At 43.5% G+C, this 141,725-nt stretch overlaps 4 protein-coding genes and 1 long non-coding RNA gene across 24 annotated transcripts; 4 read left to right on the top strand and 1 right to left on the bottom strand.

The window, feature by feature from the left end:
- The first annotated feature begins 10,317 nt into the window (after positions 1 to 10,317).
- LOC127905947 (short neurotoxin 7-like) lies at positions 10,318 to 11,442 on the top strand. The gene is made up of 3 exons (XM_035792432.2): positions 10,318 to 10,482; positions 10,857 to 10,958; positions 11,096 to 11,442. The coding sequence occupies exons 1-3, from the start codon at positions 10,428 to 10,430 to the stop codon at positions 11,179 to 11,181; spliced, it is 243 nt and encodes an 80-aa protein (XP_035648325.1). The 5' UTR covers positions 10,318 to 10,427; the 3' UTR covers positions 11,182 to 11,442.
- Positions 11,443 to 21,645: 10,203 nt separating this feature from the next.
- LOC118396880 (uncharacterized) lies at positions 21,646 to 49,810 on the top strand. The gene is made up of 15 exons (XM_052467877.1): positions 21,646 to 22,059; positions 23,882 to 24,037; positions 24,678 to 24,724; positions 25,619 to 25,659; positions 27,169 to 27,270; positions 27,749 to 27,894; positions 31,820 to 31,882; positions 35,752 to 35,935; positions 36,081 to 36,469; positions 44,520 to 44,729; positions 45,994 to 46,108; positions 46,592 to 46,749; positions 46,856 to 47,068; positions 47,557 to 47,704; positions 48,863 to 49,810. Exons 1-15 carry the CDS (start codon positions 22,036 to 22,038, stop codon positions 49,012 to 49,014), a joined length of 2,148 nt encoding a protein of 715 aa, XP_052323837.1. The 5' UTR covers positions 21,646 to 22,035; the 3' UTR covers positions 49,015 to 49,810.
- A 487-nt stretch (positions 49,811 to 50,297) lies between these two features.
- On the top strand, positions 50,298 to 58,301 carry LOC118397546 (heat shock 70 kDa protein 13-like). Of its 2 annotated transcripts, none has more exons than XM_035792429.2 (5): positions 50,298 to 50,453; positions 50,701 to 51,041; positions 52,625 to 52,838; positions 53,486 to 53,653; positions 54,707 to 58,301. In XM_035792429.2, the coding sequence occupies exons 1-5, from the start codon at positions 50,429 to 50,431 to the stop codon at positions 55,294 to 55,296; spliced, it is 1,338 nt and encodes a 445-aa protein (XP_035648322.1). In that variant the 5' UTR covers positions 50,298 to 50,428; the 3' UTR covers positions 55,297 to 58,301. The 2 variants fall into 2 exon arrangements, with proteins under 2 accessions (XP_035648322.1, XP_035648323.1); XM_035792430.2 differs by having other exon boundaries at positions 50,333 to 50,453; positions 50,728 to 51,041.
- Positions 58,302 to 59,143: 842 nt separating this feature from the next.
- LOC118396879 (glycerophosphodiester phosphodiesterase domain-containing protein 5-like) lies at positions 59,144 to 141,300 on the bottom strand. 6 transcript variants are annotated; one of them, XR_008068163.1, is made up of 18 exons: positions 140,892 to 141,300; positions 115,110 to 115,285; positions 103,153 to 103,256; positions 101,397 to 101,490; positions 101,095 to 101,154; positions 97,345 to 97,443; positions 96,928 to 97,021; positions 86,953 to 87,098; positions 81,482 to 81,564; positions 79,509 to 79,659; positions 77,094 to 77,315; positions 75,804 to 76,117; positions 75,509 to 75,656; positions 64,223 to 64,305; positions 62,998 to 63,012; positions 61,508 to 61,620; positions 60,921 to 61,183; positions 59,144 to 60,663 (listed from the first exon to the last, which is right to left on the bottom strand). XR_008068163.1 is itself a non-coding variant. In XM_052467873.1 (17 exons), exons 2-17 carry the CDS (start codon positions 115,224 to 115,226, stop codon positions 60,578 to 60,580), a joined length of 1,929 nt encoding a protein of 642 aa, XP_052323833.1. In that variant the 5' UTR covers positions 115,227 to 115,285; positions 140,892 to 141,300; the 3' UTR covers positions 59,144 to 60,577. The 6 variants fall into 6 exon arrangements, 4 of the variants coding, with proteins under 4 accessions (XP_052323833.1, XP_052323835.1, XP_052323834.1 ...); XR_008068164.1 differs by lacking the exon at positions 62,998 to 63,012 and having other exon boundaries at positions 140,892 to 141,299; XM_052467873.1 differs by lacking the exon at positions 60,921 to 61,183.
- LOC127908731 (uncharacterized) lies at positions 64,312 to 75,484 on the top strand. 14 transcript variants are annotated; one of them, XR_008068179.1, is made up of 7 exons: positions 64,312 to 64,752; positions 66,420 to 66,785; positions 66,996 to 67,168; positions 68,272 to 68,313; positions 69,592 to 70,130; positions 70,890 to 71,329; positions 73,406 to 74,765. It is a non-coding gene; the product is annotated as an uncharacterized LOC127908731 (long non-coding RNA). The 14 variants fall into 14 exon arrangements; XR_008068180.1 differs by lacking the exons at positions 66,420 to 66,785; positions 66,996 to 67,168; positions 69,592 to 70,130 and adding exons at positions 64,803 to 64,902; positions 67,738 to 67,837 and having other exon boundaries at positions 67,888 to 68,313; positions 70,712 to 71,329; XR_008068170.1 differs by lacking the exons at positions 66,996 to 67,168; positions 68,272 to 68,313; positions 69,592 to 70,130 and adding an exon at positions 74,858 to 75,484 and having other exon boundaries at positions 70,403 to 71,329; positions 73,406 to 74,117.
- Positions 141,301 to 141,725: the final 425 nt, after the last annotated feature.

The following is a 141,725-nucleotide window of genomic DNA, read 5'->3' as shown; positions in this document are numbered from 1 at the left end:
AACCCAGGCCCTGCATGTCCCCAGGCACCCTCATTTGTTGACTTCTGTGATCGAGCCTTGGTTTCATGCATGTCAACATCAGAAGCCTCCTTCCTAAGTTTGTTTTACTCACTGCTTTAGCACACTCTGCTAACCCTGATGTCCTTGCCGTGTCTGAATCCTGGCTTAGGAAGGTCACCAATAATTCTGAGATTTCCATACCCAACTATAACATTTTCCATCAAGATAGAACTGCCAAAGGGGGAGGAGTTGCAGTCTACTGCAGAGATAGCCTGCAAAGGAATGTGTATGGACTTTCCAGGTCCATACACAAACAGTTCGAACTACTAATTTTAAAAATTACTCTCTCCAGAAATAAGTCTCTCACTGTTGCCGCCTGCTACCAACCCCCCTCAGCTCCCAGCTGTGCCCTGGACACCATTTGTGAATTGATCGCCCCCCATATAGCTTCAGAGTTTGTTCTGTTAGGTGACCTAAACTGGGATATGCTTAACACCCCGGCAGTCCTACAATCTAAGCTAGATGCCCTCAATCTCACACAAATCATCAAGGAACCCACCAGGTACAACCCTAAATCTGTAAACAAGGGCACCCTCATAGACGTCATCCTGATCAACTGGCCCTCCAAATACACCTCCGCTGTCTTCAACCAGGATCTCAGCGATCACTGCCTCATTGCCTGTATCCGCTACGGATCCGCAGTCAAACGACCACCCCTCATCACTGTCAAATGCTCCCTAAAACACTTCTGCAAACAGGCCTTTCTAATCGACCTGTCCCGGGTATCCTGGAAGGATATTGACCTCATCCCGTCAGTTGAGGATGCCTGGTCATTCGTTAAAACATTCTTTTAACTTCCTCACCATTTTAGATAAGCATGCTCCGTTCAAAAAATGCAGAACTGAGGGATCACGTGACCCTTGAACGAGATGGCCGCATGAACTAAGAGCTCCGCACAAGTAGTTTCCAATTCCTAATCTTACCTCCACTCCAAGTTCACACTCATTTAGCTTTAGTAAGAAAAAGTCATGGCGGCTACAAAAGGCGACACTACAGGTGACATTTTTACCCGGACTCGAGTATTAGCGACGGAAAAAGCCTCCAAGAAGAAGCTAGCTTCAGAAAAAACTAGCGCCATTAGCCAGGAGCAAGAGAACCCGCTCCCCCACGAGGCACAACGAATGCCAACCTCGCACTCTGTCGAAGACATCCTTTCTGAGTTGAGATCCCAACGTACAGAACTAAACACCAAATTAGATGCCATTAACTCTCAACTCAGTGCGATAGGGTTCAAGGTGACAATCCTGGAAAACGCTTTGCCTGACATCAACAACAAGATGTCCAGGCGCCCCGCGTTTATGGTTGAGGCAGAGGGGCGAATCCTATCCATGGAAAACTTATTGACAGATGCCATGGAAACAATAGCATATGCTAAAAAGAAAATCGAGCATCTGGAAGAGAAAACAGAGGACCTGGAAAACAGGGGGCGAAGGAATAATTGTGTTCTATTCAATCTGGGCGAAAAAGAAGAGGGAAACATGCCACTGATCCGCTACCTGCAAGACAAACTTCCAGAGTGGCTCCACCTGCCCACCGACAGGCCCATAGAACTCGAGAGAGCTCACCGAGCACTGAGGCCCCCACCAGCAGCCAGACAACCACCGCGCCCAATCACCATACGCTTCCTGAGATTCACCGACAAGGAACGAGTCCTACAGGCGGCGAAAAACAACACCATCACAGTGGGAAACGCCAAACTCGCTTTACACCAGGACCTGTCAGCTGGAATACACCGAAAGCGCCGAGAATTTGACGAAGTGAAGAAATACTCCATTGACCGAGGCATCTTCAGGGGATTCAAATACCCAAACGAGCTCAGGATTCTTCACCAAGGAGCCTTGCGACACTTCAAAACTCCCGAAGAGGCAAAACGTTTTTTGAAAGACAATCCTGGCCAATGAGAAACAGACCAAATACTAAATGCGATTAATGCCATTACTAAAGGAGGTAAGACGACATATAGCCGATATCCAGAGACCCACCCCCTAAATGTCATTATAGCCGTCCAATTTATATTTATCTTCCTTTAACTGAGAGGGATGGGCTGTATAGCCTAACCTAGGCCTACTAATGTTTCAGCCTACTTTTATTTCCCTGTTTTTTTGTTGTTGCTATTATTACCTGGGGTTCCCTATGTCCCTTGGGGGAGGTATATGTAGGGTGGGCTATTGATTTTATTTTTCTCCCCTCTTTTACTGTGGTCTGGACAAGGGCAACTGTGTTATTTACTCAATGCGGGGTGGAGAGGATGAGGCATTTCTTTGGTGGGGAGAGGGAGACACTGAGCGGGGGGGGGTAATAGATCCAACGGGATGTGTCGAGTTGTTTGGGAACTCGGCTGGGGTGTTCAGAGATTATTATTTTATGTACACCGTTATTTTCCTTTTATGTGAACGCAGCTGTAATTACTATCCACTTTTACCCAGCGATGACTTGCACTAAAGTGTGATTACTGCTCGATGACGATGACTAGTACCTTAAATCTATTGACATGGAACTGCCATGGTCTAGGGCATGCAATAAAACGAAAAAATATACTATGTGCTCTAAAAAAGGAAAAAGCAGACATTGCGCTATTACAAGAGACACACCTCTGTGATGCTGAACATGCCAAACTCCGCAGAGCTTGGGTGGGACAGGTGTATTTCTCATCTTTCAAATCAAACAGTAGAGGCACAGCCATACTTATCCATAAAAATGTTCCATTCATAATAGACAAAAACATATCTGATCCGGAGGGAAGATTTATTTTGATAACTGGGTCACTATATGGTCAACCAATTACTATATTAAACATATACGCCCCTAACACAGATACTCCTGCCTTTATGTCAAAAATTATAACCCTGTTCAAGCATTGTGTCTCCTTTGGTGTGGTGGCCAGAGATTTTAATTGTACCCTTAACCCAACCCTAGACAAATCATCTCAAGTCCCCACCACAAATCCTAGATCTGCAAAGATGTTGAACTCTCTTACTAAAGAGATGGGACTGATAGATATCTGGAGAGAGAATAATAGCTCATCTATAGACTATACATACTATTCTAATGTCCATAACACATACTCCCGTATAGATTACATTTTTATCCCTAAGAGTTTCATAAATTCAGCCACTTGTACAATCGGACCCATAGCACTTTCAGATCACGCCTTTGTCCACCTCCGCTTTGACCTCTGCAAAAACATCCCGAGGTCAAAGAGCTGGAAATTCAACACCTCCATGCTATCAAATGATGAGTTCCATACATTGGTAACTACATGGATAGACAACTACACACAAGACAATAAAGATTCTCCTGTTTCTCCGGCCACAATGTGGGACGCTGCTAAAGCCACACTAAGAGGTCATCTAATTGCATATGCTTCCTCTAAGAAAAAAGCAATGGAAGCACACAGGCTAGATCTTGAGAGGGAGCTGGAATGCTGTGAAAAAATACATAAACAATCCCTAGACAGCACCTCCTGGAGTCATCTTAAAGCAGCCAAAGCCAAACTGAATTTGGACTACACTCGGGAGATAAAAAAAAGAAGTTTTCTTTACTAAACAGAAATACCATGAGTATAGCAATAGGCCCAGTAGATTGCTTGCTTACCAATGAAAAAAGGAGCGGTCAGAGCGTACAATCATGGCTATCCGAACAGCAGAGGACGAGGTCACATATGACCCAAAAAAGATCCATTTAACTTTTCATGATTTTTACTGCAAACTATATACCTCTGAGAGAAAACACACAGAGGCAGAACTCCACTCTTTCCTAGAGGGAATCTCGCTACCTAAACTGTCAGAGACCGACCAGGAAGATCTCAACTCCCCCTTCACTCCTGAGGAGATCCTGGAGGCAATTACCTCCATGCCACCTAATAAGTCCCCAGGCCCAGATGGATTCCCCAGAGAGTTCTACAAAGCTTTTTGGCCCCAGCTCAGCCCTATCTTCATGCCAATGCTGGAGGATTTTTTCAAAAACGGAGTTCTCTCAGACTCAAAGCACACAGCTCGCATTACAGTGTTGCTAAAAAAGGACAAGGACCCCCTATCCTGCTCGTCCTTCCGGCTCATAAGCTTGTTGGATTTCGACTATAAAATAATTACCAAATTGCTCGCCAAAAGACTAAACACTCTTCTTCCCAAAATAATAAAAGCTGACCAAACTGGATTTATTAGAGACAGATACTCTTCTGATAACATTCGCCGTCTTTTTGATATTATTGATCAAGTAAACGCACAAAAGACCCCTGTCCTGCTGGCTTCACTGGATGCTGAGAAGGCGTTTGACAGGATGGAGTGGAGCTTTCTGTTTTCAGTCTTAGAAAAGTTCAATATGGGCCCAAATTTTATTAAATGGATCAAATCACTATACTCTCATCCAAATGCCATGGTGACTACTAATGGACTGAACTCTGACAGATTCCCTCTGGAACGGGGCACAAGACAAGGGTGCTCGCTGTCCCCGCTGCTCTACTTGTTGGGGGCGGAGCCTCTGGCAGAGCTGATAAGGAGCAATCCAAGTATTATGGGTGTTTCTGCAGGTGGCCTGCAGCACAAGATTTCGCTTTACGCAGATGATGTCTTGCTCTACATATCCAACCCTGAGAAATCCCTCCCTCTCATTTTAGACACAATTGCTCAGTATGGCAAGTTTTCAGGTTATAAGATCAATTTTAACAAATCCACTGTCTGCCTTCTCAATATTACACTCACCAGCTCTATGGAGACACTTTGTCCTTTCCAATGGAAAACACAGGGGTTTCAATACCTCGGGATCTTCATAACACCAGATCTGAATAGCCTTTTTAAGGAAAATTATCTTCCACTCCTGGATCGAATCAAGAACGATCTCCAAACCTGGATCTCCCTCCCAATTAGCTTAGTAGGAAGAATTAATGTAATCCGTATGAACGTCCTCCCTAGACTGAACTACTTATTTCAGATGCTCCCATGCTATCTCCCAGTTTCCTTCTTCAAAACAACTATCCAAAGCATCACCAAATTTATATGGGGCAATAAAAAACCTAGGATCAAGTTTTCCACTTTATCAAAACCTGAATCTAAAGGTGGTCTTGCCCTTCCCTCCCTTCAATTGTACTACTGGTCTGCCCAAATCCGCAACATGCTAACATGGATCACAAACAGACAAGAGTCAACGTGGATTCAGATAGAAGCCCAATCCTGTGGTTCATTGCCCTTAAGCTCAATTATATTCATTAATAACTTTAGTGAAGTGGGCAACATAGCCAAAACCTTTGCGATTTACAGCACCCTACTAGCGTGGAGGGACTGTAAGAAATACCTGGGCATTTCCTCCCAAATATGTTCTCACTCGCCTATAGTAGGCAACCCAGACTTGCCAAAAGCCCTGAGGGATGCCAACTTTAATCTTTGGCATACTCTAGGAATCAGGACCTTTTCAGACCTATTTCATCAGAAAACCACTACACTGAAATCCTTTCAAGAGCTCTGCAGTGAACTCGATGTGCCAAGATCCCATTTTTTTTAAAATATCTTCAAATTAGACATGTAATTTCCTCATTTACCTCCAAGAGGAGGTTTAGAACTCAGTTGAATGAAGTTGAAACCCTTCTTGTCACAGCACAATCCATTAAAGGCAAAATATCTTACATCTATAGACTCCTTTCTGAGAAAGGAAGCTCCTCCTTTTCTCCTTTGAAAATAATCTGGGAAAAGGACCTTGGTCTGACTATCAGTGATGAGTTATGGGCGGAGGTTTGCGACAGGGTATACTGCTCCTCCACCAGTGTAAAATTTTTGTACAAATTTTATTATACTCCTTTGAGACTCCATAGAATGAAAACAGATATGTCTCCTAACTGTAAAAGATGTACCTCTGAAAGTGGAACCTATATGCATGTATTTTGGAGCTGTAGGGAGATTGCCAGATTCTGGCAATCTGTACATACTGCTGCACAGAAAATACTAGAGGTACAGTTTGATATGACCCCATGTATCTATCTTCTTAATGCCCAGCAGGACTTTGTTCTCGAACCTGACAGAGAAAATTTGCTTATGACTATTACATACTTTGCTAAGAAATGTATTCTTCTATTGTGGGCCTCTAATACCCCCCCTACATTTAAAATGTGGATTGACCAGATTGTTGACTTTCTTCCTCTTGAAAAGCTCACTTATGACCTCCACAAGAGACAGCCCAAGTTTGATAGACTCTGGTCTCCACTATTCAACTATATTTCAAACTGGACAGAGTGAACGGGGTGACTAGGGAAATGCGCAGATACATGTTGTGTAAGGTACTGTAAAACCTAAAAACGAATTATTGGCTCGTCGTCTCAGCGAATGCTTGAAATAGCTGATAAGAACCTTGATAGTGCTGCTGCAAGTGTTATATGTTTTTTTTTGTGTGTTTTTATTTTAATTTCGTTTTTGAGTATGTGTGCGTATGTGTGTGTGTGTATGTATATGTGCGTATGTATGTGCGGATGTATGTATGTGCGGATGTATGTATGTGCGTATGTATGTATGTATGTATGTATGTATGTATGTATGTATGTATGTATGTATGTATGTATGTATGTATGTATGTACCAAGGAAAATATATAGATTAAGAAAAATAAATGCTTTTATTTTACTTTATCATTCATTTATTTTTTCAAATGTATTATTATTTTGTGACTTTTTATTTTTTTAAAGCCTGTCACATCTGTGAATGTGGAATGTGTTTTGTTGGTTGATTGAAAAACAAGAAAACTTAATAAAACTTTAAATTGAAAAAAAAATAATAATAAAAAAAAAATGCAGAACTAAGAACAGATACAGCCCTTGGTTCACTCCAGACCTGACTGCCCTCGACCAGCACAAAAACATCCTGTGGCGGACTGCAATAGCATCGAATAGTCCCCGCGATATGCAACTGTTCAGGGAAGTCAGGAAACAATACACGCAGTCAGTCAGGAAAGCAAAGGCCAGCTTCTTCAGGCAGAAATGTGCATCCTGTAGCTCGAACTCCAAAAAGTTCTGGGACACTGTAAAGTCCATGGAGAACAAGAGCACCTCCTCCTAGCTGCCCACTGCACTGAGGCTAGGTAACACGGTCACCACCGATAAATCCATGATTATCGAAAACTTCAACAAGCATTTCTCAACGGCTGGCCATGCCTTCCTCCTGGCTACTCGTCAGGTTCTCATTTACCCAAATCCAGATAGTAGATGTTCTGAAAGAGCTGCAAAACCTGGACCCGTACAAATCAGCTGGGCTTGACAATCTGGACCCTCTGTTTCTGAAACTATCTGCCGCCATTGTTGCAACCCCTATTACCAGCCTGTTCAACCTCTCTTTCATATCGTCTGAGATCCCCAAGGATTGGAAAGCTGCCGCAGTCATCCCCCTCTTCAAAGGGGGAGACACCCTGGACCCAAACTGTTACAGACCTATATCCATTCTGCCCTGCCTATCTAAGGTCTTCGAAAGCCAAGTCAAAAAACAGGTCACTGACCATCTCGAATCCCACCGTACCTTCTCTGCTGTGCAATCTGGTTTCCGAGATTGCACAGTCTGGTTTCAGACTCAGTAGCCTCGGTTTTTCGAATGACTGCCATGCCTGGTTCACCGACTACTTTGCAGACATAGTTCAGTGTGTCAAATCGGAGGGCATGTTGTCTGGTCCTCTGGCAGTCTCTATGGGGGTGCCACAGGGTTAAATTCTCTGGCCGACTCTTTTCTCTGTATATATCAATGATGTTGCTCTTGCTGCGGGCGACTCCCTGATCCACCTCTACGCAGACGACACCATTCTGTATACTTCCGGCCCTTCCTTGGACACTGTGCTATCTAACCTCCAAACGAGCTTCAATGCCATACAACACTCCTTCCGTGGCCTCCAACTGCTCTTTAAACGCTAGTAAAACCAAATGCATGCTTTTCAACCGTTCGCTGCCTGCACCCGCACGCCCGACTAGCATCACCACCCTGGATGGTTCCGACCTAGAATATGTGGACATCTATAAGTACCTAGGTGTCTGCCTAGACTGTAAACTCTCCTTCCAGACTCATATCAAACATCTCCAATCTAAAACCAATCGGCTTTCTATTCCGCAACAAAGCCTCCTTCACTCACGCCGCCAAACTTACCATAGTAAAACTGACTATCCTACCGATCCTTGACTTTGGCGAGAGTGAAGGAGCTTCCAATAGTCTACTCAGCAAACTGAATGCAGTTTATCACAGTGCCATCCGTTTTGTTACTAAAGCACCTTATACCACCCACCACTGCGACTTCTATGCTCTAGTCGGCTGGCCCTCGCTACATATTCGTCGCCAGACCCACTGGCTCCAATTGCAAAAATTGCTGAAGTTGGAGACTTTTATCTCCCTCACTAACTTCAAACATCTGCTATATGAGCAGCTAACCGATCGCTGCAGCTGTACATAGTCTATCAGTAAATAGCCCACCCAATTTTACCTACCTCATCCCCATTCTGTTTATATTTATTTACTTTTCTGCTCTTTTGCACACCAGTATCTCTACCTGTACATGACCATCTGATCATGTATCACTCCAGTGTTAATCTGCAAAATTGTAATTATTCGCCTCCCTCCTCATGCCTTTTGCACACAATGTATATAGACTCTCTTTTCTTTCTACTGTGTTATTGACTCGTTAATTGTTTACTCCATGTGTAACTCTGTGTTGTCTGTTCACACTGCTATGCTTTATCTTGGCCAGGTCGCAGTTGTAAATGAGAACTTGTTTTCAACTAGCCTACCTGGTTAAATAAAGGTGAAAAAAATACAAATAATAATAATAATTTTTGACTCAAGTTGAAGGCCGACCGTGGTACTGCAGACTGCCATTAACAACTAAATTATCCTTATAATAATCAGGTCAAGGACATTCATCTAGTGTATTAGAAGCAATTATTGATGATGATTGTCTCAGATTTTTTATTTTTTACGCGAAGATTGACCGTGAAGATTGACATTTTTCCATTCACTATAATGAGAGATAATAAGTACCGGGTCGGCCTTGAACTCCCATGGCTTCAATAAGAGGGGGCAGTAGTTCTCCCCTGGCGAGGACATAACCTTGATTGGTAAACAAGAGAGTTTGCGTTATTGAGGAGCAAGCTCGCACAATGCCAACCTTACTATATTTGACCTGAAGAAGGCACTGTTTACCACAAACCACTGTTCTCAGTCCTAAGCAAGTCAACATGTGTTGTGCTGTAAAGTGGTTTGGTTTCAACGGGCCATTTGGGCCCCTTCAATTAAATATAGGTAAGCATGTAGAAGTTGTTCTAACAGCCTTGCCTAAAAAGGACCCAAATACAACTATAAAGCAATGCGAGATGGAGTGAAAGGTTGCCAGAGGTATAACTTTACTCCCCACCAGCTACTTGTCTGAGCAAGACCATGTAAACCTTAACCTTGTGGAAGATTTTTCCATTTAGTCTTTGAAAAACATATGTATAGATTATAGGTTGTAATGTTGTATGTCATCTGTGTCACACAATTCCTACAGAGGCAGACTGGCCATAGGGCAAATGCCAGATGGGCTGGTCCATCTGTAGCACAGTGGTCCTGTCTAAGTTGATGTTTATGCACATATGTATCATTATTTGGCTAATAATAGGGCCTCTGGAGAAAAAATGGGCAGGTGTGCATCCCAATATGAAAACTTCTGAATTGAATATGTTTTTTTAAAGTTAATGAATAGGCCTATGCTTGTGAGGTTCTATTCATTGAGTTGTTTGGACAATAAGTAGAGAATTCAGTTCAACTGGTTAGCTTCTTTAACCAGGTTATTTCCTGGTTATTTCCCAGCAATGGGGATAACACTCTATTGTCTGATTTCAGATTCACTGGGAAGACCGCATTCTTTGAACATAGAGAGGACTGAAAAAACACTTCACCATCTATAAGCAGGTCAACTTATGAAATAAATACACGCCACAAAAGTACACACCAAGGGCAAATTTCACAGATTAAGCACACTCCTGGACAAAAAAAATCAAGCTCATTGAAAGTGCTTTCAGTGCAGGACTAGGATGATTTTAGTAGACGTCAACTAGCAGGACATACATGTTTAAGTCATGTTCAAACCTACAATTTCCATCCTCTACAATCGAACATCATCAGATCATCTTTGAAATGATTATTGATTGTCAAATAAAGATCCCAATCAGTCCCTCCACTGTAGTTGCTCCTCCTCATTGTCTTGCTGATTACTTGAATTTCTCTTAGAAAATGAAGGGGAAAGGAATGCATTTACTGTAAGTGCATTGTGATTCACAAGGAAATAAAGCAGCCTGTTTAAGTGAGTTCTCGGGGCAGTACAAGGTGTACCAGTATAAAAGCTGCAGTTTTAGGTTGCTCCTTCACACTACTGGACATAATGAGGACCCTGCTACTTACAACCATTCTGCTGGTGCTGCTCTGTAGCACTCAAGGTGAGCAAACATAATAAATAGAGACTGGTTTATAAATAAGTTTCTTTGAAATCAAATAGGAAACATCACTGCAATTATAGGTGCAAGTCTTGGTTGAGGTGTGCTTTAAAAATCTATAATTCAGGTCCAGGGTAAAATGATTGATATGTAGCCTATGATACATTATGTTGTTGACCTATGTTAGTTAGGTGAAAAGTTTAATGTTATAACAGTGAAGGATCTTCAGTAACTTAGTAAAGGAATTAAAATGCTCATACTCCTCTTCACAGACTTACAACTAACTTTCTCATAACCAATTATTTGATAAGCTAATGATGATCCACACTTTAAGAATCCTATCATCACTTCTGCTCTAAATGTCCATTTCTCCACAGTGCTCACACTCAGGTGTTACACCTGTGACATGGCTGATGCTGACTGCAAGCAAGAGACAGAATGTCCACCATCGAGCATGTACTGCAGAACTGTGGTGACTGGTAAATATTCCACTTTTATTCTTTCATTCATGTCTTTCAATCTCTATCAATAATGTGTATGTATTATGAATCAACTGAGTGCAATAATCATCTGTAAATTGCTCAAACATTTTCTTCTTCCTTATTTTCCTTCACAGCGGACACAGTGACTCGTACCTGTGAGGAGATGTGTGCCTCAGGTGTCAACGTCTACTGTTGCCAGGGAGACCTGTGTGAGAACTGACATGATCCACAGAGAGCTATTGCCACTAAACACTTTCAGCTTCTGTTTAAATACAGTAGAATGTTGTGTGGGAAATACATTAGAATATCGGAATACATTATAACCTTTGAATAACATACATTTACATTTTAGCCATTTAGCAGACACTCTTATCTAACGTACATTTAGTGCATTCATCTTAAGATAGCTAGGTGAGACAACCACATATCAGAGTCGTAGTAAGTACATTTTTCCTCAATAAAGAAGTTATCAGCAAAGTCAGTGCTATTATTTGTGATAATCTTAACAATAACAAAACCTTATGAATCAATGAATATTTTGGGGTAGAGCAAGCGCTTTGAACCATTCATCTGTTTCTGCTGTTCTTCTATGGCTTGAATTAATGCCATTAAACTATGATATTCACGAGGTTTTACAGCAATGAGGATTTCCAATGCCTGAGCTGTGATGCTGGTGTGTCACTTTTATAAATGAATACTAAGAGGCGCCCCAGCCAGGCAGCTAGTGTAGCCTCTCCTAATCTCCTCTCTCTCCTGATGCTCCTGAGTGGGTCATGCTGGCTCATGGCCTCCTGCTGGGATGTGGGTCGCCAGACAGTGACAATGCCTGCCTGTTGTAGCCGTATGCATCTGGGCAGGCAGGATTACCTAAATCCCTCCGATGAGGGGGAGTTGTGGAGAACCTGTACGACTCACCTGGCAACTCAACTCAACTCCACTCTCCCTCCCTCTGAAAAAAGTATGCTTGATCATAGTGTAGTTTGCTTTGTTTTTGAGAGATTAAGAACGAAGAAAATGGAAGTAATCGTATGTTTTTGTGGGAGAAAAGAGGAAGACTTCATACATATAAAATCATCTTATTCTGCTTAACTGTAGATAAGGCAAATGTTTAAATGTCGTCACTCAGCACACGTCAAGATGTCAATTCAACGTCTAACGTCTATTCAACGTCTATTCGTCTATTCAACGTCTATTCGTCTATTCAACGTCTATTCGTCTATTCAACGTCTAACGTCTATTCAACGTCTAAAGTCTATTCAACGTCTATTCGTCTATTCAACGTCTATTCGTCTATTCAACGTCTAACGTCTATTCAACGTCTAACGTCTATTCGTCTATTCAACGTCTAACGTCTATTCGTCTATTCAACGTCTAACGTCTATTCAACGTCTATTCGTCTATTCAACGTCTATTCAACGTCTAACGTCTATTCAACGTCTATTCGTCTATTCAACGTCTAACGTCTATTCAACGTCTATTCGTCTATTCAACGTCTATTCAACGTCTATTCAACGTCTATTCAACGTCTAACGTCTATTCAACGTCTATTCGTCTATTCAACGTCTATTCATTTACATTTACATTACATTTACGTCATTTATTCAATCCAGTCTAACGTGCATACACCTTCAACCAGTGGAACAGCCAACGTTGTTGGGGGAGAAGGGGGTGAGAAGGATTACTTATTCAACGGTATTCCTTGAAGAGGTGGGGTTTCAGGTGTCTCCGGAAGGTGGTCATTGACTCCGCTGTCCTGGCGTCGTGAGGGAGTTTGTTCCACCATTCAGAGCGCGAACAGTTTTGACTGGGCTGAGCGGGAACTGTACTTCCTCAGTGGTAGGGAGGCAAGGCCAGAGGTGGATGATTCGTGCCCTTGTTCAACCTGATCAGAGCCTGGAGGTTGAGGTGCGTCCCCTCACAGCTTCGAACCATGGTCTTGTAACGGATGCTATTCAACGTGGAGAGAGCTAGGAGCGGGGTCGTCTTGGGAAGGTTCAACGTCTAACGTTCTGGATGAGTTGTATTTAATGGCACAGGCGGGAGCCCAGCCACGTCTATTCAACGGAGATGACAAGTGCCTGGATTCGTCCTGTTCAACGGGTCTAACGTCTGTTGTATTCAACGTCTATGTTAGTTGAGAACGTATTCAACGTTCTAACGCTCTGGGAGGAGGACACAATGGAGTTGTCAACGTGATAGATTCGGGCAGTCCTTCAACGTCTATTCGCTCTATTCAACGATATGTCTAGACGCAGAGATCTATTCAACGTCTATTCAACGTCTAACGTCTATTCAACGTCTATTCGATTCAACGTCTATTCGTCTATTCAACGTCTATTCAACGTCTATTCAACGTCTAACGTCTATTCAACGTCTATCCGTCTATTCAACGTCTGTCTATTCAACGTCTATTCGTCTATTCAACGTCTATTCGTCTATTCAACGTCTATTCAACGACTATTCGTCTATTCAACGTCTATTCGTCTCTATTCAACGTCTATTCGTCTATTCAACGTCTAACGTCTATTCAACGTCTAACGTCTATTCAACGTCTATTCGTCTATTCAACGTCTATTCGTCTATTCAACGCTCTATTCGTCTATTCAACGTCTAACGTCTATTCAACGTCTATTCGTCTATTCAACGTCTATTCGTCTATTCAACGTCTTCGTCTATTCAACGTCTATTCGTCTATTCAACGACTATTCGTCTATTCAACGTCTATTCGTCTATTCAACGTCTATTCGTCTATTCAACGTCTATTCAACGACTATTCGTCTATTCAACGTCTATTCGTCTATTCAACGTCTAACGTCTATTCAACGTCTATTCGTCTATTCAACGTCTAACGTCTATTCAACGTCTATTCGTCTATTCAACGTCTAACGTCTATTCAACGTCTATTCGTCTATTCAACGTCTATTCGTCTATTCAACGTCTATTCGTCTATTCAACGTCTATTCGTCTATTCAACGTCTAACGTCTATTCAACGACTATTCGTCTATTCAACGACTATTCGTCTATTCAACGTCTATTCGTCTATTCAACGTCTATTCGTCTATTCAACGTCTATTCGTCTATTCAACGACTATTCGTCTATTCAACGTCTATTCAACGTCTATTCAACGTCTATTCAACGTCTAACGTCTATTCAACGTCTATTCGTCTATTCAACGTCTATTCGTCTATTCAACGTCTATTCGTCTATTCAACGTCTATTCAACGACTATTCGTCTATTCAACGTCTATTCGTCTATTCAACGTCTATTCGTCTATTCAACGTCTAACGTCTATTCAACGTCTATTCAACGTCTATTCGTCTATTCAACGTCTATTCGTCTATTCAACGTCTATTCGTCTATTCAACGTCTATTCGTCTATTCAACGTCTAACGTCTATTCAACGTCTATTCGTCTATTCAACGTCTAACGTCTATTCAACGTCTATTCGTCTATTCAACGTCTAACGTCTATTCAACGTCTATTCGTCTATTCAACGTCTAACGTCTATTCAACGTCTATTCGTCTATTCAACGTCTATTCGTCTATTCAACGTCTATTCGTCTATTCAACGACTATTCGTCTATTCAACGTCTATTCGTCTATTCAACGTCTATTCGTCTATTCAACGTCTATTCGTCTATTCAACGTCTATTCGTCTATTCAACGTCTATTCGTCTATTCAACGTCTATTCAACGTCTATTCATCTATTCAACGTCTATTCGTCTATTCAACGTCTATTCGTCTATTCAACGTCTAACGTCTATTCAACGTCTATTCGTCTATTCAACGACTATTCGTCTATTCAACGTCTATTCGTCTATTCAACGTCTATTCGTCTATTCAACGTCTAACGTCTATTCAACGTCTATTCGTCTATTCAACGTCTATTCGTCTATTCAACGTCTATTCGTCTATTCAACGTCTATTCGTCTATTCAACGTCTAACGTCTATTCAACGTCTATTCAACGTCTAACGTCTATTCAACGTCTATTCGTCTATTCAACGTCTATTCGTCTATTCAACGTCTATTCGTCTATTCAACGTCTATTCAACGTCTAACGTCTATTCAACGTCTATTCGTCTATTCAACGTCTATTCGTCTATTCAACGTCTATTCGTCTATTCAACGTCTATTCAACGACTATTCGTCTATTCAACGTCTATTCGTCTATTCAACGTCTATTCGTCTATTCAACGTCTAACGTCTATTCAACGTCTATTCGTCTATTCAACGTCTATTCGTCTATTCAACGTCTAACGTCTATTCAACGTCTATTCGTCTATTCAACGTCTATTCGTCTATTCAACGTCTATTCGTCTATTCAACGTCTATTCGTCTATTCAACGTCTATTCGTCTATTCAACGTCTATTCGTCTATTCAACGTCTATTCGTCTATTCAACGTCTATTCGTCTATTCAACGTCTATTCGTCTATTCAACGTCTATTCGTCTATTCAACGTCTATTCGTCTATTCAACGTCTATTCGTCTATTCAACGTCTATTCGTCTATTCAACGTCTATTCGTCTATTCAACGTCTATTCGTCTATTCAACGTCTATTCAACGACTATTCGTCTATTCAACGTCTATTCGTCTATTCAACGTCTATTCGTCTATTCAACGTCTATTCGTCTATTCAACGTCTATTCAACGACTATTCGTCTATTCAACGTCTATTCGTCTATTCAACGTCTATTCGTCTATTCAACGACTATTCGTCTATTCAACGTCTATTCGTCTATTCAACGTCTATTCGTCTATTCAACGACTATTCGTCTATTCAACGTCTATTCGTCTATTCAACGACTATTCAACGACTATTCGTCTATTCAACGACTATTCGTCTATTCAACGACTATTCGTCTATTCAACGACTATTCGTCTATTCAACGTCTATTCAACGACTATTCGTCTATTCAACGACTATTCGTCTATTCAACGACTATTCGTCTATTCAACGACTATTCGTCTATTCAACGTCTATTCAACGACTATTCGTCTATTCAACGACTATTCGTCTATTCAACGACTATTCGTCTATTCAACGTCTATTCAACGACTATTCGTCTATTCAACGACTATTCGTCTATTCAACGACTATTCGTCTATTCAACGACTATTCGTCTATTCAACGTCTATTCGTCTATTCAACGTCTATTCAACGACTATTCGTCTATTCAACGACTATTCGTCTATTCAACGACTATTCGTCTATTCAACGACTATTCGTCTATTCAACGACTATTCGTCTATTCAACGACTATTCGTCTATTCAACGTCTATTCGTCTATTCAACGTCTATTCAACGACTATTCGTCTATTCAACGACTATTCGTCTATTCAACGACTATTCGTCTATTCAACGACTATTCGTCTATTCAACGACTATTCGTCTATTCAACGTCTATTCGTCTATTCAACGTCTATTCGTCTATTCAACGACTATTCGTCTATTCAACGTCTATTCGTCTATTCAACGTCTATTCGTCTATTCAACGTCTATTCGTCTATTCAACGTCTATTCGTCTATTCAACGTCTATTCGTCTATTCAACGTCTATTCGTCTATTCAACGTCTAACGTCTATTCAACGACTATTCGTCTATTCAACGACTATTCGTCTATTCAACGTCTATTCGTCTATTCAACGTCTATTCGTCTATTCAACGTCTATTCGTCTATTCAATGTCTATTCAACGTCTATTCGTCTATTCAACGTCTATTCGTCTATTCAACGTCTATTCGTCTATTCAACGACTATTCGTCTATTCAATGTCTATTCAACGTCTATTCAACGTCTATTCAACGTCTAACGTCTATTCAACGTCTATTCGTCTATTCAACGTCTATTCGTCTATTCAACGTCTATTCGTCTATTCAACGTCTATTCAACGACTATTCGTCTATTCAACGTCTATTCGTCTATTCAACGTCTATTCGTCTATTCAACGTCTAACGTCTATTCAACGTCTATTCGTCTATTCAACGTCTATTCGTCTATTCAACGTCTATTCGTCTATTCAACGTCTATTCGTCTATTCAACGTCTATTCGTCTATTCAACGTCTAACGTCTATTCAACGTCTATTCGTCTATTCAACGTCTAACGTCTATTCAACGTCTATTCGTCTATTCAACGTCTAACGTCTATTCAACGTCTATTCGTCTATTCAACGTCTAACGTCTATTCAACGTCTATTCGTCTATTCAACGTCTATTCGTCTATTCAACGTCTATTCGTCTATTCAACGACTATTCGTCTATTCAACGTCTATTCATCTATTCAACGTCTATTCGTCTATTCAACGACTATTCGTCTATTCAACGTCTATTCGTCTATTCAACGTCTATTCGTCTATTCAACGTCTAACGTCTATTCAACGTCTATTCGTCTATTCAACGTCTATTCGTCTATTCAACGTCTATTCGTCTATTCAACGTCTAACGTCTATTCAACGTCTAACGTCTATTTAACGTCTAACGTCTATTCAACGAAATTTCATTGACATGACATGGAAACAATGTTGATTCAGCCAGTGCGTGCCCAGTGGGTGGTCTGTGGCTGGTCATCTTAATTAAATGGGAAATAATGGTCTCGTCTAGATATGTATTTATCTTCCAGCCATTATTTCCTTTTCCATTAGAGCTCCAACAGTTTGTGTTAAAAATAACCCTGGAGCTTTAGACAGACAACCTTCACTCCTTTACACATCATGTGAAGGGTGTTTCATTCAGTCCTCATAAAGGGGTCAGTATAAAACACACATCCCATGAACAAAAGAGCAAATGTAATCCCAGAAAACCTTGCTTTCTCTGATCTTACAGGGCACTTTTATCAATTTATAGTTGCCCAGAAAAGGCAGAAACTGATTTACAGTTTACAGAAACAGCACTCAAATGGATTAGATATTGTGCATTAAAACAATACATTATGATATGAATGTCATCAATGTCATGTTTGGCATTCAACCAAATTAATGAAATGATATACAAATGAATTTCTGAATTCAATTATTTGTTTCCTTTTCCCATTGTGATCCAACAACTACATCACATGTAGACAATTAGCGGCCTGGTATACAGCTTTCCATTATTGTTTTAATATTTATTTTGAATCATAAGACACACTGTTATTAAGCAGGCTTTATGATAAACCCATGCAGTTGCCTAACTTACAGTAAAGAACAAAAGTCACCAGAATCAGCATTACCTTCATTTTAACAGGGAAGATATTGAGACCTGCAGACCTCTCAATATGTGCATTCAGAAAGGATTCAGACCCCTTGACTTTTTCCACATTCTGTTATGTTACAGCCTTATTCTAAAATGGATTAAATTAAAATGTTCCTTGTCAGTCTACACACTGCCCCATAATGACAAAGTGAAAACAGGTTTTTAGAAATGTTTGCATATGTATTAAAAATAAAAAACAGAAATACTTTATTTACATAAGTATTCAGACCGTTTGCTATGAGATTTAGAAATTGAGCTCAGTGTCACGGTCGTCATAAAGAGAAGAACAAGGCGCAGCGTGGTAAGCAAACATAACCCGTTAATTAAAGAGAGAACACTGAACAGAACCAAACAAAACGAACCGTGACGCAATATGACTAGTGCAAACATAAAACCCCATAAACATACAAAACCCCTAGACAATACGAAAACTACACAAACCAACCTCGTCACACCCTGACCTGACCAAATAATAAAGAAAACAAAGATAACTAAGGTCAGGGCGTGACACTCAGCTGCATCCTGTTTCCTTTAATCATCCTTAAGATGTTTATACAACTTGATTGGAGTCCACTTGTGGTAAATTCAATTGATTGGACATGATTTGGAAGGGCACACACCTGTCTATATAAGCTCCCACAGTTGACAGAGCATGTCAGTGCAAAAACCAAGCTATGAGCTCAGAGACAGGAATGTGTCGAGTGGAAGGGTACCAAAAGATGTCTGCAGCATTGAAGGTCCCTAAGAACACAGTGGCCTACATCATTCTTAAATGGAAGAAGTTTGGAACCACCAAGACTATTCCTAGAGCAGGCAGCCCGGCCGAACTGAGCAAATCGGGGAAGAAGGGTCTTGGTCAGGGAGCTGACCAAGAACCCGGTTGTCACTCTGACAGAGCTCCAGAGTTCCTCTGTGGAGATGGGAGAACCTTCCCGATGGACAACCATCTCTGCAGCACTCCACCAATAAGGCCTTTATGGTATAGTGGCCAGATGGAAGCCACTCCTCAGTAAAAGAAGCATGACAGCCCACTTGGAGTTTGCCAAAAGCCACCTAAAGACTCTCAGACCATGAAAACATTGTCTGATTGTCTGATCTGATGAAACCAAGATTGAACCCTTTGGCCTGAATGCCAAGCGTCACGTCTGGAGGAATCCTGGCACCATCCCTACGGTGAAGCATGGTGGTGGCAGCATCATGCCGTTGGGATGTTTTTCAGTGGCAGGGACTGGGAGACCAGTCAGGATCGAGAGAAAGATGAACGGAGCAAAGTACAGAGAGATCCCTGATGAAAACCTGCTCCAGAGCACTCAGGACCTCAGACTTGGGCAAAGTTTCACCTTCCAACAGGACAACGATCAGAAGCACAAAGACAATACAGGAGTGGCTTCGGGAAAAGTCTGTGAATGTCCTTGAGTGGCCCAGCCAGAGCCTGGACTTGAACCCGATCGAACATCTCTGGAAAGTCCAGAAAATAACTGTGTAGCAACTCTCCCCATCCAACCTGACAGAGCTTGAGAGGATCTGCAGAGAAGAATGTGAGAAACTCCTCAAATACAGGTGTGCCAATCTTGTCGCATCATACCCAAAAAGACCCAACACTGTAATCTCTGCCAAAGGTGCTTCAAGAAAGTACTGAGGAAAGGGTCTGAATACTTATGTATATGTGATATTTCCGTTTGACATTTTTTATAAATGTGCAAAGATTTCAAAAAACTGTTTTTGTTTTGTCATTATGGCTAATTAATAAATGCTTTGTCATTATAACTATTTAATAAATGTTATAAGACTGTAACGTAACAAAATGTGAAAACAGTCAAGGGGTCTGAATACTTCCCAAATTCGCTGTACACAACATAAATATACACATGAATAAGGGTGGAGAAAATGACTTGGGTAAATAAGCTGTCAGTTGTTAAGGTCCCCTGCTGTGTTGAGTGGTGGGTGTCTGGGAGGGAGAGCGCTTGACCAGGGTGAGAGTGAAGTGAGGATATGGTACAGTGATGTAAGATTACATACTACAGTCTCGCCTGTCTAGGTCTCTCATCCTATATACTGAATCACAGTAGGGACTATAACACTAACATGCACCCCACTGGTTTTCCACATCCCCAGGCCAACTGTGGAAGAGCATGCTATGTAGGCTTCTACTGTAACGCTGCTCTGCTCATTTCAGGTTAGGAGAAGGGGAAAGAGATGAAAGCGGTGCAGAAAAGACACTTAAAGGACACGTAACTTAAGCTGTGATATGGACTACTTCTTTAATCCTAAAGAAAGAATAAAAAGGGGAGGAGAGAGAGGGTGAGAGAGACAGATAGAGTGAGAGAGATGGAGAGACAGAGAGAGAGATAGAGAGAAAACCTTTCTAAGAATCATATAACATTTTCAACTATTCCTTTTATGCGGTTCAATAACATTCAATAATGTCCCCTTTCCATTGCGCTTTAAAACAAGGTAGTATTTCCTCATGGAGTTGTGGGATAGCCAACTGTGGTAATACGGTAGTATTAATGCTTATAAGAGTAATACATTTATGAAATGGCAGCTTACCAACATTTTTACATTTAAATAATACCATTTACATATCCCAAGCTGAAGAAAAAAACAGGAAGTAGCGTGCATATCACATTAACATCAAAACCCAATTGAACAAAGAGCTTCCAGGATTTCCCAGAAGTTGATTGAGAATCGGCTTATCCAGGTACAATTTATTTAGAATACATTTCTGATCGTTTACAGAAAATAGGAAATTGCTAGTTTCCAAATGTGAATGATATGAATAATAGACTTCTGATAATATTGCTGATCACAAAGCTAATGTTTTCACTATTTGTAGGGGCGCAACTTCGGTTTAGAAGTGGGGGGACATAACTTTATTATTATTATATATTTTATTTTAATGTTTTAAAACACTCAAAACAGCCTACCCGACCACTCAGAGGCGTCCGCACTTGTTTTGCATCACATTCCAAAAATGAACCGTTGCACGCCTGACTATTTGAACTATTGTGGAGGTCAAAGAGCAGCAGCACAGTCAAATGAGCTCAAGCCTTTTCAGTAGTATTATAAAGGTTGTGATATGGTACCAAAAGAGGAAGTGACTCTGTGCTTCTGAAATACTGAACAAAGCTATACCATCCCTAACAGACCTGTTAAAAGAAGAACATACGTCAGTAATATGCATAAGCTGGAAGTGGAAAACATCACACCATTATGAATTCAATACCTCTAAATCACTCTTCATGTCATTCAGTAGTACTAGTGATCCACTGAAATAACCTATGAAAGCATAGCACCAGAAACATTGACTTTCTATCCACCCCAGTATTCTGGTACTCCAGTGAGGGGCTTCTTTTGTGAATGAGTGAGGTCTCTTTGGTCGAATGGAGTAATGGTCCCTCCTTCTCTTGGATTATGGGATGGGTGTGGTATTGTGGTATTAATCTGAGCAGACGGCAGGCAGCCTGCCCTTGACTAGCGACTAGCGAAGGGCTGTTGTGTTTCTGTTGGAGTGACTTCACACCGCTCTACAGCTCTGTCCAGTCCACACTGCTCTCTACAGCTCTGTCCAGTCCACACCACTCTCTACAGCTCTGTCCAGTCTACACGGCTCTCTACAGCTCTGTCCAGTCTACACGGCTCTCTACAGCTCTGTCCAGTCAACACGGCTCTCTACAGCTCTGTCCAGTCCACACTGCTCTCTACAGCTCTGTCCAGTCCACACTGCTCTCTACAGCTCTGTCCAGTCTACACGGCTCTCTACAGCTCTGTCCAGTCTACACGGCTCTCACCAGCTCCAAGGGAAAGAGACTGGTATAGTTTCTCCTCTCCACAAAGATGAACCTCTTCTGCTTCTCTCTGGTAAGGCTTTTTTAAACTTCTCTTCAGAGTGTCGGGCTCTCTCTCTCAGACGTGTGTGGTGAAGAGGGGCTGATGTATTCCTAAAATTACAGCGGAGTGAGAGGCACACTAGCGTAGCCCCCCCGCAAGAAGAGGGGGGTGGTGAGCGTTAATTGATTATTTCTATGACAGAAAATTTGCCTCACTGCATTTTTGTCTCTTCCCCATGGTAAAAGAAATTCCAACAAAATGGGGGGGGCTTCCTCGAAACTTGCGGGGGGCTCCGCGAAACTGTGCTACACCACCGGAGAGGCATGGCTTGATTTGGTGGTGGATTTGAGCCCAGCGGAACTGAAACGGACTAGGATTTCTGTGGGGCTTTACTTCAGTGTCTTTTGATGAATTTTGTGATGCTATAGAATCTGTATAGAGTCATTGGAAGCAGTGCAATTGTGTATTGTACTGTAAATGTCTGTGATTGTGTATGGAAGCAACTAAGTGATACTATTACAGTACTATTACACTAGAGAGTAGCTTTGACGTGTGTTTTTTTAGATGACCGAAATATGGGAGATTTCATAGATTTATAGAAGGAAATAATTACAAGCACAACTGTATTAGAGGAGTACAGTCCTCTCCTTGGCCAGATGTTGGGAATGTTGAACACAGTTCAGGATTATTGACCAACATGTCCTCAGAACTTATCCAAGGTCATCAGGTTGAAGAAGCATGATTGCTGCTTCAGGCTTTTGATTGCTGCGTTGTTGTTTCTGTTGTTATTCACCACCACGTGTATCAGGATCTACTACAAAATGGATCAATGGATGTAATGGATCAAGAAAGTTCTAGAGGTGCAGCTGAGAAATGATGTCTTCTGAACTAAAATATAAACACAACATGCAACAATTTCATAGATTTTACTGAGTTATAGTTCATATAAGGAAATCAGTCAACTAACTCTTCAATGGCTGGAAGTTGCTGGATAGTGGCGGGAACTGTAACACACTGCCATACAAATCGATCCAGAGCATCCCAAACATGCTCAACGGTTGACATGTCTGAGTATGCAGGCCATGGAGAACTGGAACATTTTCAGATTCCAGGAATTGTGTACAGATCCTTGCGTCATGGGGCCGTGTCTTATCATGCTGAAACTTGAGGTGATGGTGGCGGATGAATGGCACGACAATGGGCCTCAGGATCTTGTCATGCTATCTCTGTGCATTCAAACCGCCATTGATAAAATGTACTTGTGTTCCTTGTCCGTAGTTTATGCCTGCCATACCCTAACCCCACCGCCGCCATGGGCACTCTGTTCACAACGTTGACATCAGCAAACTGCTTGCCACATGATGCCATACACGTTGTCTACATTTGCCTGGTAAAGTTGAAACCGGGATTCACCTGTGAAGAGCACCCTTCTCCAGCGTGACAGTGGCAATCAAAGGTGAGCATTTGCCCGCTGAAGCTGGTTACAACGCCGAATTGCAGTCAGGTGAGGATGAGGAGCACGCAGATGAGCTTCTCTGAGACAGTTTCTGACAGTTTGTGCAGAAATTCTTCGCTTCTGCAAACCCACATTTTCATCAGCTGTCTGGGTGGCTGGTGAAGAACCCGGATGTGAAAGTCCTAGGCTAGCGTGGTTAGACGTGGTCTGCGGTTGTGAGGCCGGTTGGATGTACTGCCAAATTCTCTAAAACGACGTTGGAGGCGGCTTGTAGTAGAGAAATGAACATTCAATTATCTGGCAACAGCTCTGGTGGGCTTTGCTGCAGTCAGCAAGCCAATTCCACGCAGTCTACAGTGTGTCCCTGATTGTGTGTGTGTGTGTGTGTGTGTTCAGGAGGGTTCTATGGACAGTCTGTATGAGGCTGTGCAGGACTCCAGTGATGCCCAGGTCTACACCATCCCCAGCCGTTCCTCCAGCCGCTCCTGTAGCCTTGCCATGCTGCTAGATGAAAACCCCAAGTTGCGTGGCTCGGGACGATCCATTTCCATGGTGAGTACACATACATATGCATTGTACACACTTGTGCACAAACGCATGCACATACCTATGCAAATGCATGCATTCACACACCGACGCACACATACAGACACACACACACACACGAGCGCACACACACTTTGTACCCTTAGATTGAGTTTTCATTGGGAAGTCAATTTTCCAGAATGAAGCTCTTGACCTTGAATAGATCAAATTTTAAAAGCTGTAGCTCCTCTTCTCTGTGTGCCCAACATACTCACTGATAACCGAGTTCATGAAATTGTCAACTGTATAGTTTAGAATTTATATAATGCCATGTCATGGGTATACGTTAGCTATCTGGACAAACCAGAGCTAAATCTTGTGGGGTACCTGTTCTTGCAGGAGTTGAGACTTGTGGTCTGCCAGAGGATCAGATTTGACCCAAACAATAAAGCTGATTATGAAATTATGATGATGAAACAATCAATTTACAGCTGGTCCTAAAGTCATTACCATTAGCCGCCAATCCATTCAGTTCTTCTAAGTTAGCATGGACATCACAACCAATAGTTTTGTCATATTTATGCAAACTTTTTCATGCCAATAGGCAAACTCTTCCACATTTAAGCATGTAGAATCAAATATTGATAATGTTCTCTTTTGCTTTCAGGAGATCTCCCAAATGCAGACCAATAACACCAAAAAAATTAAAAGAATGTGAGTTTATGTCATTTGCTTTGATCGTTCTCCTTTGACAGAGTGTGCGTGCAGGGCAGTGTATCCATAATAAAAAGCACAGTGAAAGTGCAGCAGCCCTGAGTTCAGCCTTAGTCAGTAGAGTAAAATGGCTCCAAAGGCGCTATATCCTCCCAAGGGATAATACTTTAAGTCGCAGCTCTTTACCAAGCTTCCTGACTTTCTGCCCCTATGTAGATTTCACACTGTAAGCCAAGCATCTGTCTATTTATACAATGCTCTCTAAAGCGAAAGATTGGGAAGGAAGGAACATCACAATCTAAATCAATTACACACTGGAAAATTTAATTTTCATTTCAGTGTCACTTGTCAAAGCAATCTATGTGATCAGATGAAGAGGATCCCCTGTTATGTGGGTTGCCAAGAAAGCAGGCAGCGCAAGGTTCTGTGCTAATTTGAGTACATTTCTCAGTCAAGTCTCAGTCAACACCTTTGGCTATTCTAATTGATGTCCCACTTCAAAAGCTACGCAAGCAGTGCCTAAGAGCAAACTCTATGACCTTTCTGTTGTTATACAGCTATAAACTACAAAGAGAAATGTTTAACCACTACAACGTACATGATTGAACTGTATGGGGATTCTCTCTCACTTGAAGACATACCAGGAATTTCTTTAAATACATATGTAGCAGTAGACCACAATATGGTTCACATCCATTTGTTAATACAATTGTGTTGTGGTTAGACTGGGGATTAAAACAATATCCACTTAAAATGTAGTAAATGTAGTCAGATCTACTGCAAAGATCCCTGGGACTTGCTGTCTTAAGTGTACAGTTTCCCTTTGGGTCAATCAGGCTGTTGAAATGGCAGATTGTGGCTTAATCCTGACATTTTTCTGTCCTTTAATTTCAGAACACATGTATCCAAATCAGCACCAGAAAACAGAACTTTAGGTATGTATGATAAAGGTCTGCTTGTGTGGTGTACTGCACTCCCGAGTGGCGCAGCAGTCTAAGGCACTACATCTCAGTGCAAGAGGCGTCACTACAGTCCCTGGTTCGAATTTAGGCTGTATCATATCCGGCCGTGATTGGGAGTCCCATAGGTTGGCGCACAAGTGGCCCAGCATTGCCCAGCATTGGGTTTGGCCGGGGGGAGGCCGTCATCGTAAATAAGAATTTGTTCTTAATTGACTTGCCTAGTTAAATAAAGGTTAAATACAAATAAATAGGACCTCCTGAGTGGTGCAGTGGTCTAAGGCACTGTACCGCAGTGCTAGCTCTGCCACTACAGATCCTGGTTCGCGACAGTGAGACCCATGGGACGGCGCACAATTTGCCCAGCATCGTTCAGGTTAGGGGAAGGTTTGGCCGGCAGGGATGTTCTTGTCCCATCGCGCTATAGCGACTCCTGTTTCAGTCCGGGCGCAATGCACGCTGACACGATCGCCAGGTGGACAGTGTTTCCTCTGACACATTGGTGCAGCTGGCTTCCAGGTTAAGCGGGCATTGTGTCAAGAAGCAGTGTGGCTTGGCTGGGTTGTGTTTGGGAGGACGCACGGCTCTCGACCTTCGCCTCTTCCGAGTCTGTACGGGAGTTGCAGCAATGGGACAAGACTGTAACTACCAATTGGATACAATGAAATTGGAGAGAAATATAATAAATATATATATATAAAGAATTTAAATATAAAATAAATAAAAAAGAAAGTGCTAGCCATGCAGATTTTTTTCAAGACTTAATGATATACTGTACCACTAAGAGCAAAAATAGATTTGAATTTTATTTTACCCTTATTTTACCATTATACAATGTATATTTATATTATATATTTTATGTATATTTATGTATATTTTATGTATATTTTACCATTATACAGGTAAGTTGACTGAGAACACATTCTCATTTACAGCAACGATATGGGGTATAGTTACAGGAGAGAGGAGGGGGGATGAAATGAGCCTTTTGGAAGCTGGGGATGATTAGGTGGCCAGATTGGGAATTTAGCCAGGACACCGGGGTTAACACCCCTACTCTTACGATCTTTAGTGACCACAGAGAGTCAGGACACCCATTTAACGTCACATCTGAAAGACGATCGATAAACAGTTTGGCATTAGACGGACATACAATTACAACCAAATAGTCAAACCTGAGCAATGCACAGACAAAAAGTTATATTACCAAGAGAGCATTGCACCACAACCTCTGGATGTTTTTGTGCTGAATGAGGTAAAAAGATCATTGGGATTGTCCCATGAGTCTACTACAGCAATTCATTTTGGAAGGGAGGACATTAAAAAAGACAATTGGAAAGCCCAGCTTAAACTCTCATTGCCAGTCACAGTTACCTACTTGGCTATCTGTGGTACTTAGGGCCTCCATTTTGATTTCACTGTGTTGTGCCCTGACCTTGGTCAGCCAAATAAAACCCTTAATGGTTTTGATTTCTCTCCCTGCAGATCAAGCCTCTGCCGTCTGCAATAGTGCTCTCTGGCTGCCAGCCAAAATCCCCCCAGAAGAAGATTTAGATTTAGGCCACATCAAGAACAATCAAAATGAAGGTAAATTGTCTGGGGATTTTGAGGTTAAGCTGATCTATTCGCTTGCGTTCATTTGGACACTCAACCACATGGGATCTAGCTGTGGTGTCTGAAGAGATTCCCATAGCATCCAAATCCTTCTTATGGAGACTGTTGTGCAGACTGGAGCTTTTCTTAACACACTTGGCTGTCAGGCCTTGGATTAATTAAGTGCCAACAGGATATGAGTGTAAAAACACTGGTGTCAAAGCAGGGCATGTGTCATTTTGTCAGTGTACTACAGTACATGAGGTTGTGGTGGGGGCATTGCATTAGTGTGTAGTACATGAGACACAAGGTAGATTTCACAGCATAGCACTGAAACTGAATGTGATCATGAATGGATACAAAACATTACATCTCAGAACAAAAGTCCCAAACACAGTGCTGTATTGGAACATTTCCTATCAGGGTTTAGGAGTTTAGAGAGACTTCTGACTGGTGTGATTCTGTTTTTCAGAGATGATCAAGCCCATGGTCAGAACTGAGATCCAGGCCAAAGCCACGATCAGAACCGATGTCAAGACCAAAAAGGGAAGAGGAGGACGCAAGTCGAGCATGAAGAAGAATGAAAAGTCACCAACCCCACCAATACCACCAACTCAGGTTGGGAAAAAGAACTGTCCCTCATTTTGTTCTGTTACGGTTTTCTAATGGTGAAGGAGAGTCGGACCAAACTGCAGCGTGTCGATTGCGATCCATGTTTATTTAAACAAATGTAAAACACGACTAAACACGAACACTACAAAACAATAAACGAAACGAAAACAGCCTATACATGTGTCAACTAGCATCAAACAAGGCCATCAAGACACTCAGGACAATCACCCACAATACAACCAAAGAATATGGATGCCTAAATATGGCTCCCAATCAGAGACAACGATAAACACCTGCCTCTGATTGAGAACCACTTCAGACAGCCATAGACTTTCCTAGAACACCCCACTAAGCTACAACCCCACTAAGCTACACACCACATACAAAAACCCATGTCACACCCTGGCCTGACCAAATACATGAAGAAAAACACAAAATACTTTGACCAGGGCGTGACAGAACCCCCCCCCTAAGGTGCGGACTCCCGAACGCACCTCAAATCAATAGGGAGGGTCCGGGTGGGCGTCTGTCCATGGTGGCGGCTCCGGCGCGGGACGTGGACCCCACTCAGTTAATGTCTTAGTCCCCTCTCCTTGCGTCCCTGGATAGTCCAACCCCGCCGCCAACCATGGCCTAGTAGTCCTCACCCAGAACCCCACTAGACTGAGGAGCAGATCGGGACTGAGGTGAAGCTCGGGACTGAGGGGAAGCTCAGGAGTGAAAGGAAGCTCAGGAGTGAAAGGAAGCTCAGGAGTGAAAGGAAGCTCAGGAGTGAAAGGAAGCTCAGGAGCGAAAAGGAAGCTCAGGAGTGAAAGGAAGCTCAGGAGCGAAAAGGAAGCTCAGGAGCGAAAAGGAAGCTCAGGAGCGAAAAGGAAGCTCAGGAGTGAAAAGGAAGCTCAGGAGTGAAAGGAAGCTCAGGAGTAAGAGGAAGCTCAGGCAGGTTGATGGATCTACCAGATCCTGGCTGACTGGCAGATCCTGGCTGACTGGCGGATCCTGGCCGACTGACAGATCCTTGCTGACTGGCAGTTCTGGCAGATCCCGGCTGACTGGCAGATCTGGAAGAGTCTGGCTGACTGGCAGCTCTGGAAGAGCCTGGTTGACTGGCAGATCTGGAAGATTCTGGCTGACTGGCAGATCTGGAAGAGCCTGGTTGACTGACAGTTCTGGCAGATCCCGGCTGACTGGCAGATCTGGAAGAGCCTGGTTGACTGGCAGATCTGGAAGCTTCTGCCAGATATGGAAGAATCTGGCTGACTGGCAGATCTGGAAGAGCCTAGTTGACTGGCAGATCTGGAAGAGTCTGGCTGACTGGCAGATCTGGAAGATTCTGGCTGACTGGCAGATCTGGAAGAATCTGGCTGACTGACAGATCTGGAAGAGCCTGGTTGACTGGCAGATCTGGAAGATTCTGGCTGACTGGCAGATCTGGAAGAATCTGGCTGACTGACAGATCTGGAAGAGCCTGGTTGACTGGCAGTTCTGGCAGATCTGGAAGAGTCTGGCTGACTGGTGGATCCTGGCGGACTAGCGGATCTGGCAGATCCTGGCTGACTGGCGGATCCTGGCTGACTGGTGGATCCTGGCTGACTGGCGGATCCTGGCTGACTGGCGGATCTAACTGATCCTGACAGACTGGCGGCGCTGGGCAGACTGGCGGTGCTGGGCAGACTGGCGGCGCTGGGCAGACTGGGAGCACTGGCGGCGCTGGGCAGACTGGGGGCACTGGCGGCGCTGGGCAGACTGGCGGCGCTGGCAGCGCTGGGCAGACTGGCGGCACTGGTGGCGCTGGGCAGACTGGCGGCTCCTTGCAGACTGACAGCTCCTTGCAGACTGGCAGCTCCTTGCAGACTGACAGCTCCTTGCAGACTAGCAGCTCCTTGCAGACTGGCAGCTCCTTACAGACTGGCAGCTCCTTGCAGACTGACAGCTCTGGCTGCTTCATGCAGACTGACAGCTCTGACTGCTCCATGCAGGCTGGCAGCTCTGGCTGCTCCATGCAGGCTGGCAGCACCTTGCAGACTGGCAGCTCCTTGCAGACTGACAGCTCCTTGCAGACTGACAACGCTTTACAGACTGACAGCTCCTTGCAGACTGACAGCTCCTTGCAGTCTGGCAGCTCCTTGCAGACTGGTAGCTCCTTGCAGACTGGCAGCTCCTTGCAGACTGACAGCTCTAGCTGCTCCATGTAGACAAGCAGCTCTGGCTGCTCCATACAGGCTGACAGCTCTTGCTGCTCCATGCAGGCTGACAGCTCCTTGCAGACTGACAGCTCCTTGCAGACTGGCAGCTCTGGCTGCTTCATGCAGACTGACAGCTCTGACTGCTCCATGCAGGCTGACAGCTCTGGCTGCTCCATGCAGGCTGGCAGCACCTTGCAGACTGGCAGCTCCCTGTAGACTGGCAACTCCTTGCAGACTGGCAGCTCCTTGCAGACTGACAGCTCTGGCTGCTTCATGCAGACTGACATCTCTGGCTGCTCTATGCAGGCTGACAGCTCTGACTGCTCCATGCAGACAGGAGACTCTGGTAGCGCAGGAGAGGAGAAAGGCTCCGACAGCGCAGGAGACTCCGGCAGCAGCGCCGGACAGGCGGGAGACTCCGGCAGCAGCGCCGGACAGGCGGGAGACTCCGGCAGCAGCGCCGGACAGGCGGGAGACTCCGGTAGCGCAGGAGAGGAGAAAGGCTCTGATAGCGCTGAACAGGCGGGAGGCTCCGGCAGCGCAGGAGAGGCGAGGCGCACTGTAGGCCTGATGCGTGGTGCTGGCACTGGTGGTACTGGGCCGAGGACACGCACAGGAAGCCTGGTGCGGGGAGCTGCTACCGGAGGGTTGGGGTGTGGAGGTGGTACTGGATAGACTGGACCGTGCAGGCACACTGGAGCTCTTGAGCACCGAGCCTGCCCAACCTTACCTGGCTCGATGCCCACTCTAGCCCGGCCGATACGAGGAGTAGGAATATACCGCACCGGGCTATGCACCCGCACTGGGGACACCGTGCGCACCACTGCATAACACGGTGCCTGCCCGGTCTCTCTAGCCCCCCGGTAACCACAGGAAGTTGGCTCAGGTCTCCTACCTGGCGTAGCCATACTCCCTGTGAGCCCCCCCCAAGAAATGTTTGGGTCTGACTCTCGGGCTTCCATCCGCTCTGCCGTGCTAGCTCCTCATAATGCCGCCTCTCTGCTTTTGCTGCCTCCAGCTCGGCTTTGGGGCGACAATAATCTCCAGGCTGTTCCCAGGGTCCTTTACCGTCTAGAATCTCCTCCCAAGTCCATTTCTCCAGGTAGTGCAGCCCCTCCCACTGCAGCTGCTGCTGCTCCTGCTGCTGCTGCCTCTGTTGCATCTCCTGTGGCTCCTGCCTGTTGACACGCTGCTTGGTCCGTTTGTGGTGGGTGATTCTGTTACGGTTTTCTAATGGTGAAGGAGAGTCGGACCAAACTACAGCGTGTCGATTGCGAACCATGTTTATCTAAACAAACGTAAAACACGACTAAACACGAACACTACAAAACAATAAACAAAACCGAAACAGCCTATACATGTGTCAACTAACATCTAACAAGGACATCAAGACACTCAGGACAATCACCCACAATACAACCAAAGAATATGGCTGCCTAAATATGGTTCCCAATATTAAACACCTGCCTCTGATTGAGAACCACTTCAGACAGCCATAGACTTTCCTAGAACACCCCACTAAGCTACAACCCCACTAAGCTACACACCACATACAAAAACCCATGTCACACCCTGGCCTGACCAAATACATGAAGAAAAACACAAAATACTTCGACCAGGGCGTGACATGTTCAGTACCTTGAGCTTATACAATTTATTTCTCATTTACAAATGTATGTTTTCCCCTATCTATTTGTTCCAAAACTTGATTGAATAAATAAATTGTTTCTTTCTGTGGTTGTATGTAGGTGGTGAGTTACGAGGGATGGGCTCAGAACGCAGATCTGCCCAACAGCAGGCAGAGAGACCTGGTGAGTGATCGGCCCAACAGCAGACCCCATGCTGTCCATCCCATGCCAGCCCAGAGTCTTACAGTCTTATAATGATACGGCGGTCTGCCTGTTTTTACATCCAAAGAGCCTCTTGGCCTTAAATTGGGCAATCACTTAACACAAATGCTGATTGAGTTTTAATACTGTACAGATGGCTGAGCTGGGAGAGGGGTATCACTATGCCCCCATAATCTCTGGGCCACATGGCAAAGAGGGGTGGGTTGTTGGGGTGGCACCAGGGGAGTGCCTACTCTCACTAATTCACAGTGAGGAACAGACATGGTACTGCTTGCCAATTGTGTGGGAGTGGATCGACATTTGGCCATTCAGAGCCTCTCTCAGTCCCTGTGTTGGCAGCTTGGCACAGAGGCTAACAAGACTAGTGCAGAGTGCTGGTATACTAAAATGGGATTTGGACACCAGTAGTGCCAGCATCTCACCCAGAGGCTAACAAGACTAGTGCAGAGTGCTGGTATCCTAAAATGGGATTTGGACACCAGTAGTGCCAGCATCTCACCCAGAGGCTAACAAGACTAGTGCAGTGTGCTGGTATCCTCAAAGGGATTTGGACACCAGTAGTGCCAGCATCTCACCCAGAGGCTAACAAGACTAGTGCAGAGTGCTGGTATCCTAAAATGGGATTTGGCACCAGTAGTGCCAGCATCTCACTCAGAGGCTAACAAGACTAGTGCAGAGTGCTGGTATCTTAAAATGGTATTTGGACACCAGTAGTGCCAGCATCTCACCCAGAGGCTAACAAGACTAGTGCAGAGTGCTGGTATCCTCAATGGGATTTGGACACCAATACTGTAGAATCCGCATAAAGAAAATATGCACATTTTTCCACCAGTGGAAATTTATTTAAAAAAAAATTAAAATCAGTGGATGGTGAAGTATTGCACACAAAATGTACGTTTCCTCTTAAGTTTTCATCTACACTCTAAAAAAATAGGTTCCTGGAGTATCCTTTAGGGGTTCTACAAATTGAAACTGTGGGGGAACCCCTATAAGTTTTTCGAAGAACCCTTTTTAATGGATCCTCTAAGAACCTTTGAAGAACCTAATGAGGAACCTTTTGGGGTTCCTTTTTTAGCTACACCCTCCCCTATTATTATTAATAATAATACACATAACAATAATACAATATTTTAGTTGTCAGTGATTATTATGATTTTAGTGGCAAAGCATAATAAACCAATCCAAATATGAGCTAAACCCCCAGCAGAGCCACAAGTCCAATGGGTTTATCCTCTGGCCTGTTGATGTTAATGTGTTGATGTTCTCCGTATCCACAGCCAGAATGATTTTGCAGTGCACGGTGATCTAGCAGGTTTCCTGTTATATTCATCAGAGGTGTAGGGAGGGTGAAGTCTGTAAATCCAAACAAAACATGAACACAGCAGTATTCGTACCTTGGTTTTTGTGGTAAGTGTGAATGAAAAAACTGTTTTGATAATTGTTTTTCTACACATACCTTGTCCATAATGTAGAGGCCTATCGGATTTTAATCGAAAAGATGAGGAGGATGGTGCATGTGATCTGCATAACATACCAATTCCAATTGACATACCTTCGTATGTATCCTCGTTTGTATACCTGCAGACGCAGACACAAAATTGAGCAGTTCAGTTACCTGCACTCAATACAGCTAGCCTTCAACTTATTCTTAGAGCATACAGTACCTTTTCTTACCTCTTTGTTGATTGATATCCATTGAATTGTGTACATTTTCTGTTTTAGAAAGATTTGCAAAAATATTAAAAGAAAGATGGTATCATCACAAAACAATATCAATTTAGATTATATAAGAGACAAACCTTACCATAAACTGAGGAGATCTTTACATTTTTCAGGTAAGTGCCTGCACCTGCTGTCCTTTCAAATTAAAATCCAAATGTTTAGTTGGGCAGTTAGGTTCCTGCAAGAACACCCATCAACTAAGGAGGTTCTTCGATGAACCCCAACTCCTATGGGGTTCTTGGGAGAACCTTTTGGGGGCAATTTTCAGTGCCAAGAACTCTAAGGTTCTCAGAAGAACTCTGAGGATCTTAGAAGAACCCTTGTTGAACCCCTAATTTTCTGACTGTACTGAATAAAAATCCATATAATTTTCAACATTACCGATAGTTTTGTAACAAACTGTTACGTTAAATAGTAAATGTACCCACTCTGGTCTTGACACGTGTGCTCTAGCCAACAACTCGCAGATACAGTGTGGGTAGGCTGTGCAGGTAGGCTGTGCGGGTAGACTGTGCAGGTAGGCTGTGCGGGTAGACTGTGCAGGTAGGCTGTGCGGGTAGGCTGTGCGGGTAGGCTGTGTGGGTAGGCTGTGCGGGTAGGTTGTGCGGGTAGAATGTGTGGGTAGGCTGTGTGGGTAGGCTGAGAGGGTAGGCTGTGTGGGTAGGCTGTGCGGGTAGGCTGTGTGGGTAGGCTGTGTGTGTGGGTAGGCTGTGTGTGTGGGTAGGCTGTGTGTGTGGGTAGGCTGTGTGTGTGGGTAGGCTGTGTGGGTAGGCTGTGTGGGTAGGCTGTGTGGGTAGGCTGTGCGGGTAGGCTGTGTGGGTAGGCTGTGTGGGTAGGCTGTGTGGGTAGGCTGTGTGTGTGGGTAGGCTGTGTGGGTAGGCTGTGCGGGTAGGCTGTGTGGGTAGGCTTTGCGGGTAGGCTGTGCGGGTATCAGAGGAGGCTGCTGAACGGAGGACATATCATAATAATGGCTGGAACGGAGCGAATTGAATGCCATCAAACACCTGGAAACCATGTGTTTGATACCATTCCACTCATTCTGCTCCAACCATTACCACAAGCATGTCCTCCCCAATTAAGTTGCCACCAACCTCCTGTGGTGGGTATAGTCTACATCAGTGGTTCCCAAACTTTTTGTTGTTCTTGTTGTAGGAGTAGGAACTCAGTCTGATTTTCAACTTTAAAAAGTTGTAATAGAAGAATGCACAGTGTGCAGTTTTCCTCTTGTTATGTCAGTCATTGCTATATAGTCATAACTATTTATAACTTGTCAGAGATCTCCAGATCAACTAGCCCATGTCAGCTAACTTTATCCCCCATAGATTTCGTTGCAATGTTTGAGTCACTAAAAATATCACATGAATAAACATTAGACATGGCAAAATGTATAGAATTGCAAGAAAAATAGCTTAAAAACTGCAATTTTTCTTGTACCCCATGACAACATGTGTAGAATTTGAGGGAATAAGCTAAAAACCTGCAACATTTTCTCTCCACCAACAAGAGGGGTGTGAACAGTTTGTGTCATGAACTGTGCTTGTCACCATAGAAATAGACGTGGGAGGCACTGGATGTTCCCCAATGAAAACGTTTAGAAACCCTTGGTCTACATGATGACATTGTTATGGAAAAAAGCGAGAATATTTGTATTTGTTAAACAGCTGTCAAGCATCAATCATCATGTCACTAGAATAAGACCCTCAATATTTATGGAAAAGGAGCATCAATATCACAGTACACCTACCACCCTCTGATATTCATCAAACCTATTTCATCTGTAGCCTAATAAACTGCATGGTTTCCCAAGTCGCAGTGGGATGAGGACCACACACCATAACATCGCGTTACTCCAAGTTTACTATGAAACGATGCACATTTCCACAGGCAAATATTTCTGGCATCATTAATTTGACCAACACAGAAAGATCCCACCATGAACAAACAAACTATCTGTCGCCATTTATAAAATTGTACCGAAACTTCCTGTTTCCATCACAGATTTTTTTATACATTATGACATTGCTTGGATAAAAACTGGATGGAAATGCGGTTATTGACAATCTTATTGACAAGTTTGTATTATGTGTTTGATTTTTGTGATGCTCCAGATTGTCCATGCCAACGGGGAAGTGGCCAAGCCCAGAGTTCCCATCAAAAAGAGTCAAAAGCCTGGAAGTCAGAAGACTGGGAAGAAAGGGAGTGCAAAAAATGGAAAAGAAGGGGCCAAGAAAAATCAGGACACCTCAAGAAATAAGGAACTCAGAAAATGTACCACAGACAATGACACTTATGGTATGTCTCCTTGGTCATATTAACATAGAAAGTAACAACATGACAATGCATGACCAAACATACGTGTCCTATACAATTTTGATGAATGTCCATACTTGTCAGTTGTTCATTTCTGTAGCCTTCTTCTCGGGTCTCCACCCAGCAGGGCCCATCCCAGTGAAAGCGGGACCCTATCTGGATGTGGTCCGGAGTTCAGCTCCTGTTTGTAAGTCTGTACTAACATCAGCCCAGGAGAATCCTACCGTAGCCCCGGTGGCCATGGAGCTGAGGACCGGGCCTGGAGGCCCTGGAGCTCCTCCCAGAAACCAGCGCTGGAGTAACCCAGCCGAGAACGCTCCAGATTGGGGGACCTCCTACCACATCTGCCGCAGGCCCCTCACAGAGTACCCCGTTTATACCCATGACTACACCCTGCCCCGGGCCAAGGCCTGGGACAAGCACCAGGGGCTGGCCCAAGATGCGAGCCTGAAACGGGACCCCTTGCCCCAGGGTGTCCCCCTCTCTGTTACTGATGTGAAACTATGCGACCGCAATGTGAGTTAATGGCAAAAAAACAACAACACTGTTAAAGTAGATTATATAGTAGATCTGATATAGTAGATTATATAGTAGATATGTTATAGTAGATTATATAGTAGATATGTTATAGTAGATTATAGTAGATTATATAGCAGATCTGTTATAGTAGATTATAGTAGATTATATAGTAGATATGTTATAGTAGATTATATAGCAGATCTGTTATAGTGGATTATTTTGTAGATCTGTTATAGTAGATTATAGTCGATTATATAGTAGATCTGTTATAGTAGATTATAGTAGATTATATAGTAGATCTGTTATAGTAGATTATACAGTAGATATGTTATAGTAGATTATAGTAGATTATATAGTAGATCTGTTATAGTAGATTGGGAATTTTGTGGACATGTTTATTCCAATCTATACCCTACTTCAAATGCTTTGGAACCAAACAATCAAAATGTTCCTTTGAAATAGATGATTTGTTTTATTTTAACCCATAGTAAGTGACCGCTAAAAATATTACGGTTTGGGTAAACAAACATTAGGAAAGAGAATGTGCTCACATGCACTCATTTAGATATTTCTACACATGCAGTATATCCAATCAGTGATATTCAGGGAGGACATCAAATCAAATGTATTTATGTATTGCCATTCTTACATCAGCTGATATATCAAAGTGCTGTACAGAAACCCAGCCTAAAACCCCAAACAGCAAGCAATGCAGGTGTAGAAAGCAAGCAATGCAGGTCTAGAAAGGCCAAAACCCAGGAAGAAACCTAGAGAGGAACCAGGCTATGAGGGGTGGCCAGTCCTCTTCTGGTTGTGCCGGGTGGAGATTATAACAGAACATGGCCAAGATGTTCAAATGTTCATAAATGACCAGCATGGTCAAATGATAATAATCACAGTAGTTGTCGAGGGTGCAACAGGTCAGCACCTCAGGAGTAAAGGTCGGTTGGCTTTTCATTGCCGATCATTGAGAGTATCTCTACTACTCCTGCTGTCTCTAGAGAGTTGAAAACAGCAGGTCTGGGACAGGTAGCACGTCCGGTGAACAGGTCAGGGTTACATAGCCACAGGCAGAACAGTTGAAACTGGAGCAGCAGCACGGCCAGGTGGACTGGGGACAGCAAGGAATCATCATGCCAGGTAGTCCTGAAGCATGGTCCTAGGGCTCAGGTCCACCGAGAGAGAGAAAGTAAGAAAGAAAGAGAGAGAGAAAGTAAGAAAGAAAGAGAGAAAGAGAGAATTAGAGACAGCACACTTAAATTCACACAGGACACCGGATAAGACAGGAGAAATACTCCAGATATAACAGACTGACCATAGCCCCCCGACACATAAACTACTGCAGCATAACTACTGGAGGCTGAGACAGGAGGGGTCAGGAGACACTGTGGCCCCATCCGATGATATCCCCGGACAGGGCCAAACAGGAAGGATATAACCCCACCCACTTTGCCAAAGCAGAGCCCTCACACCACTAGAGGGATATCTTTAACCACCAATTTACCATCATGAGACAAGTCAGAGTATAGCCCACAAAGAGTTCCGCCACGGCACAACCCAAGGCGCAGCGCCAACCCGGACAGAACGATCACGTCAGTGACTCAACCCACTCAAGTGACGCACCCCTCCTAGGGACGGCATGGAAGAGCACCAGTAAGCCAGTGACTCAGCCCCTGTAATAGGGTTAAAGGCAGAGAATCCCAGTGGAAAGAGGGGAACCGGCCAGGCAGAGACAGCAAGGGCGGTTCGTTGCTCCAGAGCCTTTCCGTTCACCTTCACACTCCTGGGCCAGACTACTCTCAATCATATGACCCACTGAAGAGATGAGTCTTCAGTAAATACTTAAAGGTTGAGACCGAGTCTGTGTCTCTCACATGGGTCGGCAGACCATTCCATAAAAATGGATCGCAATAGGAGAAAGCCCTGCCTCCAGCTGTTTGCTTAGAAATTCTAGGGACAATTAGGAGGCCTGCGTCTTGTGACCGTAGCGTACGTGTAGGTATGTACGGCAGGACCAAATTGGAAAGATAGGTAGGAGCAAGCCCATGTAATGCTTTGTAGGTTAGCAGTAAAACCTTGAAATCAGCCCTTGCCTTAACAGGAAGCCAGTGTAGGGAGGCTAGCACTGGAGTAATATGATCAATTTTTTTGGTTCTAGTCAGGATTCTAGCAGCCGTAAACCACAGCCCTAAACCACAAACCACTCACATGCTCTGAGTGGTTTGTGTGAGACAAAGCTATTGTTTGGGGTTTATGCGACATTGGGGCAGATTATTTCAGATTACTCCAGTGTTGTGATTGTGTAGGCTCCTATAGATGTATCTTCTCCTTTGATTCTTGTAGAGGGATCAACACCTATGGGTTACAGGTCATTGAAGGCAAAACTAGGCAAAAGGAGTAGCTAGTATTTGGACAAATGTTTATCTTCAGGAATCCGTAATATGGCTATTTCAGATTTTTCTTTCTAATAAACAGGGTTATAATATAGAAAATAGTGCCATGTCTAAAAATATAGGATTATATCTGTCAACAGCATCAATTGAAAAAATAAGCATTCCTAATGTTTAGGGAGTTCAATTCTAAATCAATATAAACGTGTGTATGTACTGTTGGTACATTTCCATCGTATGCTGCCCTCTAGTGACTTCATGTAGGATTAGTTTATAAAAATAATTTCATTCAACATTTAAGAACAATACCAAGCCTCCTTACGTTAAAAAACGGCTGAGTATTACCAAGGGTCGGCCTGGAATTAAGAACAATACCAAGCCTCCTTACGTGAAATACGGCTGAGTATTACCAAGGGTCGGCCTGGAATTAAGAACAATACCAAGCCTCCTTACGTTAAAAACGGCTGAGTATTACCAAGGGTCGGCCTGGAATTAAGAACAATACCAAGCCTCCTTACGTGAAAAACGGCTGAGTATTACCAAGGGTCGGCCTGGAATTAAGAACAATACCAAGCCTCCTTACGTGAAATACGGCTGAGTATTACCAAGGGTCGTGGCCTGAATTAAGAACAATACCAAGCCTCCTTACGTGAAAAACGGCTGAGTATTACCAAGGGTCGGCCTGGAATTAAGAACAATACCAAGCCTCCTTACGTGAAATACGGCTGAGTATTACCAAGGGTCGGCCTGGAATTAAGAACAATACCAAGCCTCCTTACGTTAAAAACGGCTGAGTATTACCAAGGGTCGGCCTGGAATTAAGAACAATACCAAGCCTCCTTACGTGAAAAACGGCTGAGTATTACCAAGGGTCGGCCTGGAATTAAGAACAATACCAAGCCTCCTTACGTGAAATACGGCTGAGTATTACCAAGGGTCGGCCTGGAATTAAGAACAATACCAAGCCTCCTTACGTTAAAAAACGGCTGAGTATTACCAAGGGTCGGCCTGGAAGGTCGGAAGAAATAGATTAGAAACTGTAATCCTGGATTGAGACAAACATGACTGATTGCAAGCAGTGTGGGATTACGAAATGTTTTTGTCCATAGCCTTTTCTCTTATTTGCCATTGATCGATTGTAGTTCTGCATTCTAAAAATGTAGTTTAAACCCCTCACTATAACATCAAAGGACTGATTATGCATATATAGGAGGACCATATATAGGAGGACCATATATAGGAGGACCATATATAGGAGGACCACGACGTGCCTCTACAACCTCTGCATGAACTCATTATCTTATTTGTTTCTGATGTGAATTTGACCATTATTTGTGAGGAGAATGTTTGTTCGCTTCTCTTTTATTACTTTGTATAAGACAACAGAAAACTCCCCAAGCTGAGGCCTGTGAGTAATGATGAAAATGACAAATGGTTTTAGAACATTCCACTGCAAGGAAGAAGTCATGTAGAACAGCTTGCTGTAACCTAATAACCCACATACTAGCTTGCTAAAACGTTATAGACCACAGTATGAATTAAAAAGGTCATTGATGCTGACTGATTCCATATTTTTTTATGTGCAAAATGTATCTTATTATAGCCATTTACATAGCCTAATGTAAGATAATCACAGCATGTTTGATTTAATGTGGCAGTAAATTACATTTAATGTGTCAAACGTGTTATCAAGTAGATCAAAAGTAGCTTGTTTTAGTAAAATGTCCATACTGAGTGCAGATTATCAAGCGGAAACTGTTTCGACATCACAGAGTTGCCGTCTTCCTCTCTTCCTGTGTCTGCCGTTCATAGCCTCAACACTTCCTCAAACCAACCACCCGAGATTTTGACATTTGAGCAAAGAAAAGTTCAACCATGACATTATAATTTCTGATAATTCTATTTCCTGCTTTTTTTCTTACTGCAATGTTTTGTGTGAAAGAACTTTGGAAAGAACTGAACCCAAATAACAGTCATTGATGACGGTTTCAAAACATTGTTTATCCCACAATTTTTTAATACTTTTACTTCTGATACTGATATGTTTTAGCAATTACATGTACTTTTAATACCTAAGTATATTTAAAACCAAATACTTGTATTTTACTGGGTGACTTTTACCTTTACTTGAGTAATTTTCTATTAAGGTATCTTTACTTTTAATCAAGTATAACAATTGGGTACTTTTTCCACCACTACCCATAATGTCAAAGTGGATTACGTCTTTAGACATTTTTACAAAATTAATAAAAAAGAAAAAGCTGAAATGTCTTGAGTCAATAAGTATTCAACCCCTTTGTTATGGCTATCCTAAATAAGTTATGGAGTAAAAATGTGCATAACAAGTCACATAATAAGTGTGTGAAATAATATGTGTGAAATAATATTGTAACACAATTTTTTAATGACTACCTCGGCAGCGTAGCCTAGTGGTTAGAGCGTTGGACTAGTAACCGGAAGGTTGCGAGTTCAAACCCCTGAGCTGACAAGGTACAAATATGTCGTTCTGCCCCTGAACAGGCAGTTAACCCACTGTTCCCAGGCCATCATTGAAAATAAGAATATGTTCTTAACTGACTTGCCTGGTTAAATAAAGGTCAAATTAAAAATAAAATAAAAATATCTGTACCCCACACATACAATTATGTGTAAGGTCCCCCAGTCGAGCAGTGAATTTCAAACACAGATTCAACCACATAGACCAGGGTGGTTTTCCAATGCCTCACAAAGAAAAGCACCTATTGGTAGATGGGTAAAAAAAAAACAGACATTGAATATCCCTTTGAGCATGGTGAAGTTATTCATTAAACTTTGGATGGTGTATCAATAGACTCAGTCACTACAAAGATACAGCCGTCCTTCTTAACCCAGTTGCCAGAGAGGAAGGAAACAGCTTAGGGATTTTACCATGAGGCCATTGGTGACTTTAAAACAATTACAGAGTTTAATGGCTGTGATACAAGAAAACGGAAGATGGATCAGCAACATTGTAATTACTCCACAATACTAACCCTAATAGAGTGAATAGAGAGAAAAGAAGGAATCCTGTACAGAATGAAAACATTCCAAAACATGCATCCTGTTTTCAATTAGGCACTAGAAGAAATGAACTTTATGTCCTGAGTACAAAGCGTTATGTTTGGGGCAAATCCAACAAAACACATCAATGAGTACCACTCTTCATATTTTCAAGCATGGTAGTGGCTGAATCATGTTATGAGTATGCTTGTAATCGGCAAGGACTAGGGAGTTTTTTAAAGATAAAACGAAACGGAATAGAGCTAAGCACAGGCAAAATCCTAAAGGAATCCCTGGTTTAGTCTGCTTTCCAACAGACACTGGGAGACAAATTCACCTTTCAGCAGGATAATAATCTAATACACAAGGCCAAATATACACAAGTTGCGTACCAAGATGACATTGAATGTTCCTGAGTGGCCTAGTTAGACTTTTGACATATATCGGGTTAGAAATCAATGGCAAGGCTGTCTAGCATTGATCAACAACCAACTTGACAGAGCTTGAAGGATTTAAAAAAAGACTAATTTCCAAATATTGTACAATCCATGTCTGCAAAGCTCTTAGAGATTTACCTAGACAGAAGCACAGCTGAAATCACTGTCAAATGTGATTATAACATGTTTTGACTCAGGGGTGTGAAAACTTTTTTATTTTTTATATCTATGTATTTCATTTCCAATAAATTAGCAAAGATATCCCTCCCAAAATGCTGACTTTGTCATTATGGGGTATTTCATGTAGATGGGAGAGATTATTTTCTTTTCTATTCCATTTTGAATTCAGGCTGTAACACAACAAAATATATAGCCTAACCCAGGTGTGAGTTATGCAACAAATGTAGCCCAACCCCAAATGTTAACTAGGTTCCAAAATTATATCACCATCATCACATCATCATCATGTTAACAGAAGTGAAAATGTTTTCAGAGGGAGACCACAACATTTTTATCGAGCAGAATGTGTTTTTTCCCCTTCTGAAACCGATTCCGTGGTAATAGACAGAATGTTGATTGCCTCACATGTCACATCCTGTCTTTTTGAGGAAGTCAAGCATTCAGTCTGGGTTAGTTTAGTGCAGTTAACACTTAGCTACCATCAGAGTTGGTCAGAGTACAGATATGCTTCTTTAAGATTTCATTAGACTGAACTCTAAAACCAACATCAACACAAAATGCTACAGAGGGCAGCCTCAAATGTTTCAGACAAACCAAAGCTCAGTAAACCAAAGGTAGGTGAAAACAAATTACTTCTATGTAGCGCGTCCAAATACATTGAATTGATAACTAACTGTGTGGAATTGATAACTAACTGTTTAGTGCAAACTACCTACAATAGTTAGCACTAAAACAAAAATAGAACTGCTTGGCCATAATGACCATCGTTATGTTTGGAGGAAAAAGGGGGGAGCTTGCAAGCCGAAGAACACCATCCTAACCGTGAAGCACGGGGGTGGCAGCATCATGTTGTGGGGGTGCTTTGCTGCAGGAGGGACTGGTGCACTTCACAAAATAGATGGCAACATGAGGGAGGAAAATTATGTGGATATATTGAAGCAACATCTCAAGACATCAGTCAGGAAGTTAAAGCTTGGCCACAAATGGTCTTCCAAATGGACAATGACCCCAAGCATACTTTCAAAGTTGTGGCAAAATGGCTTAATGACAACAAAGTCAAGGTATTGGAGTGGCCATCACAAAGCCCTGACCTCAATCCTATAGAAAATGTGTGCACAGAACTGAAAAAGTGTGTGCGAGCAAGGAGGCCTACAAACCTGACTGTGGGAAGCTTGTGGAAGGCTACCTGAAATGTTTGACCCAAGTTAAATGATTTAAAGGCAATGCTACCAAATACTAATTGAGTGTATGTAAACGTCTGACCCACTGGTAATGTGATGAAAGAAATAAAACTGAAATAAATGATTCTCTCTACTATTATTCTGACATTTCACATTATTAAAATAAAGTGGTTATCCTAACTGACCTAAAAACAGGGAATTTTAACTAGGATTAAATGTCAGGAATTGTGAAAATTGAGTTTAAATGTATTTGGCTACGGTGTATGTAAACTTCCGACTTCAACTGTATATGGTCAAAGTTGTAAAAAGGGGGAGGGTCCGTAAGATTACTCAAAAGGTTCCCTAGATTGCTGTAGAGTGTGTGGTTCTGATATTTTAATAGGGATTTACTGGGATTATTCCTTTATATAATTATTTTGGTGTTCTGATGTAGAAATACTGGAATTTGGACAGATTAGAAATACTTTTAGGTTCATGAAAATGTTGAAAAATCTATTAACTGTACTTCACAAACTCATCATGATAGAGATAAATTCATAGTGCAAATCAGATTGAGTTCAAGTAGCCTCATGTGTCAGACTTCTAGGCTCAAGACACATTGCTCAAGACAATAGCACAGTATTCCTGTAAATCAAGGGAGGAGGAGAACATAATTCATGACCACAGAAGTGGTCCTTCCTTAGCATAATATGAAACATATAAAAGGAAATCATAAACACATAGTGATTGGGTGAGATGGGGGTGCGACATGCATTGCATAATGTCCCAGATTGGGTCCTGACTCCTGCTGCCACTGTAGTAAACACACATTCAATCTGTCATCTGTAATCTCTCCATGCAGCGCTCCACTAGTTTTGGGCGATTTGAGGGCATCAGACAACCATCACCAGCCAGACTAGAGGAAAATGGAACAACAGTGGCAGAGGAGTCTGGATGTGAGAGTTCTGATCAGACCAAACAAGGCAGCCTGGGGAAGAAGATGAAGGCCATCTCTCTGACCATGCGCAGGAAGATGGGCAAGAAGCACTCCAAAATCTTCTCTGAGGAAGCTGTGAGTCACACTACAGACTGCCTCTTCCTCCTACACATAACCTAGTATTCTGCGTAGTGAGAATTGTCATCAACTACACTAATTAAAATAGTGCAACGGTCAATAAATATTACTAGAAAATATTCATATTCATGAAATCACAAGTGAAATATAGTGAAACACAGCTTAGCCTTTTGTTAATCACCCTGTCATCTCAGATTTTTAAATTATGCTTTACAGCCAAAGCAAGACACGCGTTTGTGTAAGTTTATCGATAGCCTAGCATAGCATTATGTCCAGCTAGCAGCAGGAATCTTGGTCACGAAAATCAGAAAAGCAATCAATTTAACCGTTTACCTCTGATCATCTTCAGATGTTTTCACTGACGAGACTCCCAGTTAGACAACAAATGTTCCTTTTGTTCCATAAAGATTATTTTTATACCCAAAATACCTCCGTTTGTTTGTCACGTTATGTTCAGAAATCCACCGGAAATAGTGGTCACGACAACGCCGAAAAAAATGACAAATTATATCCATAATATCGACAGAAACATGGCAAACGTTTTTTATAATCAATCCTCAAGGTGTTTTTCAAATATCTAATCGATAATATATCAACGGGACAATTGGCTTTTCAGTAGGACCGAGAGGAAAAATGACTACCTCTGTCTTTTACTCAAGAATCACTCTGAGAGCCCTCAGCTGGCCAGTTACGCAATGTAGTCTTTTACGCTCATTCTTCAACAAAATGCTGTAGACACCTTAGGGAATACGTAGAAAAAAAGGAATCTGGTTGATTTCCCTTTCAGTGGCCAATAGGGGTGCATAGGAACACAACGGTTTCAAAACATTAGTCACTTCCTGATTGGATTTTTCTTAAGCTTTCGCCTGCAATATCAGTTCTGTTATACTCACAGACAATATTTTGACAGTTTTGGAAACTTTAGAGTGTTTTCTATCCTAAGCTGTGAATTATATGCATATTCTAGCATCTGGTCCTGAGAAATAGGCAGTTTACTTTGGGAACGTTATTTTCCCCAAAATAAAAATAGTGCCCCCTAGTAAGTCTGGCCAAGCAAGATTCAATTTGTGTTGAAATTAGGTCTCAGTGACAAAATAGTATCCATCAACCTGGTCAGTATTTGCAAGTGTCTATGTTGAATTGTTAACTCAATGGCACTTCCTTATATAAATGGCACAGTTATGTACAGTCGATAGTAAGGAATCAACATCAGTTTGGCTAACTCACATAGTGGCTTGTCCATTTGTATTTCCACATGTAGGGTGAAGACACTGACAGAGACCTAGAAGAGGAAACAGAGTGCAGTCCTCTCGAGAAAGGCTCTGAAAAGACCAACAACTCTCTGGAGAGCCTGTACAGCGGACAGAGTTCCTCCAGTAAGTCCTCTCCACAGGGATGTCAACACAAAGTCATGTCCCCCCTCATACAAGTCTGTAAATGAAGATACACGTTTCTAAATGAAGAATAAGCAAATGTGATGTGTTTTCATGCGTTTTATTTTACCATTGTATTACCATATCATTACTATTATATTACAATATTATCATAGGCTTGTAACCTTCCCTCCAACACAAGGATACACAAGCATAGGGGTGGCAGGTAGCCTAGTGGTTAGAGCGTTGGGCAAGTAACTGAAAGGTTGCTGGATCAAATCCCCAAGCTGTCAAGGTAAAAATCTGTCGTTCTGCCCCTGAACAAGGCAGTTAACTCACTGTTCCCCGGTAGGCCGTCATTGTACATAAGAATTTGGTGTTAACTGACTTGCCTAGTTAAATAAAAAAATGTACATGCACGCTCATAGTCCAGGGGTAAATCTGTGCAGTGTAATCATACTGTCTTGTCTGTCTTGTCTCCTGTAGGCTCAGGTAGTGTGGCCTGCCTCTCAAATGGCTCCAGTACCAGAGACAGTCTGAGACTAGAAGAGGACGGCTCCTACAACGGACACTTCTGTGGTAGAGCACGGGTCCACACAGATTTTGTTCCCAGCCCATATGACACTGACTCCCTCAAACTCAAGGTAGACAGAAGATAATGCCTTTAGATTTGGGTAATGTGACATGTCATGAACGATGTTGTTAAAAGCTGTTTCATGATTCATGAAATCTCTTGATGTCTCTTGCCAGGTTGGAGACATTATCAGCATCATCAGTAAACCTCCTATGGGCATATGGACAGGGATGCTGAACTACAAAGTGGGCAACTTCAAGTTCATCTACGTTGACATGCTCATGGAGAAAGAGAGAGAGGAGGAGGTGCCAAAAATCAGACCTCAGAGGATGAGCAAGAGACCACGACCAAAGACACTACTGGAACTACTGGAGCGTCTTCATCTAGAGGTGAGGGCTTAGAGGTCATGGCTAGAAGGGATCTAGCTTTTGTCAAATTAACTTCAGATTTGACTTTTCATAGAATGTTTGGAAAATGAACCTAGCCGGTTAGGAGAATTAGGTTAAGGTTAGGAAAAGGGTTAGGGTTAGCTAAACTTTTAAGAATCTTGTCTTTGAACGTTAATTTGACAAAAGCTAGATCTAGCCATGATGGCCTGTTAAAATGACTGCCAAATACAGCCACATTTTTTCTTTCCTCTTTCCAGTAACCAATGAAACCTACACTGAGAAAACAATGTCAAGTGTCCCTCAACACTACCAGATACACAGTATTGAGAATGGTGTTGCCAATTACCCCCCCCCCCCCCCCCAAAAAAATAATAATAATAATATGCATAAACATAACCTAAAGCACTCAAAGGTGAACAAATTAGTATAAGATTATGAAAGGTAGATGAGATTACATTGACAATGGAACTATGTCTTGTTTATTTCAGGAGTATGCATCTGCACTGCTTCTGAATGGCTACCAGACAGTAGAGGACCTGAGGCACCTGCAGGAGAAACACCTTATAGAGCTGAACGTGATGAATCCAGAACACAGAGGCAGGCTGCTGGCTGCTGCAGACTGCAGATATACAGAGAGTGAGTAGCAAAACCAATTTCTACTGTAGCCTAACCCTACTGGATTTCTACTGTAGCCTAACCCTACTGGATTTCTACTGTAGCCTAACCCTACTGGATTTCTACTGTAGCCTAACCCTACTGGATTTCTACTGTAGCCTAACCCTACTGGATTTCTACTGTAGCCTAACCCTACTGGATTTCTACTGTAGCCTAACCCTACTGGATTTCTACTGTAGCCTAACCCTACTGGATTTCTACTGTAGCCTAACCCTACTGGATTTCTACTGTAGCCTAACACTACTGGATTTCTACTGTAGCCTAACCCTACTGGATTTCTACTGTAGCCTAACACTACTGGATTTCTACTGTAGCCTAACCCTACTGGATTTCTACTGTAGCCTAACACTACTGGATTTCTACTGTAGCCTAACCCTACTGGATTTCTACTGTAGCCTAACCCTACTGGATTTCAACTGGGGCAAAGGAAATGGCCAATTGTACCACAGACATTTTGTGCAAAGCAGCACTACGCTCAGAAAGGAACATCCTGATCTTTGTGTGTTATGATGAGCAGATGCTCATAACAGCTATCATTTAAGACGTGCCCATCCGGCAGAGTTGACACCTGTCAGAGAGAGCACAATGTCTTCCTCTATTCTAATCCTCTATAAAACCACTGTAAGGCTCTGAAACACAAATGAAACAAAAAGATAGGTCTCCAATCCAGATGAAGAAATGAACAATACTAGCCAGTTTCTGTCAGCTGCTCACAAAACAGGATGCGTTCAATTAGCATACGGCTGATTAATGTTTGTGTCCTCACATAATACCATTTAAATTAAGGTCATAAATGTGTGTTTGGGCACATTTTGGACAGAACAGATGGCACTGCCGCCCTGGCTAAGTCAGATATCGTGACGGTGGGCTAGTTCCTGACCAAACAATGGCACTGCCACCCTGGCAGAACCAGATATCGTGACTGGCTGTTGGATTACCATGGCAGAGGTTATCAGCCAGGAAGGAATGTAGTCATTAAATCAAGCTTAATTCCATTTAGGTGGTGTGAGAATTGCAACCCTAATTCATTTTAATTGACTTGGATCGGGGCAGCCAACCTTGCAACCCGCAGGATCTGAGGATCCAACCAACCAGACTGTTTTGTTCTTGGGTTCACAGGCGATGATGTGAGGGAGAGTGAGGAGCCCTCTTCATCACACAGCCTGAAGGAGGAGAAGAGTGACTGTCCCAGAGACTCAGGCTGTTTTATTCCATCAGAGTGCTCTGAAAACAGCAAAGAAGACACAGAGAGCCAACCAGTCACACGCTGATAGGCTGCACTATCCTAATTAACATACCAGTATAAAAAGTTGATTAACTATTATGTTTTGACTTGTAAATTACGATGGCTCACCAAGTTTGTCTCGTCTGTATTTGGTTTAACAAGGTGCGATTTCATTAATTAAATGTTAAATGTAGGCAATTTTTCTTAAAACCGATGAATTTGTTCCTCCTTATAAGCATCCATTTATGAACCTTTTTCTTTAACCTATTAATTCACATAAAGCACAGGGATCAAACTCATTCCACGGAGAGCTGCAGGTTCTCGCTCCTCCCTGGCACTTGACTGATGAATTAAGGTTACTAATTAGTAAGGAACTCACCTCACCTGGTTGTCTAGGGCTTAATAGAAAGGGAAAAAACAAAACATTGCAGTCACTAGGCCCTCCATGGAATGAGTTTGACACACCTGACAAAATATTTATGACAAATGATATCTTGTTTTTTTGTGTATTGTGCTGGAAACTATGATGTGTGTTTGGTTTTACTATCATTGTGGGGACCAGAGGAGGCTATTTTAGGTTTAGGGGATTAGGGTTAGAAGCTTGGGGTTAAGGTTTAAGGTTAGGGGTTAGGAAAAATATGATTTTTAATGGGAATGAATTGTTTGGTCCCAACACGGATAGTAAAACAAACGTGTGTGTGTGTGTGTGAGTGAGTGGGCAGGAGTTTGTACATACATTTTTTAACATTCCTGGTTTAACAAAATGTACAGACTTGTAGAACTCAATATACTGGAATTGCAATATGTCACACATTAATAAAGTATTTATGCATCAATAGTCATCTGTCATTAGTCTAACTAATCCGTTAATTTGTACTGAATGTATAATTTAAAATATAATTTCAAGCAAAATGTGAAGAGAGCAAGGCGTTGTACAATATTGCTAAATGTTGCAAGCATCAACATTTTGCGACACTGAACACATATTTCAATACGTCATATATGACTAGTGTTCATGGGAAAGTTTGTTACTTTGCTTTCTCATCCGGTGTATATATAAGCGATAACGAATGGATTGGATGGACTACGTTACCCAGAAAATGCTTAACACATTTTAATGGTGACGTGTGGTTCTGTGGATTGTCCACATGACTCTGAATGGAGAATCCGTCGAGAAGTTTCTACTAGTTACCACAGTCACAAAATCATATATCGTAAAAATGTATGATAACATAAAATGTATTTTTGGTCTTAATTGAAGGATATGGTTAGTCATAAGGTTAGCGGTGTGGCTAAGGGTTAGGTTTAAAATAACATTTTAAGAAGATACATGTTACAAATAGGCGGGGTTTATGACTTAGTGGCTGTGGTAAACTAGTAACGACCGTCAAGCGGTGACAACATATTAGCCTAGATTACGTTTTACTACGTCTCAGTTCGGGGGGGATCAGTACTTGACAATGGCTGGGGAAATGTCTATGATCGGTAAGTAAGTTTTAACCGTAACGTGTGCTTGTTGTTGTTGTGTAACCAGCTGTTTAGCTAGCTAGCAAGTGGGCTGACAAGCATGTTAGTTGCTACCTAAATCATTATTAGTAGTCAATTAGCTGAAAATGTGTCAAGCTGTCAACGCTGAGTGAATATGTAAATAAGTAGGCTAATTACGAGCTAGCTACGTAAACAACGTCCATACCTAAAACCACGTATTTTTTATATATCTTCCATGTCGCAGGATCGGTCATTCTGGCTCTTTTTCTAGCTGGCTATCTGGGCCAACATTATCTGCCTCCACCGAAACCAAAAGTAATCGGCCTAGATCTGGGGACCACTTTCTGCTCAGTGGGAGTATTCCACCCGGGTACCGGGGATGTGGAGGTGATAGGGGATGAGGAGGGGCGGAAGAGCATCCCTAGTGCGGTGTCGTTCACACCTACCGAAGTTTTCGCCGGTTACGAGGGTCAGGATCTGGCCGAAAACAATCCTCAAAACACCATCTATGATGCCAAGCGGTTTATTGGAAAGATATTCGAACAAGATCTCCTTGAGCAGGAAAGTGCTCGCTATCCATTCAAGGTACAGTACATACCGCCGAAGTCGGAAGTTTACATACACCTTAGCCAAATGCATTTAATCTCAGTTTTTCACAATTCCTGATATTTAAGCCTAGTAAAAATTCCCTGTTTTAGGTCAGTTAGGATCACCACTTAATTTGAAGAATGTGAAATGTCAGAATAATATGAGAGAATCATTTATTTCAGCTTTTATTTCTTTCATCACATTACCAGTGGGTCAGACGTTTACATACACTCAATTAGTATTTGGTAGCATTGCCTTTAAATCATTTAACTTGGGTCAAACGTTTCAGGTAGCCTTCCACAAGCTTCCCACAGTCAGGTTTGTAGGCCTCCTTGCTCGCACACACTTTTTCAGTTCTGTCCACACATTTTCTATAGTATTGAGATCAGGGCTTTGTGATGGCCACTCCAATACCTTGACTTTGTTGTCCTTAAGCCATTTTGCCACAACTTTGAAAGTATGTTTGGGGTCATTGTCCATTTGGAAGACCCATTTGCGACCAAGCTTTAACTTCCTGACTGATGTCTTGAGATGTTGCTTCAATATATCCACATAATTTTCCTCCCTCATGTTGCCATCTATTTTGTGAAGTGCACCAGTCCCTCCTGCAGCAAAGCACCCCCACAGCATGATGCTGCCACCCCCGCGCTTCACGGTTGGGATGGTGTTCTTCGGCTTGCAAGCCTCCCCCTTTTTCCTCCAAACATAACGATGGTTTTGGAGCAGTGGCTTCTTCTTTGCTGAGCGGCTTTTCAGGTTATGTCGATATAGGACTCGTTTTTACTGTGGATATAGATACTTTTGTACCTGTTTCCTCCAGCATCTTCACAAGGTACTTTGCTGTTCTAGGATTGATTTGCACTTTTCTCACCAAAGTACGTTCATCTCTAGGAGACAGAATGCGTCTCCTTCCTGAGCGGTATGAAGGCTGCGTGGTCCCACGGTGTTTATACTTGCGTACTATTGTTTGTACAGATGAATGTGGTACCTTCAGGCGTTTGAAATTGCTCCCAAGGATGAACCAGACTTGTGGAGGTCTACAATTCTTTTTCTGAGGTCTTGGCTGATTTCTTTTGATTTTCCCATGATGTCAAGCCAAGAGGCACTAAGTTTGAAGGTAGGCCATGAAATACATCCACAGGTACAACTCCAATTGACTCAAATGATGAAAATTAGCCTATCAGAAGCTTCTAAAGCCATGACATAATTTTCGGGAATTTTCCAAGCTGTTTAAAGGCACAGTCAACTTAGTGTATGTAAACAATTGCTGGAATAATTACTTGTGTAATGCACAAAGTAGATGTCCTAACCGACTTGCCAAAACTATAGTTTGTTAACAAGACATTTGTGGAGTGGTTGAAAAACGAGTTTTAATGACTCCAACCTAAGTGTATGTAAACTTCTGACTTCAACTGTACAGTACATACTCCTTTAGTTACTTTGACAGTCAATACACCACAGTGAAAATGATTGAATACAGCATTAGCATTTGGCTGCATAAGCTGTGTGATTGCAGGTGTATAAATATGCTATATCAATGACAGCTGTCTTTCATTTGTAATAACATACCTGTCTTTCAGGTGATAAATAACAATGGCAGTGCAGAGTTCTTGGTCACCACCAACCAGACGTTCACAGTTACTCCCGAGTTCATTAGTTCTCGGCTGCTGCTGAAGATGAGGAAGATGGCAGAGCATCACCTGGGTGTCCCCATCAAGAGGGCTGTGATCTCTGTCCCTGCTGAGTTTGATGATAGACAGAGGAACTACACCATCAGGGCTGCCAACCTGGCCGGTCAGTCTCTGTCTGGCAACTGTATCAACAGTCATACAATATCTGATTTGATGTGTTAACACTGCTACAGGAATGACTTACACTGTTTAGGTTGTTATTGTATTCTCATTAAGAAACAGTTAATCATACAGGGATTGACGTTAAGGGTTGCCCTATTGCTTGGGGCAAGTAAACTGAGCAGTCATCCAAGTTGAGCCTGCTCTGAGGTGTTGTTGTTGTTTAAGTGAAAACAACCAAACTGCAAATAATTCACAACTTAAAACAGATCTTTCTGGTTCCTCCACATTGTGTATGTGAACGACAGATAGTTTTAGGTTCTATATTTGTATTTTTTTTACTGATTGCAAATCATTTGATTACTGATCTTTGATTCCTCTCCTATGTGTAGGTGAAAGGCAGGCGATATATAACACTTCTGCATGTAAAAAGCTAATTAAACAATTCTGGTGGGCATGTACCTTAGTCTTTAATGTCAATCCCCGATGTAATTAGGTGTTTGCTCTATGCCCATAACTGTGTTACTTATTCTATAGACAGAGGGAGTGTGAGTAGAATATTGGACACCCAATTCAATGATGTGACCAAATCAACACTACCCTCTGTAAGACCTGTAGCTAACATATGATTGTTCTGTTTACACCACACAGGACTGGACATCTTGCGTGTGATCAACGAGCCCACGGCTGCAGCGATGGCGTATGGGTTACACAAGGTGGACGTGTTCAACGTACTGGTGGTAGACCTGGGAGGAGGAACACTGGACGTCTCTCTGCTCAATAAACAAGGGGGCATGTTCCTCACCAGAGCCATGGCAGGTAGGACACTTATCAACTCCTTATCATGTTGTAGTTACGCATGGTTTAGTTGGTGTCACTTTCATTTCTCTTCTGGTAGGTAGGGTGGCAGACCACGAGTAATCACAACACGAAGCCGACTAGGTGAAAAGTCTGTCTATGTGCCCTTGAGCAAGGCACTTAACCATAATTGCTCCTGTAAGTCACTCTGGATAAGAGTGGGCAGTACAAGTGGAACATTTGCCATATTGTATACTGAACAAAAATATAAACAACAATTTCAACGATTACAGTTCATATCAGGAAATCAGTCAATTGTAATCAATTCTTTAGGCCCTACTCTATGGATTTCACATGACTGGCAAGGGGCGCAGCCAATCAGAATGAGATTTTCCCCACAAAATAATATTATTACAGACAGAAATACTCCTGTTTCATCAGCTGTCTGGGTGGCTGGTCTCAGACGATCCCGCAGGTAAAGAAGCTGGCTGTTGTGGTTACACGTGGTCTGCAGTTGTGAGGCCGGTTGGACGTATTGGCAAACTCTCTAAAATGACGTTGGAGGCAGCTTATGGTAGAGAAATTAACATTAAATTATCTGGCAGCAGCTCTGGTGGACATTCCTGCAGTCAGCAAGCCAATTACACGCTCACTTAAAACATGAGATCTGTGGAATTGTGTTGTGTGCCAAAATTGCACATTTTAGAGTGGCCTTTTTTGTCTGTCCCCAGCACAAGATGCCCCTGTGTAATGGTCATGCTCTTTAATCACCTTCTTGATATTCCACACCTGTAAGGTGGATGTATTATCTTGGCAAAGGAGAAATGCTCACTATCAGGGATGTAAACAAAATTGGAATGAAATAAGCTTTTTGTGCATATGTAACATTTCTGGGATCTTTTATTTCAGCTCATGAAACAAGGGACCAACAACACTATATTATAGTTGGAGGACCATTTCATATTGGCACAACTAAGTCAAACCATACATGATAATGAATTTAAATGGAATTTATCCCAATACTACTAACATATTAATAGTATTATTGGACTCAGAATGACCCTTGTTTCCTAGGTAACAACAAGCTGGGGGGGCAGGACTTCAGCCAGAGGCTGCTCCAGTACACCATGGAGAGGGTTCGCCAGCAGTACGGCGTTCCCCCCACCCACAAAGAGGACATCCACCGCCTCCGCCAGGCCGTGGAGATTGCCAAACTCAACCTCACCCTGCAGCTCAGTGCCCACCTCAGGGTACCCCTGCACCTGGAGCCTCAAGGGGACCCCAAGAAACCACCACAGGGGCCCGCCAAGGACCCAATCCCAGTCATCTTCCAAGCAGTCATCACCCGTGAGCTGTTTGAAGAGTTGAATGACGACCTCTTTCAGAAGGTTCTGGCACCTGTAGAGACAGTGCTGGCTGAGGGCCGCCTGGGGAAAGAGGAGGTGGATGAGATAGTTCTGGTGGGAGGCTCCACCCGCATCCCTAGGATCAGGAAGCTGATCAGTGAATACTTTGGGAAGGAGCCCAACACCTCAGTGGACCCAGACTTGGCAGTGGTGACCGGGGTGGCCATCCAGGCTGGCATCCTGGGTGGCTCCTGGCCCCTACAGGTCAGCGCTATAGAGATCCCCAACAGACACCTCCGCAAGACCAACTTCAATTGATCTAGTCTAGAGAGGTGGTTAATGACAAAGATGCCACCAGACAGAGACTTGCCATATTAAAGGATGGTCTGCATTTTAACTGTTAATTGTCCTTCTCCATCTTCACCACGTGTGCAATAGTCCTATGAGGTTAAAATATGATCTTCAGCTCTAATAATAGATACTGGAATATATTTTCACAGAGAAACTCAAATTACACCATCACTTGTTTACAGTTGGCCCAATTTATTGGGCCAACTGTGGTAGATTGAAATGGTATTCAATTCAGGGAACAACCTTTATTTCTACAGAACTGTGACCAGCCAATACACCTTCAGCTATTTATTATGTCTGTGCATGTGTGCGAGCGTGTTTGTACTGCGTGGGGGTGGGGATACAGCACATTAAGAGTATTTGTTTTTCAGCAGATGACAACACGCTTGTGCCTTTTCAGAGAGCTGCTGTGTGGAGCTGTACTGTGCTTTTAAGCCACCTGATATGAACTACCACCAGTCATATTGACTAGGGCAGTATTCTGGAGTTTTGGACCAAATATGTTTGCACATATTGTTAGGCTACTGCTTGAATGTAAAGCTACTATGTTCAGCTTAGCGAGATGTCGGTATTGTATTGGATAACTGATGAATTGTCAAAATAAGGGGCATACCAACTTAGGCTAAATATTGCACTTTGAAAATGATAGAACTTGTTAGCCAGCATCATTCTGGTGCAATTGAATTACAGTGCCGTGCGAAAGTATTTGGCCCCCTTGAACTTTGCGACCTTTAGCCACATTTCAGGCTTCAAACATAAAGATATAAAACTATTTTTTTTGTGAAGAATCAACAACAAGTGGGACACAATCATGAAGTGGAACGACATTTATTGGATATTTCAAACTTAAAAAAAAAAAAAAAAACTGAAAAATTGGGCGTGCAAAATTATTCAGCCCCTTTACTTTCAGTGCAGCAAACTCTCTCCAGAAGTTCCGTGAGGATCTCTGAATGATCCAATGTTGACCTAAATGACTAATGATGATAAATACAATCCACCTGTGTGTAATCAAGTCTCCATATAAATGCACCTGCACTGTGATAGTCTCAGAGGCCCGTTAAAAGCGCAGAGAGCATCATGAAGAACAAGGAACACACCAGGCAGGTCCGAGATACTGTTGTGAAGAAGTTTAAAGCCGTATTTGGATACAAAAATATTTCCCAAGCTTTAAACATCCCAAGGAGCACTGTGCAAGCGATAATATTGAAATGGAAGGAGTATCAGACCACTGCAAATCTACCAAGACCTGGCCGTCCCTCTAACCTTTCAGCTCATACAAGGAGAAGACTGATCAGAGATGCAGCCAAGAGGCCCATGATCACTCTGGATGAACTGCAGAGATCTACAGCTGAGGTGGGACACTCTGTCCATAGGACAACAATCAGTCGTATATTGCACAAATCTGGCCTTTATGGAAGAGTGGGAAGAAGAAAGCCATTTCTTAAAGATATCCATAAAAAGTGTCGTTTAAAGTTTGCCACAAGCCACCTGGGAGACACACCAAACATGTGGAAGAAGGTGCTCTGGTCAGATGAAACCAAAATTGAACTTTTTGGCAACAATGCAAAACATTATGTTTGGTGTAAAAGCAACACACCATCCCCACTGTCAAACATGGTGGTGGCAGCATCATGGTTTGGGCCTGCTTTTCTTCAGCAGGAACAGGGAAGATGGTTAAAATTGATGGGAAGATGGATGGAGCCAAATACAGGACCATTCTGGAAGAAAACCTGAGACTGGGACGGAGATTTGTCTTCCAACAAGACAATGATCCAAAACATAAAGCAAAATCTACAATGGAATGGTTCAAAAATAAACATATCCAGGTGTTAGAATGGCCAAGTCAAAGTCCAGACCTGAATCCAATCGAGAATCTGTGGAAAGAACTGAAAACTGCTGTTCACATATGCTCTCCATCCATCTCTCACTGAGCTCGAGCTGTTTTGCAAGGAGGAATGGGAAAAAATGTGTCTCTCGATGTGCAAAACTGATAGACATACCCCAAGCGACTTACAGCTGTAATCGCAGCAAAAGGTGGCGCTACAAAGTATTAACTTAAGGGGGCTGAATAATTTTGCACGCCCAATTTTTCAGTTTTTTAATTTGTTAAAAAAGTTTGAAATATCCAATAAATGTCATTCCACTTCATGATTGTGTCCCACTTGTTGATTCTTCACAAAAAAAATAGTTTTATATCTTTATGTTTGAAGCCTGAAATGTGGCAAAAGGTTGCAAAGTTCAAGGGGGCCGAATACTTTCGCAAGGCACTGTATAAGAATCACAGAGTACACGGTCTGACATTTGGTACTTCAGCAGACACTCTGGATAAGAGTGATTTACAGGAGCAATTAGGATTAAGCACCTTACTCAAGGACATGTCGACAATTTTCACCTTGTCGGCTCGGGGATTCAAACCAGCGCCCTTTGGTTACTGGCCCAACGCTCTTAACCACTAAGCTACCTGTATATAGAAGTACTTATTGTAAGTGCCATAAAAAGACCCAAGGCTTTTGGTGGTGCGTGTTACCGTGTGCCTCAAGACCGTTGGTTGTAGAGTAATGGCTGGTTAGAGCCCCTGGCATTGGAGAGCAAACATGTTGGTTGATAATTTACTACTATTAGTCCATTCTAATTATCTCATGTAGGGAATGTACATTCCAAAATACCAGTCTACTTAGGGCTGATGCAGCGGACAACTAAATACTGTATGCATTCCTTGTTGAACATGCCTCAGATAATGTACTGATTGCAGTTCTCTGTAGATATATGCTATAGGAATTTCTGAGTACGTAATTTAAGATTTTTGTACTGCACGTTTAGCTTATTCTTCAAAGCACCCCTGTCATATGGCCCCATTAGATATCTGCTTGTGCTACATGCTGCTTTTCAACAAAATTTCCCTAAATACCATTATTGAATTTGTTGTGAAATCCAGTCACAGACATTGAAATAAGGGAAAATATCAACATTCAGATGCATCCCGTGGTCCTCATTCCATGACACTGACTTTCTAATACAGGTGGAAGGTAAAAAGGACATGTGATCATGTTCCCAGAACATTGAGTGCTAAAATCTTGTCAAATCCAGTTACCATCATCACTAGCTTCTTCAGCAATGTCACCATTTTTCTTTTTTTAACTAGGCAGGTCAGTTGAGAACAAATTCTTATTTACAATGACAGCCTATCAGGGAACAGTGGGTTAACTGCCTTGTTCAGCGGCAGAACGACAGATTTTTACCTTGTCAGCTCGGGGATTTGATCTTGCAACCTTCTGGTTACTGGCCCAACACTCAAAGCACTAGGTTGGTTACCTGCCGCCTCACTCCATAATTGAAGGGAAATAATGTCAGTATAAGAGAGATCCACAATGGTGTTAGTTACTGGCATGGGCCAGTAATATAACATACAGTGCCTTCAGAAAATATTCATACCCCTCATCTTATTCCACATTGTGTTACAGCCTGGAGCTTTGTACACCTGGATTGAGTCCATATGACTTGAGCACTTTTTACTCCTGAATGTATTTAGGGTTGAAGACATTTCAGCTTTTCATTTTGAATTACATTTGTAAAAAACATTCTACTGACATGGGTATTTTGTGTGTAGGCCAGTGACCATCTAAATTGAATCCATTTTTAATTCAGGCTGAAACACAAAATGTGGAAAAAGGCAAGGGGTGTGAATACGTTCTGAAGACACTGTACATCAAGGATTCAGTAGGAATATGGTTGACATGAGCTACACAGTCAACAGTAACGCCAACCTAAATGGTTTGTTATGTTCTAGCTACAAAAATACCACAAAGGATATCACTTCGGTATCAGAAACATTTTAATTATTGACTTCTGAGGCACATAAATACCAAAGGAGTAAATGAACACAAGTCTATCCATTCCTTGACCCGGTTTGAACTATAATGATACTCAGCGTTGTCCCTTCAACAGCCTCCAGGTTTATTTTCACAGTTAATATAACACACCCCACTTCATCTCATCACATACACCCTTTCATGTCCCCCTATAGAAACCAATTGATTTGATGCACTTTGCTTTTCAAACACCACAAGTTCAAATGCCATTGAGAAGTTGGGCCAGCAAAGTATTTCAATTACTTTCATAAACTCAACACTATAGCTATACATAATCAGGATGACATTTCCAATATAATGCTCAGCCAGCCATAGCACCTAAAACATCTGTAATATGTGCACACTATGTAGGACTGCACACTGAGGGTAGGGGTGAAATCTCTAAATACATGCACTGTACACATCCTTTAAAAATCAAAACACATTCACAATGAACCCGAAAACACTGAGTAAACATTAGTTGTGCCTGAACACAAGCCCGGCCCGAGACAGCACAGCTCCACAAAGTCACTTAATATTGTAGATCATATGCTTGGAAATGCTGTTCAAATCATTATCTTACATCGTGTAACTATTTCAGTCGGAGAAGGCAGGACTTCTGTAAACAGCTTGTTCATGTTCTTTTTGTTCCTATAAATTAGAATAGCGCCCAAAGGCAAGAAAAAGGAGCATGCTGCACAAATAGTAATTCCTGTAAATAATAAGAATTGGCTGTGCTATAAAGTGACTGCAAGAAATCCAAATAACAGTGTAGAAACAAACATAAGCATTGATAACTGGGGGGGGGGCCTCCAAGCATCAAGAGCAGGGGTGGGAAAAACTACGGCAGAGGGCCAGATCCGGCCCATGAACCCATTCAATCCCAGCACACGGGAGGTTTAAGTAAATATATATATAAATTGACCAATATTTTTTAATTGCCCTTTTTCTGGCCAACAAATTGGTAAAAAATATAAATAAAATTCATGACTCTCCACTGAATGTTGAAATCCTGATGTGGAACTCGAGCCAACAAGTTTGCCCACAGAGGTGAGGAGAAGAGGCCATAGATCAGATCTGACGAATCAATCAGTTCAATAAAAAGTGCATTTAGTCCCACATTGTATATAACAAGCAAAAACAAACCTATTTACAGAATGTACAAAGCAATGGGTGGTGCTTGCCTTGGATTCTTCAGCAATACAGCAGCCTGTCAATCAGTCAGTAGAGGAACAAACCAATAACTATCTGGATACACTGAGTAAAACAAGAGTAATCATAACAATAGATAAGCCCAATCACAAGACAGTCACTTGGAAGTCTTAATTTACTCAGTTTCCACATGCTAGTAGAGTCGGGTGTCACATTAGGTGAGTAGATTCACATTCGGTGAGTAAGAGTCAATGGGAGATGCCTTCGTTGTTGTAGTAGTCGAAGCCATTCTCCATGTACAGGTCCTCAGCACTGCCCACACCATTGCTCACCTCTGGGAGGCAGAAGAGAGAAGGCACATCACAGTCAGTGTTCACAGGGTATTTCACTGATAGTGTACAACACAGACCACATCAATACACAGATCATCCAAAACAATATTACTGCAGCATCATATCCAAACCACAGAGAAATCCCTTAGGTTTTCTTTGCTCTGTAGGTCACCACTTATCTTTAAGTGACTATACCTACTAGTGGTTATTCTAGAGTGGTTTGGACTGAATGATGGTCATTGAAGACCCTCAGACGTACCTTTCACCACCCACCAGGAGAGGCTGGTGTGTCTCAGTGGGCTGTCTAGGCACCCTTTTAAATGACACAGGTCTCTGGTGGGTGATTGGGGAGGAGAGGGGGAAAGGCGGGGCAGGCAGAGAGAGAGGGGAAGGGAGGGATGGAATGGTCGAACGAATGGTCACAGCAGGCAGAGGAGGATGGAGAGATGGCAGGATGAAGGGAGTGGAGGTGGAGAGGAGTGCAGGTCACACACACAGGTTGAGACTGCTACTGCGGTTGACCTTGGGAAGGATAATTACATTACAAACACTCAGAGATGCATGCTGGGATAGGGTAACACACTGACATCCCCAGACTCTCCTAAAATGGCTGCCTTTCCTTGTCTCCTTTTCTGTGACCACTGATTAATAGGTGAAAGCAATATGGCTGGCCAAAACAATCAGGCATCCACTTCATCTATCCAATGTCATCAGAACAGTGGTAAATAAATAAGGAGAAAAGGAGGGGAAGCCATTTCACAGTACTGGGACACAGCCAGAGAAACAAACACACAATACAGTAAACACAGGCCGTGCAGCTCTCCTCTCTGTGGGGTCCTTCCTTACCAGAGAAGATGAGTTTCTCCTTCATGATGTTGAGGTCTCTGCTGGACCTCCGGACCGCGGCACTCAGCATGATCTGTTCAGGGTTGTAGCTGTGCATGCCACTCAACCTCCACCTGGAAAGGAAAGGTCACACAGAGGGCAGGACATCATATAGAGCAGGGTTCACCTGATCTATATGAGAACCCTGATATAGAGCCTCTGGTCATACCACAGTACTTCTGCCTCTGGTCTCAAGGACCTGTCCTATATGGAGCTAAAGGCATGTCAAAATGTGTCGGCCATTTTGCGTGGAGATTGCTACTCTAGGTCAACGTGTGTGGGCCCTGGACACAATTTTGCCTCAAATTCTTCTACTTCTATTTGGCTGACCTCAAAATAACACCAAGCAAACAGACGGATATTGAAGTTGGTTGCTGTACTGAATCTATAAGGACATGTACAAATAGACCAGAGTCTGAGCCAAAGACTTCTCCACTTATCTGAAAGAACGTACTTCAGTTAATGACTAGTTGTGATCCTTTACTGACTAGTTGTGACCAATGATTTATATATACACTAGATGACTGAAAGTGGGCGCTGTGTTGAAGCCACCGTGCCGCCATCTTGGCACTCCCAAAATATGTTTTACAATGGTAGGGAAGCTATAGAAATTGCTTTATTAAAGTCTACATTCGTTTTGGACACATTTATTCTATTACAGACACATTAATGCATACTCGTACATTATATGATGTGAGCTAAACACAAAAATATATTTTTTATACCTAAATACATATAGTAATTTTGTCCTTGATCACATTTAATTGAAGGACTGCGCCTATTAGGGAGTGCAAATATGGCCGACCGGTGGCTTCATTGCCTCTAAATGGCCAATACATGGCATCAGCCATCCAGGGTTTATATACATCATTGGTTGTGACTAGCTTTGAGCATCACAACACTAACTGGAGTAATATCGGAGGCAAGAAGATTTACTTCCACAACATAATTTTGTTATAGTAATTAACAAATAGAGGCACATAAATTTAATTATTACATTAGCAATATTGTGTCTTGGCTAATGCATCAATGCACTTAAAAAAACAGCAAAGCAGAGCTTTTGTCCAAATCAACACCATAAATGAAAAGAGCTCTTCCTTGTTTAATACAATTCTATAATTAATTGCAGACTGTCATTCGGGTCGATGATGTAAACAGTAAAGCTCAACTGGGATAAAAGTGAACACAAGCATTTGTGCTGTGAGGGACAAAGTACTGGGGTCTGCCACTAAAAGGCTAATACTGGTAGGCTCGCTTGTATTTATTCTCTCCTCGAGTGGGAAGAATGAGAAGTGGCAGCAGTGAAATACAACAATACAGGTGAGAGGAAGACAGAAACAAAAGACTTAAAGGATGACGTATACAGAAAGGATGAAATGATACAGCAAAATGGAGAGAGTGGAAGAGGGAGAAAAAGGAAACGCAGAGTGGGTCAGAGTTGACCCAGTTACCTGATTATGTGATAGCTGAGAGATGCCAGAATGCAGCAGAGAAGAGGAGCATGCACATCAGCCAGAGGAGAGGAAGAAGAAAAAGGAGGAAGAGAAGGGAACAAGGACAAAAGAAGGTGGAGAGATTGAGGTCAGTTTAGAAGGCTGCAGCGACCAGTACTTTGCTAAGCATAGCAAACCCCACACCATAAGACTAGAGGCTGTCCTCCATCCCACAACAGCGTTATGGCTCAGGAAGGAAAGTGAAATTCATAGAGAAACTCCCATAGCAACAGCTTCCTACAGTCTTTCAGAGTTTAAGGAAGCATACTTTCTGGTTTCATGTTACTTAAAAGTACAAACAACTGCAACGGGAAACATTGTTAAGTTGACGAGAGATATTTCTCCAGCTGATCCTCCAAGCCACCGTGTTGACATTGTAAATGGGCTTTATCAAATAATTACACTTTCATCAATCCCTGTGTTTTAACACACTTGCTGGAAAATGGCCTGTGAATACCCACTACACAATTGTATTCCTCTGCTAAAGGACTCTTGCATTTCACTGAAGTTATTTGGGAGAGGAGGGTGTAGAAAACACTGTAGTAGATTCACTGTGGAAAAGACAACAATGACCTTAAAAAGAATCATGGTTAATCTTCCCTTGAGGAAACCCTAATGTAATATAAACAGTAATCTGTGTATGCAGAGTTCTGTTAATGTGTGCTTGTACAATATACAGGAGCCTGCTGGTCCTCTGTAGCTCCATTGGTAGTTTATGGCTCTTGCAATGCCAGGATAGTGGGTTGGAATCCCTGGACCACTCCATACATTATAAATGGTTGCATGCATGACTAAGTCACTTTGGATTAAAGCGTCTGCTAAATGGCGGATATCATTATATTATTGAACATTAAGCCCCTGAGAGGTAGAACACACACCACTAGGTGGAAGGAGAGGGTGTGAAGAAGACGCAGAGGGAGGAAGAGATGTGTTAATGGTGTAAAGGCTGCCAGAGGCACGACAGCAGTAATAACAGGTAATTTGTCTGTGTGTGAGTGAGTGTTGACAATATTCCCATGCCCAGTGCTATGTAGGCACAGTAAAAAAAATGCTTTCATCTGCTTTCTTCCTCCTTTAAATCAGTTGACTAATAAATCTCCAGTAAAAACACTGAGGTAAATTACTACATTTAAAAATTACATCCTGAGAAAATAATAATACAAATCAGCAGAAGAGGACTTACTTTTGGAAAACAAAAATTCCTATAACTACAGTGAAGGAGATGAGATCAGCAGCGACCCAGATCAGACAGTATTCATCCGGACTCTGAAACACAACATGGTAGCATAAGACCACCTGGTGGCAGCGTCTCCTAAAACAACTCAACAAACTTAGAACAAAGCATACTTCCCTAAAATTATGTAATAATGAAATTCATGTAATATTGTGGTACAGAAAATAATGTTCAATGCATAATGGATTAGTTATTCGAAGGTTAACAAAAGTGAATACTCTAGTCAGAATAATGTAACTAGGAGTGAAAGGACAATTTAAAGAAGTTCCACATACACCGAGATCTCATACTACCAAACAGGGTGGGTGTAGGTAGTGGCCATATTGACGAGCTAACAGACAGGGTGGGTGTAGGTAGTGGCCATATTGACTAGCTACCAGACAGGATGGGTGTAGGTAGTGGCCATATTGACGAGCTAACAGACAGGGTGGGTGTAGGTAGTGGCCATATTGACGAGCTAACAGACAGGGTGGGTGTAGGTAGTGGCCATATTGACAAGCTAACAGACAGAGACACAGGGTGGGTGTAGGTAGTGGCCATATTGACTAGCTAACAGACAGAGACACAGGGTGGGTGTAGGTAGTGGCCATATTGACTAGCTAACAGACAGAGACACAGGGTGGGTGTAGGTAGTGGCCATATTGACGAGCTAACAGACAGAGACACAGGGTGGGTGTAGGTAGTGGCCATATTGACGAACTAACAGACAGGGTGGGTGTAGGTAGTGGAGTGGCCATATTGACTAGCTAACAGACAGGGTGGGTGTAGGTAATGGCCATATTGACTAGCTAACAGACAGGGTGGGTGTAAGGTAGTGGCCATATTGACTAGCTAACAGACAGGGTGGGTGTAGGTAGTGGCCATATTGACTAGCTAACAGACAGGGTGGGTGTAGGTAGTGGCCATATTGACTAGCGAACAGTCAGGGTGGGTGTAGGGAGTGGCCATATTGACTAGCTAACAGAGAGGGTGGGTGTAGGTAGTGGCCATATTGACTAGCTAACAGACAGGGTGGGTGTAGGTAGTGGCCATATTGACTAGCTAACAGACAGGGTGGGTGTAGGTAGTGGCCATATTGACTAGCTAACAGACAGGGTGGGTGTAGGTAGTGGAGTGGCCATATTGACTAGCTAACAGACAGGGTGGGTGTAGGTAGTGGCCATATTGACTAGCTAACAGACAGGGTGGGTGTAGGTAGTGGCCATATTGACTAGCTAACAGACAGGGTGGGTGTAGGTAGTGGAGTGGCCATATTGACTAGCTAACAGACAGGGTGGGTGTAGGTAGTGGCCATATTGACTAGCTAACAGTCAGGGTGGGTGTAGGGAGTGGCCATATTGACTAGCTAACAGAGAGGGTGGGTGTAGGTAGTGGCCATATTGACTAGCTAACAGACAGGGTGGGTGTAGGTAGTGGAGTGGCCATATTGACTAGCTAACAGGCAGGGTGGGTGTAGGTAGTGGAGTGGCCATATTGACTAGCTAACAGACAGGGTGGGTGTAGGTAGTGGCCATATTGACTAGCTAACAGAGGGTGGGTGTAGGTAGTGGCCATATTGACTAGCTAACAGGCAGGGTGGGTGTAGGTAGTGGAGTGGCCATATTGACTAGCTAACAGGCAGGGTGGGTGTAGGTAGTGGAGTGGCCATATTGACTAGCTAACAGAGAGGGTGGGTGTAGGTAGTGGCCATATTGACTAGCTAACAGACAGGGTGGGTGTAGGTAGTGGCCATATTGACTAGCTAACAGACAGGGTGGGTGTAGGTAGTGGCCATATTGACGAGCTAACAGACAGGGTGGGTGTAGGTAGTGGCCATATTGACGAGCTAACAGACAGGGTGGGTGTAGGTAGTGGCCATATTGACGAGCTAACAGACAGGGTGGGTGTAGGTAGTGGCCATATTGACTAGCTAACAGACAGGGTGAGTGTAGGTAGTGGCCATATTGACTAGCTAACAGAGAGGGTGGGTGTAGGTAGTGGCCATATTGACTAGCTAACAGGCAGGGTGGGTGTAGGTAGTGGAGTGGCCATATTGACTAGCTAACAGAGAGGGTGGGTGTAGGTAGTGGCCATATTGACTAGCTAACAGACAGGGTGGGTGTAGGTAGTGGCCATATTGACTAGCTAACAGACAGGGTGGGTGTAGGTAGTGGAGTGGCCATATTGACTAGCTAACAGACAGGGTGGGTGTAGGTAGTGGCCATATTGACTAGCTAACAGAGAGGGTGGGTGTAGGTAGTGGAGTGGCCATATTGACTAGCTCACAGGCAGGGTGGGTGTAGGTAGTGGAGTGGCCATATTGACTACCTAACAGGCAGGGTGGGTGTAGGTAGTGGAGTGGCCATATTGACTAGCTCACAGGCAGGGTGGGTGTAGGTAGTGGAGTGGCCATATTGACTAGCTAACAGAGAGGGTGGGTGAAGGTAGTGGCCATATTGACTAGCTAACAGGCAGGGTGGGTGTAGGTAGTGGAGTGGCCATATTGACTAGCTAACAGAGAGGGTGGGTGTAGGTAGTGGCCATATTGACTAGCTAACAGACAGGGTGGGTGTAGGTAGTGGCCATATTGACTAGCTAACAGACAGGGTGGGTGTAGGTAGTGGCCATATTGACGAGCTAACAGACAGAGTGGGTGTAGGTAGTGGCCATATTGACGAGCTAACAGACAGGGTGGGTGTAGGTAGTGGCCATATTGACTAGCTAACAGACAGGGTGAGTGTAGGTAGTGGCCATATTGACTAGCTAACAGGCAGGGTGGGTGTAGGTAGTGGCCATATTGACTAGCTAACAGGCAGGGTGGGTGTAGGTAGTGGAGTGGCCATATTGACTAGCTAACAGAGAGGGTGGGTGTAGGTAGTGGCCATATTGACTAGCTAACAGACAGGGTGGGTGTAGGTAGTGGCCATATTGACTAGCTAACAGACAGGGTGGGTGTAGGTAGTGGCCATATTGACTAGCTAACAGACAGGGTGGGTGTAGGTAGTGGCCATATTGACTAGCTCACAGGCAGGGTGGGTGTAGGTAGTGGAGTGGCCATATTGACTACCTAACAGGCAGGGTGGGTGTAGGTAGTGGAGTGGCCATATTGACTAGCTCACAGGCAGGGTGGGTGTAGGTAGTGGAGTGGCCATATTGACTAGCTAACAGAGAGGGTGGGTGAAGGTAGTGGCCATATTGACTAGCTAACAGGCAGGGTGGGTGTAGGTAGTGGCCATATTGACGAGCTACCAGACAGGATGGGTGTAGGTAGTGGCCATATTGACGAGCTAACAGACAGGGTGGGTGTAGGTAGTGGCCATATTGACTAGCTACCAGACAGGATGGGTGTAGGTAGTGGCCATATTGACGAGCTAACAGACAGGGTGGGTGTAGGTAGTGGCCATATTGACGAGCTAACAGACAGGGTGGGTGTAGGTAGTGGCCATATTGACAAGCTAACAGACAGAGACACAGGGTGGGTGTAGGTAGTGGCCATATTGACTAGCTAACAGACAGAGACACAGGGTGGGTGTAGGTAGTGGCCATATTGACGAGCTAACAGACAGAGACACAGGGTGGGTGTAGGTAGTGGCCATATTGACTAGCTAACAGACAGAGACACAGGGTGGGTGTAGGTAGTGGCCATATTGACGAGCTAACAGACAGGGTGGGTGTAGGTAGTGGAGTGGCCATATTGACTAGCTAACAGACAGGGTGGGTGTAGGTAATGGCCATATTGACTAGCTAACAGACAGGGTGGGTGTAAGGTAGTGGCCATATTGACTAGCTAACAGACAGGGTGGGTGTAGGTAGTGGCCATATTGACTAGCTAACAGACAGGGTGGGTGTAGGTAGTGGCCATATTGACTAGCGAACAGTCAGGGTGGGTGTAGGGAGTGGCCATATTGACTAGCTAACAGAGAGGGTGGGTGTAGGTAGTGGCCATATTGACTAGCTAACAGACAGGGTGGGTGTAGGTAGTGGCCATATTGACTAGCTAACAGACAGGGTGGGTGTAGGTAGTGGCCATATTGACTAGCTAACAGGCAGGGTGGGTGTAGGTAGTGGAGTGGCCATATTGACTAGCTAACAGAGAGGGTGGGTGTAGGTAGTGGCCATATTGACTAGCTAACAGGCAGGGTGGGTGTAGGTAGTGGCCATATTGACTAGCTAACAGGCAGGGTGGGTGTAGGTAGTGGAGTGGCCATATTGACTAGCTAACAGAGAGGGTGGGTGTAGGTAGTGGCCATATTGACTAGCTAACAGACAGGGTGGGTGTAGGTAGTGGCCATATTGACTAGCTAACAGACAGGGTGGGTGTAGGTAGTGGAGTGGCCATATTGACTAGCTAACAGAGAGGGTGGGTGTAGGTAGTGGTCATATTGACTAGCTAACAGGCAGGGTGGGTGTAGGTAGTGGAGTGGCCATATTGACTAGCTAACAGGCAGGGTGGGTGTAGGTAGTGGCCATATTGACTAGCTAACAGGCAGGGTGGGTGTAGGTAGTGGAGTGGCCATATTGACTAGCTAACAGGCAGGGTGGGTGTAGGTAGTGGCCATATTGACTAGCTAACAGGCAGGGTGGGTGTAGGTAGTGGAGTGGCCATATTGACTAGCTAACAGAGAGGGTGGGTGTAGGTAGTGGCCATATTGACTAGCTAACAGGCAGGGTGGGTGTAGGTAGTGGCTATATTGACTAGCTAACAGACAGGGTGGGTGTAGGTAGTGGCCATATTGACGAGCTAACAGACAGGGTGGGTGTAGGTAGTGGAGTGGCCATATTGACTAGCTAACAGGCAGGGTGGGTGTAGGTAGTGGAGTGGCCATATTGACTAGCTAACAGGCAGGGTGGGTGTAGGTAGTGGAGTGGCCATATTGACTAGCTAACAGAGAGGGTGGGTGTAGGTAGTGGCCATATTGACTAGCGAACAGTCAGGGTGGGTGTAGGGAGTGGCCATATTGACTAGCTAACAGAGAGGGTGGGTGTAGGTAGTGGCCATATTGACTAGCTAACAGACAGGGTGGGTGTAGGTAGTGGAGTGGCCATATTGACTAGCTAACAGGCAGGGTGGGTGTAGGTAGTGGAGTGGCCATATTGACTAGCTAACAGAGAGGGTGGGTGTAGGTAGTGGCCATATTGACTAGCTAACAGACAGGGTGGGTGTAGGTAGTGGCCATATTGACTAGCTAACAGACAGGGTGGGTGTAGGTAGTGGCCATATTGACTAGCGAACAGTCAGGGTGGGTGTAGGGAGTGGCCATATTGACTAGCTAACAGAGAGGGTGGGTGTAGGTAGTGGCCATATTGACTAGCTAACAGACAGGGTAGGGTGGGTGTAGGTAGTGGCCATATTGACTAGCTAACAGACAGGGTGGGTGTAGGTAGTGGAGTGGCCATATTGACTAGCTAACAGGCAGGGTGGGTGTAGGTAGTGGAGTGGCCATATTGACTAGCTAACAGGCAGGGTGGGTGTAGGTAGTGGAGTGGCCATATTGACTAGCTAACAGAGAGGGTGGGTGTAGGTAGTGGCCATATTGACTAGCTAACAGGCAGGGTGGGTGTAGGTAGTGGAGTGGCCATATTGACTAGCTAACAGGCAGGGTGGGTGTAGGTAGTGGAGTGGCCATATTGACTAGCTAACAGAGAGGGTGGGTGTAGGTAGTGGCCATATTGACTAGCTAACAGGCAGGGTGGGTGTAGGTAGTGGAGTGGCCATATTGACTAGCTAACAGAGAGGGTGGGTGTAGGTAGTGGCCATATTGACTAGCTAACAGGCAGGGTGGGTGTAGGTAGTGGAGTGGCCATATTGACTAGCTAACAGAGAGGGTGGGTGTAGGTAGTGGCCATATTGACTAGCTAACAGACAGGGTGGGTGTAGGTAGTGGCCATATTGACTAGCTAACAGGCAGGGTGGGTGTAGGTAGTGGAGTGGCCATATTGACTAGCTAACAGAGAGGGTGGGTGTAGGTAGTGGTCATATTGACTAGCTAACAGGCAGGGTGGGTGTAGGTAGTGGAGTGGCCATATTGACTAGCTAACAGGCAGGGTGGGTGTAGGTAGTGGAGTGGCCATATTGACTAGCTAACAGAGAGGGTGGGTGTAGGTAGTGGAGTGGCCATATTGACTAGCTAACAGAGAGGGTGGGTGTAGGTAGTGGCCATATTGACTAGCTAACAGGCAGGGTGGGTGTAGGTAGTGGAGTGGCCATATTGACTAGCTAACAGAGAGGGTGGGTGTAGGTAGTGGCCATATTGACTAGCTAACAGGCAGGGTGGGTGTAGGTAGTGGCCATATTGACTAGCTAACAGACAGGGTGGGTGTAGGTAGTGGCCATATTGACGAGCTAACAGACAGGGTGGGTGTAGGTAGTGGAGTGGCCATATTGACTAGCTAACAGGCAGGGTGGGTGTAGGTAGTGGAGTGGCCATATTGACTAGCTAACAGACAGGGTGGGTGTAGGTAGTGGCCATATTGACTAGCTAACAGACAGGGTGGGTGTAGGTAGTGGAGTGGCCATATTGACTAGCTAACAGACAGGGTGGGTGTAGGTAGTGGCCATATTGACTAGCTAACAGACAGGGTGGGTGTAGGTAGTAGAGTGGCCATATTGACTAGCAAACAGACAGGGTGGGTGTAGGTAGTGGCCATATTGACTAGCTAACAGTCATGGTGGGTGTAGGTAGTGGCCATATTGACTAGCTAACAGACAGGGTGGGTGTAGGTAGTGGAGTGGCCATATTGACTAGCTAACAGACAGGGTGGGTGTAGGTAGTGGCCATATTGACTAGCTAACAGTCAGGGTGGGTGTAGGTAGTGGCCATATTGAGTAGCTAACAGACAGGGTGGGTGTAGGTAGTGGAGTGGCCATATTGACTAGCTAACAGGCAGGGTGGGTGTAGGTAGTGGAGTGGCCATATTGACTAGCTAACAGAGAGGGTGGGTGTAGGTAGTGGCCATATTGACTAGCTAACAGACAGGGTGGGTGTAGGTAGTGGCCATATTGACTAGCTAACAGACAGGGTGGGTGTAGGTAGTGGAGTGGCCATATTGACTAGCTAACAGAGAGGGTGGGTGTAGGTAGTGGCCATATTGACTAGCTAACAGGCAGGGTGGGTGTAGGTAGTGGAGTGGCCATATTGACTAGCTAACAGGCAGGGTGGGTGTAGGTAGTGGAGTGGCCATATTGACTAGCTAACAGAGAGGGTGGGTGTAGGTAGTGGCCATATTGACTAGCTAACAGACAGGGTGGGTGTAGGTAGTGGCCATATTGACTAGCTAACAGACAGGGTGGGTGTAGGTAGTGGCCATATTGACTAGCTAACAGACAGGGTGGGTGTAGGTAGTGGCCATATTGACTAGCTAACAGACAGAGTGGGTGTAGGTAGTGGCCATATTGACGAGCTAACAGACAGGGTGGGTGTAGGTAGTGGCCATATTGACTAGCTAACAGACAGGGTGGGTGTAGGTAGTGGCCATATTGACTAGCTAACAGAGAGGGTGGGTGTAGGTAGTGGCCATATTGACTAGCTAACAGGCAGGGTGGGTGTAGGTAGTGGAGTGGCCATATTGACTAGCTAACAGAGAGGGTGGGTGTAGGTAGTGGCCATATTGACTAGCTAACAGACAGGGTGGGTGTAGGTAATGGCCATATTGACGAGCTAACAGACAGGGTGGGTGTAGGTAGTGGCCATATTGACGAGCTAACAGACAGGGTGGGTGTAGGTAGTGGCCATATTGACTAGCTAACAGACAGAGTGGGTGTAGGTAGTGGCCATATTGACGAGCTAACAGACAGGGTGGGTGTAGGTAGTGGCCATATTGACTAGCTAACAGACAGGGTGGGTGTAGGTAGTGGCCATATTGACTAGCTAACAGAGAGGGTGGGTGTAGGTAGTGGCCATATTGACTAGCTAACAGGCAGGGTGGGTGTAGGTAGTGGAGTGGCCATATTGACTAGCTAACAGAGAGGGTGGGTGTAGGTAGTGGCCATATTGACTAGCTAACAGACAGGGTGGGTGTAGGTAATGGCCATATTGACGAGCTAACAGACAGGGTGGGTGTAGGTAGTGGCCATATTGACGAGCTAACAGACAGGGTGGGTGTAGGTAGTGGAGTGGCCATATTGACTAGCTAACAGACAGGGTGGGTGTAGGTAGTGGCCATATTGACTAGCTAACAGAGAGGGTGGGTGTAGGTAGTGGAGTGGCCATATTGACTAGCTCACAGGCAGGGTGGGTGTAGGTAGTGGAGTGGCCATATTGACTAGCTAACAGAGAGGGTGGGTGAAGGTAGTGGCCATATTGACTAGCTAACAGGCAGGGTGGGTGTAGGTAGTGGAGTGGCCATATTGACTAGCTAACAGAGAGGGTGGGTGTAGGTAGTGGCCATATTGACTAGCTAACAGACAGGGTGGGTGTAGGTAGTGGCCATATTGACTAGCTAACAGACAGGGTGGGTGTAGGTAGTGGAGTGGCCATATTGACTAGCTAACAGAGAGGGTGGGTGTAGGTAGTGGCCATATTGACTAGCTAACAGGCAGGGTGGGTGTAGGTAGTGGAGTGGCCATATTGACTAGCTAACAGGCAGGGTGGGTGTAGGTAGTGGAGTGGCCATATTGACTAGCTAACAGAGAGGGTGGGTGTAGGTAGTGGCCATATTGACTAGCTAACAGACAGGGTGGGTGTAGGTAGTGGCCATATTGACTAGCTAACAGACAGGGTGGGTGTAGGTAGTGGCCATATTGACTAGCTAACAGACAGGGTGGGTGTAGGTAGTGGCCATATTGACTAGCTAACAGACAGAGTGGGTGTAGGTAGTGGCCATATTGACGAGCTAACAGACAGGGTGGGTGTAGGTAGTGGCCATATTGACTAGCTAACAGACAGGGTGGGTGTAGGTAGTGGCCATATTGACTAGCTAACAGAGAGGGTGGGTGTCGGTAGTGGCCATATTGACTAGCTAACAGGCAGGGTGGGTGTAGGTAGTGGAGTGGCCATATTGACTAGCTAACAGAGAGGGTGGGTGTAGGTAGTGGCCATATTGACTAGCTAACAGACAGGGTGGGTGTAGGTAATGGCCATATTGACGAGCTTACAGACAGGGTGGGTGTAGGTAGTGGCCATATTGACGAGCTAACAGACAGGGTGGGTGTAGGTAGTGGCCATATTGACTAGCTAACAGACAGGGTGGGTGTAGGTAATGGCCATATTGACGAGCTAACAGACAGGGTGGGTGTAGGTAGTGGCCATATTGACGAGCTAACAGACAGGGTGGGTGTAGGTAGTGGCCATATTGACGAGCTAACAGACAGGGTGGGTGTAGGTAGTGGAGTGGCCATATTGACTAGCTAACAGACAGGGTGGGTGTAGGTAGTGGCCATATTGACTAGCTAACAGAGAGGGTGGGTGTAGGTAGTGGAGTGGCCATATTGACTAGCTCACAGGCAGGGTGGGTGTAGGTAGTGGAGTGGCCATATTGACTACCTAACAGGCAGGGTGGGTGTAGGTAGTGGAGTGGCCATATTGACTAGCTCACAGGCAGGGTGGGTGTAGGTAGTGGAGTGGCCATATTGACTAGCTAACAGAGAGGGTGGGTGAAGGTAGTGGCCATATTGACTAGCTAACAGGCAGGGTGGGTGTAGGTAGTGGAGTGGCCATATTGACTAGCTAACAGAGAGGGTGGGTGTAGGTAGTGGCCATATTGACTAGCTAACAGGCAGGGTGGGTGTAGGTAGTGGAGTGGCCATATTGACTAGCTAACAGAGAGGGTGGGTGTAGGTAGTGGCCATATTAACTAGCTAACAGGCAGGGTGGGTGTAGGTAGTGGAGTGGCCATATTGACTAGCTAACAGAGAGGGTGGGTGTAGGTAGTGGCCATATTGACTAGCTAACAGGCAGGGTGGGTGTAGGTAGTGGCCATATTGACTAGCTAACAGAGAGGGTGGGTGTAGGTAGTGGCCATATTGACTAGCTAACAGAGAGGGTGGGTGTAGGTAGTGGCCATATTGACTAGCTAACAGACAGGGTGGGTGTAGGTAGTGGAGTGGCCATATTGACTAGCTAACAGACAGGGTGGGTGTAGGTAGTGGCCATATTGACTAGCTAACAGACAGAGACACAGGGTGGGTGTAGGTAGTGGCCATATTGACTAGCTAACAGAGAGGGTGGGTGTAGGTAGTGGCCATATTGACTAGCTAACAGACAGGGTGGGTGTAGGTAGTGGCCATATTGACTAGCTAACAGACAGGGTGGGTGTAGGTAGTGGCCATATTGACTAGCTAACAGACAGGGTGGGTGTAGGTAGTGGCCATATTGACTAGCTAACAGACAGGGTGGGTGTAGGTAGTGGCCATATTGACTAGCTAACAGACAGAGTGGGTGTAGGTAGTGGCCATATTGACGAGCTAACAGACAGGGTGGGTGTAGGTAGTGGCCATATTGACTAGCTAACAGACAGGGTGGGTGTAGGTAGTGGAGTGGCCATATTGACTAGCTAACAGACAGGGTGGGTGTAGGTAGTGGCTATATTGACTAGCTAACAGACAGAGACACAGGGTGGGTGTAGGTAGTGGCCATATTGACTAGCTAACAGAGAGGGTGGGTGTAGGTAGTGGCCATATTGACTAGCTAACAGACAGGGTGGGTGTAGGTAGTGGCCATATTGACTAGCTAACAGACAGGGTGGGTGTAGGTAGTGGAGTGGCCATATTGACTAGCTAACAGGCAGGGTGGGTGTAGGTAGTGGAGTGGCCATATTGACTAGCTAACAGACAGGGTGGGTGTAGCTAGTGGCCATATTGACTAGCTAACAGACAGGGTGGGTGTAGGTAGTGGCCATATTGACTAGCTAACAGACAGGGTGGGTGTAGGTAGTGGCCATATTGACTAGCTAACAGACAGAGAGAGACAGGGTGGGTGTAGGTAGTGGCCATATTGACTAGCTAACAGACAGAGAGAGACAGGGTGGGTAAAATATACAGTGCTTTCCTTAACTCCATGGACGGGCTCTATTCTGTAGTCTTCACCACACCGTGTTCCCTGCTGGGAGTCAGTCTGCTAACCCAGAGAGGAGTGCCAAGAGGGGCAATGTGGGTGCTGTAGAAGTACTGGTGTGGGGGTGCTGTAGGAGTAATGATGTGGGGGTAATGGTGTGGGGGCTATAGGAGTAATGGTGTGTGGGTAATGGTGTGTGGGTGCTGTAGGAGTAATGGTGTAGGAGTAAAGGTGGGGTTGCTAGAGGGTGCTGTGAGGGACTTACCATGAGCCAGATGGGGTAAGGCACCTTTCTGAGGATGTTGGGGGCTTCAGAGGAGACAGAGGAGACCCCGCTGCACCAGAGTACAGAGAACAGCCAGGGCTCGTTGACCGTGTACAGAGTCACACTCACATTGCTCCTGGAGAACTCTCTGGGGGATGCAGACAGACACATTCATACACACATATACAGAAGAAGCACACACAGTGCGTGTGTGTGTGTGTGTGTGTGTGTGTGTGTGTGTGTGTGTGTGTGTGTGTGTGTGTGTGTGTGTGTGTGTGTGTGTGTGTTAACCCACCGGATGTCATCTGGGCTGGCCTGGCTGTAACGTAACAGTAGTCTGCTGATTCCCTGCTGGTGAAGGACCTGAGGAGGCAGCTTCTCTACTGACGTCTGCTGCAGCCCTGGAGCCACCTGTCTTACCTGCTCCCTGTCCAAGTCTGGGGTCCACATCACCTGCCAACACACACACATACAGACAGAGACACACACAGAGCGAGTGAGAGCATGACAGAGAGAGCGTGACAAAAAGAGAAAGAGAAAGCGAGAGAGAGCGAGAGAGACCGACACAGAGAGAGAGAAAGAGGGAGAGAGCACGAGAGCGAAAGCGACCTACGCAGTGCGAGAGAGAGAGCGAGAGAGAGAGTGAGAGAAAGAGAGAGAGAGAGAGAGAGAGAAAGAGCGAGAGACCTAGAGCGAGAGAGAGAAAGAGAGAGCGAGAGAGTGTGAGAGCGAAACAGAGAGAGCGACAGAGCAAGCGCGAAAGAGCTCGAGAGAAAGAGGTCGAGAGAAAGAAGACAAGAAGAAAGAAAGAGAAGAAAGAGAGAGAAGAAAGAAAGAGAGAAGAAAGAAGAGAAAGAGAGAGAAAGAGGAAAGAGGAAAGAGAGAGGAGAGAGAAGAAAGAAAGAGAGAGAGGAAATCGAAGAAAGAGGAAATCGAAGAAAGAAAGAGAGGAAAGAGAGGAGAGAGAAGAAAGAAAGAGCGAAGAAAGAGAGGAGAGAGCGAAGAAAGAAAGAGGAGAGAGCGAGAGAGCGAAGAAAGAGAGGAAAGAAAGAAAGAAAGAGAGAAGAAAGAGAGGAAAGAGAGGAAAGAGAGAGGAGAGAGCGAAGAAAAAGAAAGAGAAAGAAAGACCGGCCGACAGAGCCCGGCCGGCCGACACAGAGACACAGATAAAGACAGACAGAGCTCAGATTAGTTATGGGACATGGATGTAGATGTGTAATTAGGGACATCAGAGATGACAGAGTAATGATTGTGACATTGATTGATGTCACAGGCAATCTTCAGGTCAGCCTCAAGCTGACAGTTCCATCTCTCTACGATGAGTTGCGTTTTCCTCCTCTTGATTTCCATAGGGGACCGGGACCGAGCCCGAACAAGGTTCTGTCCACTCTGTCAGCCATTTAGCTGACACTTTTATTCAAAGCGACTTACAATCATGTGTGAATCCTTTTTAAGTATGGGTGGTCCCGCGAATCAAACCCACTACCCTGGCATTACAAAAGCCATTGCTCTACCAAAGGACCACTATCCCAGTCGTGTACACTACTACAACCCCCCATCACACAATGTGTGATGCCGGTCTCACCAGGTGCTGTGGAATCCCAGACAGGAGTATGACCCCCAGGGTATCGTTTATCCAGCTGTGGTAGCAGGGGTGTCCGTGCGGGGGTCGGCGCAGGTCAAACACCACTGTGTGGTTATGGATGGTGGCAAGCCTCAGCAGCTGCTCCAGACTACACACACTCTGGTTCCCCACCAGCATCACCTCCCTCTGAGCCATGGACTGGACCGTCCAGAATGGGTCTTCCTAGAGGACAACACACACTGGTACTCACAGTCAAGCTAATCAATTTAGTGTATTTCTAGGTTTACATGGCAATCGTAATAATACATCACTTTATGATGAGATCAGGGTTTGGGTCAATATTATTTTAACACAATCCATGGAAGAAATATTGATTGATAAATATTGGCAATTTCTCCACTTCATTAATGAGATTCCCTAATCAGCCGAGTGGCAATGAAATGGACCCAAAGCATTGAGGAGAAATATAGGCCTTGTGAAAGAAAGGGCTGTGCGAGGTCCTACAAAGAAACATTTCATGCATGCTTACATTTGGTTAGAAACCTTCAGAGAGAGAAAGATGACATAACAGTATACCAGTCCTCCGTAGCTGGGATGTGACTGTACCATTCCTCCCTAGCGGGGGTGTGACAGACAGTACCATTCCTCCCTAGCGGGGGTGTGACAGTACCATTCCCCCCTAGCGGGGGTGTGACAGCACCATTCCTCCCTAGCGGGGGTGTGACAGCACCATTCCTCCCTAGCGGGGGTGTGACAGCACCATTCCTCCCTAGCTGGGGGTGTGACTGTACCATTCCTCCCTAGCTGGGGGTGTGAGACAGTGACATTCCTCCCTAGCGGGGGTGTGACAGTACCATTCCCACATAGCGGGGGTGTGACAGTACCATTCCTCCATAGAGGGGTGTGACAGTACCATTCCTCCATAGAAGGGGTGTGACAGTACCATTCCCCCCTAGCGGGGGTGTGACAGTACCATTCCCCCCTAGCGGGGTGTGACAGTACCATTCCCCCCTAGCGGGGGTGTGACAGTACCATTCCCCCCTAGCGGGGGTGTGACAGTACCATTCCCCCCTAGCGGGGGTGTGACAGTACCATTCCCCCCTAGCGGGGGTGTGACAGTACCATTCCCCCCTAGCGGGGGTGTGACAGTACCATTCCCCCCTAGCGGGGGTGTGACAGTACCATTCCCCCCTAGCGGGGGTGTGACAGTACCATTCCCCCCTAGCGGGGGTGTGACAGTACCATTCCCCCCTAGCGGGGGTGTGACAGTACCATTCCCCCCTAGCGGGGGTGTGACAGTACCATTCCCCCCTAGCGGGGGTGTGACAGTACCATTCCCCCCTAGCGGGGGTGTGACAGTACCATTCCCCCTAGAGGGGTGTGACAGTACCATTCCTACATAGCATGGGTGTGACAGTGTATTTCTAGGTTTACATGGCAATCGTAATAATACATCACTTTATGATGAGATCAGGGTTTGATTGATAAATATAGGCAAATTCTTCACTTCATTAATGAGATTTCCTATCAGCCGAGTGGCAATGAAATGGACCCAAAGCATTGAGGAGAAATATAGGCCTAGTGAAAGAAGTGAAAGAAAGGGTGGTGTGAGGTCCTGCAAGCTTACATTTGGTTAGAAACCTTCAGAGAGAAAAGGATGGCATAACAGTATACCGGTCCTCCTAGCGGGGTGTGACAGACGGTACCATTCCTCCGAGCGGGGTGTGACAGTACCATTCCTCCCGAGCGGGGGTGTGACTACCATTCCTCCCTAGCGGGGGTGTGACTACCATTCCTACCTAGCGGGGGTGTGAATGAAGCATTCCTACCTAGCGGGGGTGTGAATGAAGCATTCCTACCTAGCGGGGGTGTGAATGAAGCATTCCTACCTAGCGGGGGTGTGAATGAAGCATTCCTACCTAGCGGGGTGTGAATGAAGCATTCCTACCTAGCGGGTGTGAATGAAGCATTCCTACCTAGCGGGGTGTGAATGAAGCATTCCTACCTAGCGGGGTGTGAATGAAGCATTCCTACCTAGCGGGGTGTGAATGAAGCATTCCTACCTAGCGGGGTGTGAATGAAGCATTCCTACCTAGCGGGGTGTGAATGAAGCATTCCTACCTAGCGGGGGTGTGAATGAAGCATTCCTACCTAGCGGGGTGTGAATGAAGCATTCCTACCTAGCGGGGTGTGAATGAAGCATTCCTACCTAGCGGGGTGTGAATGAAGCATTCCTACCTAGCGGGGTGTGAATGAAGCATTCCTACCTAGCGGGGTGTGAATGAAGCATTCCTACCTAGCGGGGTGTGAATGAAGCATTCCTACCTAGCGGGGGTGTGACAGTACAATTCCTCCTTAGCGGGAGTGTGACAGTACAATTCCTCCTTAGCGGGAGTGTGAGTAACATTGTGGTACCTTGAGGAACCACTGGCCGGCATTGAGGCTGTGTAAGTCTGTCCAGTTAAAGGAGGAGGCATCGTCCTGCTGTCTGGCAGGAAACACCTTCTCGACGTCTGTAGTCCTCCTCAAGGTGCGGTCTCGCATCAGAAACGGCACCCCGTCAAGGCTAGGACAGGAAAGATTTAAACAGTCAGGTCTACCAATACAAAAGTATATTCAGTGCCGTACAGTGTTGTTCAACATCATATGATCATCTTATTTCTCAGAAGTTTATATCCACTGATATTTTGTGATTCTAAGTGGAAGTTCCTACAATAGAAATACTGAATGCTCTCTAGGGAAGCGCCAAAAATCTTCAAATCATGAAGGGAAAAGACTAGAGCTGTTTGAGGCAAAACTCACATTACATGAAAGCTACTTTCATGTTGCTCGCTTCACCTTCACTTTGAATGCCAAATAATTTCCCCACCTTTTCAGTTAACCTCAGGTTGTAAGACATGGAAAACAAAAACACATTAGCTACACTTGAAATTGTTAGTCAAATTCACAACTAGAATCACAACGCTTTCGTAAGATTACATCCCAAGCAAGCAACTAAATCGGACTAAAAACATAATTTAGCCTGTGTCTATTATTCATTATCGTTTTCAGTGACCATAAAGCGTGACTGAAACGTTCAATTAGTGCCTGAATGACCCATGTCCCTTCGGGTGTGTGTCTGTGTACACGCATCTCTGGTCAGGAGGATGTATAGAGCCTGGCCCTGTTCAGGTTTCATTAGTCAGCTCCAGCATGAGCTCAATGCAGTCCAGAGCCCAGCCTAACTGTCATCAGCACGCATGTCTCCACCTCCCATTCATCTGAATTAGGGAGTGGAGGAATGTATACACAAGCTAAATGAGCTTTCACTGACACAAAGGCAAATAGACAGAAACACACGTGGCCGCCGCCCCTCCGACTAAAAACGGCCACCGCCGCCGCTGCCAAAACTGCCGCCGCTCCTACTAAAAACGGCCACCGCCACTACCAAAATCGCCGCCGTTAAAACTGCTGCCACTGTTACCAAAACCGATGCTGCCACTGTTACTAAAACCGATGCTGCCACTGTTACTAAAACCGATGCTGCCACTGTTACTAAAACCGATGCTGCCACTGTTACTAAAACCGATGCTGCCACTGTTACTAAAACCGATGCTGCCACTGTTACTAAAACCGATGCTGCCACTGTTACTAAAACCGATGCTGCCACTGTTACTAAAACCGATGCTGCCACTGTTACTAAAACCGATGCTGCCACTGTTACTAAAACCGATGCTGCCACTGTTACTAAAACCGATGCTGCCACTGTTACTAAAACCGATGCTGCCACTGTTACTAAAACCGATGCTGCTACTGTTACTAAAACCGATGCTGCCACTGTTACTAAAACCGATGCTGCCACTGTTACTAAAACCGATGCTGCCACTGTTACTAAAACCGATGCTGCCACTGTTACTAAAACCGATGCTGCCACTGTTACTAAAACCGATGCTGCTACTGTTACTAAAACCGATGCTGCTACTGTTACTAAAACCGATGCTGCTACTGTTACTAAAACGGATGCTGCTACTGTTACTAAAACCGATGCTGCTACTGTAACTAAAACCGATGCTGCTACTGTAACTAAAACCGATGCTGCTACTGTAACTAAAACGGATGCTGCTACTGTTACTAAAACCGATGCTGCTACTGTAACTAAAACGGATGCTGCTACTGTAACTAAAACCGATGCTGCTACTGTTACTAAAACCGATGCTGCTCACTGAATGTTAATAAGCAGCTGAATCCTAGACAGGAAGCCCAGACCAGCATTATGACACTGTCTGACCGGTACTTGGCTGTACTCCTCAATCAACTAGCTTACACCAGACTTGACTTCACAGTCTCTCCCTGCGCTCCCCATTGATCTAGTTTGGCTGCACTGTGAGTCTCTTTCGGTGTGTGTGTACCTGATGGCCACGTCAGCCTCCAGACCACTGACGTTCATCTGCAGAGCCCTCTGGAAGGACAGGATGGTGTTCTCTGGAGCCAGCTACCGACAGACAGAGAGGAACATCATCAGCACACAGTCAGCACACTGACGTATATTGATGTTTCATGGAGGTCAGAAACATTTCATATACCTTACTGCAATTAGAGTTCACAGGTTCATATAGGTTTCAGAAGTTTAACACTCCTTTGAAACAGGCCATTTTCCCACATGTTGCTGAGGTGATGATGAAAATGAAATTTACATTTTTTTCAATTTCCCTTTAAAATGGGTGTGAGGAAATGGAGAATGTATTCCAGTTAAAAGTAATGAGTTATGCGCTCATAATTATTATTGATAAACAGACTATTGAACACATACTGACTGGTGCAATACAAGACACTAGGCCACATTGGTCAAACTAATAATGGTCAGTGATACTGTCGGTCAAACTGTCTAATACTGCGAGGGGACTGGACACCTGGGAAAAGCAATGTAAAATGCTGCTGGGAAACAGAGTAGGTCATGTGGCGTGTCCTGGGGGAGTTCAGGTTTTTAACACTTCATTCCTCCACAGTATTTAACTTCTGAGGTGATCAACTACTGCAACATGCCCCAACCGGCTGGCTGGGGAGCATCTGTCTGCAGCTCGCTGGATGGATGGGTCATGTTTTTGTGTATGCGAGACGTTAGGACAGGGTTTTCCAAACTAGGGGTCGCCTGATTTGAAAATGGGGTGGCGAGAAAATCTGCGCTTGGTTCATCAAACCCGGGGTTACATCAGTAACCTCCGGTAGCTGCTAGATGAGGTTGTAATAAACAGAGCGGTTTCTGTTCACTTCCTACAAAATGTGGCTCTATCTTTTGAATGGTTTAAGCTCCAAATATTATGAACCCATCACTGAAAGACATGACTCTCAGGAACAGGTAGGTACGTACAGTTACACTCTACTACAGTGAGGGGGGAAAAGTATTTGATCCCCTGCTGATTTTGTACGTTTGCCCACTGACGAAGAACTTAGTCTAATTTTAATGGTAGGTTTATTTGAACAGTGAGAGACAGAATAACAAAACAAATCCAGAAAAACGTATGTCAAAAATGTTATAAATTGATTTGCATTTTAATGAGGAAAATAAGTATTGGACCCCTCTGCAAAACATGACTTAGTACTTGGTGGCAAAACCCTTGTTGGCAATCAGAGGTCAGACGTTTCTTATAGTTGGCCACCAGGTTTGCACACATCTCAGGAGGGATTTTGTCCCACTCCTCTTTGCAGATCTTCTCCAAGTCATTAAGGTTTTGAGGCTGACGTTTGGCAACTCGAACCAACAGCTCCCTCCACAGATTTTCTATGCCACTCCAGGACCTTAATGTGCTTCTTCTTGAGCCACTCCTTTGTTGCCTTGGCCATGTGTTTTGGGTCATTGTCATGCTGGAATACCCATCTACGACCCATTTTTCAATGCCCTGGCTGAGGGAAGGAGGCGTTTCTACTGACTCTCAAAAACACCAAAAAGAAAGATGCCCAGGGTACCAGCTCATCAGACTGTCCATAATAGGCTGAGAGGCTGGACGGAGGGCTTTGTTGTAAGGCAGGTCCTCACCAGACATCACCGGCAACAACGTCGCCTATGGGCACAAACCCACTGTCGCTGGATCAGACAGGACTGGCAAAATGTGCTCTTCACTGACAAGTCATGTTTTTTTTCTCACCAGGGGTATGGTCGGATTCATGTTTATCTCCAAAGGAATGAGTGTTACACCGAGGCCTGTATTTTGGAGTGGGATCGATTTGGAGGTGGAGGGTCCGTCATGGTCTGGGGCGGTGAGTCACAGCATCATCGGACTGTGCTTGTCGTCATTGCAGGCAATCTCAATGCTGTGCGTTACAGGGAAGACCTCCCCCTCCCTCATGTGGTACCCTTCCTGCAGGCTCAACTGTCAGTGTTCTGTCATGGCCAGCGAAGAGCCCGGATCTCAATCCCATTGAGCACGTCTGGGACCAGTTGGATAGGAGGGTGAGGGCTAGGGCCATTCCCCCCAGAAATGTATGGGAACTTGCAGGTGCCTTGGTGGAAGAGTGGGGTAACATCTCACAGCAAGAACTGGCAAATCTGGTGCAGTCCATGAGGAGGAAATGCACTGCAGAACTTAATGCAGATGGTGGCCACACTAGATACTGACTGTTACTTTTGATTTTGACCTCCCCATTTGTTCAGGGACACATTATTCCATTTCTGTTAGTCACATGGCTGTGGAACTTGTTCAGTTTATGTCTCAGTTGTTGAATCTTGTTATGTTCCTACAAATATTTACACATGTTAAGTTTGCTGAAAATAAACAGTTGACAGTGAGAGGACGTTTCTTTTTTTGCTGAGTTTATGATAAACAGAGTAGCAGCAGCATAAAAAAAGGGTTGAGGGGCGGGCACAATGCAAATAGTCTGGGTCGCCATTTGATTACCTGTTCAAGAATCTTATGGCTTGGGGGTAAAAGCTGTTGAGAAGCCTTTTGGTCCTAGACTTGGCACTCCAGTACCACTTGCCATGTGGTAGTAGAGAGAACAGTCTATGACTGGGGTGACTGGGGTCTTTGACCATTTTTAGGGCCTTCTTCTGACACCGCCTGGTGTAGAGGTCCTGGATGGCAGGCAGCTTACCCTCTGTAGTACCTTGCGGTCAGAGGCCGAGCAGTTGCCGTACCAGGCAGTGATGCAACCAGTCAGGATGCTCGATGTTGCAGCTGTAGAACCTTTTGAGGATCTGAGGACCCATGCCAAATCTTTTTAGTTTCCTGAGGGGGAATAGGCTTTGTCGTGCCCTCTTTAGGACTGTCTTGACATGTTTGGACCATTCAAGTGTGTTGGTGATGTGGACACCAAGGGACTTGAAGCCCTCTACCTGCTCCACTACAGCCCCGTCGATGAGAATTGCGGGAGTGTTCGGTCCTCCTTTTCCTGTAGTTCACAATCATCGCCTTAAGTCTTGGTTACATTGAGGGATAGGTTGTTATTCTGGCACCACCCGGCCAGGTCTCTGACCTCCTCCCTATAGGCGGTCTCATCGTTGTCGATGATCAGGACTACCACTTGTCTCGTCTGCCAACTTAAATGATGGTGTTGGAGTCATACCTGGCCACGCAGTCGTGGGTGAACAGGAGGGGACTGAGCATCCACCCATGAGGGGCTCCAGTATTGAGGATCAGCGTGGCAGATGTGGTTACCTATCCTCACCACTTCAAACTATATATTGTCTTCAGATTGAAATCCTGTCAAAAATAGACTGATTTGTAAGACTGCTATAGCCCAAATCAAAAAGTAAACATTGGCCGTTGATTAATTAACTTTTTTTACATGGTGGGGGTCTCACATTATGTTTCTATCAACATGGGGTCGTGGGCAAAAAACAAAGTTTGGGAAACACTGCATTATGAGTTGAGGCTTTGGCAACAGGGAATTATATCTAGTCATACAGTGTCTGGCTGATAAGGCAAACATATCAAGTCAAAGCAGGCGTGGGCTCATACTAGCACTGTTTATTCACATACAGTGCATTTGGGAAGACATTTGTTACGTTACAGCCATATTCTAAAATGGATTAAGTTTTGTTTTCCTCAATCTACTACCACACACACACACACACACACACACACAAAAGGAAAACTGTTTAGAAATTTGTAACAACAAAAACCCAGAAATATCACATTTATATAAATATTCAGACCATTTACTCAGTACTTTGTTTAAGCACCTTTGGCAGCAATTACAGCCTCGAGTCTTCTTGGGTATGACGCTACAAGCTTGGCACACCTGAATTTGGGAAATTTCTCCCATTCTTCTCTGCAGATCCTCTCAAGCTCTGTCAAGTTGGATGGGGAGCGTCGCTGCACAGGTATGTTCAGGTCTCTTCAGACATGTTTGGTTGGGTTCAAGTCCGACCTCTGACTGGGCCACTCAAGGACATTCAGAGACTTGTATGGAAGCCACTCCTGCGTTGTCTTGGCTGTGTGCTTAGGACCATTGTCCTATTGGAAGGTGAACCGTCACCCCAGTCTGAGGTCCTGAGCACTCTGGAGCAGGTTTCATCAAGGATCTCTGTACTTTGCTCCGTTCATCTTTCCCTCAATCCGGACTAGTCTCCCAGTCCCTGCAGCTGAAAAACATCCCCACAGCATGATGCTGCCACCACCGTAGGGATGGTGCCAGGTTTCTTCCAGACGTGACGCTTGGCATTCAGGCCAAATAGTTTAATCTTGGTTTCATTAGATAATCTTGTTTCTCATGGTCTGAGAGTCCTTTAGGTGACTTTTGGCAAAATCCAAGTGGGCTGGCATGTGCCTTTACTGAGGAGTGGCTTCCGTCTGGTCACTCTACATAAAGGCCTGATTGGCGGAGTGCTGCAGAGATGGGAGATCTTTCCAAAAGGACAACCATCTCCACAAAATAACTCTAGAGCTCTGTCAGAGTGACCATCAGTTTCTTGGTCATCTCCCTGAAAAAGGCCCTTCTCCCCTGATTGCTTAGTTTGGCTGGGCGGCCAGTTCTAGGAAGAGTCTTGGTGGTTCTAAACTTCTTCCATTTCAGAATAATGGAAGCCACTGTGTTCTTGGGGACCTTCAATGATGCAGATGTTTTTTGGTACCCTTTTAGATCTGTGCCTTGACACAATCATGTCTCAGAGCGCTATGGACAATTCCTTCGATCTCATGGCTTGGTGTTTGCTCTGACATGCACTGTCAACTGTGGGACCAAATATAGACAGGTGTGTGCCTTTCCAAATCATGTCCAAATCAATTGAATTTACCACAGGTGGACTCCAATCAAGTTGTAGAAACATCAAGGATGATCAATGGAAACAGGATGCACCGGAGCACAATTTCAAGTCTCATAGCCAAGGGTCTGACTACTTATGTAAATAAGGTGTTTGTTTTGTATTTTTACTACATTTGCAAAAATGTCTAAAAACCTGTCTTCACTTTGTCATTATGGGGTGTTTTGTGTAGATTGATGAGTTAACATTTATTTTTTAATCCATTTTAGAATAAGGCTGTAACGTAACGTAATGAAATGTGGAAAAAGGGAAGTGGTCTGATGCATTCCGAATGCACTGTATATCTATCTATATCTGCCTGGAGAGAAATGCAGTATAACATGATATGAATTAAGAAAACAAGTGAAGAAATGCTAGACATGGAATCATATGAAATATTTATTCTATAGGTTGAGCTGATAGAATGGGGTGGCGAGAGAAAATCTGAGAAAATCTATAATAGCCCTAGATAGTTTGAAGTAAATGAGTGGGTGGAAATACTGTTGGCCAGCATGATTTCTCTTGTGCCCTCCATGAAGGTTACATCTCTGTGGGTCTGTTATTGTATAATCTAGAAGCAAAACATATGAGGTGCCTCACATTACATGCCCTCGGATTGGGCAGCTGGTTCAGCTGACTCACCATGGGTGCGCCCTGGTGGCCAATGATGTCAGGGCGTGGTGTGAGGTTGGCGTGTTCCATGATGCAGGGGGAGGTGATGGAAAGGGGGGCCATGTAGAGGCCCAGTAGAACACTTAGGTAGAGCAGGAGAACCACCACCTGAAACACTGGGGAGGGGGTAGAACACAACATAGATATAGAATTAATAGAAACACTGGGGAGGGGGTAGAACGCAACAGATGTAGAATGAATAGAAACCATGGGGAGGGTGACGAATAAAACATAGAATGAATAGAATACCCAAGTATATAGAATAGCTTTGGCCGAAAGGCTCAATGTCATAGAATACTGTTTTGCTCGTCACGGTTGTCTATTGTATGGAGATGGTCAAGGACATAAATAAATAGCACACCTGAATATAGCTTCTTTATGTGCAAGAAGACCATTCATACATTTTACGTGGCCAGTTTGGGTTGAGATACAGTACCAGTCAAAAGTTTGGACACACCTACTCAAAGGTTTTGTATTTATCTTTACTATTTTCTACATTGTAAAAATCTGCAAAAAAACATCCTCACTGACAACTGCATTTATTTTCAGCAAACTTGACGTGTAAATATTTTTATGAAAATAACAAGATTCAACAACTGAGACAAACCGAACAAGTTCCTAGCAGAAATGGAATAATGTGTCCCTGAACAAAGGGGTGGTCAAAATCAAAAGTCAGTCAGTATCTGGTTTGGCCACCAGCTGCATTAAGTACTGCAGTGCATCTCCTCCTCATGGACTGCACCAGATTTGCTAGTTCTGGCTGTGAGATGTTACACCACTCTTCCACCAAGGAACCTGCACGTTCCTGGACATTTCTAGGGGGAACGGCCCTAGCCCTCACCCTCCGGCCCAACAGGTCTCAGACGTACTCAATGGGATTGAGATCCGGGCTCTTCGCTGGCCATAACAGAATACTGGTGACATTGTCATGCTGGAGGGTCATGTCAGGTTGAGCCTGCAGGAAGGGTACCACATGAGGGAGGAGGATGTCTTCCCTGTAACACACAGCGTTGAGAATGCCTGCAATGACAAGCACAGTCCGATGATGCTGTGACACACCGCCCCAGACCATGACGGACCCTCCACCTCCAAATCGATCCCCCTCCAGAGTACAGGCCTTGTTGTAACGCTCATTCCTTCGATGATAAACGTGAATCTGATCATCACCCCTGGTGAGACAAAACCACGACTCGTCAGTGAAGAGCACTTTTTGCCAGTCCTGTCTGGTCCAGCGACAGCGGTTTGTGCCCATAGGCGACATTGTTGCCGGTCATGTCCTGCCTTACAACAGGATTACAAGCCCTCAGTCCAGCCTCTCTCAGCCTATTGCAGACAGTCTGAGCACTGATGGAGGAATTGTGCTTTCCTGGTATAACTCAGGGAGTTGTTGTTGCCATCCTGTATCTGTCCCGCAGGTGTGATGTTCGGATGTACTGATCCTGTGCAGGTGTTGTTACACGTGGTCTGCCACTGCGAGGATGATAAGCTGTCTCCCTGTAGTGCTGTCTTAGGCGTCTCACAGTACGGACATTGCAATTTATTGCCCTGGCCACATCTGCAGTCCTCATGCCACTTTGCAGCATGCCTAAGGCACGTTAAAAAAAATGATCAGGGACCCTGGGCATCTTTCTTTTGGTGTTTTTCAGAAAGGCCTCTTTAGTGTCCTAAGTTTTCATAACTGTGACCTTAATTGCCTACACTCTGTAAGCTGTTAGGGTCTTAACGACCGTTCCACAGGTGCAGGTTCATTAATTGTTTATGGTTCATTGAACAAGCATGGGAAACAGTGTTTAAACCCTTTACAATGAAGATCTGTGAAATGTTGAATTTTCTTTGAAAGACAGCGTCCTGAAAAGGGACGTTTCTTTTTTTGCTGAGTTTAGAATAATAGTGAAGACATCAAGTGTGAAATTACGCATATCGAGTCATGTAGTAACCAAAATTGATCAACCAAATCAACATATATAATAATTGAGATTATTCAAAGCAGCCACCGCCTTGATGACAGCTTTGAACACTATTGGCATTCTCTCAACCAGCTTCACCTGAAATGCTCTTGAAGGAGTTCCCACATATGCTGAGCACTTGTTGGCTGCTTTTCCTTCACTCTGCGGTCCAACTCATCCCAAACCATCTCAATTGGGTTGAGGTCGGGTGAGCGTGGAGGCCAGGTCATCTGACGCAGCACTCAATCACTATCCTTCTTGGTCAAATAGCCCTTACACAGCCTGGAGGTGTGTTGGGTCATTGTCCTGTTGAAAAACAAAATGATATTCCCACTAAGTGCAAATCAGATATGATAGTGTATCACTGCAAAATGCTGTGGTTGCCATACTGGTTAAGTGTACCTTGAATTCTAAATAAATCCCTGACAGTGTCACCAGCAAAGCACACCCACACCTCCTCTATGCTTCACGGTGGGAACCACACATGCGGAGATCCATTCACCTACTCTACGTCTCACAGACACGGAGGATGGAACCAAAAAGTGACAGATTTCCACCGGTCTATTGTCCATTGCTCGTGTTTCTTAGCCCATTATTGGTGTCTTTTAGTAGGTTTCTTTGCAGTAATTCGACCATGAAGGCCTGATTCACGCAGTCTCCTCTGAACAGTTGATGCTGAGATGTGTCTGTTACTTGAACCATGTGAAGCATTTATTTGGGCTGCAATTGCTGAGGCTGTTAATTCTAATGAACTCATCCTCTGCAGCAGAGGTAACTCTGGGTCTTCCTTTCCTATGGCAGTCCTCATGAGAGCCAGTTTCATCATAGCGCTTGATGGTTTCTGCGACTGCACTTGAAGAAACTTTCCAAGTTCTTGACATTTTCCGAATTGACTGACCATGTCTTAAAGTAATGGACTTTATCTTTTACCAAATAAGGCTATCTTCTGTATACCAACCCTACCTTGCCACAACACAAATGATTGGCTTAAACACACTGAGAAGGAAAGAAATTCAAGAAATTAACTTTTTACAATTGAAATGCATTCCAGGTGACTAAGACATGAAGCTGGGTGTGAGAATGCCAAGAGTGTGCAAAGCTGTCATCAATGCAGAGGGTGGCCATTTGAATATAAAATACACTGCTCAAAAAAATAAAGGGAACACTTAAACACCACAATGTAACTCCAAGTCAATCACACTTCTGTAAAATCAAACTGTCCACTTAGGAAGCAACACTGATATTATAGGCATTTAGCAAGACACCCCCAATAAAGGAGTGGTTCTGCAGGTGGTGACCAGACCACTTCTCAGTTTCTATGCTTCCTGGCTGATGTTTTGGTCACTTTTGAATGCTGGCGGTGCTTTCACTCTAGTGGTAGCATGAGACAGAGTCTACAACCCACACAAGTGACTCAGGTAGTGCAGCTCATCCAGGATGGCACATTAATGCAAGCTGTGGCAAGAAGGTTTGCGGTGTCTGTCAGCGTAGTGTCCAGAGCATGGAGGCGCTACCAGGAGACAGGCCAGTACATCAGGAGACGTGGAGGAGGCCGTAGGAGGGCAACAACCCAGCAGTAGGACCGCTACCTCCGCCTTTGTGCAAGGAGGAGCAGGAGGAGCACTGCCAGAGCCATGCAAAATTACCTCCAGCAGGCCACAAATGTGCATGTGTCTGCTCAAACGGTCAGAAACAGACTCCATGAGGATGGTATGAGGGCCTGACATCCACAGGTGGGGGTTGTGCTTACAGCCCAACACCGTGCAGGACGTTTGGAATTTGCCAGAGAACACCAAGATTGGCAAATTCGCCACTGGCGCCCTGTGCTCTTCACAGATGAAAGCAGGTTCACACTGAGCACGTGACAGACGTGACAGAGTATGGAGACGCCGTGGAGAATGTTCTGCTGCCTGCAACATCCTCCAGCATGACCGGTTTGGCGGTGGGTCAGTCATGGTGTGGGGTGGCATTTATTTGGGGGGGCCGCACAGCCCTCCAACTGCTTGCCAGAGGTAGCCTGACTGCCATTAGGTACCGAGATGAAATTCTCAGACCCCTTGTAAGACCATATGCTGGTGCGGTTGGCCCTGGGTTCCTCCTGATGCAAGACAATGCTAGACCTCATGTGGCTGGAGTGTGTCAGCAGTTCCTGCAAGAGGAAGGCATTGATGCTATGGACTGGCCCGCCCGTTCCCCAGACCTGAATCCAATTGAGCACATCTGGGACATCATGTCTCGCTCCATCCACCAACGCCACGTTGCACCACAGACTGTCCAGGAGTTCATCAGGAGCATGCCCAGGCGTTGTAGGGAGGTCATACAGGCACGTAGAGGCCACACACACACTACTGAGCCTCATTTTGACTTGTTTTAAGGACATTACATCAAAGTTGGATCAGCCTGTAGTGTGGTTTTCCACTTTAATTTTGAGTGTGACTCCAAATCCAGACTTCCATGGGTTGATACATTTGATTTCCATTGATCATTTTTGTGTGATTCTGTTGTCAGCACATTCAACTATGTAAAGAAAAAAGTATTTACTAAGAATATTTCATTCATTCAGATCTAGGATGTGTTATTTTAGTGTTCCTTTATTTTTTTGAGCAGTGTACATTTGTATTTATTTATTTAACTAGGCAAGTCAGTTAAGAACAAAAAGGCCTCCTGTGGGGATGTGGATTTTTTTTTTTAAATGACATCACGACAAGAGACAACACTACATAAAGACCTAAGACAACATAGCATGGCAGCAACATATGACAACATATGACAGCATGATAGCAACACAACATGACAACATGGCAGTAACAACATGGTAGCAACAACATGGTAGGAGCACAAAACAGGGTACAAACATTATTGGGCACAGACAACAATACATCACGCAAAGCAGCCACAACTGTCAGTAAGAGTGTCCATGATTGAGTCTTTGAATTAAGAGATTGAAAACTGTAGAGTTTAACACTTTTTTGGTTACTACATGATTCCATGTGTGTTATTTCATAGTCTTGATGTCTTCATTATTATTCTACAATGAAGAAAATAGTAAAAATAAAGAAAAACCCTTGAATGAGTAGGTGTGTGCAAACCTTGACTGGTACTGTATATATGGCCTCTAGCCACACTTTCTCATTATCCATCTCTGTGTGCTGTACTGCAGGTAAGTGATGATTAATGTAGCTAGAGTACATCCCTCACACAGGAGGTCGGATTCATTTCAAGGTCAGTGCTTAGGCCAGATTGACTGCGTCAGAAGAACTCTTGTTACAAAGCTGAAAGCCTTCACCCTGTGCCCTCAGAACCTCTCTGGCATTCAGACAGAAGTTCGCCAGCTAGCTACACAGCTAACCTCACATCCAGGAACCATTGACCCCTGTAAGCCACAGGGGACCACAGGCTAATGTCTGTTACACTTAAACAGATATTCTATGTTAAAGAGACATATACTGTATTTCAATAAGATTAGCCTGTAAAAATTAAGGGTGAATAAATTATTGTAGCGATATTACAGCACACAATAAATGTGAGTTACTGAGAGTAAACAGACTGCTGAGGCATTGTCCTTTCACAGAAATCCACTGTTCTACCCAAATACAAAGTATAAAAAAATGGAAATGGAGTGTCTATAAACTACAACTGAATATTCATTTAAGTTATTTGCCTCCAGGAACAACAGCAATGACGATTCAGTATTTAATCTAGGGGATCTCAAAGCACCTCAAACACTACTCTGCCTCCCTTGTACTAGTCTGACAGATTTAAAGGAAGGCAGAAATACCCCAGTACTTGATGTCTAACTGGCCGTGTCAACAGACCTCAGGGGCCTAATAATGACCTGTGGACTGGTGGTGTCACGTGAGGCCAGAAGAATGCCTAGTATCCCTGCCACTCTGACAGGGGCTTGCCCTATTGTGTACATGGGGTTAATCATTTAACACCCACTGCTCTATGAGGCTGTTAAGTCATCTGACAGTAGTAGCTGAGCTTTGATCAGCGAGGTGGAATTCAGTAACATGGTCTAGTGTTGTCACGATAACCAGGTTTATTAGTATTTTATTTACCTTTTATTTAACCAGGCAAGTCAGTTAAGAACATATTCTTATTTTCAATAACGGCCTGGGAACAGTGGGTTAACCGCCTGTTCAGGGGCAGAACGACAGATTTGTACCTTGTCAGCTCGGGGGTTTGAACTCGCAACCTTCCGGTTACTAGTCCAACGCTCTAACCACTAGGCTACGCTGGCGCCCCAAAGTATCATAATACTCAATACCAAAATGATACCATGGCAACAAAAAAATTATTATGCATATTAGCTAAAGTCAGAATAACCACTGGGCATTATTTATTTTTAACTTAGAATATGTTGATAACTGGTAGAACTAATATAACAAATACAATATCTTCTATTCTATATTCAATTTCTTGCTAAAATAAACCATATTAAATAACACAAGAATAACTTAAATGTTCCTGATGCCTAACTACATCGGACACCCAGAGCAGACAGCTTTGAAGCTATGCAGGGTTGGTCCTGGTCAGTCCCTGGATGGGAGACCAGATGCTGCTGGAAGTGGTGTTGGAGGGCCAGTAGGAGGCACTCTTTCCTCTGGTCTAAAAAAAACCCCATCTCAATACCCCAGTGCAGTGATTGGGGACACTGCCCTGTGTAGGGTGCTGTCTTTCGGATGGGACGTTAAACGGGTGTCCTGACTCTGAGGTCATTAAAGATCCCATGGCACTTATCGTAAGAGTAGGGGTGTTAACCCCGGTGTCCTGGCTAAATTTCCAAGCTGTCCTTGGGAATTTGGTCACCTAATCACCCCCAACTTACAATTGGCTCATTCATCCCCCTCCTCTCCCCTGTAACTATTCCCCAGGTCGTTGCTGTGAATTAGAACGTGTTCTCAGTCAACTTACCCGGTAAAATATATATTTTATAATCTATGGCCATAATACTGGGTCAAATTACATTCATTAGACCTAAAATTCATAACAGCTAAATAATATAATATATTAAATGAATAGTTTAGTTCCAAAACGACGTAAAAAAAAACACTTTAAAGATAATTTCTGAAGTTTCTATATTGCAAAAGTCTACACGCCATAGAAGTACAATGGAATTTACACAGTATACTACGATTCCCAAAGTGCATTTCACTTCCCATGGTGCAATGGGCTGCTGGCTGGCTAGTGGCTACTGCAAGCAAGCCCGGACAAACGTGAATTAGTTTAAATATATTGTGGTCAAGTTATGAGTGTTAATTATTTTTGTCACTGAGCAAATTTCAGGTCCGCTGAGCGCAAACTTGAACGTTGTGAAAGTTCTGCGCAACTTTGAGCACGAGTTTACTGTGAACACTGAAGCTAAGTTACAGTTAACAGTGGCCAAGTAGGCTACTGTGGCCAAGTAGGCTACTGTGGCCAAGTAGGCTACTGTGGCCAAGTAGGCTACTGTGGCCAAGTAGGCTACTGTGGCCATTTTATCGTAATGTAGGCCTACCAGAGTGGCCTACATTCAAAAACAATGAATAAATTGCATTCCATAACATTTCAAATAAAAATGTATTTGTCATGAGCTGAAAACAACAGGTGTAGTAGACCTTATGGTGAAATTCTTACTTACAAGCTCTTAACCAACAATGCATTGAAGAAAAAATATTTACTAAATAAATTAAAATATAAACTAGCAACAATAAAATAACAAGACTATATACCTGATAGGTAAAGTCCCCCCTTATCTCAGCTCGCTGGTCACCATAGCATCTCCCACCTGTAGCACACCCTCCAGCAGGTATATCTCTCTAGTCACCCCCAAAACCAATTCTTTCTTTGGCCACCTCTCCTTCCAGTTCTCTGCTGCCAATGACTGGAACGAACTGCAAAATCTCTGAAACTGGAAACACTTAGCTCCCTCACTAGCTTTAAGCACCAGCTGTCAGAGCAGCTCACAGATTACTGCACCTGTACATAGCCCACCTATAATTTAGCCCAAACAACTACCTCTTTCCCTACTGTATTTATTTTATTTATTTTACTCCTTTGCACATTCTTCCACTGCAAATCTACCATTCCAGTGTTTTACTTGCTATATTGTATTTACTTTGCCACCATGGCGTTTTTTTGCCTTTACCTCCCTTATCTCACCTCATTTGCTCACATCGTATATAGACTTGTTTAAACTGTATTATTGACTGTATGTTTGTTTTACTCCATGTGTAACTCTGCGTCGTTGTATGTGTCGAACTGCTTTGCTTTATCTTGGCCAGGTAAATGAGAACTTTTTCTCAACTTGCCTACCTGGTTAAATAAAGGTGAAATAAATAAAAAAAATAACCTGTTTATCCATTTGTCCTTCAGACAAGGAGGTGACTGAAAATGTTTGTTGTTTGAGGCAAGAAACCATTTTACAAAATAAAATGCATTATTATTCCCATACTATTATTATACACAATCATACAAATTATGCTTCCCTCTGCCTATTGGCTACTTACCTTTTCAAGCCTGTCTCAAAATACAACACTGCCCCTTTTAGACAAAAAAGATCTCTTTACCTGACTCGCATTTCAAAGATGTCTAAAAATCTACACATTTTATGCTCTTGTAAGAAACTATTACTCTCCTATTGTAGACTACAAATGATCTATAACTGGGCTAATAACTCACTAACTAGCAAAGGACAAGAACAACATGTGCACACGTAGCTGCATGCAGCTCTTGCGTTGATCTCAAAACAAGTGCATCTACTCATGACCACAGCTGTAAACACAGTCCAGTTCAAAGTAAATGGCACAGATCCATATATAGCAATGGTGTATTTGCATATAGGCCTACTGCAGCTCTGATTTGTTATGCCGCACCGGTCTGGGTAGAGTAAGAGCTGAGTCGTGCATGTCAATGCAATAGAATCCTACTCCTATGCGTTCTGCTTTCAACAAAATTGAAAGTGACTAATATTGCGTTGATTCAATCACAGTTGCCACAGTAAAGGGAAAAGTTGATAGTGTTAACAGGGAAAAATCTAGAAAGTTGAGCGAAGTTCAATCTTGTCCTTCTCTACAGTTGATAGATCTTCTGCACAGCAGTCCCAGGGGAACATTGGTATATTTTTATGAATGGCTGGAACAACCTTCTGGCTGAAGCCCAGCACGCCATCGACTGGGCCACAAAAGCATCCTCCAGTGGCAGTGGATATCCTCGCTTCTAAACCAGGGTCGCTACACAACTCCCTCCTTTCAAAGAGCACGTCCTCACACTAGACCACACAGGACTCCGTCTTACAGGAAAATGTTCACCGGCCAACACTCACACTGTCGTGGATGTGAGGTCAGATCACTTCCGACACCAATGTAACGAAACCAATGTAATGAACCCTCAACCTTATGGCCCGAAGCCCAGCCAGCCATCTACTGTGCCACAAAAGCATGCTCGAGTGACAGAGTCGATATCATGTTCATGTCATTGTCACTGAAAAATAATACAACTTTAGTAGAATAACAACAAAGTTACAATGCAAATGTCATGTGTAAAATTGCTTATTTTTTATGTTGTTCTGGAACTAAACCTCCCTTGCACTCTACTGTTTTGTAACACATTTTTCTTAGTAGTTTGCCCACATCTGCTCTGCAAGCTAAGTATTCCTATAGTTCACCCCTGCAGCCAGTTTTGTCAACAAGCTGCTGGCGTGGAGGTATGCGGTTTTCTTTTGCACAAGCCATGCTGTCGGCATTTTCTCTCTACTCTCGCTTGCTTCTTAAATAGTGGCTTGCGCGGTGTCAGCTGGCTAGCTTATTACTGCCCCTTTGAGAAGATTTAAACAAGACAGACTCGATCCTCTCAATCCTTAGATGGTGCGAGACACATTTGAGAGAAGAACCAAAAGTAACAAATGCTATTACCGGAAAAAATGTCATGTTCTAGTATTTTAAAAATGCAGTATAGAATTTTCAGTATAGCATGCAACACTAAAATGGTCAGTAACAGAGTCCGGGTCAGGTCTTACTTGTTTTCTCGGAGCGGGCGACCTGCCCAGCCACCAGCCAGGCCAGAGCGGTGACAGCCACCAGGGCTCCTAGGTGTAGGAAGGGACCTGTGGCCTGACATCATTCAGTGTTAAAGGTGTGGCATTGCGACAGTCATTCACAGTTGTTAAATGGCACAACATAAACTAAATAATTCAGTGGTAATGGTAGGCTACTGCATGAAGAATTCAACAAAAATAAGTAAATTAACCCCTTGAAATCAGTCTTAACACATCTGTTAGATGCATTTCTATATTGATATGTTGCCTTTGTATGTAGTTCAATATAGTCATTAACATGTGATTTAACAAGTATATTACCACATATCGGGAAAGTGTCCTGTATAATACAGTTTGATGCACAGCCCTAAATGGGGACGGGTTTGTTGTTGAACTGACCTGGAGTGATATAGGGATGACTGCCCACTCCTCCCCCCATGTTTGATTGACAGATATGAATCCGATGGCAGTGGTCAGCAGGGCAGTACTGACCCCTATCTATGGGGGCAAACAGAGTGTTACAGACCATCGCACGCACACACAGACAGACACAGCTCCCCCAGGCTAACCATTCCAACCCTCTGTAGTGTGTTTGGCCAGATAACAGCACCCTGGGGCATGATGTCACTGCTTTCACAACCCGCAGGAAAACATTAACTCAAATGTGGGGTCAGGCAGAGTTCAGTTGGCCACTTGAAGACACACAGTATACGCGCCACGTATAGTGCCTTCGGAAAGTATTCAGACCCCTTTACTTTTTCCACATTTCTAGGTTACAGCCTTAATGTTTTTTCCCCCTCATCAATCTACACACAATACCCAATAATGACAAAGCAGAAACAGGTTTAAAAATGTTTGTTAATACAATATAAAAAAACATAAAATCACATTTACATACACTACCGTTCAAAAGTTGAGTCACTTGGAAATGTTCTTGTTTTAGAAAGAAAAACACATTTTATGTCCATTAAAATACCATCAAAATTATCAGAAATACAGTGTAGACATTGTTAATGTTGTAAATGACTGTTGTAGCTGGAAACGGCAGGTTTTTAATGGAAAATCTACATAGGCATACAGAGGCCCATTATCAGCAACCATCACTCCTGTGTTCCAATGGCACGTTGTGTTAACTAATCCAAGTTTATTATTTTAAAAAGGCGACTCCGGGATGCCTGCCTTGTTCTTTTTCCCCATCTTAATCTTTTCTTGGCCAGTCTGAGGTTTGGATTTTCCTTTGCAACTCTGTCTAGAAGGCCAGCATCCTAGAGTCGCCTCTTCACTGTTGACGTTGAGACTGGTGTTTTGCAGGTACTATGTCAGGAAGCTGCCAGTTGAGGACTTGAGGTGTTTGTTTCTCAAACTAGACACACTAATGTACTTGTCCTCTTGCTCAGTTGTGCACTAGGGCCTCCCACTCCTCTATTCTGGTTAGACCCAGTTTGCTATGTTCTGTGACCAGAGTAGTACACAGCACTGTACGAGATCTTCAGTTTGTCAATTTCTCGCATGGAATAGCCTTCATTTCTCAGAACAAGAATATACTGAAGAGTTTCAGAAGAAAGTGTTTAGTTTCTGGCCATTTTGAGCCTGTAATCAAACCCACCAATGCTGATGCTCCAGATACTCAACTAGTCTAAAGAAGGCCAGTTTTATTGCTTCTTTAATCAACAGTTTTCAGCTGTGCTAACATACAGTGGCAAGAACAAGTATTTGATACACTGCCGATTTTGCAGGTTTTCCTACTTACAAAGCATGTAGAGGTCTGTCATTTTTATCATAGGTACAACTTCAACTGTGAGAGACAGAATCGAAAACAAAAATCCAGAAAATCACATTGTATGATTTAAGTAATTCATTTGCATTTTATTGCATGACATAAGTATTTGATCACCTACCAACCAGTAAGAATTCCGGCTCTCACAGACCTGTTTGCTTTTCTTTAAGAAGCCCTCCTGTTCTCCACTCATTACCTGTATTAACTGCACTTGTTTGAACTCGTTACCGGTATAAAAGACACCTGTCCACACACTCAATCAAACAGACTCCAACCTCTGCACAATGGCCAAGACCAGAGAGCTGGGTAAGGACATCAGGGATAAAATTGTAGACATGCACACGACTGGGATGAGCTACAGGACAATAGGCAAGCAGCTTGGTGAGAAGGCAACAACTGTTGAAGCAATTATTAGAAAATGGAAGAAGTTAAAGATGACGGTCAATCACCCTCGGTCTGGGGATCCATGCTAGATCTCATCTCGTGGGGCATCAAAGATCATGAGGAAGGTGAGGGATCAGCCCAGAACTACATGGCAGGATCTGGTCAATGACCTGAAGAGAGCTGTGACCACAGTCTCAAAGAAAAGCATTAGTAACACACTACGCCGTCATGGATTAAAATCCTGCAGCGCACGCAAGGTCCCCCTGCTCAAGCCAGCGCATGTCCAGGCCCGTCTGAAGTTTGCCAATGACCATCTGAATGATACAGAGGAGGAATGGGAGAAGGTCATGTGGTCTGATGAGACAAAAATAAAGCTAAACTCCACTCGCCGTGTTTGGGGGAAGAAGAAGGATGAGTACAACCCAAAGAACACCATCCCAACCGTGAAGCATAGAGGTGGAAACATCACTCTTTGGGGGATGCTTTTCTGCAAAGGGGACAGGACGACTGCACCGTATTGAGGGGAGGATGGATGGGACCATGTATCGCGAGATCTTGGCCAACAACCTCTTTCCCTCAGTAAGAGCATTGAAGATGGGTCGTGGCTGGGTCTTCCAGCATGACAACAACCCGAAACACACAGCCAGGGCAACTAAGGAGTGGCTCCGTAAGAAGCATCTCAAGATCCTGGAGTGGCCTAGCCAGTCTCCAGACCTGAACCCAATAAATCTTTGGAGGGAGCTGAAAGTCCGTATTGCACAGCGACAGCCCCGAAACCTGAAGGATCTGGAAAAGGTCTGTATGGAGGAGTGGTCCAAAATCCCTGCTGCAGTGTGTGCAAACCTGGTCAAGAACTACAGGAAACGTATGATCTCTGTAATTGCAAACAAAGGTTTCTGTACCAAATACTTATGTCATGCAATAAAACGCAAATAATTACTTAAAAATCATACAATGTGATTTTCTGGAATTTTGTTTTAGATTCCGTCTCTCACAGTTGAAGTGTATCTATGATAAATATGACAGACCTCTACATGCTTTGTAAGTAGGAAAACCTGCAAAATCAGCAGTATGTCAAATACTTGTTCTCCCCACTGTAATTGCAAAAGGGTTTTCTAATGATCAATCAACCTTTTAAAATGATGAACTTGGATTAGCTAACACGATGTGCCATTGGAACACAGGAGTGATGGTTGCTGATAATGGGCCTCTGTATACCTACGTAGATATTCCATTAAAATCAGCCATTTCCATCTACAATCGTCATTTACAACAACGTCGACACTATTTCTGATCAATTTGATGTTATTTTAATGGACAAAAAAAATGTTTGTTTTTTTCAAAACAAGGACATTTCTGAGTGACCCCAAACTTTTAAACAGTAGTGTATGTATTCAGACACTTTACTCGGTACACTGTTGAAGCACCTTTACAACCTTGAGTCTTCTGGGTATGATGCTACAAGCTTTGCACACCTGTATTTGGAGAGTTTGTGTACCTTCAATACTGCAGAAATGTTTTAGTGCCCTTCCAGATCTGTGCCTCGACACAATCCTGTCTCTGAGCTCTACAGACAATTTCTTCAACCTCGTGGCTTGGTTTTTGCTCTGACATGCAGTCAACAGTGGGACCTTATATAGACAAGACAAATCATGTCCAATCAATTGAATTTACCACAGGTGGACTCCAATCAAGTTATACAAACATCTCAAGGATGATCAATGAAAACAGGATGAACCTGAGCTCAATTTTGAGTCTCATAGCAAAGAGTCTGAATACTTATGTAAATAAGGTATTTTTTAATTTTATTTTTTAATCAGTTTTCATTTTGTCATTATAGTATTGTGTGTAGATTGCTGAGGATTATTATTAAAAAATATATTTTTTACAATAAGGCTGTAACAACAAATTTGGGGAAAAGTCAAGGGTTCTTTCCCAAGGCACTGTACATAAACAAACACACCACAAATCGCACATTTGAGCATTACCTTGTGCAGCCAGTGCAAGTTCAGCTGTTGTCCCACTGCTATGTGGCAAAGTGCTAAAATCTAAAGGAATAGAAACAGATAAATAAATCACATCACGTGGAAATCCACAGCCACCGTTTTCAAAAAAGGTCAACAGCTGCCTGGGCGATCCTAACTGTCACGTGTAGACTTGGCACAGACATGCCTGGCAACATGTTTCTGCCCTGCCAGGTTATACCACTAACATTACCTGGCTGTTCCCATTGCCTAGACACCATATCAATATCATCTCACAGTGAATGTTTGATGAGATGTCAACTCACCATTAAAAATGCAATATAAGTGAAGCCGGCAGCGGTAGTGGCCAGGATTGGAACAGTCCCGTCGATCCACTCTCCAGAACGGTTATATAAAAACCTGTAAAACGGAGCAAAATGGATGGAAGTCAGTTGCGCAATAGTAGTGTCTCATCGATATCAGGACAGGCTGCAGCTTGTGGTACTCTGGTCTTTGAGATGAGAGATAGAGGATAGATTGTAGAAACAAGCCAAGTGGTCTAACAGGAGAAGTTGTTGACACTGATCTAAGGTCAGTTTTGAGTTTCCTCTAGTAGCTAAGGTTTAGATTCGGGGGAAGGGAAGCCAATCCTAGATCTGTGCCCAACGGGCAACCTCGAGCTCCGAGCCCCAAAGGTCTCTTTGTAAAATTAACTGGCTGACTAGAAATGAGCTAACAGCCGACACTGACGCTTAAACCGGAAGGCCTGAACTCCCAGGGCAGGCATAATGTGTTCTAGTGTCCTTGTCCAGGATCGTAAGCCTTTATTATCCCCATAAAACAAAGCAAACAGAGACAAATAAAACACAAAAGAGGGAGCTGCTCAGAGCAAATGGCTGCAGTCGCTTCTTCTCTGTAATGAGTATTGGAGCGCAAAGAGATGATGTAATAACTATGTTAACGTGTTGCGAGTTAGAGGCCTTGTTCTAAAAGGACGTCTCCTTATGGCTGTGTCTCCACACACAGGAAAGGAAGGGGAGGAACAAAGACATCATGCAGTACAAACACACACGGGGACGGGGACAGACACACGGGGATGGGGACAGACACACACACCTTTTTCAAGTAAAGGTCTTTTAAGGGAGTACGCAAACACTCGTTTCGGTTAGGCTAGACTGAAACATGCCCGACGCCTTTGGAGAGTGTGTAGAGAGAGAGTGATAAAATTAAAAGGAGAGAGGAGCAGAGATAAAGAGTATGGAAGGAGAGGGAGAAAGTGGGATGAGGGGCATGGAGAGATAAACAAGGAGCGAAGGACGATGGGGGAAGCAGAGGTGACATTGAGCGCTAATGACAGGAAGAGAAAGGAGGTGGTGGAATGAGAGAGCGAGGGGAATGACTTTGGGGGGACAAAGCAAATTGCACCTTACAAGAAGAAACACAAAGCTTCTCTCTCTCTCTCTTATGGCTCTCACATATTGCACCAAATGTGTTTTAGGGACCACTGGGGCATAGCGTGCACATAAAATGTAGAAGGCCTTGAGAACTTGGTCAAGAGCTCAACTAAATAAACCTAATTCATAATTTCAGTGGTATCCTTCAATTGGATGTGCAATGACTCATGACAGAATTAACACCTGTATTGTTTCCAAGCACGATTGGTTTTATGGTAACTGTGGGGGAGACATGACTGGAATAATCTGAGAGGTGATTTGGGGTCAAAGGGTATTCCTGCTTTATTTAATCATGCTCACTAGAATCTGCAGTGATAGACGCCCTAAAGCCAATCCATCCCCACCCAGATTAGACCAACCACGATGAGTGAATAATTGGCGGAAAAAAACTAAAGAGTTAGCATTTTCGGTTAAAAGCAAAAACATATTAAGAGAAATTGCAGCATTTTAAAGTAAAACAATCTACTATAGGTAAATGCCAGAGAATCAAAGGGAACGTCAGAGGAGTATTTAGTGGGGAACTCATTTATTTGAATGGAACACTGACTGATGGTGATATACTGAGAGACAAGAATCTATGAGTTGCATAACTAGTGCGCACACACACACACAGTACAGCAGTACTCACCAGTTGAACTCATTGTAGTCATTGTGTGCCTCCCACCAGAAGTAGAACCAGACCAGGAGCAGAGAGAAGGTGAAGAAGAGGATGAGAGACCACAGGAACTCCCACTGGGAAACACACAGGAACCATCATTACCTTTACCACAGATACCATCAGATTAACATAAAGCACTTTGGCCAGTGTTGTGTTGAAACATTGGAATACTATTGGTGCATTCATAGTATTACTTTCTTTGATTGCAAGTGAGCAAATGGCTGATTAGAAAGTCCTTTGCCCACACCAGAATGGCATACGATATAACATTACCCCCATACGTCAACGTCGCTATAAACACTGACAACAGAAATGCAAGCAACAACAGTCTCCTAAAAGTCTGGCAGAGTAGTCATTGGGCAATCTGCCCTAATCCAGCAAAAGTGAGAGCCTATAGACTATAATCGGGATGTAGAGAGACTGATGACGATGCAGCCAAGGCTGGCACACAGACTGATGGCTCAAACCTGGAGTCATGACAAACATTTGAAAACACAATTTGCTAGCTGCATCAGAATAAGGTGGTAAACCACAAACGAGGAACGTTCTGGAGAACAAGTCAACACAATAACGCTCATGGTTTATAGTGAATGTAATGTCAATTCTGTTCATAAATAATTTCACACTCCCACTTTGTGTAGACATTCACAAAGCCTGCATTACCAAAGACGAGACAACATTCATACCGCTTTACAACTGATTGAAAAGAGAGAACCACATGTCTGGTATTAGTTGCGGTAGAGGCAGTAACCATTCATGCAGAAACTGTCATAGGGCCATATTGTCTCAGTAAAAAAGCAGAGGGACTCGAAGCTCCCAAACCACTGTCCTCATCAAGTAATTACTCACATTAACTTAATAGCCAATGAGGCCATGAGCCGATTAGTGGTCAGCTGTGTTTAGCCTTCCAATGCCACCGCAAGCTGTAATAAGAGCTCTAATAAAGAGATAGAATGTTCGCTCGCAGACATGCACACGACTTGGATGACAAAGCACAAAAAGTTAGCTTTTCAAACTTCTCTAGACAGTCAAGACCTTTTTGGCCCATCTATGTAAAAGTAAAAATATCGCTCCTCGCTCAGACAGAAATGTAACAGTTAAGACCACCACATAAATAAAGAACAGAACTGCCCAAAATGTTCCTTATAATTAATTAAACTTTAATTGATGTGATAACCCTACTGAGAATTGGACTCTACAACGACAGCATGACTGGCTGCTCCTCACACTGTATTTGCATACCAGCCCACAAATTAGCACACAATGAAATCAGGCTTACTCACAGAGCCCGGAGGACTCGAGAACGCTTAGATAGAAATGTATGACTAGAACAGTCTGTTTTGCAAAATAACAAGTTGTTCAAGCTCTATACATTACATTTCTATCTGCAATACGGTTCTTACATAGCACCATTCAAAATAAGCCCTGGTTGACCCTGTATTTAGCCTTGCTGTGATAGGAGATATCAAGGTGATATGAGAGCACAAACAAAGCTGTTTGGACGTTCACCTTAGATGACTGTTCCATGGAGGGCATCGGCTGGCAGTGGCACAGGATGTAAGACAGGGCCAGGTCTAATGACTGGGTGGTGACAGATACCAGCCTGAGCCCTTCGTATACCTTCTGCCCTCCACTCTGACCGTCTCCCTGGGCACTGGAGAGGAGAGCCTAATGTGCTTATGTGGAGTTGTGGACAGGCCAAACGGCAGTTAAACTATGGGGACACTAAAGCACATGTTTGAGATGGTATGAGGATTATTACATACCAAAGTTGTTGATTTGGGGCAGGGATTGGGAATATAGTAGTATGAGGGAAGGAAGCCTGTGGGCGATTTGGTTGTGGCGATTCTTTTTAGCCATCAATCTCTTCCAGATAAGGAATTAAAGTCGTGAAAACATTTGTTAAATTATAATAATAAAGACCATACTAAGAAAATCACTCCCTTTCAGAAATCATAGTAATACAGACCCCAGAATGGTTACCATAGGGTTAGTTTTACATTGTTACACTTCCAAGTCTCGTATTTGGTTAAAGCTTACAATCCCCCCCGCAACTTACCTGGTAAAATAATAAAACATGTATTATAATAATAATAATTCACCGCAATGTGAGAAAGCCAGACATCAAGGTAACCATAGGGTTAACCCTATGGCAGGTTGGGGTCTGACTGACAGCCCTGCTCATTGATCCAACTGCTCTGGCACTGTCCCCCTGGCTTTTAATGACTACCTGGGAGAGGGACATCTTGAGGGCATGTGAGGGGACATTGTTCACCTGCTGAGATCAAGATGGATTACAGAGGTGACACCCCTGGGAGAGAAGGGATTGGATGGTCTATTAGTAGGTAATGTTTGGACAACAATGAGACTAAATATTTGGGATCATTTTAAACTGGCTGCTTGGGAGCTAATCGAGTTGCCAAGCCAGTTGTGTGAGTGGCAAATATTGCATACAATGTGAGATTTGAATTGCACTTTATTGCAAAGCTAATATTTTTTACATGTTACGGGCATATTTAGGCTGGCTGCCACATTTATTCCTTAAATTAATATTCAGCCAAGCCAGTGTCATGTACAGTATGTGCAATGTGTATAGTATATGACTGAACATTAATCCTGTCATTGTTCTTCTCCACTGCTGTTTAGGAGCGGATCAAACCAGAGCACTCAGGCATGATACAGCCTGCCTGACCTATGATGACATCACATTCTGCACGGCTTGCTTTAGTTAGGGTGGAACATACGCCTTCAGGGCAGGGCCGACACCATGGCATTAAACACTGCTTTCTAACTAGTGTCAAAACAAGGAACCAACTCAAAGTGTACAGAGCGTAATACATGTAGTAGTCTGTTGAATCATACTGTATGATGAATTTACATTCAAAATGGGGGACATGAGTGAGGGATGCAACCTTTGTATTATTTCCCACAAGACATGTGTCCAAGCGAGGTTAAATGGTCAACATCTATCTACGTCAAGAGGGGTCAGAAAAAAATGTGTCAACGTATTTAATGTGTCTGAGGGGAAATAAAGGTTTTATGTTGTATTGAGAGGTTTAAGCCCAACAGAGCCGACTCATTCATCCTCGTACTCTCCTAGTAGGAGCGGGGAGAGCAAATGACTTTCCTCTACTGGGGAGATATTTTTGGGGAAATGCCATGAAAATTGCTGTGCTGCTTGGCTGAAGGGCACGAGGCAGGCAGGCAGCTGAATTAAGATGGAATACATCATAGCCGAAGCCTCATTGACCAAAAGAGGCTAAAAATAGACGGATAAAAAGGATCAGGGGATAATTATCTTCTGTGGAACCGTAAACACTAGAATTACTGCAAAAAAAATCTAACAGAGGATCCTCCACTGTCACTCAATCAAAAAATGAGATTCCAGAAATATCATCCATTCAAAGAGCTCTACACTACATTACTTTCTTCTGATCAGTTTAGGTAAAAACGCCGTTAGTTTTGGTGAAGCAAAATATTTGTAGGTCTAAGGTAGAGGTCGACCGATTCTGATTTTTCAACACCGATACCGATTATTGGAGGAACAACTACTTCAAGGTATCAGAGCGAGTGATGTCACCAATTGAACCGCTATTAGCGCGCACCCCGCTAACTAGCTAGCCATTTAACATCGGTTACACCTAGCTAGCCATTTCACATCGGTTACACCAGACCAGCGAAGCTGGCAAATGCACGAAAATGCTTACAAGCCAGCTGCTGCCTACCGCCGCTAGGTCAGACTTAATTATTATGATTTATTTTTTTAATTTTACCTTTATTTAACCAGGCAAGTCAGTTAAGAACACATTCTTATTTTCAATGACGGCCTGGGAACAGTGGGTTAACTGCCTGTTCAGGGGCAGAACGACAGATTTGTCAGCTCGGGGGTTTGAACTTGCAACCTTCCGGTTACTAGTCCAACGCTCTAACCACTAGGCTACGCTGCCGCCCCACATAATAACGTAATAACATAGAAGCCTTGTGTCATTAATATGGTCAAATCCGGAAACTATAATTTCAAAAACAAAACGTTTATTCTTTGTGAAATACGGAACAGTTCCGTATTTTATCTAACGGGTGGCATCCATAAGTCTAAATATTCCTGTTACATTGCACAACCTTCAATGTTATGTCATAATTATGTAAAAGTCTGGCAAATTAGTTCGCAACGAGCCAGGCGGAACTAACTATTGCATATACCCTGACTGCGTGCAACGAACGCAAGAGAAGTGACACAATTCCCCTAGTTTAATATTGCCTGCCAACCTGGATATCTTTTAACTAAATATACAGGTTTAAAAATATATACTTGTGTATTGATTTTAAGAAAGGCATTGATGTTTATGGTTAGGTACACCATAAACAGTGTTTTTTTTGTGAATGCGCTTGAGAAATAGATTTAGATGCACTATTGTAAAGTGGCTGTTCCACTGGATGTCATAAGGTGAATGCACCAATTTGTAAGTCGCTCTGGATAAGAGCGTCTGCTAAATGACTTAAATGTAAATGTAAAGTAGGCTGTGATTCAATGACAAATTAACAGGCACCGCATTGATTTTATGCAACGCAGGACACACTAGATAAACTAGCAATATCATCAACCACGTGTAGTTAAGATTGAATGTTTTTTTATAAGATACGTTTAATGCTAGCTAGCAACTTACCTTGGCTCCTTGCTGCACTCACATAACAAGTAGTCAGCCTGCCACGCAGTCTCCTCGTGGAGTGCAATTTAAAACGGCCATGATCAGTGTCCAAAAATGCAGATTACGGATTGTTATGAAAACTTGAAATCTGCCCTAATTAAATCGGCCATTCCAATTAAATCGGTGGACCTCTAGTTTAAGGCCATCTTGCTGTGCCCAAATGGGGCTACTGACAAAAAGGTGCTGGCATGCAATCCAATTCCCTTCCTACCTGCTAGCTCCAAGGCTAGCAGGGTATTCTCCACTATTCTCCAGCGGCGCCATCTAAACAGCCAGCAGTCAGGAGAGTAGTGTATTATGATTCAATAGACTTCTCTCGTGGGGTCACTTCTTCTCATTACCTCCCAGTACCGAAGTCATTATAGAAGCTGCCGCTGCCCCATGCCTGCTTGGAGTCCAGGCTACTATAGTGTCATTCTGACTATAGATGGACCTACCAAGAATTTGGCTGCATGGAAAACATTGATCAAGCACACCCACACCTAGCATGTCACACAGCACAATCCACCTTCACTGCAGGTCAGCAAGCAAGAGAGTCCTCCCACAACACAATCATCAAAAAAATATATCACAGGCAGGGAAATTATAATGAATGCTGCTAGACTAGAGCTTCCACATCAGTGGTGGTCGGGAACGTTTAAGATGAGGGAGGACAATTATTTCATGAGCATGGCCTTATTTCTATTACAGCTCATTGGATGACTGACATACATATTCCATTCACCCAGTTTAACATTGATACAACCTAGCCTATGACTTCAACATCTCTCTACACCCATCCTGAGGCTGATACAACCTAACCTATGACTTCAACATAGGTGTCTCCCTCCATCTCTCTCATTTGGCACATTCCAGATAATTATATGATAACACACTTTGGACCGTAGTGTTAAGTGGTGAAGTGCGCTTTAATACAGGACTGGACAGATGCATAGTTTTGATGTACAGAAATTAACCAGAGCATTATTCTATGAGAGTGAGGAGTGTGTGAATGCTAGAATGAATTGGTTCTCTAGGATAGAACACTCTTGACACATTTATATGGAGACTTACATGGATATTTGCAAGTGTGCCTTCTGGCATGTGCTATCGTGTATGTGATGAGTAATGGGTGGGTTACTCCTCACGCCTCTCATCTTCCTTGCACAGCATTGCCAGGTGAAATAAGTGTCATTCAAAGTGTTCTGTAAGTGCATTCAATAATCATCATGGAACCTACACAATTTGGGATTTTGTATTTGAATTGAAGGATTGGAGACCATTTAGTCCGAGGACTGTTGATGTGCGTAAGTAGTATTTCTGTGGATCGAGTTTATGTATGTGCGTACATGTGAAACAGTGGAGGCATCTCAGAGGAAGAAGGGGAGAACCAAAAGTTATTTTTAGATAAAACTACACAAAATACATACACGTCAGCAACTAATTTATTAAAACACACCGTTTTCCAATGAAGGTCTACAGTACCCTCAACAGCCATCTGTAGGGTAGCACCATGGTATAACTGGAGGACAGCTAGCTTCTGTCCTCCTATGGGTACATTGACTTCAATAGAAAACCTAGGAGGCTCACCCCCTTCCATAGACTTGCACAGTCACCTATCAGTGCTCTTGCAGAATGAACTGACATGTCCACCCAATCAAAGGATCAGAGAATTAATCTAGTACCGAAAGCATAAACTACAGCTAGCTGAGTGAGTGAGTGAGTGAGTGAGTGAGTGAGTGAGTGAGTGAGTGAGTGAGTGAGTGAGTGAGTGAGTGAGTGAGTGAGTGAGTGAGTGAGAGAGTGAGATGGGGCTAGAGCGTGCACTAGCCGCAGAGAGAGGGACACAGACCACACAGACCCTTTCCTCAGGCAGTGGTCTGCCCCAGTCTCTCCACCGGTCTCCTTGTTGCCCTGGCTGAGTGTCCTGGACTAGACCAGCAGCTGGTGGGGGTTGTCACTGAATGTCCCACAGCTCCTCCCAGCCTAAATCCCTTCACAATTCCTGCTGCTGTAGAAAATCACTAGTGTGTTTCCCCACCCAGCCCAGGCCCACCTATCAGACCAACAGCATTACCCTGAGAAGACAAGGGTTAGTGTTCCAGCCCTCTGTTCCTCCATCCTCTCCCCAGTAATGGCAGAAATGTCAGGAGCACCAACAGGCAGTGGCTTCACTTACTACAGAACAGAACGACCTCTTCAGCTCTGTGGAGCTGCTGACCTCATAGCTACAAATAATATGATACAATAATGCCCTAGAGATTTTGCTCTTGCCTGGTCTTGGTCAGCTCTTGATTTGAAACAGCATGTTGTGTTGTCCTTGGACGCTCATATCTGAAGAGTTGAAAAGTTCAGGAAAACATTGGAGACCTTGGTAACCTCACGGACTGGCTGAACTCACTGAACACTAGCACAAGGGAGAGAATACAGGCTCTGATAAAAATCACACTGAATGTGGTAAGAGACACACACTACCGCTGAAAGCATGTTCTCTCTAGTTAGCCTTTTGGACATAATATCTTCTAGAAAGTAGCCTACACTTCCACCAACAAAAGCTATATGATTATTGTAAACAAAATGAAAAACAGTGCTTGAAATATTCTCTTGAAGTTTGAATCCAACCTTTTTTTAAAGCACAAACCCATAGAATGTCTTTACACTAACAGTGCCAAGAGCTGGTGACAAGTACTTCACTAATGAGAACCATCCATGTATAATTGGTGTCATATCAATATTTCATTGCTTAGCTCTACACACAGAAAGGATATGACAAGGCATTAGCCATATGGGTTATGACAACAGAAAACCACCTAATAGGCTAGTCTATAAAGGAAAAAACAGAGCTAGTTTGGCAGCCAGGCCTGGCTGTTGTTTATGTTGTTGGAAGTGCTGTACAGACTTTAATAACATGTCTACATGGTATAATTCCCCTCAAAATAGTCAGCAATTATAGTGTGTAAACAGTCCCCTCCTGCCGCTGTGAAACTAGCGAACTCCCAGAGAATCTGGGTAGAGTAGACAGACAGCCGGAGAGGGATTAAAAACGACAGACAGAACACATTTCCCTTTGGAGAGAGACAGGATTCAGGAAGATTAGGCTATTCCCCTCACCCAATATTAGAGGACTTGTTTGAATGTCAGCACTCCTGGAAGTGCAGACTGACTGAAAGGTTCATAGATATGATTATTGAGCTATGGCGACGGGTAGACAAGGTTACCAGTAAATTTGTTTTCAAATACAGTTGATCATGACCTTCACCATAAGGTATTCATGCAAATGATTAACTGAAAGTCTTCTATGAACATTAATATAGAGACATCCTCCTAAACGTTTGTTAACTTGTCTCTAACTTCTACAGCTCTGACATACAGAGGTGTTGAAGCTTTTGACCTTTCATTCTGTAGGGAACTAAAAAGGTAATGGAAGACAACAGTTAGCAGGGGAGTGAAATTCATAATTGACATTCTGCTCAGAGAATGTTTCCTGCATGATGTTGGCTGAATGTTCTCTGCCATATTAGACACCTGGTTTTCTAGTGTAGTGCAGTCTTTAGCTGTGAGGTAAAACAGTGATGGTGACTGAATGTTCTCTGCCATATTTAGACACCTGGTTTTCTAGTGTAGTGCAGTCTTTAGCTGTGAGGTAAAACAGTGATGTTGGCTGAATGTTCTCTGCCATATTAGACACCTGGTTTTCTAGTGTAGTGCAGTCTTTAACTGCGAGGTAAAACAGTGATGTTGGCTGAATGTTCTCTGCCATATTTAGACACCTGGTTTTCTAGTGTAGTGCAGTCTTTAACTGCGAGGTAAAACAGTGATGTTGGCTGAATGTTCTCTGCCATATTTAGACACCTGGTTTTCTAGTGTAGTGCAGTCTTTAACTGCGAGGTAAAACAGTGATGTTGGCTGAATGTTCTCTGCCATATTTAGACACCTGGTTTTCTAGTGTAGTGCAGTCTTTAGCTGTGAGGTAAAACAGTGATGTTGGCTGAATGTTCTCTGCCATATTAGACACCTGGTTTTCTAGTGTAGTGCAGTCTTTAGCTGTGAGGTAAAACAGTGATGTTGGCTGAATGTTCTCTGCCATATTTAGACACCTGGTTTTCTAGTGTAGTGCAGTCTTTAGCTGTGAGGTAAAACAATGATGTTGGCTGAATGTTCTCTGCCATATTTAGACACTTGGTTTTCTAGTGTAGTGCAGTCTTTAGCTGTGAGGTAAAACAGTGATGTTGGCTGAATGTTCTCTGCCTATTTAGACACCTGGTTTTCTAGTGTAGTGCAGTCTTTAGCTGTGAGGTAAAACAGTGATGTTGGCTGAATGTTCTCTGCCATATTAGACACCTGGTTTTCTAGTGTAGTGCAGTCTTTAGCTGTGAGGTAAAACAGTGATGTTGGCTGAATGTTCTCTGCCATATTTAGACAACGGTTTTCTAGTGTAGTGCAGTCTTTAGCTGTGAGGTAAAACAGTGATGTTGGCTGAATGTTCTCTGCCATATTAGACACCTGGTTTTCTAGTGTAGTGCAGTCTTTAGCTGTGAGGTAAAACAGTGATGTTGGCTGAATGTTCTCTGCCATATTAGACACCTGGTTGTCTAGTGTAGTGCAGTCTTTAACTGTGAGGTAAAACAGTGATGGTGGCGAGTGATTTGAAAACAGAATTTCCATTTCACATGTCCCTGTAAGTCATTTGACAGACCAATGCCACAGAATGATGCTCATTCCTACTTCAAGACCCATTGTGCTCCAGGTAAAGACTGGCTAAGTGGAAGAACTCAATTATTACCGAGGCCAGATCAACTTGCAGTGCCAGTGACGTGGGCGGCCTTTTTACAAACCGCTCTAAAACAGAGGCAGGTTCACAAAGAGAGGGAGGCTCAGGCAAACTGGCCTGTTCATTATCCGTCTCTGAGAGGAGAGACAACAGCAACCACTTCTATTCGGTTCTGAATCGGAGCATTATGAAGGGAGTGCATGTCACAGTAAGACATGTGGTTTCTCATGGTCATGGTTCAGTGATGCTGCCCGTCAGGTTCAACACATCACATCATGTAACTGATACCATATTTTGATTACCAACACTGATTGGGCACTTTGGTCATTAAAGATGCATCTAAATTATGACGTCATCTGACCTGGCAGTGCTGGCACACAAACAGGCAATCTCCCAATCTAAGATGACTATAGGCCTCCAATACAAGGCAGCACAGCAGCCATAGTTAGAGATATTTCGGGATTGAGGCAATGAGGCCCTTGATCTACTTCCCCAGAGTCATATGAACTTGTAGATAGCATTTTTATGGCCCTGTGTCCAGTATGAAGGATGTTCGAGGTAGTTTCACGTGCCAATGCTAATTAGCATTAGCACAATGACTGGAAGTCTATGGGTATTTGCTAACCTGTTAGCAATTGCGCTAGTTAGCAACTTCTTTAAAACCGCACGCAGAGACATGAAAATCTGACTGTGGGAAGTAGATAAAGGGCCTTATTGCCAAAATCCCAAAGTTTCCTTTAAATTCATCCTTATACGCTGTGTTCACTTGAAAGAGCACAAAATGGTGACAATGGAAAGGGCTGTGTGTGACTGCATCGGTTCTACCCTGTGGGACATAATTGTATTCGATGTTGGCCTGGACGTCAGTCCATCTCTGCAGAGACCCTTTGGTGCTGTAGCCATAGGGCCTCGGCTGTTGGAGCTGCATAAAACAGACATCCAATTTAACTGATTTTTTACTGGTATATTTCCGTCACAGACAGAATTTTTATTCATGCTTCGTTAGCAGCATTCAAATGTACAGTACTTCAATAAATCGGCTTGTGGGCGGACCCAGAAAAATAAGCTACTGAAACATGGCATAGTGGGGGTGGGAGGTTGGGATGCAGATTCTGGCACAGGAAGAGACTGGCAAAGACTCAGTAGCACCATGGAAGGTCCAATATAATCCTGTGGTACTGTGCATAGACAGGCTGCTGATTGTCCAATTCACCCCCAGTGGGTCAAAGCACCCACCACACATGGCCAAGGCTGTATGCACACACACACTAACTTTGCAGTACCATAGCTATCAGTCTCAGAGACAGGAAACAGACACAGAATCCTATTCCCATCGAAGAATGTCAACAACCATATAAAATCCATATAAATTGTTGTTTCTCTGTGCTGATTTTCTTGTCATGTGGCCTTGGTCCAGTCAAATATGAATGTGTTCCGTCTATCCGAAGGTTTAAAGAACTGCAGCATTCCCTTCCTGAGGGCAAATAGGGTAGGAATGAAAAGGTCCAAACGTATAGCTCCTCCATCCACCATTCGGCAGAGCCTGCAAGTAAAGTTCACCGGATGAGAGCTTGTTCCTACGAATAAAAAAAGGGTAATTGGACATATTTTTGTTTGAAGTGAATGGGAGTTGTAGGATGACACTGCAATCCATGTTATGATGTGTCAAATTGTATGCAAATACCCCTGAGGGAATGGTGCGTTTTCCCTTTCTCTCTCCCCATATTGATCTTTCCAAGCCTTATACCACATTTATGAGCCATAAAACATGTATGGTACATTATATTTCACACACATTGCAGCCCCCTCAGCTCTGTCTCCATGTCCCAGGCTAGCTAAGTGATGGACTATCGTGGTCCAGCCCCCATGCTCTCTCTAAATTACTTATCATGCGGTTCTAAATCACTGACAGACAGACCTGGGTTGCATAGCATTACGGAAAACCCACTTAGACAAATAAAGTCTGATGAATGTGACCACGGGGGAGGTTGTGAATGCTTAATTTTAAAACATCTAATTCTACTATCTGCAGCACTTACAGGCTTAAAACACAGTACCGAGGTCAAAGACACCTTAAGTGAGAGCACAAGGACATGTTATTAGGGATGGGCTGCAAGGTTATCTGGTAAGAGGTCGGCCTACATGGCTCTTTATAAATACAGCTTAAAAGAAGGGGTTATTGTAAGGGAAGGCATGGGAGAGGATTACTACCCACATGCACTGCACACTCACACACCAAATTCAAGTGTTTTTAATTAATAGAGAGATAAGATGCAGTGTGGCACTGTAATCCTGCAGTGGAATTGCACAGAAAAATAAACTGTCCGGTACCATTCAATAACACTCGATCCCTTCACCCAACAGACATTTGGGCCATAACAGACCTTCCAGAAATAACTACCATATATAGATACACCATGTCCATTATGGTAATTCAGGTCCGAACATAAGGTCTGCTGGGCAGAACTCACCTTGGTGGTGTCATCATGTGAGCGCTGGTACCGTTTCCAGCGGCATCCATAGATCCCTGTGAGACATGACAAACACAGCTGCCTCTCATAGACCTGCAGGGGTTGGTGCTTCACCATGCTCCTTCAGTCCTGGCACGCCTCCAGACCACTAACATCCCATTGACCTGGGAGCCTGCCTGGGAGAGGAACAAGGAAACAGAAACGTCAGTATTGCCTTCAATACATTCTACAAGGAAATATTGTATCCATTAGGACATGACAGGTGTATGGGTGATTGTTGTAAGTATTTCACTGAGGTGACATTTGAATATCAACAGTCAGCAAGAGAAGAAATTTGAATATCAACATGCCACACGCATATCTACACATTTTAATACCAACATATTGCACTGAACTAGAAAGACAAGAAAGTGGTCGTTGAATTAGAATAGATTGAACCATTATTTCACAATAATTAATTATGGCAGATTAATTTCACTACCCCTTGGGAGACTTTTTTATTTATTTTTTAAATAAAATAAATCGGCCTACAATTTGAACATTGCTAAACTTCAATTGAACAATTCCCCCAGAATATGAGAGTCTTCTTGATGGATATTTTAGTTATCTTTAGTTAAAAGTCTATCAAAGCATAAAAAACATGTTACAATTTAAGTACTTCAGTAAAATAGAACACAGAATAAAGGGACAGACTGCCATGTGGCACATGCCACTGGGCTGGTCCATTTTTAGTGGTTTTATTGCGCAAACTGATAATTATCTGGCTGGTAATGGAGGCCTCAAGGGGTGGGAGGGGGCCTGGTGTTTTAGAAATGCCAGGGCCAAATTCTGGTCCCAGTCCGCCCCTGCACAGTACAATGAAAAGCACCTTCAGTGCTTTGATGCTAAGCCACAAATTTGAATTGCCATTGTCAAGCCCTGTTTCCAATGACAACTGTGACTGTCTCCCGTGGCTTCCATCGATATAAGGTCAGAGCTAAATTACAATCTAATTGAAAGGACTAGGTGCAGAGTGTCTATTGAACATTACATTAAACTACAATGACATTGAATTTGTTGAATATCCCTTTACTCTCAGAGGATCACAGCCTGGCTGGGTTCTACGGCAGAGTAGAGGGCACCAGGACTTTGTCGAATGTGTGTGTGTGTGTGGTGCCCACTGGGCAGGCAGGGCAGGATCCAGCCTTTGCCTGGGTCTACTCTGACTAATCCCAGATTAATTACTCAGAGAATGACTAAAGGTCCTGCTGGCTCAGCAGCAACTGATTTCAGTTGCAATAATAACAATAATAATGGCAATAACATTAAGCCAGGGCCTGGCTGGCTCAATAAATGTCACAGTCGTCCTGGGGTATGAAGGAGCATGCTGATCAAGTTAACTCTGGATAAACGCATGCTGATTACAATCTGAAAGTGAAACAACCCAATATCAAGAGTGTAAATAATTGACCTGTACACAAGATTACAAACCAAGATGTGAGTTTAAACTCCAAGTAAACATGATTAATAAAAAGTATTACAAATGGAGATTAGAATGCAATATTATCAGCATGTTTCTCAATTGAAGACTGTGCCTGACTTGCTAGTCCTCACACTGTGCCGGTTTTAAATTGCAGCTATCCTATGGGCCGTCTGTGAGCAGCACTGTGTTTCAGGAGGGATTTGAAATACATGTTAATTACACCCATCAGCATGCAATCAGGGCAGCGTGAGCTCTGCAGCTTTGGACAGCTGTTTATTTGCCTCATCAGAGGGGGTTGTGCTTCCTGTCATAAGTGGAACTGTCGTGAGGAGGGCATGGGGCTCATCAAGACGACTCTGTCACATCCCAGGTGGCCCTGTCACCACAGCTCCGTGACCAGACCAGTCAGGCTGTTGTTGAGTTTGACTAGTCCTGGTTGAGGAGCTTCAGGGTGCTGTAGGGTTTAGCTGAGGATCAGACACTGCTGCCTGCCCTGCCTCGCAGAAGCACAGTTATTTGATCATCTGTTTTTTGTCTAAATAAATCACATCAGAACAGTGGATGGCTTTATAACGCAAGCACAAACCACAGGCTTATAAAATCTGCTATGGAAACAAACTGCTGTCCAAAGTCTTCATCCTCCCAGGCTGCACTGCTTCCATCAGAATCCTTTGGCTTAGGGATTTAACTAAGGGAATATATGCACTTCAAAATCAAATGAACTGGGGTACTAGTACTTCAAGGGTCTAGTGAGGAATGAATATACACTGTTCAAAAGTTTGGGGTAACTAAGAAATGTCCTTGTTTTTGAATTCTGGGGCGGCAGCGTAGCCTAGTGGTTAGAGCGTTGGACTAGTAACCGGAAGGTTGCAAGTTCAAACCCCCGAGCTAACAAGGTACAAATCTGTCGTTCTGCCCCTGAACAGGCAGTTAACCCACTGTTCCCAGGCCGTCATTGAAAATAAGAATTTGTTCTTAACTGACTTACCTGGTTAAATAAAGGTTAAAAAAAATAAAGGCCAGAATCCCAGAGTTGCCTCTACACTTTTGACATTGAGACTGGTGTTTTGCAGGTACTATTTAATGAAGCTGCCAGTTGAGGACTTGTGAGGCGTCTTTCTCAAACTCGACACTAACAAACTTTCCCACTTGTTCAGTTGTGCACTGGGGCCTCCCACTCCCCTTTCTATTCTGGTTAGCGCCAGTTTGCACTGTTCTGTGCAGGGAGTAGTACACAGCGTTGTACGAGATCTTCATTTTCTTGGCAATTTCTCAGAACAAGAATAGACTGACGAGTTTCAGAAGAAAGTTTGTTTCTTAAGTCCAGTTTTATTGCTTCTTTAAGCAACAGTTTTCAGCTGTGCTAACAATTGCAAAACAGTTTTCTAATGATCAATTAGCTTTTCAAAATGATGAACTTGGATTAGCTAACACAATGTGCCATTGGAACACAGAAGTGCTGGTTGCTGATAATGGGCCTGTCAGCCTATGTAGATATTTGATAAAAATAAAGAAAATCTGCCGTTTCCAGCTACAATAGTCATTTACAACATTAACAATGTCTACACTGCATTTATCATTTGATGTTATTTTAAAATTAGCAAAGAAATAAATAAATTGCTTTTCTTTCAAAAACAAGGACATTTCTAAGTGACCCCAAACTTTTGAATGGTAGTGTATTAAAGGGAGTACTGCATAATTAAGTAGGACTGGCTTCTATTCTGTGGCACTATCCTGTGTGTGTATTAATATGGAGAAGAAAGGACTTGGGAGAGTCTTAGTTCCATAGACAGGATGACAACACTGAACTAACCAACTTCAAATGTGAGCTCAAGTAAAGCATATGCACATCTATTATAAGTCATCCTGTTATGTAGCAGGGTTAATAAGAAGCCTGTAGTGAATATCTTGGATCATGATAATTATTTGTATTTAGGCTTCCAGTCCCGTTTCGAGAGTAGAGATGGATCATTACACATCTTTCAAACACCAACATTAAACATATTGACATGTGTAAACTTATTCAAATAGAGTCAACAAAACCTTTCATATGATGAGTTTGATCTCCAACATGGGGTCTGGGTGTTGAGGCAGCAGCTTTAACACCTGAGATGTGCAAGGGAAGCATTATGGTCATGTTTCCCACAGCGTCAGTACTAGTGATATCAGTCCCTCCTTATTAAAGGCCATATGCATTAACATAATATGCCAATTACTAACCCTCACTGCATAGCACCTTCACAACTAAACATTTCCCACTGGTGTTCAGATACAGTAAATGTTATGGTTGTGTGTATACTGTATTAGATCAGAGTTGACAGAGTAAATATAGCCTTGCAGAGTAGAATTTGATTGCAGAACAATATTGTTCTCATCATATCCAATGTGATTCAACTGCGTAAAAGCATAGCTGAAATGTGTATGAAGTGCATTCTTCTCATCACTAAGTTTTCCTGAGCATTATGCAATAATGATCGATTGCCAGTAAAGCAGCCTGGCAGTATACAGTTAGGAGAGTGGGCCGCCCCAACAAAGTCACAGATTGTCTGTGACCGTCTGCTAAACAAGACCAGCTCTTTCTTTACAAAGCCCGAGGTTGTCAAACTATTTGTTGTGGACAGTAAATCACTTGTTGCCTTGAATGCCCTTTGTCCTAATGTCTGAAAAATAAGATTGAAGGGCGAGGAAGACCAAAATGTTCATCTTAGATTCTGCTGCCTCATTTCCACCAATCAAAGAGGCAGAGAGAAACAGTCTGCAGGGTAGGAAATGCTTCAGCACTTTTCCCAGGCCAGCAGACAGAGGGGAGAGGGAGACTCCTTTAACCAACAAACAGATTGGAAGGAGACTGAGGCCAAGTAGCACAGGTCTTCAGCATGACCAGATGCCAGGCCACAGCTATTGGGTTGGAGTGTTACAGAAAACACAGTAGACACCTCTCAAACTCTCATAGCTTCTCATCTTAGCTGACCTAACACACTGGAATCAGCTGGAGCTCAAAGACGCAATCGGCTGCTAAACATCACAGCTCAGTGTCAGTCGGATTCCGAAGGCTGTTTAAGATGACAAAGTCTATAGACAATTGACCCTTCGCTAAGCCCTGCCCCAGAATTTAGGGCAAACAATCGCAGCACTCCAACGGATAGCAAATGTCGTCAAGTCCGATATCTCGGACAATCTCAAGTTTTAAATCGCATGAAACTGAAAATTAACCAATCGTCTGTCGTTCATGCAATGGAATGGTCAAATGCTTTATATATATATTTTTTTTTTTAAGTGAATGGGTACAGTTTGAGGCCATGTGGCAGAAAGTGATAAGAGCGCTGGAGATAATCGTGGGGGCTAGTGGGTCTGGGCAGGTGTTTGCTTTGTATGTGTTTTGTATCGTTTATAAAAAGATGAAATTGATTTTTATTATAATTGCAGGAAAGCCAATGGGGGCTATGGAAAAACAGTTCTTATAAAATCAATGTTAAAAATGGCTAAACAAATTGTACAGTGCACCAGGAGCACTTGCTACTGTGATTCCTGATGTGCAGAACCTGAGTATTTTTCTAATCCGAAATTAATGTTACATTGTTTGCTAGCTCAGCTGGTTAGCTAGCTCAGTCTCATTTACCCCCAAGCATTGCTAAAGCTAGCTAGCCACTTAATATAACTAGTTTTTTTTCTAAATGTACGTTAGCTAGCTAAGCTAGCTCCCATGTGCTGTCGCCCTCAGGATATGATTTGAGAACACTAGTTAGCTCCAAAAGTGGTTATAGCTTTGACTACATGCTGACAGTGACTTAAGAGCCATTCAACATTGTAATGCAGTCCACCACAACATACCCAAGAGTTTCCCGATTAGGAAAGGGTAGTCTGTGTTCAATTTAAATTGGGTATTAGAAACAGTTTGAGATCAGGGGATGTCGCAAGTGGTTGAATGGGGAATTGGGTTGAATTCCCGGGCCGTCCCGGGAAAATGTTGTCTGAGGTTGCAACAGTAACCAAGGGGGGCGGGGCTTAGCAAAGGGTCAATTGTTTAGAAGGAGCTCTGAGCTCCAAGCATGGATTCCATTTTTCAATTGATAGATGACTTTGGTCCATTTATTAGTAGCAGGCTTTCTATCATAAGACTACTGTACCTCAAAGGATTTTATTGGCTTTAATAAATCTCTCCTCATTGCAATTAAAAACCACCATCTCCTTGGAGAATTGAGCTATGGCCATCATGCTCATAGATGAATAGGGGAGGCTTTGGTTAATTAAATGCCCTTTGAGGAGTCCATTTTAACGAGCAGGCTGATAGTGCTCAGATCACAGACGTTTAAAGCAGCTCAATCTCGGGCAGAGTTGATCCATCAGCGGAGTGATGACAGTCTCACCCTGTCACTCAGTGCAACGTCTGCCTTCTGTGATTCGTCAATACATTTAATTAACAGATGGTTGGTTTTCATTTGGTCAAATGCGAAACAAGTTACTTCCGAGTCAGTCACTCTCCCAAACGGCTCCAAAACGCTGACACAGCTCCTTGTCCCACTCGCTCTAAATCCCTCGCCAGGAACTGTGACGCATATTCATGAACCAGAGAGCTCACCACGAGGCGCGGAGTGGCACGCTACGACTGCCTGTTTAGGTGTGTGGGCTCCAGCCTCACTCTGTGCAGGTTTGATAGAGTTCCATGTGCAGTGGGTGGAAATATTTGGTCTCTCCATTTCCCGTCCTGTATTAGACTCTTCAGGCCTAGTAAAAGGCACCCAAGAATACATTAGGGAGTAGATATAGTGAAAGTATTCATGAGTGCCTACACACTCCACATCAACCCACTGAGGTACAAAAGCACCATCAAAGTGGTTTATTTATAATAATATGACACATTTCTTCAAGGAAACATTCACTATTCTGCATTTAGGCATCCCATTTTGAAATAAAATTTGAACTTTGTCTATAATGGGACCACTTATAATGAAAGAAGGGGAATCTCAAAAGGCACACTGAAACTTACAATGATTTGCATAAAACAGCAGATAAAGCTATTATGTAGTCCATCCTCTCATATTTCAAATCCTCTTCCTATTTCAGCGGCAATCATTCTAGGTAAACCCTGTTTAGGGAATGTCCTTGTTTTTGTCCAAAATAACATCAAATTGATCAGAAATACAGTGTAGACATTGTTAATGTTGTAAAAGACTATTGTAGCTGGAAACAAGAGGTCGGTCGATTAATCGGAATGGCCGATTAATTAGGGCAGATTTCAAGTTTTCATAAGGATCAGTAATTGGCATTTTTGGACACCGATCATGGCCGATTTACATTGCACTCCACGAGGAGACTGCGTGGCAGGCTGACTACCTGTTATGTGAGTGCAGCAAGGAGCCAAGGTAAGTTGCTAGCTAGCATTAAACATATCTTATAAAAAACATTCAATCTTAACATAATCACTAGTTAACTACACCAGGTTGATGATATTGCTAGTTGATCTAGCGCGTCCTACATTGCATATAAATCGATGCGGTGCCAAACGGGTGATTTAACAAGCGCATTTGCCTTTCTTAAAATCAATACACAGAAGTATACTTTTTTAAAAACCTGCGTATTTAGTTAAAATAAATCTAGGTTAGCAGGCAATATTAAACTAGGGAAATTGTGTCACTTCTCTTGCGTTCATTGCACGCAGAGTCAGGGTATATGCAACAGTTTGGGCCACCTGCCTTGTTGCGAAATAATTTGCCAGAGTTTTATGTAATTATGTCACAATATTGAAGGTTGTGCAATGTAACAGGAATATCTACACTTATGGATGCCACCCATTAGATAAAATACGGAACGGTTCTGTATTTCGCTGAAAGAATAAACGTTTGGTTTTCGAAATGATAGTTTCCGGATTTGACCATATTAATGCCCCAAGGCTCATATTTCTGTGTGTTATGTTATAATTAAGTATATGATTTGATAGAGCAGTTTGACTGAGCGGTGGTAGGCAGCAGCTGGCTCGTAAGCATTCATTCAAACAGCACTTTACTGCGTTTGCCAGCAGCATTGCGCTGTTAATGACTTCAAGCCCATCAACTCCCGAGATTAGGCTGGCAATACTAAAGTACCTGTTAGAACATCCAATAGTCAAAGGTAAATGAAATTCAAATGGTAGAGAGAGAAATAGTCCTATAATAACTAAAAGCTAAAACTTCTTACCTTGGAATTTAAGACTCACGTTAAAAAGGAACCACCAGCTTTCATATGTTCTCATGTTCTGAGCAAAGAACTTAAATGTTGTTTTTTTACACATGGCACATATTGCACTTTTACTTTCCTCTCCAACAGTTTTTGCATTATTTAAACGAAATTGAACATGTTTCATTATTTACTTGAGGCTAAATTGATTTTATTGATGTATTATATTAAGTTAAAATAAGTGTTCAGTATTGTTGTAATTGTCATTATTACAAATAAATAAAATGTTTAAAAAAAAATTGGTATGAACTTATGGTCCTCCAATAAATCGGTATTGGCGTTGAAAAATCATAATGGGTCGACCTCTAATTAAAAGCATCACTTATCCCATTCTTCTCAATTATGATGCCAGAGTTAGTCAGACAATTATAATTGTCAAAAAGAAATACAAATAGCTTTTTAGCAAAGAGCCATTTTTCAAGCAAGAATTTCACTAGGACTGTGAGTGTGGAGGGGAAAACTGAAAATGTGCTATTATTGGTTTGGAACCCTTATAGGTCCATTAAACAATTTACCACATGGTGATGTCACCATTGAAGGTCAAATCTCCACCCCACTAAAACAGGTGGAAAATTCAGGCAGTCTTTTCAAACAGCTTTTACACTTAAAAGGGGCATTATCATTTTCATAATTTCATGTATTATCCCAACCTCTGAAAATGTAAAAACAAATCGAAATTCACAGTGTTGACTGAACTGGGCCTACACACTGTAGATCACTATACTAATTGCACCTTATGTTTCAAGTGGGAATAATTACAATCTCACTATTTCAGCTAATTTTGAGAATGTCTCAGAAATTTGAGAACCTTTTGAGAATGTCACAGTAAGTAAAATTAATCACAATATGAACATCTTCAATATGAATAATTAAGGTGATGAGTCGTGTTTTGCTTGCTATCCTTGAAGTGGTTGACTCATTACAAAGCTTTTCCTTCAAAACACAGTCACATGAATGAATACAGATTTTATGTACAGTAAGCACACAAGACTGGTGGCATGGCAGTTCAAGGTACCGCAACTCTCTGACGTCTATACCCCACGATACTGGGTTGAAACAACAACTCAGAGTATTCAACACCAGCTTGTTCAGAAATCCCAGCTGTCAGAAAAAGTTGGCCTCTATTGGAGGCCCATATAAAGTTGCATAATATGTCCTCCTGGATCTGTCAACATGTACAGTCTGCACATTTCAACAAGCAACGAGTCATTTTTATTGATTACTGATTCATAATCATGACCATTAGGTGAAGCCACAAGCCATAGTCTATTCTACCTGAGATGTTGTGCAAGATATCTAGTAGTGCTATCTATTACCAAGTCATTTCGCTCACTGTGCACGCCCTGCAGACAGGAAAGAGCAATAAGTGGCCTAATACAGTTACTCGTTTGTGGATTGCTGCCTGGCATATTGAAAGCAGGCGAACAGGCTGTTGCCTTCAATATGCCAGCAGAAGATGAATCATGCATCAATTCAAACTGTAACAGAAAGGCTTGTAGTGGAGGGAAATCAAGCCTCCCAGTCAGACCATTGAGGGATAGCTATCTAGTAAGCTATCTCCTAGCTTTTACCAGGGCCAGGGCTAGCTAGCTACTACCAGAAGAATCAGGAAAGTAGAGTTTAGGCCGCTACCTCAAAGCAAACTATTCACCACCACTGCTCCTCATAGTCCCTATCCACACAAGCACAAAGGAGCCAGGGAACACTCTTCAAAGCTCTGCCAAGAGAGGGGTCGACTTTGAGGGTAAAAAAAAAACAACAAAACAGAGGAATTGACTGAAGTGAAGATTTTGCACCGACTGCAGTGCTTGTGAAACACCTTTTTAGGAAGACTTGAGCCGGCAGGTTCTCAAAAGTCAAACAAGGGCGCCTGATGGAATAGGCCCATTTTATTGTGTGATACTGAAGGGTGACCGGATTAACTATAGACATGTTGATCCGTTTACCTTTTGGTGAGGAAGGCAAATGTGATTGAGTGTCACACACACACACTATTCAATATAAGCATGTGAAAACAAAGTTCAAAGAGGTGGTGGGTAATTAGGTTTTTTTTGACACAGTTACTCAATATTGTTCACCACTGAAAAGGTGCCATGTTGTCCAACAAGTTTCCAGATATCTCTGCTAAAATTGTGAACATGAGACTTTAAGCACTGTATTTACTCAAGATGAACTAATGATCCAGTCTTAGAACATCTCCAAAAATAGAGCATGTTTAACCTCCATTTCGTAATGATCTAGACAGATAGATATGCAAAATCCTGCAAATTAAAGATATTCGAAGTAAAATAAATATTTTTTCAGCAACAGCTAAAAAAGGAAGTAGGCCAACCGTATATTAACATGTGTGAATGCATTTGAACTCCACAAATGGAATATAAATGCGCAATATGTTTTCAAGTGTCACTGTCATCTGTGTGCGAGGGTATAACCTAATGTGTTGCAAACAGTGTCATGAGGATAGCTGGCAGCAACGTTTTTCCCTTGGCAATAATAACACTGAAGCAAGCAATGAAGAAGCATCTCCATGTCTTAAGATGTACAGTCAATTAGGTTTGCCTCATTAACAGATTCAACATTTTCAAGCACTGAATTTCCCCAGCTCTAAATTCTTCAAAAATACTGTACATCATTGAAAGGAAAGGCTGAGACAAAACCAGATACAGCATTCTGATTAATGGGTCACTGCTAAGTCTAATAATGTTTTGGTATTACTGAGAATGATTGAGGGTGTGCCACTGGGTCATTCATTTCATTTAATGTTAATGCAATGAATGAATAAAGGAACAGCCGTCACCCAGCTCATTGGGAGCATGATGGCACGCTGGAAGTCTGCCAGGAAAGGTCAGCATTGGGATCATGTTAGAGCACCAAAAGTATGCCAGGACAGGAGAGGTACAGTAGAATTGGGTCAAATGCCATAAAGAGATCGTCCTCTCAATTTTTATCAGAGAAAAGGATAAATTTCAGAGGAAGGGATCAGGCCCGGTCTCCTCTCATGGGCCAAGGAGAGGTGTGATCTGACACAGGCAGGAAGAGAAGAGCCAAGTCAGCCAGTTGGTAATGCTGGGTTATACTGCATCCAGGGTGCAATTGGAGTCCAGAAGGTGATTGATGGAGCTCAGATCAGACATAGGTAAATATAGCCTTCTCCTTGGGGAGACATCACCTGCTGGGGCACCAAACAATCCGTTACAACAGGTGTCCTCATATTGCTGTGGGCATACACAGGCAGGCAGGCAGGCAAGGCGGATATGCTGTAATCCAGAATTACCTTCCATATTTTCAAGGATAACATATGAAGACGAAAATTCTAAAATACACACACTAGAGTGGAGATCAGATGGAGACAAAAAAAAACATGCAAAGAAGATATTGCATGGATACACAAGGCAAAGAATAATCACACACTGCTAGGTTTCAAACACAGTTTAGTTCTCCTTGATCAAACAGCCAATTAAATCAGACGGGCATTAAATCAGCAGTAGCGCACTTTCAGCCTGTAAAGTGGTGGTGCGTTTCAATGAGTCATGCAGTCTCAGTAACAGTGAGCCCATCCCTCCCAGCAGCCTCTCGGTTATCATGTGGGCACAACGTGTTTGCAGACACCTCGTCTCCCTGAGAAGTGAAAGCCTGCGATTAAGGCTACCACAGAGATAGTGGAGAAGAGCAGCGCTAACCAACAGGATGGTGCTAGGGAACACGGTGGAATGTTTGATTATCACCCCACTCATCAGCTAAAGACAACAGCTAGGGTTGGTTGCCATTAACCAAAAGTGGAAATATATATTTTTATTTCACCTTTATTTAACCAGGTAGGCTAGTTGAGAACAAGTTCTAAAGTAGAGTGCTGGAGTCTACTCTAAGTAGAGTGTTGGAGGCTATTTTATAGATGACATCGCCGAAGTCGAGAATCGGTAGGATGGTCAGTTTTACGAGGGTATGTTTGGCAGCATGAGTGAAGGATGCTTTGTTGCGATATAGGAAGCCGATTCTAGAATTCATTTTGGATTGGAGATGCTTAATGTGAGTCTGGAAGGAGAGTTTACAGTCTAACCAGACACCTAGGTATTTGTAGTTGTCCACATATTCTAAGTCAGAGCCGTCCAGAGTAGTGATGCTGGACGGGCGGGCAAGTGCGGGTGCAGTGATCGGTTGAAGAGCATGCATTTAGTTTTACTTGCATTTAAGAGCAGTTGTAGGCTATGGAAGGAGAGTTGTATGGCATTGAAGCTCGTCTGGAGGTTAGTTAACAGTGTCCAAAGAGGGGCCAGAAGTATACAGAAAGGTGTCGTCTGCGTAGAGGTGGATCAGAGACTCACCAGCAGCAAGAGTGACATCAGAGAAGAGTAGGACCGAGAATTGAACACTGTGGCACCCCGATGTAGGTTGCCAGAGGTCCAGACAACAGACCCTCTGATTTGACACACTGAACTCGATCAGAGAAGTCGTTGGTAAACCAGGCGAGGCAATCATTTGAGAAACCAAGGCTGTTGAGTCTGCCAATAAGAATGTGGTGATTGACAGAGTCGAAAACCTTGGCCAGTTGATGAATATGGCTGCGCAGTAATGTCTCTTATCGATGGCGGTTATGATATCGTTTATTAGAACCTTGAGCATGGCTGAGGTGAACCAGGACCAGCTCTGAAACCAGATTGCATAGCAGAGAAGGTACGGTGGGATTCGAAATGGTCGGTAATCTGTTCGTTAACGTGGCTTTCGAAGACCTTAGATCCCAAACACACCGCCCGGGCAACGAAGGAGCGCCTTCGTAAGAAGCATTTCAAGGTCCTGGAGTGGCCTAGCCAGTCTCCAGTTCTCAACCCCATAGAAAATCTTTGGAGGGAGTTGAAAGTCCGTGTTGCCCAGCAACAGCCCCAAAACATCACTGCTCTAGAGGAGATCTTCATGGAGGAAATGGGCCAAAATACCAGCAACAGTGTGTGAAAACCTTGTGAAGACTTACAGAAAACGTTTGACCTCTGTCATTGCCAACAAAGGGTATATAACAAAGTATATAAACTTTTGTTATTGACCAAATACTTATTTTGCAAATAAATTCATAAAAAGTCCTACAATGTGATTTTCTGGATTTTTTTTCTTCTCATTTTGTCTGTCATAGTTAAAGTGTACCTATGATGAAAAATACAGGCCTCTCATATTTTTAAGTGGGAGAACTTGCACAATTGGTGGCTGACTAAATAGTTTTTTGCTCCACCGTAGGTCTGTAGCAGTTTGGGCCTAGTGTCTGCACCTTTGAAGAGGGGGATGACCGTGGCAGCTTTCCAATCTATGGGAATCTCAGACGATACGAAAGAGGTTGATTAGGCTAGTACAAGGTGTTGCAATAATTTCAGCAGATCATTTTAGAAAGAGGTTCCAGATTGTCTAGCCCGCCTGATTTGTTGGGGTCCAGATTTTGCAGCTCTTTCAGAACATCAGCTATCTGGATTTGGATAAAGGAGAAACGGTGGGGGCTTGGGCGGGATGCTGTGGAGGGTGCCGGGCCGTTGACCGGGGTAGGGGTAGCCAGGTGGAAAGCATGACAGCCATAGAGAAATGCTTATTGAAATTCTCAATTATAGTGGATTAGCCTCAGAGCAGTGGGCAGCTGGGAGGTGCTCTTATTCTCCATGGACTTTAGTGTCCCAGAAGCTTTTTGAGTTTGTACTACAGGATGCAAATTTCTGTTTGAAAAAGCTAGCCTTAGCGTTCCTAACTGTCTGTATATTTGTTCCTAACTTCCCTGAAAAGTTCCATATCACGGGGGCTATTCAATGCTAATGCAGAACACCACAGGATGTTTTTGTGCTGGACAAGGGCAGACAGGTCTGGAGTGAACCAAGGACTATATAAATTCCTGGTTCTACATTTTTTTTAATGGAGCATGCTTATTTAAGATGGTGAGGAAGGCACTTTTAAAGAATAACCAGGCATCCTCTACTGACGGGGTGAGGTCAATGTCATTCCAGGATACCCCGGCTCGGTCAATAAGAAAGGCCTGCTCGCAGAAGTGTTTTAGGGAGCATTTGACAGTGATGAGGGGTGGTCGTTTGATTGCCGACCCATTACGGATGCAGGCAATAAGGCAGTGATCGCTGAGGTCTTGATTGAAAACAGCAGAGGTGTATTTGGAGGGCGAGTTGGTTATGAAGATATCTATGAGGGTGCTCGTGTTCACAGATTTGGGGTTGTACCTGGTAGGTTCATTGATAATTTGTGTGAGATTGAGGGCATCTAGATTAGATTGTAGGATGGCCGGGGTGTTAAGCATGTCCCAGTTTAGGCCACCTAGTAGCACGAGCTCAGAAGATAAATGGGGGGCAATCAATTCACATATGGTGTCCAGGGCACAGCTGGGGGCAGAGGGTGGTCTATAGCAAGCAGCAACGGTGAGAGAGACTTGTTTCTGGAAAGGTGAATTTTTAGAAGTAGAAGCTCGAATTGTTTGGGTACAGACCTGGATGGTAATACAGAACTCTGCAGGCTCTCTTTGCAGTAGATTGCAACACCGCCCCCTTTGGCAGTTCTAGCTTGGTGGAAAATGTATTTAGGGGTGGAGATTTCAGGGTTTTTGGTGGTTTTCCTAAGCCAGGATTCAGACACGGCTAAGAAATCCAGGTTGGCAGAGTGTGCTAAAGAAGTGAGTAAAAAAACTTTGGGAGAAAGCTTCTAAAGTTAATATGCATGAAACCAAGGCTTTTACAGTTACAGAAGTCAACAAATGAGAGCACCTGGGGAGTGGGAGTGGAGCTAGGCACTGCAGGACCTGGATAAACCTCTACATCACCAGATGGACAGAGGAGAAGTAGGATAAGGGTACGGATAAAGGCTATACGAACTGGCCGTCTAGCACATTCAAAACAAAGAGTAAAAGGAGCAGGTTTCTGGGCACGATAGCATAGATTCAAGGCATAGTGTGCAGATAAAGGTAAGGTAGGATGTGAGTACATGGAGGTAAACCTAGGCATTGAGTAATGATGACAGAGATATAGTCTCTAGAGATGTTTTAAACCAGGTGATGTCATCGCATATGTAGGAGGTGGAACAACATGGTTGGTAATGGAGGAATATTGATATTAGAGAGAGGCATGCGTAACCAAGTGATCAAATGGGTCCAGTGAGTGTTTGCGCTGGCTGGGGACACGGCGATTCAGACAATTAGCAGGCAGTGGAAATGTTTGGGGGGTTCAGTTCATTTGCATGGCAAAGAGGGAGTTTGCAATTCATCTGATAATTCTTCATAACTTTCTGGAGTACAGTCGTGGCCATAAGAATGACAAATATTAATTTTCAAAGTCTGCTGCCTCAGTTTGTTTGATAGCAATTTGCATTTTCTCCAGAATGTTATGAAAAGTGATCAGATGAATTGCAAAGTCCCTCTTTGCCATGCAAATGAACTGAATACCCCCCCAAAAAAAACATTTCCACTGCATTTCAGCCTTGCCACAAAAGGACCAGCTGACATCATGTCAGTGATTCTCTCGTTAACACAGGTGTAAGTGTTGACGAGGACTAGGCTGGAGATCACTCGGTCATGCTGATTGAGCTCGAATAACAGACTGGAAGCCTCAAAAGGAGGGTGGTGCTTGGAATCATTGTTCTTCCTATATTAATCATAGTTATCTGCAAGGAAACACGTGCCGTCATCAATGCTTTGCACAAAAAGGGCTTCACAGGCAAGGATATTGCTGCTTGTAAGATGGCATCTAAAGCAACCATTTTTCGGATCAAGTACTCAAGGAGGGCGGTTCAATTGTTGTGAAGGTGGCTTCAGGGCACCCAAGAAAGTCCAGTAAGCGCCAGGACTGTCTCCTAAAGTTGATTCAGCTGCGGGATCGGGCACCACCAGTACAGAGCTTGCTCATGAATGGCAGCAGGCAGGTAGGTATGAGTGCATCTGCACGCACAGTGAGGCAAAGACTTTTAGAGGATGGCCTGGTGTCAAGAAGGGTAGCAAAGAAGCCACTTCTCTCCAGGAAAAACATCAGGGAGAAGACTGATATTCTGCAAAAGGTACAGGGATTGGACTGCTGAGGACTGGGGTAAAGTCATTTTCTCTGATGAATCCCCTTTCCGATTGTTTGGGTCATCCGGAAAAAAGCTTGTCCGGAGAAGACAAGTCCACATGCCAGCAGCATACCACCCTGCATACCACTGCTGGCTTGCTTCTGAAGCTAAGCAGGGTTGGTTCTGCTGGAAGTGGTGTTAGAAGGCCGGTAGGAGGCACTCTTCCCTCTGGTCTAAAAAAATATCCCAATGCCCCAGGGCAGTGATTGGGGACACTGCCCTGTGTAGGGTGCAGTCTTTCGGATGGGACATTAAACAGGTGTCCTGACTCTGAGGTCATTAAAGATCCCATGGCACTTAAGAGTAGGGGTGTTAACCCCGGTGTCCTGGCTAAATTCCCAATCTGGCCCTCAAACCATCATGATCACCTAATAATCCCCAGTTTACAATTGGCTAATTCATCCCCCTCTCCCCTATAACTATTCCCGAGGTCGTTGCTGCAAATGAGAACGTGTTCAGTCAACTTACCTGGTAAAATAAAGACAAGGTGAGCGCTATCATCAGTCCTGTGTCATGCCAATAGTAAAGCCATGAATAAAGAATCGTACCAACGCATTCTCCGAGAGCAACTTCTCCCAACCATCCAGGAACAGTTTGGTGACGAACAATGCCTTTTCCAGCATGATGGAGCACCTTGCCATAAGGCAAAAGTGATAACTAAGTGGCTCGGGGAACAAAAATTCAATATTTTGGGTCCATGGCCAGGAAACTCCCCAGACCTGAATCCCATTGAGAACTTGTGGTCAATCCTCAAGAGGTAGGTGGACAAACACAAATCCACAAATTCTGACAGACTCCAAGCATCGATTATGCAAGAATGGGCTGCCATCAGCCAGGATGTGGCCCAGAAGTTAATTGACAGCATGCCAGGGCAGATTGCAGAGGTCTTGAAAAGGGTCAACACTGCAAATATTGACTCTTTGCATCAACTTCATGTAATTGTCAATAAAAGCCTTTGACACTTATGAACTGCTTGTAATTATATTTAATTTATTCATATTATTTATTATTTAACTAGGCAAGTCAGTTAAGAACACATTCTTATTTTCTATGGTGGCCTAGGAACAGTGGGTTAACTGCCTGTTCAGGGGCAGAACGACAGATTTGTACCTTGTCAGCTCGGGGGTTTGAACTCGCAAACTTCCTGTTACTAGTCCAACACTAACCACTAGGCTACCCTGCCGCCCCATTGACTCTTTCCATAGTAACATCTGACAAAAATATTTAAAGTCACTGAAGCAGCAAACTTTGTGAAAATTTATATTTTTGTCGTTCTCAACTTTTGGCCACGACTGTACTTGAGGAAAATAGGCACGTTTCTCAACATATACCGTTTGAGAAGGGATTGCGTGACGATGAGCTTCGCAACCGCGTGACGCAGCTTGATAACATGAATGAGATTGTCGACCAGTCTGCTGGGTGGGGCATTATTACATTCCTTCATTGGATTCCTATGTCCTTCCTATAATATCTCTGGCAACGGCACCATGCAATGCACCCTGGATTAAAGGGGCAGACAAATAGGAAGAATGTGCTTGACCCGTTAAATTACATATTTCCCATTCAAGAGAAGACATCCTCCCAAATTATGACAATGGACAGTATTGAAATCTGACATGTAAGACATTTCCGCAGTCCTACGTCATACCGGACACATTTCTGCCTGCTTGAATGCCAATAACTCACATACACATGAAAACATGAAATGACAGAAGATCACTTAGAGATGCACAAAAACAATATAACATTCCAAATGGGTGAACCTTTCCTTTAATGATCGTTACCCTCAGGTATTTTCTAGGCTGTTTCTGCCTGCAGGCTTATATGAGACCTGCAGCCTTCCTCACCATCAACCAGACATGATGTAACATGCGCTGCTGGCTGGCAAATTCCATGCAGAACAGAAGTCAGTCTGGTGTGTTCAAACACCGTCCTGCTGGCCTGTGGGCAGGCTGGCATCTGCCTGTGGCTGCTTCTCTACTATACCAAAACTGACAGCAGGTGCAGGCCATCTGGGGATCCCTCTCCACCTAAGCTTCATAACAAGGCTTGTATTTATATATTTTTTGCAGTCTCAAGAAGCTATGAAATATTTGAAATCATATTGCTACAGTAGCAGCAGTTTGTGTGAGGGGATGTTCACCGTGGTTGGTTTTTAGAACTCTTTTAGATACGGAGGAGGATTAGGCTACATGGATAAAGGAGACTTAATAACACGTAAAAATACGTGTTATGCACCATGAAGTTTTAGGTTTGAAATTGAATCCGAAATTATACTTGTTTTCGGATACGCAGGACATAGATAGTGGAATGGAAAGAGATCATTAAATGATGCTATGGTGGGGCCTCCCGGGTGGCGCAGTGGTTAAGGGCGCGTTAAGGGTTACGGAAGCCCACTGAACCAATGTGTCGGAGGAGGAAACACTGTGCACCCGTCAACCTTGGTTAGCGTGCACTGCGCCCGGCCCGCCACAGGAGTCGCTGGTGCGCGATGAGACAAGGATATCCCTACTGACCAAGCCCTCCCTAACCCGGACGACGCTAGGCCAATTGTGCCAGCTGTGCCACCAGAGACCCTGGGTTCGCGCCCAGGCTCTGTTGCAACCGGCCGCGACCGGGAGGTCCGTGGGGCAACGCAGGCCCTTGGTTATGCCAGCAGAGAACCCCTGTCAAAGACTGTAGAGATGTAGTATCTCAGTGACTGGGTTATACCTCCACATGAAAAAGAACCCCTTAAAATCTTCCAGTTTTTACTGCCTCTAGTTCATTCATCTCAGATGAAGGAGCAACAGAACCAGGCACTCAGTCTGAACAAACAGTGCTTTGACCGGCCAGTCTCAAGTTGCATACCACCCCCCCCCACATGGGGTGCTTCCTCAAACCTTGTCCTGTCTGCCTCACACAATGATCCCAGTGTCTCCTGCTGGTACTGCCTGCTCAGTATTAAAACAATGGCTCAGCTCTCCCTCCCAGGTCGAGCTAGGCCAGAGAAAGTAATGCTGGTGTTCGCGCCTAGTCATAGGTGCTGATACTATGGCCTAGAAAGGAAACTGCTGACAAAGGCCTCCGTGGCATGCAGGCACCAGGGGAACTATTGTTGTGTGAATGAATGAAAGCCATTCGCCGTTGGTGTTTTACGGTTCTCATTAACTCATTGCGTGCTCTACAGTACAGCCGTGTTTTACTGTACTGAATGTAGGACGCAGGCAGTATCTGTATGCCTGGGTGATAGATGGTTGGTCTGTACGGTAGCCATCTGTCTGTTTTTGGCATCACACAGAGCTATGTCCTCATCAGGTGACTTTCTCCTCAGAGTTGAGGAAGACAGTCAGGGACAGACAGACAGACAAGCCCAGTCTGTGATGCAGTCCTTGTTCATCTCACTCTTCCCCCTTTCCACTGGTCCCATGCAGAAAAAGATGGGGCACTACTGACTGTTCAATTCATTGGAAGTTTCATTTCATCCTTGTTTTACAGGATAAACATTTGCATCTGCAAAGACAAGGAACACACTTGGCTCAGACTTACCATATGGTGGGAATTTTACCACACTCCTACTTCTCAGGGTGAAATAAAAACAATTATCCTTGATATTCTGTTGAACTAGTGTTGCCTTTCACCTTGGGGGTAGAAAAATTACATAATTGGGTGCCTCTTGCTTTGAGTCTAGCTAATATTCTCATCCGGCTATAGAGACTAAGAAAACATGTCGATTAGTGATGGGAAAAAAAATCTATATAGAAACATATCAGGATATTATTTGACAAATCGTATTGACAATATTGCAATGTAAAAACAAAATGTGGAAAAAGTCCAAGGGTCTGAATACTTTCCGAAGGCACTGTGTGTAGCCTAATTGAAAATGGACTGGAAATTCAATGACAGCTAATTTGAATTCCTCACCTTATGTGTAGTACTTTCAATCATATAGGACTTCTATCTTTGGTTTTTGCTCTAAGACAAACAGCCTGTCTTAAGGCATCCGCTTGCTTCCCAGCCGAAACAGTTTGAAAGAGTTCCCGCATATATTATGACAACATTTTGTGACATTGTTTGTTTGTTTTGACTTCAGTGAAGAGTTGTCTGTTCAGGCACAGATTTTTTGAGGCAAGCCGAAGTGTATGCCCCTTCCTCGGTGATTGGTCAAGAGTAGGCGGTTCTTCAAAAAAGTATTTGTCATTCAACGAGAAACGTCTAGTTCTTACAAATTCTTTCATTGAGAAATACTGCACCAAACATCTTAGATGTAAAATTGTGCAACTAATATCTCCTCGGCAAAAAAAAACAAGAAATCTGTCATTAATTTTATCTTAGATTAATTCTGACCATTTTGAAGAAACACACAAACGAAGGAAGCCTTACATTTTAGAATTTGGCTGTAAATGTAACAAAATGTAGAAAAGGGGTCTAAATACTTTCATGCGTGCAGGTGTACTCACACTACCGTTCAAGGTTTGGTCACTTAGAAAAGTACATTTGTCAATTGAAATAACATCAAATTGAGCAGAAATACAGTGTAGATATTGTTAATGTTGTAAATGTCTATTGTAGCTGGAAACGGCTGATTTTAATGGAATACCATTCCGATGGCACATTGAGTTAGTTACTCCAAGTTTATAACTTTAAAAAGGCTAATTGAGCACTATAAAACCCTTTTGCAATTATGTTAGCACAGATGAAAACTGTTGTTCTTATTAAAGAAGCAATAAAACTGGCCTTCTTTAGACGAGTTGAGTATCTGGATCATCAGCATGTGGGTTCGATTACAGGCTCAAAATGGCCAGAAACAAAGAACTTTCTTCTGAAACTCGTTAGTCTATTCTTGTTCTGAGAAATGAAGGCTATTCCATGCGAGAAATTGCCAAGAAACTGAAGATCTCGTACAACACTGTGTACTACTCCCTTCACAGAACAGCGCAAACTGGCTCTAACCAGAATAGAAAGAGGAGTGGGAGGCCCCGGTGCACAACTGAGCAAGAGAACAAATACATTAGTGTGTCTAGTTTGAGAAACAGACACCTCGCAAGTCCTCAACTGGCAGCTTCATTAAATAGTACCCGCAAAACACCAGTCTCAACGTCAACAGTGAAGAGGCGACTTCAGGATGCTGGCCTTCTAGGCAGAGTTCCTCTGTCCAGTGTGTGTTCTTTTGCCCATCTTAATATTTTCTTTTTATTGGTCAGCCTGAGATATGGCTTTTTCTTTGTAACTCTGCCTAGAAGGCCAGCATCCCAGAGTCGCCTTTTAAAATAACAAACTTGGATTAGCTAACACAGTGCCATTGGAACAGGCGTGATGGTTGCTGATAATACGCCTCTGTACGCCTACGTAGATATTCCATTAAAAAAAAATGATTTTCTTTTAAAAACAAGGACATTTCTAAGTGACCCCAAACTTTTGAACAGTAGTGCGCACGCACACACACAATGAAAATATAAACCACGTAAAGTGTTGGTCATGTTTCATTAGCCGAAATAAAAGATCCCAGAAATGTTCCATACACACAAAAAAGTGTATTTTTCTCAAGTGTTACACATACATGTGATTACTTCCCTGTTAGTGAGCATTTCTCCTTTACCAAGATAATCCATCCACCTGACAGGTGTGGCATATCACAAAGATGATTAAACAGCTTGATCATTAGAGGTGCACCTTGTGCTAGGGACAAAAGGCCACTATAAAATGTGCAGTTTTGGCACACAACGCCACAGATTTATCAAGTTGAGGGGAGTGCAATTGGCATGCCTAATGCAGGAATGTCTACGAGAGCTGTTGCTAGTGAATTTAATGTTAATTTCTCTATCATAAGTCAACTCCAACTAAATTTGACAGTACGTCCAACTGGCCTCACAACCGCAGACCACGTGTAACAACGCCAGTCCAGGACCTCCACTTCCAGTTTCTTCACCTGCTCAATCGTCTGAGACCAGCCACCCGGACGGACAGCTGATGAAACTGAGGAATATTTGTCGGTAATAAAGCCCTTCTGTGGGGGGAAAAAATCATTCCGATTGGCTGGGCCTATCCCTTCCCAGTCCCACCTATGGCTGAGCCCCTGCCCAGTCATGTGAAATCAAATCTATATATATATATTAGGGCCTAAAAAATTCATTTAAAATTGACAGATTTCCTTCTATGAACTGTAACTGCATAGAATCTTTGAAATGGTTGCCTTTATATTTTCTAAATGGGTGTGGTTTGGCAAGCTGTGACTCCGTTCTTACATTAGGCCTACTCATCACACCAGGATACATGGGGGGGTCAAAAGAGGGTGTGTCTAAACTACAGATAGGGGGTTGGCGAGAGGGTGGGTGATGGAGGGCTTACCTCCCACAGGACAGGCTGTAATAACAGGCTCTCACCGTCTTCCGCTCCCACATGTTAATTAGGATAATACCACACTGCCATTTCATCTCGCCTGCTAAATTGAGGGAAACACAGTTGTCTTAGTGATAGAAGCTTTTATTATAGATGTAAGACTAACAGAAGATCTTGACTGTTGTCTTTCTCAAAGAACACACAATGGCTATAAAAAATTTAAAAAACGAACGATGGCACCATTTATGGGATGAACATTCCTCCGGCAGTTTGCGCCCCCAAAAGCAATTATGAAAACGAGATGGGCTGCATGATATTCTTAGATAAAGATAAATGTTGAGAACCGCACAAGTGCAATGAACACTGCTCAAAATACAGAAAAACCTATAGTCTGAGAAAAGGCTCCACGTATTAGTCCATCATAACATTTCATGTCATCTTAACATTTGTATTATGATATTTATAAATAAAACAACGGATAGTGAGACTGATACTCTTCTTCAGAATCAATTACTGTGAAACTCAAACTGACTCAAACTCCAGTGAAGGAGTGGGCTTTGGGCACCCCTATCAGTGTGTCTGGTGTGTGTGTATGGAACACATAATATCAATAAGTGTTGAGGACACCGTTGCATTCCATGGAATGTTCTAGTCCAATCTCCTACAGCATGTCTGTTCTAACCAGACTGCTGCAATAACGCTGAGTTAAGCATCAAAAATGAAAGATTTCAGCATTTAAACACCAATATCTATAATAAATGTTTTGTTAAGTTTTGAGACCCGCCAATAACTTTAGACATCTGGTCTGTTTTCATCTGCAGTGGAGAAATTGCCATCAAACACCTACCTGAGTTGTGTGCGTCAAAATAAAATTAATTGCTTCACACAACAAATATGAAGACTCACTGTCAGTCAACACTGATAACATTCTTGACAGAGTATATATCGCATAGCTTCAAAAGCTCACACAGACAGTTTTATAGCCATAGATGTGTGGTTGGTGAACTCTGCAGTTTGTTGTTATACATTTTGAAATTCTCCATACCTTAGTGGTGGCCCCTGATTGGCTGAATACCGTGGGTGCAATGTGGTTGGAGTTGTCAACAAAGCGTCATGACAGAAATATTATGCCAAGTTTTCAAACTACTGGAAGTTTATTTGAGAAGATGCATAAAGTGATCTGTGCATTTGAACAACAGCATAAATACACCCATTTCAATTTTGCCTGTCAAAAACATAATGCTCACTGCTGCATATGCCACTGTTTTGAACAGATTTAGAACGAGCAGCCAGCAAACGGGTGCACCAGGTAGAACGCAACAAGCATGAAAATACAATAACTGAAAACACATTATCTAAATGGGGGTAATTTTATTTATTTATTTTACCTTTATTTAACTAGGCAAGTCGGTTAAGAACAAATTCTTATTTTCAATGACGGCCTAGGAACAGTGGGTTAACTGCCTGTTTAGGGGCAGAACGACAGATTTGTACCACGTTAGCTCGGGGTTTTGAACTTACAACCTTCCGGGTTACTAGTCCAACGCTCTAACCACTAGGCTACCCTGCCGTAAACTCGTACCATCGCCTTGGTCCCTACAATTGCCCTTATTTTAGTGCCCCAAAAACATAATACTTCCAGATCAACTGTAATGTCAATATCATTGTAAAGCACAATTTCTCCCCTTTCCAACATAATCAATTACATGACCTAAACACTGTCCATTTCTGCATAATTCAAGCAGGCAATGAGCCCTGTCGGGTCTTTTTAAAAATGGCGGGTGGGGAATCGAAACTAATGCGTGATAGTGAGAAGGAGAGATGTCGTGTGGGAAATGTGCTTTTTTTCACTCAAACTGTCCAACTTATCACCTTATCGCCTCTAACATGTAAATAAAACACTATAAAGAGTTTATATAATGTGTCATTACATACCTATTTGAAGGTTTATGTCGAATTCGAGTCGGGTTTTTAGGACGGTGCTAAAGTGATCTTAGAAATAAACAGCGGCTTTGAGAATGATGATCGCATGCAAGTGTAGCCGATGTGAAATGGCTAGCTAGTTAGCAGTGGTGCGCGCTTCAATCTGTGACATCACTTGCTGAGACCTTGAAGTAGTGGTTCCCCTTGCTCTGCAAGGGCCGGGGATTTTGTGGAGCGATGGGTAACGATGCTTCCAGGGTGACTGTTGATGTGTGCAGAGCGTCCCTGGTTCGCACGTAAAGTCTATACTGTTACACAATGATGACGCAAAAAATGACTAGGTATCCCCCCTTACCCCTGTCACTGTCCGTTTCTTGTTTTTAAAAGTGCTACACCTGGTGGAGAGAGATTGTAAAGACAGAAATAGTAGCTTTACGCGTACTGTACATTATGACATGACACGTCAAGAAGTAACGGAGGGTCCGTTTTTTTCAACTTTTCTCCAATACTATAGAGCCATTACCATGTTGATCAATGCTTGAATAGAAACCTAGTTCACACCCCTGATTTAAGTCAACACAGTCCCATTTGTTTTCTTTGTAGCCTCGTTTGTACGGAATGGGGTATAACTTAATATTTCCGAGTTAGTCAAATATTAGTTTTGAAATAATCGAAATTTGCATGGTAGCTCGCAAGCTACCAACTAGCTAGCTGTTTATCAAAGGTAGATTAAACTAAAACTTTAAATAAAAAAAATGTATGTTTCTCAAAATTACTGTAGCTACCTAATTAATCTGATCATACTTTGTGATACGCCCGGTTTTATGCTGTTTTAGTCCACACAACACTGTCACCAACAGTACAACCTGATGAGGACTAGAGCCGACATAGAAGTTCTGACTAAACGCCCATTTGAGCGACGGAGGACGGTCCATTTATTTTGTGCGGTTATAACTTATGCTAGCAGTTCCCCTCAAAGCAAATAGCTGGCATAACAATCCAAGCAATGTTCGCACGCACAGCCGATGCGCCCGTTGAGGCGGAACTGCTGCTGCTGGTGGTGGCAGTCACTGAGGGGCAGTAACTGAACAGCTTGTTTGAATCATATATTTTTTAAACAGGAAAATGTACACATTTACCACACTTGTATAAGCATTTAAAACAGAATCCATGAATGATATAATATATAGATTTTGCCATCACAAGTGGGGCGCCGCACTAACGAACTAATAGGCGTTAGGATAAAAGCCACCACCTGACAATATTGTATTGCTGCTTCATTACATCCATAGATCTAGAAGTGAAACCTGCATGTTCAAGAATAGTGAAAGTTGCTGCCATTGATGCCAGATCAATTTGACTATAAAATGGGCAGATGAAAATGCCTGTATAGGCTGGTTGTCTGCGGTGGTGTGTAGCCTATACATAGATACATAATACATCCATAGCTTAATACAGTCAGTGTTTTCCACCCATAGGCTGGCTCGCCATACACGGGCGTGTCCTTTGTAGCCTATTGGGTTTATACAAGGTGTGAATTAATTTAATGATAAGTATACCCTGCATGTAAACTTCTGAATTACAGAAATAAAAAGGACATTTGAGTGAATGGGCGAATAGGTAGGTTATTTTGTCACAAAGTAAATAACCACCGTGTTTTGTTAATTTTCAACAACAAACTACTTTACAAAGTAAGTGTTTCATACCATGGCATGGCAACCACTTACTTTAACTGCTCAGATACTCTAGGCTAGTAATTCAAATGCTACCCGCCGTTTGGATATGACAAGTCTTACCTCTATCAATTATTTCAGCCTTTTTCTCCCAAGTGAAGTTGTAGGAAAATTTGACGAAGTCCTCCGACCAACTGCCCTCACACCACTCAACAAATGGACTGCTGCCTGTGTCAAACGTGTTGAGGTGGGTGACCGCCAAAGGTTGTTAAATACTACCGAGGACAAAAGGAAATGTGTCCTGCCACAACAAAGGTAAAAACATTCGACCCAGAGTTATTCTGTTAAATTCCACTTCGCGGGTTTATGCTACATTGAAGTGTGTATCAGTTTAACATAATTATCTCAATAAATATTCCAGGGTCAGTCCTCTGAGTTTAACGCATGCCTCGTCTATGAACACCGGGCGAGTAAATCAATTGAATGACTACCAGTGGGCGGAGTTGTAGCTTTCTCGCCTGCCCTCTTGTAGAACTGGTATTTACAGTGAAAGAGCGTCCCCCCTCTTCCGGCACGCGACATCTCCCATTGTAGGAAGCTTCAAAAGGCAAAAAAACAAAACAATGGATGGGGTTATGTTAATGTTAAACTAATCAAATATAGCTCTATAACCAACAACATAGATACAGTACAATTTGATATAAAGTGTCTCTGATCGTGGCTCTGGTGGGGCATTGCCAAAATCATCACTGACTCAATATCCATTTAATAAAGAAAAGGGTTAAACACATCCATGGCCCGATTCAGACCCAAGTTAAGTGCGTTTAAATGGAGAGTAATTACCTTTTTATGTGCTTTTCTCGCTATGTGTATTCTGACCATGAACTTCAGCATGAGAATAGCATTTTATTGACCCACTATTCGTTTGAGGTGAAGTTCGAATAAATGGTGTGGCAG

This window comes from Oncorhynchus keta, chromosome 18, assembly GCF_023373465.1.
Source record: "Oncorhynchus keta strain PuntledgeMale-10-30-2019 chromosome 18, Oket_V2, whole genome shotgun sequence".
NCBI lineage: Eukaryota > Metazoa > Chordata > Actinopteri > Salmoniformes > Salmonidae > Oncorhynchus > Oncorhynchus keta.
Note: the sequence above shows the minus strand (reverse complement) of the source record. Positions and strands in the feature narration are given on the sequence as shown.

Coding starts and splice junctions, on each gene's coding strand:
- LOC127905947 (XM_035792432.2), top strand. CDS start 10,428: ATGAGGACCCTGCTACTTACAACCATTCTGCTGGTGCTGCTCTGTAGC. Junction 10,483..10,856: donor GCTGCTCTGTAGCACTCAAG/GTGAGCAAACAT, acceptor ATTTCTCCACAG/TGCTCACACTCAGGTGTTAC. Junction 10,959..11,095: donor CTGCAGAACTGTGGTGACTG/GTAAATATTCCA, acceptor TTTCCTTCACAG/CGGACACAGTGACTCGTACC.
- LOC118396880 (XM_052467877.1), top strand. CDS start 22,036: ATGAACCTCTTCTGCTTCTCTCTG. Junction 24,725..25,618: donor ACCAAAAAAATTAAAAGAAT/GTGAGTTTATGT, acceptor CTTTAATTTCAG/AACACATGTATCCAAATCAG. Junction 27,271..27,748: donor CAAGAACAATCAAAATGAAG/GTAAATTGTCTG, acceptor TCTGTTTTTCAG/AGATGATCAAGCCCATGGTC.
- LOC118397546 (XM_035792429.2), top strand. CDS start 50,429: ATGGCTGGGGAAATGTCTATGATCG. Junction 50,454..50,700: donor TGGGGAAATGTCTATGATCG/GTAAGTAAGTTT, acceptor TCCATGTCGCAG/GATCGGTCATTCTGGCTCTT. Junction 53,654..54,706: donor CCTCACCAGAGCCATGGCAG/GTAGGACACTTA, acceptor CTTGTTTCCTAG/GTAACAACAAGCTGGGGGGG.
- LOC118396879 (XM_052467873.1), bottom strand. CDS start 115,226: ATGGTGAAGCACCAACCCCTGCAGGTCTATGAGAGGCAGCTGTGTTTG. Junction 75,657..75,803: donor GCCAGCCCAGATGACATCCG/GTGGGTTAACAC, acceptor TGCATCCCCCAG/AGAGTTCTCCAGGAGCAATG. Junction 64,306..75,508: donor CTTACCCCATCTGGCTCATG/GTAAGTCCCTCA, acceptor GTTGTGTTTCAG/AGTCCGGATGAATACTGTCT.